This window comes from Tetrao urogallus, assembly GCF_951394365.1.
Source record: "Tetrao urogallus genome assembly, chromosome: 13".
Classification (NCBI taxonomy): Eukaryota; Metazoa; Chordata; class Aves; order Galliformes; family Phasianidae; genus Tetrao; species Tetrao urogallus.
In genome coordinates, this window is record NC_136826.1 from 18531812 (window position 1) to 18638066 (window position 106255).

Consider the following 106255-nt stretch of genomic DNA (forward strand, 5'->3'; position numbering starts at 1 on the left):
CTCATTGCTCAGCATCGACAGCTGCTCTGTCGGCCTTGAAATGGGATCTGCGGGGGCTGCGAGAGGAGGGGTGAAAGCAGCGCACCTCACAGCCTCACCCTGTCCCTTCTGCTCGTGCTCGCGCTCGCTGTCCGAGGAGCAGCACCCGGAGCTGCCGAGCCCCGGTACGGCGCTGCTCGGGATGCCGCCGGCTGAGCGGTATGTAAATGTGCCGAGCGGAGACGATGTGCAACACGACGCCAGCTGCTGGCTCCTTCTGAAATGCAAATCCCGACAAGGGGCCGTCGGGCTGACAGCGGCAGCGGGCGGCTCCGAACACGACAGCCGCTCTGTACGGCGCAGCGCCAATTTGCTGCGGGTGACGGCTCTGATAGAGAGAGGGAAAAGCTGCCGGAGTCGGGCCAGGAGCGTCCTGGTGCTTCTCGGGATGCCGGCAGGGCGAGGACGAGTCGCTGGGGAGCGTGTCAGGAAATCAGCCCCTGTTTGAGGCAGAGCACCGCTTTTGGCACAGCCCCCACCTGCTTCAGAGGGATCCTTAAAGATGGGGTGAGAGGGGGCAAAAGGAAACCTGAGTGCGAGCAGGGGGCTCTGAAGGGTGCCTTACATCGCCTCTGCTGTTATCTACCGCCTCTCGGATGGCTTCAGCATCAGTTGCTCTGCCCATGAATGCTGCCTTGTTCTTCGCTGTGAGAAGTAAAATTCCTGGCCCTTAGAGCCAGAGATCCTGAAGATATCAGGACTGCTGACTTCTTTGCTCCCAACTGGAACGAGCCGTTCTGCAGATAGCATCATACAATGAGGGCAGACAGCCTCCGCTGCTCCCAGGGGGTGATGGGCGGAGGTTCCCACAGTCCCTCCGTGTCGGGCACAGCAGAGGTGCTGCGGGCAGGAAGGGAGGGAGTGCTGGGCAGCCCCGAACCGCCCTGTGCTGCTGGCAGAGTGCCTTCATGGACACCCGGCCACAACTGTTTCTCTCCAGCCACCGGGTTTGTGGTTCTACCTTAGATGGAGCGTTTTGTTTCTATGGGACCCAGCAAAGCCTAACAGCCCTCTGTCAGCCTTTGGAATTTATGAGACCTCTCCATGCCTTGGGGGAGCTCAGGACCAAGCTAGCACAAGATCAGGGGCCAGCAGATACAAATTAGCCCTGGCTCCAATGAGCCCTCATCTCTGTGCTCTTTGCACCATCCACAGCTGAGCAGCTCCCAGGATGCTGGTTATGTTTTCGGCCCATACTGGGCTATAAAGTCTGGGAGGTGGCAGAGGTGGGAGGAAAAATCTCTACATGTATGTGCTGTATATACGTGTGTGTCCATAAAACGTTCAGCGGAAGCCAATACTTGATCCAGCACAACCTATAAGTGTTAATCATAATAAATGGGAAAAGGGAAATGATTGCTGTTAATAAGGGAGAGGTGTTGCTGTGCTGGTGGGCTGCGGGTGGCCAGTGGCTCAACCCTGTGCTCCTGCTCCCCATCTCCACTTCACTGCCTGTCCAGGGCCATGTAGGGCTGTGGGGACACCATCCTTGGTCACACCAGCACCGTGTCTGTGCTGTCACCGCATCCCAGTCCCTATATCCATACAAAGTGGTTGAGGAATACTTGGCCAAGCACCACTGAAGAAGGCTTAACCTGTGCAGCAACCACCCGAGTTCCCAAAGGCTCCGCTCTGCTGAACTCCAGCCGTTACCCAATGAATCCTAAAGGCTCCCCAGGGGCAGAGAGGGCTGCCCAGCAGTAATTACCTTGGCTGCGTGCCACCTCCAGCCCACTGCTGGGTGCCAGGGGACTGTGGCTGCCCCTGCAATTATGCAGCTCTGCTGCTCCTCCTGCACCGAGGTGGGAGAGAACGCGGCCGTGGGGAGAAGGATGGGAGGCGGGCACACTGCTGAGTTGAAGGGGCAGGTTTGAGGGGAGAGGCACAGAGAGCCTTTTGCTTTCTCCCATTACAAGCCCCTAAAGCCAGCACTGACAGAATGCTTTGGCTGGGTGCAGGCAGCAGCCTGGGACTGCCCTGCAGCTCCCCGCAGGTTATAGGAGCCCAGGGGGCGAGGAGAAGAAAGGGCCTAGCTGTGATGGAGTGGTGTGTAATTTTATCACACGTTGCAGCATCTTGTCCTGGCAGCTTGTCACCGGCTGGGCTGTTAAATTCCCTTGAAAAATGAGGGATCTGTGGCAAATTACTGATTATAAGATAGGAAAGGTAATCTTGCTACATGTGATGGATCGCTTTGATACTGCAGTGTCAGGTGCCCTAGAAAGCCCCAGCGAGAGCTGCAGAGGAAGTGCTGTGCCATGCCAGCCAGTGGCAGCAGGACAGACAGCCAACAGGGCGCATCAGCAGGATGGACAGACAGCTGTGTGCCTGAGCTGACAGACAGCTGCAGAGAGATGGTGTCACCCATCAGAGGAAAGGGCAAGCAGGAGCCGACGGTTTTAAGGGAGCTCTGGGAATCCTCGTTGCGTTTGTGTTTGGAGCGTGAATTACACAGCAAGCTTACAGGTTGCTGCATCCACACTGCTGGGCTGCCCTTGAGTTGTCTTCATTCTTACTCGGGAATAGCAAGGGGACGAGGACAGGGGAAGGGGTGGGTAGGTTTTGGCTGCTAAGCCACTGCACAGCAGTGCTCAAGCACCAACATCCAGCAGGAGTTCTGTGCCAGCCCAGCCCTTCTCCAGTGCCATATTTTTGGGGAGCAGAGCAGGGGTGGGGGACACTGCCCTGCATCCTCACTGGTCACGGTGCTAACGAGGCAGCCAAATAAAATGGCATCAAAAGGAAGAGCAGATCTCCTGGAAGTGCTGAAACAAGTCAGGAATAAAAGGCACTTGTGGAAATTCAATGTGCCTTTTCTTATATTTGACCACACCAATTCTCAACAAAAGAAAACCCAGGCTCATTACATAGAAACATCAAACCAGCCAAGATAATTATCTCTAATTAGTGCTAATTTAAAAGTGAGGTCTTTTCTGTAGCTGGATTGTTGCATATTTCATTAGTTCGTTAGATGCTGAGCAGACAATGCCGATAAGAGAAACGGTTCAGAGGGATGATGCAAATCCTGTCCTCCCATCAGCAGCACTGGGAGTCCATCCCCACGGCTGTTGGGTGTCACACAGCATCACCCCAGGAATGATCCAGTGGCTCAGTGGTTCATCCTCCGGGGAAGTTCAGTGCACACTGCTGAAATTCACTTCCCAGGAGTGAAAAAGAGGGGAGAGGAGCGAGCAGTCCGTCGGTCAGCGTTGTTCTCCCGCTGCCTCTGCAAACACCGCTCCATGCATTGGAGGTCTCTCTCGGTGTCTGCACAGGGAAGGAGGATGCAGTGTGTGCTTGGGACCCCCACACAGCTGGGACAGCTCGCAGGGGTGGCTCTGGGTGATGCCTGAAACCGACTTTCCAAAGAAGGACTGGGTAAACACAGAGATCTGCAGCTCCAGCACTTCAGGACTGCAGGGAAATAACCGCTTCCACTTGCAAACTGTACGTGAACTGGAATCCTTGCAAGGCAATAAAATATCCCTTCTCCTCACGCTGCAGGTTTTTAATCAGATTAACCTGACTTTATGGGGCTTTCGACTGCAGCCACCGCTGGAGTGAGGTCCAAATTCAATGCGAGTTATTGTCAGGCAAAAGGCAGAGGAACTTTTAATCCTCAGGAAGTTACTGAGCAGGAACGCAGCAATCGAAGAACGTTACCACAGGTGTTTGAGGCTGTAATTAATCTTCGAGAAAGGAGGGAAAGCTTTAAAGGAGCAAACTTTGGGGTTTTGAAGCATTTCAGAAAAGCAAATCGAGCAGAGATGGTGCATGCAAGGGAGAAAGCTGTGAGCAGGGAGAGGGCCGGGCTCTGACCACTGGGGACGGGGAGCCAGCGGGGCTCATCGGCTCGGGGTGGGTGAGTAACCCCACAGTGCCATTGCCAGCACTCAAACACCAGCACTTCCCCTGCCAGCTTCTGATGATGGAACACTACTGATTTTCAGAACTGCCACTGGAGAGGCTGACGTGGCTACATGAGAGCATCCAGGCAGGAAAGGTGAGATTTTGAGTGCTTTACTGAGAGCAGCTCCTGAAAAGAGCCACGTACAGCATCCAGGAGAATCAGCTAGTTAGTGGCTGCCATTGCAGATGGTGGAGGTTTAATGAACAGTAATTTAACTCATTGATTAATTGGAAAGCTTTCTACTCTGGTAATGCTCACCTTACCATGCAGGCATCTCCTGGTTGGTTCTGCCCTGCTCCTCACCTGGCAATGCACAGAGTGGGAGGTTGGGCACCAGGAGCCGAGGCAGAGGCACAGGGGATGCGGCTGGTGCCCAGCACTGCACTCTGTCCATCCCATCCCATAATGCCATCAGGGGCTGCCTCCATCCTTCTGTCCGTGAGCTCCCTTCTGCCACCCCCAGCTCCCTGCCCTGTCCCCTTGTCATGGTGCCTTATCCCTGCCTCCCTGGGGTGCGGAGACCCCAGGCACCCCTTGCTCTGCCCATGCATCAGCTGTCAGTGGGCCCCAGGACCAACATTTAGATTTCGTGCTCAATATTCTCAAAGAAAGTCTGGCATCAAAACCTCAGCGGGGTGCCTGGGAAAGTCTAAGTGAGAGTATCAGAGGGAGCTGTTCTTACGAAGCAGCAGCCGTCAACAAAGGCTGCTGGTGATGGTGATGGTTCTTCATCCTGGAACACAAGTACAAATTATGAGTGTACATGTTATTTTATTAGTAGTATCAACCCTCTTGTTAGCAATCTGTTTCTCTTTGCCACAAACACTGTGCTGTGCTGTCAGCCAGCAGTGCCTCTCTGCTGCTGACCTGTAGTACAGACACAGGGCAGTGGGACCCGTCCCTTGGGGTCTCTGCATGCCCCATGGCAAACCCCATGGCACACAGCTGACCTGGTGCTGGCACAGTTGTCATGGTCCAGCATGAGCTCACCAGCATCTGGGAGAGGGGGATGAAGAAGAAGAGGAATAAAAGGACATGATGGCACTTGGAGCTGGATACCCCCAAGCAGCGGGGCCGGCTGCTCCACTCCTGCTGCTGCCCCGTGTGCCTGGGCTGGGGGGATGCAGAGCCGAGCGAGTGCTTTTTGTCAGCCTGAATACTTCCAGTCTTTGATTGGCAGGAGAAAGCATTTTCCCTCACATCTCAGCACCTCCAGGCTTCATCGTGAGGACAGCCAGAATCGTTTTGATGTGATATCAACAAGACCTACATGAATAAGGCATCACGGCGTTCCGCTAGGATCCAGGAGCTGTTCTGAAGCCGACACTCGGCTCGCAGCAGCCCAGCCTCAGAGCAGAGAGCAGGAGGAGCAGCCGCCCCTGTGCCATCACCCATCTGTGCCCTCGGGCACTCTCAGACTACACTTCTACCTGGGGGGGCAGAGAGAGGCAGGAGAGAGGCAAAACAGTTGTGCTCCATTACCACGGCGGCTTTTTTCAGCGAGCTCCTTTTATTTATCGGTTTTATTGAAGTGCCACCTCCCAGAGCCGTAGGGTCATGAGCTCCACAGAGATCCATTTCTCACTGGTGGAGCTGAGGACGCGGCAGGAAGGAGCAGAGCCCCGCGATGCCCCCCGCGATGCCCTCTGCGGAGCCCTGGGACAGAGCTGGGTTTGTGAGCTGCCAGCACAGCCACCCCACGTGGGCTGCAGGGCTGTCCCACCGCCCTCAGACCCCCCCAGCGGCTGCTCTCCCTAACAGATTTATTGTTGCTGGTGAGGAAAATGAAACCATGTGGAGCTGTGCGCAGAGCCCAAGAAAGAAGCTGGCCACTTGGAGGCAGATGGGAATTTCCTGAAAGGTGAATATGGCAGAGCATTAAAAGACAAATAAATAAAAAGCCTTGCTTTATTCCTCTGTCTCAGCCGTGCTTCAACTTGCCTCAAACCCCAGATAATATAGGAGCCTAAGAGCTGCCATAAAGGGCAGACCAGAGCTCTATTTAGCCTAAGCTCCCATCCCTTCCAACGTCAGCTACCAGATGCTGCAGGAAAGGCCTGAGGCATCCCATTAAGAGCTCTGATGGGGCAACCCACACAGATGAGATATTGCCACCAAGCTCCAGAGAGCCGGAGGATGCTTTAGAAGCGGAGGCAGGGAGGTTTATCTCCCCCGTATTTTTCTCCTGTCCTACCTGGCAGCAATATGAACACTCCTGGTGAATCCATAACACCGTACTCATGAGCACCATTATAGGTCCTGTCTCTGAAGCATTCTCACTGGGAAGTCTCAGGGAAGCAAGTGCTCTCTTGGCTCACCCCTCAGCAGGAGGGAGCAGCAGGACCCTGCAACCCTCTCACCTCATCATCCTGCCCCCATCACCCTGTCACCATATCAGCCCATCACCCCCATGCCTGGTTGGTGTGGAGCAGAGCTCCCCGCTGCCTGAGCCCGGAGCTGGGGCACGGCTGCTGATTTCTCCACAGTTGCTGCATTTTTCCTGCACATATTTCTCTTCACGATCATCTCTGCTCTCACTGCCTCTTCCTTGCCTGCCACATTGAGCCCAGATGTCTCCTTTAAAGGGGAACGGCAAAGTTTTGTTTAAAATAACACTATTTAAAAAAAAAAAAAGAAGTCCAAGATCCCCAGCAATTAATCAACTCTACGTGCAGACTCTAAACTTGCAAACACAGCCGAAAGCAAACGGCTTGGGGCTCGGCTTCCTGCATACCCACCTGCCCACTCCCAGCATCGTGGTTCTGTGTCTGCACGGCCGGCAGCTGCGTTACCTCTGGAGGCGCAGGGTCCCATGTTGGCGTGCAGGCAGTGCTCCATGCAGTGACACAGATGGCAGCGGTCCTGCATTCCTTGGGCACAGAGCATGGGGTGTGTAACTGAGAACGTGGGCAGAGCCAAACATCAGGAGCGGCCCAAACAAGAGCCCTGTCTGCAAACTGCTGTTGTGCTTGGCTGCAGGATGGTCTTTGGGTCCTAACAGTGAGAATCAGATCCCCTATGCATCCTTAAGCCCCAGTGGTGACCAACAAGCTGCTGGTGGGGACATTGTCAGCACAGCTCAGCTCACAGCTCTGCTCTTGCTGTCCCACTACTCCAAACTCCTACATGCAGCACCGCTCCTGCTCCTCGTGTGTCCCCACTGAACTCACACCCCTTGCCCATGTTGGAGAGTGGCACCCTGGGCCATTGGGAAGGAGGATCTTCCCTCCTCCTCCTCCTCGTCCTTCTCCTCTTCTTCCTCCTATCCCAGCCCAGGCTCCCCCAGTGCTGCATCTCTGAATGAGTCTCATCACCCCTGACCCGCTCCCCACCCCCCGCCCTGAGATTTAATTTATCAGGAGCATTATTAAAACAGTCATTTCTCAGCTGTCTAACGTTTCAAACCCCTGCTCTCATTCATCTGATAAATATTTACAGAGCTTGACATTGTCTTCAGCTCATTCGCTTTTGCGCCAAACAATCCCAAACACTCACTTCCCCTCTCCCACCGCCCCGCGGGGCTGCAGCAGTGGGGCCGGGGCCAGAGCCCCCAGCAGAGCCCCCCACCCACACCCACTGCCCTCGTGCACCCAGCAGTGCTGCCGGTGTTGGGAGGTGGGTGTGAGCTGCCCAGAGAGCGGAGTGTTGATCTCCTGTTTCTGTTACAGCTCATCACGGTGTGTTTGTCCAGTTGTTTTTTTCATTTTCCACTCCCAGTGTCTCGGGCTGGGGACGAGGTTTGTGTCTAATGCAGCAATGGAGCTGCATGGAATGTGAAGCACCAGAGTGCAGCTTCAAACAGTGCCATTCCTCTGCTCTGGCTGCTCCTTCTCCCCTTGCTCCGGCACCCCTGGCTCCTGCTGTGGCTGCTTTCACCCCATCCCCACACAAGCTTCCCTGCAGAGCCTCGGCAGAAAGCGCTGACCGCTCTGACCCCGTCAAACCACGTCAGTGTCACCAGCTTCACACCACCCATCCGTGCCCTGGAGCCCAGCACCCCCCCCTTGCCTCAGCCCAGTGCCCTAATGCGGGGAGATGGGCCGGGGCAGCTCAGCACCACTGCTCATCCCTGCGCTCCCTCACAGCCACTCCCCGCAGAGCACAGGGCACCACGAACATCCCACAGCTGCCTTTGGAAAGCATCCGTCTGTGTGAATATGGACCCAGAGGGAAAGGTGCTGCCTCTCCGCAAGGCACCTCCTGCGCTGGGGCCACCAGGAGCCACAGGCTGTTCTCACTGGGACACCCAGCAGGTGAGGCACTGTGCCCCCACCCCCCTGCAGTCTGTCACCCCCGCGGGGCCAGAGGAGCCAGGACGATCCGGCTGCAGCATCGCTGCTCCACGTCTATTTGTGTCTAAATACAGCATTTCATCACAAGTGAGAACTCTTGCGGAGACGCATTGATTTCAATGCCTTTTTCCGCAGGTTGGGTCAAGGACTCTGCGGTCACTTCAGAGTGGATGGAGGGAGGCAGATGCTCACAAATCAAAACCCCAATTGTTCTGATTTGGAAATGGATGTTTCAACACCATTCCATTTTGCAAGGCCTTACAGGAGGTCAGATTTTGTTTCCAGAAGAAAAACAATCAATTTCAAGCTCTTGAAATTGTTGAGCAGCAGAATTGCCATCTCCCGCCAGTTTGATCATAAGGCAATAATTTCTTTCCACGTATTTTGGGGGTTAGAAAGATGAAGTCCCTTCTGCTGCTGCCGCTGCTCCTCAGGACACCTCTATGAGGCTGCAGAAGCAAGCAGCTGCATGGGGAGCCCCGGGTCCCAACAAGGCCAGCAACCTCGAGGACTTCTTTGGGCCACACCACAGATTTCTCCATCAGCCTCAAGAGAAAGGTCTGATGAGATCAGTCCTGCTGCCTTCCAAAGCTCCTGCCAAGGCTATCAGCTGGTCTCATTGTTTAGAGAGGATTTTTTTCTTTTTTTTTTCTTTTTTTTGCTTTCTTGGTTGTTTATTTTTATTTTTATTGCTTTTCTTTTGCAAACAATCTTGCAGAAATTCCCCTCCTTTCATTCCGGTGACCGTGCAGTCGTGTTGCTGTGGGATTAACAATAAATCACTCCCAGCACTGACAAATGGATGTGCCAACCCAGAGCTGCCCCTGGCTGGGCTCTGCCCACCTGCTGCAGAACGCAGTGAATGCAGCCATCCACTCACTCACATACTGAACAAACACAGCTCTCTTCGGGTGCGCGGACCATAGATTCCACCACTGCTTCATCCACGGTGTCCACCACCAGCTCATCCATAGCATCCACCACCAACTCATCCCTGGCATCCACCATCGCTCCCCCTCTGGCAGCCACCATCCGTAGCATCCACCAGCAGCTCACCCAGGTGTCCCTGATGCTCATCTCCCATCTATCTGTGCTCACCCAGCCCCACCAGTCTGCAGGAAGCTCTGCGTTGGATCAGCTGTTGTGCTGATGTGTCCCACACGCTGGTGGAGCTCTGAGGCAATAACACCAAGTGGTCTCTCATGCACTGGAACAATCCTGCACACATGAGATCCATCTCAGACACAGATGATGAAATAAACTCTGCTGAGAACGTGGCTCATCTCAGTACTTAAAGCCCAGCACAACCCAAGGCCCTGGGGGTGCATGGGACCCTGCCTGCTCCTCTCAGGGCTGAGCTCAGGCTGTGCTCCTCGGATGGCATTCTCCATGCTGCAGAACAGGAAACAGGGCTGGATTTTTTGTCCAAGTGTTCATGCGTGGTGAATTGTTAGCAGCAAACCTTGCATTCCCCGCCTCCCCTCACAGTAACTACAGTAAATAAATGCCACATGTGGGCAGCTCCCCACAGCCCAGGCACTGTATGCATATTCCTTATAGATTATCCAGTGTTCCGCAGACACTGAATATTGGGAATGTTGAGGAAGCTGGTGGCGTTTCACCCAGCTTCTGGAACTCGCTCTGTCGTTTAGAAAGCAAGAACTTCTCATGGGAAAAGTGCTCATTTGAGGGTCAAATGGAGCAGCAAAGGCTGTGTGGTGCCCATGAGCCCCCTGTACTCTCCAGATGTGGGACTCTCTGTGCCCCCCACACACTGTCTCTCAGGCTGCTCTGCCTTTCATCCCACGGACAAATTTCTGGGCAGAATTAAGGACCTTGTGCTCCTCCCCACACAACATACATGGCCCCAGCCCCCACTGCTGCCCTGCTGCATGCACTGCTGTGTTCCTGCCTTGTCACGGCTGGCTGCGTCCATGTCCTGCACTGCCTGCACCCAGGCACTCAGCTGTGATGTGACACTGTGCTGGGAGAATGTCTGCTCGGATGGGGCTGCGACAGAAGCAGTGAGCACAGATATCAGCGTGTCAGCCAGCCTCCGACCTGCCTTGCGAGGGCAGTGTGCTGGCGTTGCACCCCTCGTTTGCCCACATGGCCCCGTGCTTTGCTTTGCTTCCCCATCTCCCACACCTGCAGAGCTCATTGTACCATCGCCCCAGCAGATGAGAGAGCAGCACCAGGAGCTGCAGGGTTGGTTCCTTATCTTCATGCAGAAGCCACAGCCCAGGAGGTTTCTCTGCCCAACGCAGAGCTGATCCCTGTGGCTCAGCTAAGCCCAGCCATGCCAAGGGCCGTGGGCAGAGAAGCATCACCGCTGCCATGTCCCTCCCGCCCCTCCATCACACATGGCCCGACAGTCGCTCCCATCTCTCTCCCTCTGTAATTAACTTCCAGCAGTGCACATAACCCACTCACTCACGCTTACATCCCTCTCACTCTCAGCTCAGGCTTGCTTAGCCCCGTGATTGACGTGGGACAAGACAACTGTGGAAACAAAGCCATCAATTGACACGTACAGTTTTTAACTGCAGGATGGTATTTGCAGCACTAAAGTGATGTCTCGTTACTTTGCTGTAGTGATATTGTTAAATGCCAATTCAAACCTTGATCACAAGAGTGGAGCACAGGATTCCAGCCCGAGGAGCAATATTGTGAAGGAAAGAGAAATCTAAAGCCTGCACTGTAGTCCTTCACTGCAGTGCCATAGAGAGAAGTGAAAAAGGCCTTGTTATCTTCTCCCCTATCCTCCGTGGGCCAACACAGGCCTCTGTGTTAACCCCCAGGGCTCCTCTCAGTCTAAATTTAATGGCTCAGGTTTTCCATCACTCCCTTAGGATGCTGTATTGAAGCCTATGGAGTTGCTCAGCTCTGTGAAACTTCCCTGGGAGTCAGCCTAAATACTTAATTCCTTCCCCCTTTGTCCTAATTAGAGCTAGCAAAATAATGAGAAGATTATTTACAAATTATCCAGAGCTGAGATTTGCACACAAAATCCGTGGGTTGATTTCGCAAGCTGTGGGATGCACGTGTGTGTGCTGCATGCAGTGGACATGGCACGCACCTGCATGACTCAGAGACCATGCAAGGTTGGTTTGGAGCTGGGTGCCCCGGCTGCTGAGTGCATCACCTCCCACCATCCCCTCCCACAGGAACCCAAGGGATGGCCATTGCCGGGGATAGGTGTGCATGGAGCAGAGCCCTCCCCTGTGCCCACTGTTCCATGCCACAGGATGACCATTGCTGCACGTAGGGGTGTGCAGCCCTTCTTCCCCACCCCCTTGTCTCTCCCAGCCCCCATTCCCATTCTGCAGGACCAGACAGCAGCGTGCCCCATGGTCTGTGGGTCACAGCACAGCCCCTGCCAGCAGAATGCTGCCCACAAGGCAGAGCTGCAGCACCACAGGGTGTCCATGGGAGCTCATCCTCACCATGGGAAAGTGACTTCTGAGGAGCACCGGGCAGGATATGAAGGCATTGCAGCCCCAGTCTACATAGCAGCACCATGTGCTGCCCTGGAGTGGTGAGTCTGTAGAGACTTCAGTTATAAGCCCCTCTTTCAAAGGCTTTTATTGCACACTTAGTCATAAAACTTTGCCTGGGGCTGACTTGGCAAACAGGTCTCGGCCCGGAAGCCAAACCCTTTTCAATTTTTAATAACATTTCATGAAAATCCATTTGGCCCTTTGTAATTTGGACAGGTGGGAAAACAATAGAGCTCAGTGCTCAGCCCGGGCTGAGGCGTGGGGCTCTGCCTGCCTGGGGCCCCTGTGCTGCCCAGTGATGCAGTGAAGCTGCACTGCTGACCTGTCCTTGCTGGCTGCAGGGATAGGGACTGCATGACCTGGTCCCTAGCATTTCCTTGCACTGAGTCCTATGTGCCCCTGACCAGACACCCATGTTTTCCAACCAAACCACAAGACAGGAGGTCTGCATTTGCTGTCAAGCTGATGTCACCATCACAAGAACACGAGGTGCTGCCTGCATGGCTGGGGCTCTGCTCCAGCTCACAAGGATGGCAAGGAGGTGAAAGGCAGAGAGGTGAAGCCTACGCAACCCCCACAGCTGCTCTCATCTCCTGCCTACTGCACCTTCCCCTGCTGAGGCAGAACTTCCCATCTGCAATGAGATCAGGGCTGGAGAGGTGTCACCGGCCTGGGTGGCTCTACTGGCACAGTGACAGCCAAGCTGCTGGCAGGAGCAGCCCCGCAATGAACTTATTGCCCGTGGTGTCTGGTGTTCTCCCACCTGAAAGATCCTCCTATCTCCTTTTCTGACACCTCTGTCTCTCTGCCCCAGGACCCAGGATGCCTTCCCTGTGCCACACCAGAGGTGGCAACCACTGACTCCATGTCCCATCCCCACGCCTCCCACCTGCACACCGGGCCAGGGATGGCCACAGCCTCCTCCCAGCACCAGCCGGTCACTGGGGCTTAAGCTGTCCCAGGGAAGCAATGGAGGAGAGACCTGCAGCTGCCAGGAGGCGGACATAAAGTTCAAAGACGTGTTAGATGGGTCTCTTGGCATCAGCCTCTATTTTTACAGCTTGAACGTTAATGCTACCAAAGTTTAAACAATTGTGAGGGACCAGAAGCTTTGAACATGGCAGGCTTAGTGCAGGCAGTGTGCTGCAGCCCTGCTGGGGGGATTTCCCCAAAGCCCCAGCACAGCCATGCACGGCAGGCAGCTGCAGGCAGGCAGTGTCTTTCTGCAGCTCAGTGACAGCAGGGGCAGGGGGGTGGCACAGCGTGGGGATGATGTGAGTGGATATGGGGCAGGGGCAGGCCGTGGTGTGTGCCCTGAGAAAGCTGCAGCAGACGTGCAAGCAGGGCTGTGCTGGAGCATGGGGTGCAGCACATCATCACCACCTGCGTTTGGTACCAGTTGCCACCAGTGCCAGCCTGCTCTGCCCACAAGGAGCTGGTGAAGCAGTGTCACCTGAGCGCTGCTCCTCAGGGCGCCTTTGGAGCAGTTTAATACCAGATCTGTGTTTGAAAGGTTGGAGTTATGAGACTGTCAGCATTTCCATTACGAGCCCTGATTAATTTGGGGGATATGGGTAGGGTTAGGAGTTGTCATTCCAGATGTGAATTTTTGTTTTAATTCCTTTAAAAAAAAAAAAAAAAAGAAAGAAATAAAGAAAAAAGAAAGAAAGAAGATTTAAATCCTTTTACTTTGTGTTTTCCCTTTCAAAACAAAGAAAATATGTGCCGTCTGGTCTGTTTTGTTTTTGCTGCAGAGCTCCAAATGCTGTTTGCCAGGTTTGTGGCCAAAACTGCTTTTGCTCGAGCTGGGTCCACGCTCCATCCTTTTTTACAGACTCACCCCAACCTCAGCCCTGTGCTGCCTGCAGATGCCCTGGGTGTGGAGGAGCTCTTGGCCCCCAGTGCCATTGCAACACAGCTCTGCAGGGGGGCACAGGGTTCCCTTCCTGTGTGACAGCAGTGCCAGCTGTGTTGCCCCAGAGCCATGGGAGCCCCTCCTGTACACTCACACTCTGAGCTCCCTGCATTAATTCTGTCCTATATAGGAACACTTTCCGTTCCCATTTACAGCCTACATCCTCCTGAATGCTCCCCCGACACCCCTCCCTTGTTTTTACATCACGAGAAAAGATAGGGAGCAGTACACCTAATCTAAACATTTATGTTCCCTAGGCCCCCCCGATGCAGTCTATCTGTGTCACATCCCTCCCAGTGAGCGCACCATGGAGGTCTGCAGGCAGCCGCCGAGGGCTGCGCCCTGTGGGGAGGAGGTGGGTTGGGCAGCTGAGCTCTGAGCGCCCTGCTGCAGGGTTGGCATTCAGGTTGGATGTTAGGAAGCATTTCTGCTCCGACAGAGCGGTGATGCACAGCACGGCTGCACAGGGAGGGGGGGGGGTCACCGTCCCCAGAGACGTTCCAGAACCGCAGGGATGTGGCACTGAGGGATGCAGTGATGAGTATGGAGGGGTGGGCTGGGCTTGGGGATCTGAGGGGGTTTTTCCAGCCTTAATGATGCCATGATTAGGAGCACTGGCTCAACGTTTGGTGTCTTCCCATAGTGGAGCTGGTGGTGGCCACTGTGACTGTGTGCGAAGATGCTGCTGTGGGAAATGCATGAGGAGGAGGTGAGGAACCCCAGAGAGGGCAGCTCAAGGAGATAAACATTTTGCCAAAAAGCAAAGGAAATTCTCCAGCTGGTTCCAGTGGTGTGCAGCAAAGCACTGGAGGCCTCATTTACTCATGAAAACGTGTTCGTTAGGGGATTTACTGGGAACACCACCATGCACGCCCCACCACCACAGCCTGGGGAGCACCCAGCAGTGCCCGGCTGCAGGATCCCACACATCCACTCAGCCCCACATTGGAAGGAGCTGATCTACGTGGCTCCAGCACCCGCAGCCCTATGGCCATCCCCAGCCACGTGCTGGAGCCCAGAACAGAGAAAGGACCCAGCTGCTGGTCCCCGCTGTGGGTTGGAGGGGTAACTGGGAGGTGATGAACTCAAGATACAAGGAACGGGCGCAGAGCTCTGCGGAGATAAAAACAAAAGCACTGGGATTTGCTGCAGCTGCTCGGTGAGATTTGGAGGGGGCTGCGCAATGGTGAATTTCCTTTTATTGCCATCTTTTCACTTCAAAATCTGCCTGGCAGCTTTTCAACTCTTTGCAGACGGTTGTTGTTGCTTCTGCTGCTGCTGCTGATGCCAGGAAGGGTTGCAAATAATTTTCCCATTGAGGCTGACTGGGTATCCAAGTTGGGATCGGCACTTCTCAGCAAGAAACAGGAAGGGGCTGAAGGCCCTGGAAATGCACTTCCTTCCACTTTTTTCCCAGTTTGAGGCAATGCAGGGAATGCTGAGCAAGGGCAGACCTGCAATGATGCTGTGGTTCCTCAAGTCCTCAAAAAGGACACGAAAAGGGCAGGGAGCACTGCAGCAATTCTGCCAGGCTCTGATCTCCCCTACCTGCAGTGCTGTGGGGACGCTCTGCAGTGCCCAGAACTGTTCTGTCCATCACAACCTGTTCAATGAACAGTTCAGTTGTACTTTACTACACTGGAATCATTTGGGTTGCAACCTGCATTCCTAAAAACCTGCACAATGGCACCAAGACATCAGCTGCGGGGCCGTGTCCCTCCTGCGGGATCTGGTGCTCATGGGGATCTGTGGGCATGTTCCCTGTGTGCCCCCACTCCCTTGCACCCAAGGGTGCCCCAGCCATACATTTGGCACAGCAGCCAGACCTGCTTCCTCACGCCCTTGTTGGGAGCAATAAGTGAGTGGCCGGCACAAGGAGTGCAGGGAAAACACAGCTGAAACTCAAAGCGTGATTAAGGGAAAGGGAACCACTTCCAAGCAGGAGGTGGGATCTGGCAATTCCCCCCACCCCAGAGGCTGTGGCTTTGTCACTGTTTGCTGGAGGTCCATGAGTGGCCAGCCTCGGGCAGTGGACAGCACTGGGGCACAGGTGGGGATCAGGGGGACCCTGCACTCCTGTTGCCTTCCAGGCCCCACAGCCCATGCACAGCACTGCTTCCAGCCCATCCTGATGTCCTTTCTCATTTGCAAAAGGGTGGCGTTCATCGATTTTTAATAATAATTCCCTTGTTCTCCTTTATCATAGTTCCCTTGGTCTCCTTTATGTAATAATTCCCTTCATTTCCATTATGTTACAGCTCCCTCAGTCTCCTTTATATTATAATTCTCTCACTGTCCATCACACAGCCCAGGAGCAGCCCTGGGAATGGCCTTTGCCACCCAGCACACTGCCACCAGGGTCCCCAACCAGGCGCTGGGGAGTCCAGACCCAAAGCAGTGCATGAGGGCATGAGCATCAACTTGTGATATTTCTCAGTGCCCGGGTTCTGGAGCAGCGAAGGGGCACCCGGTGCGATGCAGTGCAGCACGATGGGCTGACGGGGGAGCAGCGGGCGGGGATGGGGCCGTGTGCGAGCTCTGTCCGTCGGGATCTGGGGCAGCTCTGGGCGCTGAGGCTGCTGACCTGGCCCTGCAGGGGGAAGCGGCTGGCACAGCAAGCTGACAGCCCCCGACACGCAGTGAGATTTCCAGCTCTCCCCACACATTTTTTTTTTCCCACAGCTTTTGTGCGTTTTCCCACCTCCCTCTCCTTTTTTTCTGCTGTGTTTCCCGGCTCCTGCTGGCGAGGCACAGAGTATGAGGAACAGATGGAGGTGGGAAAGGGGAAAGGGGAGGGGATTGCTGTGTGCCGATGAAATTAGTCATGGAAATGCAGACAGCATGTGCATTTGCACGTCAGGATGAAATAAGTGTGTGATTTTATGTTTCCCAAATGAGATTGGGAAGTGGACAAATAATTGTTTCAGGGTTTGCGCTCCATTGATTTATTCTTTTCTTCATCCCTCTCAGATTCTCCCCTGGCACAGGCAGGTGGGATGAGCTGTGGGCACCGGCACTGGGCTGCAGAGGGGGACAGCCTGACACCCAGCACGCGGGGTGTGATGCAGCCGTGTGTCCTGGGGACACCCTAAATGGAGGCAGCAGTGCGGGAGGAGGAGGGCACCCAGTGGGTGAGAATTGGTCATCATTCACCGTGATGGATGGGAGGAAAAGAAAGTGGAAAGGCGGACAAGGGAGAGAGCAGGGAGCTGATTTCCAGATAAAGTTTTCAGGGCACTTAAATAAACAGCTCGACTCGTGGGGAGGCGGGGGAAGCGCTGCGCGGGCTCTGGGCAGCACTGGGAGAGTTTCAGCAGGACACTTCAAATAAACAGCATTTAATAAATGTGTGCCAGACGTGGGGGCTCGCTCTGACTGCTCCCTGCAGCTCCCCACAGCCACAGCTGGGCCTGGGATGGTGTGCAGTGCTGTGTGACAGCAGGCAGCAGTGCAGCAGCGGTGCAGACCAGGCAGCCCCGTCCCACCGCAGCGCATCCCTGCTGCCTCCTCTCCTTCCTCTGGAGAACAAAAGAGCAAAAGGGGAGATCAGAAAACGCCCGAGCCATTAAAAACAAAGATGGAGGGCCATCGATGAATTAATACAGCATTAAATGCTAATAATGAGCGGACTCTAAACATTTATGGGAGCAGATTAAAGCCAGGTTCTGCTCCATTAAATTGCTCACATGGCCTCTGCTTTACACCCACCCCAAGTGAGGTGGAAGGAATGTGGAAGAGGCGTTTGTTCAGAGGGTGCCGTTCCCTCACCACGGGTAGAGCAGTGCTCCCACAGCGCTGCTTCATGGGTGCTGCTCTGTGCGTTCTGCTCTGCAGGTGCTGCAGAATGGGAAACCCTTCCAGACACAGGAAATCGATCCCCACTGACACGATGCCTTCCCAGCTACTCTGTTTATAGGTGGCTGAGCAGCGTTTTGCCAGCAGCCCGGGAGCACGGAGCCTTGCCTGCTGCAGACGCACGCACTGCCAGCTCTGTGGGCACCAGCACACACAGCAGTGCCCACGGCTGTGTGACCACCAGCCAGCTGCACCTCTCAGTCCCTGGCTAACAAACGCATCCCCACCCGGCGCAGCCCCATTGCACACACTGGGACGTGCCAATCTCAGGGCTTCCGGTGCTAATAAAGCTACAATTAATCACCCCACAGAGCCCCAGCATGCCTTTTATTTATTTATGTTATTTAGGGAGTATTTGAAGCCGGGCGGTCAGACTGCGTCCCATCGTGTCCAGAGCAGTCAGAGCATTTCCTGAACGCCTGCATTGCTTTCCCAGCCGTGCCCTCCTCTTGCTACTGGGTGGCTCGGTCAGTCAGCCGGGCAGCAGGAGTCATAGGAAACACACGGGGGATACATTGTAAAAGGTTGCACTGCAAGAGCAGCATGTTGTGCTTCTGCAACAATGTTCACAAACGGCTCGTTTCCACCCCAATGAAGCCCACAGCGGGGACAGAGAGCTGAAGGTGGAAGAGAAGGCAAAATGCTGGTGGGACTGCGAGCACCGGATTCCTCTCCTGTCCTTGCAGTATCACCACCATCGTGGCTTTGTCCTTTACACCAATGCTGTTTGTGCAAATCATCGATTCCTCCACAAGCACTTTTTTCTTTCCTAAGCAGACCTCTAGCTTCTGTTATGCCAAACCGCTTCTGCAAATATGGTTTTCAAGCCATTCCCTTCATTTACCAAAAGACAACCTGAAATGTACACAGCAAAATAATAATAATAATAATAATAACAGTTTCCCATATATTACTTTCTGAACAGAGAAGTGAACTCCTTTGTGAATGGAGGCGTCCTCAGGCCCCTGCCTGGGTGCTGCCAGCCCTACTCCTGGTGGCTCACACCTGAGCTGCTCACCTTGCTCTCAGCTCTGCCCTGCTCCCCTCGCTCACTGGGAGCACAGCCTGTGCTCAGTGTGGGGAGGAATGCAAGGAACGTGTCAGGAATCCTGCACTGCCCTGAGCACACAGGGACGGCTCTCATCAGCATGTGCTGCCAGCCCCAAGGCAGGGAGCAGAGTGGCAAGGCTGTGCCAGTGCTGTGTCCCACCTGCTGGTGCACTGGCTGCATGCACAGGGGCACCACATCTTCTCCTCTGGTGGGAGCAGCACTGGGCTGGTGGGCATTGCCATGGTGCCGTGTGTCCTGGGCATCACTGCTGCATGGCCCCACCTGCTGCAATTCCTGCTATTGCATCTCCCTGCCCACTGTATTTCCCTGCCCACTGTATTTCCCGGCCTACTGCATTTCCCAGCCCGTTCCTCCAGCCTGGTTTAAACTTCCCCCTGCCTACAACCCAAGCTTTTCCCCACTGCTGTAGGACATCACCGTGCCGCCCGATGGGAGCCGGTTGGCCGCATGCTGTCTCAGCAGAGCCCCATCTCCCCTGCCCTGTGGAACAATGCAGCTCTGTGCTTGCAGCCCGCAGCCCCGTGTTGTTCTTGGCCGCCCTGCTTGGCTCTCTGTGCTGCGGGTTGGGGCGCGGGGTCCTCGGTGGCGAAGCCTTTTGCAATCGAAAGCTTCCTGCTGAGGACCATTCAAGGGCAGCCCTTGTAGCAGATCTAATTATACAAACAATTTTGTTCTGCTTCTCCAAATAAACACAGCGAGGTCTGCGGGACACGGCACGATGGGAAATTAGAAATGAGAACGCTCGCTAATGGGCTCCTTAGCTGCAGGGGTAAACAGATTATTTGAAAAGGCCCCGGCCGCCCCTCCGACATCTCCACCGCTCCTCTCCCCTCTCTGCTCCCCACCTCCCTTCTCACCCCCCCATCGCACCAAATATTAACAAAGCTTGTGATTTAATCAAATCTCTGAACTGTGAAGGGAGACTTCTGTAGATTTGATTTCAAGGTTTTTCCCAGTCAAGATCTGCGTTGAGAAAATTAGATTAAAATCCTGCATGTAGGAGGAAAGGGTCGGGGGGAACGGGCACAGAAGGGAATGGGAAGAGTCTCCCAGATTCCATCCATCGGAGGGATGGGCTGCGGGTGCCCAGCTGGGGAGCTGAAGGGGAATTCCGTGTTCATCTCCTGCAGACAAACGGCCCGTGTGGTGTTGGGAATGGGTGATGTCTGTGCTGAAGACAGGTTGATGAGGAGGAGATACAGGTAACAGAACCCTGAGGTAACCGAGCTCTGCATCACATCGGTGCAACCCACACCCAGTCCCACTCCTGCTCACGATGCACAGCTCTCCTGCCCATCAACGCCCAGCACGAGAGGAAATCTAATGCAGGTTTGAGTGCCTCAGCGGCAGCTTGGCTGGAACACACTGCTGGCCAGGGCTTTGTTTTCATCACTGCCCCCATGTGATTTGCAATTGTATCAAAACCGAAGCAGTAATTACAGCAGCAGCCTCACCACCCATCCCAGCCCACGTGAGCAGCGCGATGCTCCCAGCCTGCTTGTGGGTAGGCTGCAGTGGGACGGGGAGCAGTGGGCAGGGATGGGAGCGGCTGATCTGGGCTCTCATCCCTGCTGGGACAGTGACAGGGACAGGGATGGGAATGGGAATAGTGATAGGGACGGGGCCAGAGACAGAAATGTGTCAGCTTGCTCATCTCAGCCGTGTGGAGCTGCTCAAGGCTAAGGACAGACACGATAAGCACACAATAAGCTCGGTTACCTGTGGTGGAGCACTCGTGCCCAGGTGTGAAGATCCACAGTGTGTAACACACGTTGGGAATTACCTAGCAGCTGGGAAGTCATTCTGGTTGACTTGAGGTTTTTTTTCTCAGCCAACCATACCGGGCCTCTTCTTTCTGAATTCATTTTCTTCATACTGAGATCTTTAAATTAGTTTTTCCTTTTCCCAGATTAAGAACCCCCCTTTGATATTTCAACAATGCGATGTGTCGATTTTTCTGTCCAAAATCCTTTGCTTTTAAAGCATCCTTCAATCCTACTTTTTAAAAACTAATGCTCCAGAACAAAACAAATATTTCGCTGCAAGTCAGATGTAACATTTCACTAAACCCAGATCAATTCCTTTTTGCTTTCTGATTCCCTAAGCTTGGGTCTCTTCCAGCTGCAGCTCTCACTGAGCTCTCTGCAGTTTGGGGAAGCCTTGGGGTGCAAGAAATGTTTGGCTCTGCACTGGAAGCCAAACTTCAGATGCTTGGGCTGTGGGACAAGGTGGGCAATGGGGTGATGGAACAGGTGTGGGTCAGAGGGGACCTGGGGCTCACACTCACTCCATAGGCAGTCTGTGTTTAAAGTTTTAAGTGTCGTGTCACATTAATTCATTTCCTGCCTTGCTTCTGTGCCTTTATTGCAGCTAATGCATCTTCTCTCATCAATTTTGCAGAGTCCTGGATTGCACCCAGCATCGTGTCCCACCTTGTCCCCGCTGCCCTGGGCAATGCCTCCAAACCCAGCTGGCATCCTCTCTGGTTATAGAGATATATGAGCTTTCTCCTTCAATCCCCGCATCACTAAACACACCACTCCCAGCTCCCCATGCTCCTTGCTGCAGCCTCTCTCCAAGCCTTCCCCCTCTCCATGAAGGAAGTCCCTCTGTTTCCCAGGGCAGTGATACCACTGAGCTGAAGGTGGAGCTCAGAGCCTGCTGGGCGGCAGCCCTTGGTGCCACTTGGTGCCAGTCCCCAATGCCACCAACCCACCTTGTCCTGCTGGGCACACCAGGACAGCTCAGTGCCCCCTCTGGCATCTTCTGGTGCCACAGCACTGTCCCCAATGGGACTGCAGCCCTTCTGCACACACCTGTCAGCAAAACCCAGATGGGAAAGGAAAAAAAAAAGAGAGAGAGAGAGAGAGAGAAAGGACTGACAGAGCAGCTCTTAAAGGAAATCCAATCCAGAGAGCAGGGCGAGCAGGCGGCCGGCCCGGCTGCGTCTGGGGCTATTGAATGGCAGAGCTAAGTGGTTTCCTCTCCACCTCACAGGGGAGCAGCTTTTATGTTCCGCTGAAAAGGTATCCTGCTTGAACAAGCGGAGACATAATGGGGAGAGCATCCATTAAACAGAAGGAAATGAGGGCATGTTAAACATGAAATATTCATGGGGGCTCTCCGGCTTGTTAATGCATTTTTGTTTGCAAAATACCTCTCACTTGAGGCTGGTGGGGGGGGGGGGGGGTTGGTCCTGGCTGCAGTGTGGGGACAGGAGGAGGGACAGGAGGGGCACAGGTGACTCCTGCCCAGTGTGGGAAAGGTTTGCTCATAGAGTCCTGGTGAATATTCCTACAGCCTGTGCACTCAGCCCCAAGGCTGGGACTCTGGCACTCAGCGTCCTGCTCCTGGCACATGTGGCCCTGGTGTGCTTGGGCCCTGCCAGTTCTTTTGTGCCATTTCACACCATGCATAGCCCAGGCTCTGCTGCTCCCAGCCCTAAATCCTTGCTGGAAGAGCTGGTTTTCCCTGGGAGCACAGGGATTGCAGCAGGGCAGGTGGCTGAACTCCGAGCTCCATCCTCCTGCTGTGGCACGGAGCAGCCCTTGGGATGCACTGAGCCTTCCCCAGCTGCACACAGTAACACGTGGTGACACTGAGCACCCAGGTCCCAAACACGAGAAGCACCAGCATGGTGCTGTGCCTGAGAAACAGCCACATGGGTCCTCCAGAGGCATCACAGCATCGCACATCTGTGTCCTCCAGCTTCCCACGGCACAGACCTCACTGCTCCCACACAACGCACCGCTGTCTATTTACTGAGACATTACCAGAGAGCATCAATAATTAAAAATAAACTACAATTGTCAAAACAAGCGAACGAAGTGCATCTGGAGATGAATTGCCCTGGCTATGCAAGATGGAGTTCGCTCTGTTGCTTGCTAAGCTGTGGATTTCATTAACTCGCAATGGGTCTCCCAGTTATTTTGTGCTAATTAGGGAAGCTCTATTGTATTATTGCTGCTGATATTATTGTTGTTGTTGTTGTTTTGGAATGCAATCTCACAGGTCTCTAATAAGAGATGCTGCACTGAATTCGGACCTGGATGAACCCAGCAAGGCACTGCCAGGTGCTGGGGGAGTCCCCAGGGCACCAACTGGGGGTGGTTCCTCAGCCCCAAGGGGAGATGGGGTGAAAGCTGAGGGTCCCCCATCACAGCCCAGTGCCACTCAGCTCTGTCTGCATAACAGATGATTGGATGGAGTGCCACAAGACAAGGAGAGGAGGAAGGGAGAAGGTCTTAATGAAGAAAGTTTTCTTATTGCTATTTTTCACTCCTAATTAATGAAAGCAGGTGTGGGGTAGGCAAGCAGGAGCAAGGCAGGAAGAGGATATGAGGAGATCTGCAGTGTGCATTGCTGGAATTGATGGAGTCCAGCAGCAGGTGAGGAGGAATATCCTGCAAGGGGAGAATCAGAGTGTAATGCAACCATGATGGGGCTGCAACACTGAGGGAAAGAGGCTGGGAAGGATGAGGATCCCATTCAAAAGCAGGCAGCCTGCTGAGGTCTGGGGTCTGCAGGTGAGAGATGGACATCTGGGTGCTACAGTAATGGTATGAACTCTGAAAGCCACGAGTCTGAGGGACCAAAGCACCAAGGGAAGATTGTTCAGATGGGGTTTATGCTGTGCAAACACCTCTTTGCAGTGGCATTTGGGAAATGCACTCACAGCTGCGGCCTGGGAGGAATTAACACCAGGTTGAAAGCAGCTCAGGCTGAGTGCATCAGAAACCATCCGCTCCTGCACCACCCATCGCTCTGGGGTCTGTGCAGCCCTCTGCCTTCCTTCTTTTTTCTTCCACTCATGTTAAACAATGCCCTCCTTTGCTGGTAATTTAAAACCAGGTTAACATGGCTGCACAGTGACCAATAACCAGCTCATTTGCACTGAAATAGGTTTATAACACTACATCTTTCCCCTTTTCCCCCTCTGGCTCCCCTGGCACAGCTGAAAGCAGAGGGAGGAAACCTGCAGCATTGCCCTGCAAAGAGGGATGGGGTGGGGTAGCATGGGGTGGCATGGGGCTGAGCCAGGGCACCTGGGCTTTGCTAATAGGATGGCCTGTGTGCAGCTGGGTTTTCAGATAAATTGAAGCAAGCAGGAGAGGTCTGAGGGCAGGGCTGGGTGGAGGTCTTGGGTCTTCTTGGGTCCTCACATTTTGCTTAGAGGGGGATGGGGGATGGGGGATGGGGGATGACAAGGAGGGCAGTGTTTAGTGAGGAGATGATTGGAGGGCTGGACTCACACAGGATAAAGCCCCATGTTACTGGAGCTGGCTGGGGCACTAGGAGCCTCACCTGGATGCAGAGCAGGGGGTTCCTGGGCAAGCTGGGGAGCCTTGAGCAGAATGCAGCTAACAGTCCTGAGTTTGGATCTGCATTTGAACGTTGTTTAAAGCAGGGAGGAAAATGAAAAGAAGTGTGCAGAAAGCTTGCACTGTTTGAAAGGTGAGAGAGGAATAGAAGGGACTGCCTTGTTCTGGGTCATCTGGTAACAAGGAAGAGAAGTTGGCACTGTGGAAGCCCATAGGATGCTGCAGGATGAGCCTTGTCCCCGGGCTGCCCCCAGCCCCATGTGTGCTGCAGGGAGCTGCGCTGGGAACCCACTGCGTGCTCTGACCACGGGTCGTTAGAGCAGTGGGATTCTTAATAAATAATGAGCTGGCATTGATTGCTTTTGCCAGTAAGCGCAGAGTGACCTTTATTAAAAATACACGAACGCGCACGCAGGGAAAGTCGCTGCCTTTTGCTGTAGGTGGGTTTATGCAAAAGGCTGAATTGTCCCACAGCAGCCAGAAATGTGGAATGGAGACTGGTGGGCACCTCGCCCCGGTGCCACCCTGGCACCTCAGTGTCACCACGCCAGCATCCTGACTGCAGGACAGCAAACAGAGTCCTGAGAGGCTGTGGGGTGGCACAGGGCCCAGCAGAGCATCCCCCCGAGCTCTGAGCTGGTCTTTCCCAAGAAGTGCATGCATGGAATGCAGCCTCAGGGGTCCCCGCAGCCCTGAAGGACAGCAGCCCTCCACTGGGACGCTGATGATGTCGGCTCCTCCAGCCTGGTCATGAGCTCCTCCTGGAGTCTGAGAGACCTGGGCAGGGATGCTGGGATGTGTGGATGGGGTCAGGGCTGCTGCATGGAGTTGAAAGCCTGCCTGAATCAGAGCCAAGCGGGTGAAGGTGAGATTAATTGGAGTGTATGTGGGTGAGTAGCATTGATCACTGAAGTCAGGGGAAGTACATTAGTTATGGCTTTTCAGCAAGGGCTCCTGGAGCAAATGTGTTTGATTGCTAAATAGAGCTGGGATTTGATTTTATTTACTCTTTCCCTCTGCCGTTTTTGGGTCAGTGTCGGGCACCTGCCCTATGCACCTCACTGTGCCTCCCACCAAAGAACCCAGCTCAAGCTGCCAGCCAGCAGCCGGCTGGGCAACAGGGAGATTCTACCGAGGCAGGAAGGTGAGGGGTTCCAGCAGAGCAGAACTGCCCTGTGCAGATGGAGCAAGGACTGAGCAGGGCAGTGCCATGGCCGGGGGGACTGCCCACCTGCAGGCACTGCTCCTACAGAGCCCTGCACCGCTCCTGTGCTCTGCTTCGGGAAACCCCTTCTGGAGAGCAGAGAGGAGATGGGTGTAAAGGCTTGATGTTTGTTTTTCATTTACAGAATTGCAAAATGAGAAGTAAATAGGCAGAAGGCTTTGATGGTCAATAATTCACCCAATTTGCACTTGTTTTTCTACCCAACGCCCTAAGGAGAGATGATGTTAATAAATATGTAACAAAATGATTGGTCTGTTCTCAGATAGCTCTGGGAGCACAGGGATATATGGGGTCACGTTTGCTTCTTCACCTCTGTGACCCTCATGGCTTTTGTATTTAAAGTGAGGGTGGTGGAGAGACGCTTTGTGGCTTTGTGTTTTGAGACCTTTTCTCCAAATTCGCAGATTTTTCTCAACTTCCTGCAGAAATCTCCTGGCTGAATAGCACTGATGGGGAAAATAAGAATCCACCTTTTTTCTAGAGCCCTCAAGATGTTCCATTTTGGAGCAGCCAAAGCACATTATGAAACAAAACAGGCTGCAATCACAGCCCAGGCAGGAAAGCTGGAAACAAACGGATGCGAGCATGAAATGTGATGTGCAATGAGATGAGATAAACTCCCCGTCTTATTTTGGTCCATTACGGCAAATTATTCATCAAAACACTTTGTTGAAATCAGCCAGCTCCGGGATTTGTTAATTTTCTCCGTTTCAAAATATCAGACTTGGGGGGAGAAGGAGCCAGAAATAGATGCGTAAGTGGCTGCAGCCTCATGGCCCTCGAGTTCAGCCCACCCCCTCTGTTGGTACTCATTGGGTTCCTGTGGCAGTTTGGGGTCGTGGCAGCACAGAGCACCGCTGCTCCAGCGCTGTGAGCACGGCTGGGACGGGAGAGTGGGCAAAGCCAGGGCTTCCTGCGTGATGGGGTCAACCAGCCCCACATGCAGACATGGGGCAGCGCTGGGCACCAGCAGCATCTGACAGAACCCATCAATGCGCAGCTGGGGCAGAGCAGTGAGAGCTGACTTGGAAGGTGCTGTTGATTTCCTAGTATTGGTCTCAGGCTTGTTTTGTGTGACTAAGTTGGGTGCTCACTCCTGTTTCTTAGCAACCCTGATAGGCTAATGCTTCTCATTTCTCCGGCAATTGCACAAGACAAATTAAGGCCCAGTGTTTCTGTCATCCTGTGCACATCTGTCCTGGCAGGTGAGGCACGGCAACCCCTGCTCCGAAGGGGCCGGGGACATTATGAGGGCCATCAGCCCGTGTGCCTCCAGCACATTGTCCACCAGCATCCCCCATCTCTCCAACTCCGCACCCCCCAAGACGGGGCACTGAGCGGGCAGCACTGCGCGGCAGGGATGGGTTTGGTGTTCCACACTGCAAAGTCTGCAGTCTTCCTCGCATGTGTTGGGCTGCATGCCTGCTGGGTCACCGTTCTGATTCCCAATGAAGGCAGTGCACAAAGCCAGGCCAGAGTTGCTCAGCCAGAGCTCGGTGTGCCGCTGCCCACAAGGAGCTCTGCCCTGGCAGTGCGCTAGGCTGCATTTAGCCCTCCTCTGTATCTTTAAATTGCTGAAGCAGTGTAACTTCTCAGGGAAAAAACAAGTCTTTAAAGCCGTAAACAGCTGTTTTCCCTCTTTCTATATAAGAGCAATTTTTAAAAACACTAAAAAATTTAACAACCTTCTTTTTCTCTGCAGCTTTTTAGTGGAGTAGGGCCATTTCAGGGGTCTGTCAAGCATACTCAGTAACAGCGTGACATATCCAGTAACTACATCACCAATAACCATCTTGGCCTTCCTCTCTGCTCGGCTTTATTACAGCCCCTAAACTGGCCCGGTCGGGATTTCTGCTCCGTATTTAAATGAACTTGCAGGCAGTAAAGGAGCGCGTATAAAGGAAGGGGTGAGCGTTATGTCAGTTTTGTGTATTGTAACCCTTTTACTTACAGTCTCTATATCTTCCAAGTTCTGGCAGGGGCAAAGGCACTAACTTATTCACTCCCACTGTCTCCATCCCATAAGTGTGCAGTTAATCCCGGAGCCGAGGCTGCAATATCAGCTTTCTGTTCTAACCAGGGCAGAAAAAAACCAGAGCAGGATGGACCAGCTGCGCTTAGCGCCCCATCAGCTGAATTTCAATGGAATCATTTTGATGAATTGTTTAGGAAGGGGAAAAAAGCCCCATTAGCTGTACATTTGCTGTTAATTAATAGTCTGCTTTTTTCCTTCTCTTTGACGCAGCGCTTCCGCACAGTTGCACACTCCTCCAGCCGTTCCCGCCGCTCCTCGAGCAGCACCAGCGCCAGGAAAGGGGGCATCCATGTGGGTGTGAGCCTGAAAAAGGGAAAGGGATGCGGCGTCAGAGCTGGGAGGGATGGAGGTGTGGAGGAGCAGCTGCCCACCGCACTCCTGACACCGACACGGAGCTGCTCCTGGTCCAGATCCTAACCTTCATCCTGCTCTCCTGGCTGACTGCTCCTTGTCAGCAGGGCTGCCGAGGCATTCCTCAGCTCCCCGCTTTTATTATTTTTAATAACTTCTCCTTTCTTGTATTTATTTTCTGTGCACATCTTGTAAATACCTCTGGAATGCTGCTCGGAGCGGGCTGGCCAACATCCCCAGGGAAGCAGGGCCACGCAGCGCTGCCAAACCCCCACGCAGGGGGGGCAGCTTTGGGTCAGTCTTTCCCAATTGGCACAGCAATGTGCCTCGGGGCTCCGGATGTGGTGCAGACAGAGCCACAGCATCAGCTCGTGCCCACTGTGCCCCATGAGGAGCAGCAGTAGGATGTGAGCCTGAGGGAAGGTGTCCACTCTGAGCAGAGCCCCCCTGCCACAGCCACCGATGAAGGCAGTGCGTACAAAATGCATAGATGGTGCTGCATCCATGCACTCGGCCTGACCAGCCGCAGCAGCACTATTCAGAACTCCTCACGTGATTCTCTGTCTTTCATGCATTTGTAGATCAGCTCTGGGTAATTAATCCAGAAACAGTCATTCGAGTTCAGCCTGGATTTAGGAAATGACCGCGGCTGTAAACATGGGCTTTTCCAACTCGCTTGCATCATCTTAACTTTGCAAGGCTGGAGAACTTCAGGAATGTGGATTGTGATTTATCTGCTTGTCAGATACCCCACTGGTGCCCACACACCTATTGGTGCCCCAGCAGTGTTTGCATTCCCGTCAGTTGCTATCTTGGTGCCTGCATCCCCAGCAGCCCCCACCTCCATGAGCTGCTCTCGTTCCACCACTGCATCCTGGCCCCAGTCAGGGCTCACCCCAGCCCTACACGAGGCCAGGGCTGCCTTAGGGTCAGGGACAGGTGGGCTCACAGCCAGGGCTCCACATCTCTCATCCTCTACTACACTGGGACCAGAAGGAGGGGGTGCATTGGCAGCAGGGGCTGAAACAGTTTGCTCACCTTCAGCGAGGCCTTTCCATTCTTTCAAGTGTTTGGGTTTCCTGCAATAAGCTCTGATTTCCTGGGGCTGTTTTATACTTCTCAAGCTACCGTGGCCTCCAGCTTGTACTGGCAGATCCCTGTGCCTGCACAAAATACCCCTGATGTCAGCCAGATCTCCGAGCCTGTGCTGGAATCAGTACAGGCGTGGTCTGAAAGCTTCCCTGGGGGATTCTTTGCCCTCAATATGTGACGTGCATGCTCAGTTTGTGCTTCCCTTTGGGAAGCCTTTCCCCAGGTGCCCCATCCTGTGCTCCAACCCCCAGCCCAGGACCGGAGCTCTATGGGCAGGAGTTCCTGTGCTGTGCCACATGCTTCATTATCCTCACTAGAAAGAGGAGCCCTGGTAACATTTGGTCCAAATTAATGATGGTTTATTTTGAAATGCAAATAGGTTTTAATCAGAGGGGGAAAGGTGGAAATAGACAGCACTAAGTTTCTACATTCAATTTTTTTTTAATGAAGCCGTGCATCTGTGCTCTTTTTTTTTTTTTTTAATATATATTTCTTTTAATATGGAGAATAACTTTTGTGTGGGCCGAATTAGCTCTAAATGAAAGCAAACAAGGCATAATTAGAAACCGGTCTACATTTTTTCTTCTGTTTCTTCTCCTCTGTAAGGCAGCATTCTAATAAGGTGTGCATCTGGGAGGGGAGGGCCGGAGGGGAGCAGAGCACTGCAGCAGAGGGGCCAGGGGCCATAGGGCTGCAGCTGGGCCGTGCCTTGGGGGCAGGGCATGGTCCCTGTGCACCCACAGCCAATGCTGCAGGCACCAGAGCTGCAAATTGGCCCTGGGAAGGAGAGGGCTTTGCAGAAGTGTGAATCCGGGAAGTTCCCAGTTGGAAACTACAGGAGTTTCTCATTTAATATGGTGCCACGCTGCATTCCTTCTCTATAAAGAGACCTCATTTAACTTTAGGCGTGTTTATTCATCTAATTAAAAATTGGTCATATTTAATTGATTGCATATATCACTGCTGCTGCCGTCCTGCATAAGAAAGCGTGGTGCAACAGCTTCAGCCCACAGCGGCTCCCTGGGGCTGGGCACAGCAATACCTCAGCTGCCAGATCACCCCTCTCTGTGCCACCCCCTCTCAGCCCACACTGCTGGGGAGCACCTGAGCACAGCGGGGAGCTCCATGCAGACAGCACTGAGCATCCGTGGCTCCCTGCAGCACAGCATCACACGCAAGGAATTCCACCCTGCACTGGTGGCTTCCAAATCCCTGGGGCTGAGGAGCTGAGCCGGCTTCCCCCAGCCCTGCCTTGGTGTGGGGCAACCCCACAGCCGTGGGATGCTGCTCCTCCTCCTCCCCTTCCTCTCTGTCACACCTCTCCTGGGTAATTGAATCAGATCGTCAGCAAAGAAGGGATGATGATTCAGCTCCTGTGAAAGGCCAGACTATTACCTAGCAGCTTAATAATGAAAACTGTCATCATTCTTGCAATAACAAAAGATAAATAAGTTATTAAATGCAAGAGCTTGCCACCCTCCCCAGGCAGGGCGCTGTGCCAGAGGAATATTAACTTCTGGCCCCAACCTTCCTATCAGGAACAGAGAGGAGGACCCTGAGTGCTCAGAGTGCTCTTTCTCCTCCAGCCAGCTTTCAGAGGTCTGCAGCTCGCCTTGTGCATGCTCAGCAAAGAGCTGGCCCTTCCCTGTGCATCCCCAGTGGGGAAAGCGAAATATGGTCCCAGTGAGTGCAGTAATCAAAGCTTTGCTGAGCAGCTCCAGCAGTGAACGACCCGCATGGTGCCACCAACCAGCAACTGCGGTGTCACAACCAGAGACCTGCACGATGTGGCACGGAGCGAGAGGCACATCACGTGTGCAGGGTGAGAGGTGAGAAACAGGAAGGAAAGAAGGCAGATGAGGTGACCTCTCCTTTGCAGCTGCATTTTGCTGGGAGGAAATCCGTGAGTTGTTACACGCCCCACCAGGAATTAGATGGAGCGAGCCCTGGTACTGCTTAGGTAGCAGCTGTGCGCGGTGGAGACCCATAGGTGCGATTATGAACTGTCAGCCATAACAAACGACCTTCATAACACCTTCCCTCTAAAATTCTCCGGCTTTCCCACTAATAAGCAATGTGGTTGTCGAGGCAGTCCTATCGTTCTATCTAAAAATTTCTCCTTCCTTCCCTGAGGAGCATCCACGGTGCCTTCCCGTCAATGCACAGCCACAAGTTCTGCCCCAGCCCTCCCCTGGGGTCAGCTGTGCTCCCATCATTCCCACCTTTTGAGCTCGGACCCCTTCCCACAGCTGTTAGCTCCTCAGGGATTAGAAAGTATTGTTTGCAGCCGTGGAACCTCTCTCTGAACTCAGTGCCATTTTTAGCCTCGGCGCAGCCCCTGGAACCACCTTTTTTAATCACCACGTTTACACGCACCTCGTGGAGGCTGCAGAAGTGCCCCGACAAGTCTGAAATCAAAGGCTCGGAGCTGCCCCAGGACAGGGACCAAAGCAGAACCGTTACCCGCAGCACGGCCGGGCTGCAGGAACGCGCTGTGTGGAGGCCAGGCCCAGCCCCACGCACCCTGCAGCCCCCGCTGCTCCTCCCCACCACCCACAGTGCTGCAGGTCCCGGCACGCCGCACTGCACCGCTCGCAGCCCCAGCCCCAAGACGCCGTCAGAGACCACAGGCAAGTTTCCATGCGTGGCCATAAAAGAATCCATAAAGTTAGCGAGCATCTTAAAATTAAGCATCTAATGAGCCCCGTGTGGAAGCCAAGGGCTTGGCTCCAGCTTGGCACTGGCTCTGCCGTGCCCTGCCCATAACGGTAGGTGCGTCTGCTCAGCTCGCGGCAGCGGGGCTGGGAGCACTGAGCACAGGGCATGGGGAACGTGGGGACGGTGAGAGGGGATCTATGGCCTTATGCTTGGGGTACATCTGCTCAGTGAGTCCCTGCATAGCCATCCCAGACACCGTGCTAAGTGGTGGCTGTGTGCTCCTTCCTGCAGGAAGTGCTGTTCAGGTGAGTTCACCCAGCGCAGGGTCTCCGTGCTGTGCTACCCTCGAGCCATGGTTCATTGCTGCTGCAGAGCATCCCCAGAACATCAGTGGTGAGACCTGAAGGCAGCAGGGAGGGGGCCTGTAGCCACGCTGAGAGCACTGGGTTACAACATACTGTGTACCCCCACTTTTCTCACTATTAATAACAGCATTCAGTGAGTCAACAAACGGACTGCTGCAGTGCTGGGTGCCCCAGCAGGAGGAGACGGCCTCCTCCCCAGCTCTGTATGGCTTTCCCATGGTGTCACCTCCCTTGCAGCCATCCCTCACGCCCCTGTACCGCAGTGCCCAGTGCCCCTCCTTGCCCTTTACCAAAGCACTGCCCCAGGAACAGACCCGTGCTGCCCCACTGCAGGCTCCTGCCCCCAGCCCCACTCCTGCCGGCCGGTCTCTGCTGCTCACTGCCCTCTGCTGCTTTCCTGCCAGCCATAAAAGTATATAGAATATAGAACATTATTTTATGACATGCTATTAAAAAAATAAAAAGACCCTGGAACTATAAGACATGTGCCAAACCTCAGCAGCACATGCAGGAATGCCTTTGTTCCAGTTGTTGCTGGATCGCCTGTGTTCTTCCGGGCACAGTTTGAAGGCTTTTGGGGACAGAAACCTTGTTTTCTTTATTTTACTTCTTCTGGCATGGAGCAGCAGCACAAGTTGTGGCCATACAAATCCTGTCTGTGTTTCACATACAGACCATCCATCTCTGAGCCACTGGCTGGGCCTGCCCATATCAGTGTTACAGGTAGAGTATGTAAAGTGTATGTACTCAGTGCATGAAAAAACTGATGTGCAAAACGGGCAGAGGTCTCTGATTTCTCACTGAAGATGCTCTCCACGTGCATTGCTCCTGTGCGCCTCCTCCAGCAGCCCCCTCCTCCCTTACATCCTGAGCAGGCAGCACAGAGCCTGGCAGTGCAGTGCAGGCTGCCTGGCAGTGCAAGCTCTTTCTAGGGTGTCATCACAGTGCTGTCTCCAGTTTGGCTGCTTTGGAGGAACCAGAGCACAGAAAACTGTCTGCATTTCTTGTCAGGGCTGAAGAGACCCAAAGGCCACAGGGACAGGACTGCAATCCTGCAGGACTGTGGGGCTCACTGCCCCACTCAGCCCCAACCGGCCCTGGGGGAAGCAGGGAAGAAAACCTTCAGGTAAATGGCACAGATCCTTCCTGGCTCTTTGGCAGAGCTTTCCCGGCCCTCGGGGCACTGCACCTCTGCTTTGTTTTCTCTTCTCCCATGAGCTCCTCAAAACAGACACGAGGTTTCATTTCCACTCTTTCTGATGCTTTGAAGCGAAATGAAAGCCCGCTGGTTCCCACCACCACCCATGGCACAGCCCTTCTACCCTGCAGCACGACTCCCTGCCCCAGTCCCAGCCCCCGGTGCCAGCTCCTGCTCCTCCCTTCCTTTCCCTCCTGGGCTGGTGAAACTTTTATATAAAACCTGCACACCGAGCTCCATAAAACCCTCGATTCATTCTGCAGATATTTCCTGCACTGGGGCTTTCAGCAGCATCTGCTGGTTTGAAGTACGCATTTTATTCGTCCTGAGGGCACCATTACTTTCAGCTTTAGCAGTTTTGCCTGCTCTGTAGTCCCTGCCAGGCTCCAAGCGCGGAAGAGAAAATTGGTGAAAGAATAATAATTATGATTGTTATAAGTATGTATTTCATGGAGGGGGCCGTTTGTGGATATGTTCATCGCTGATGAGGGAGGGGGGTGCCGTGCCCCTGCCTTCCTCACCACCCTCCTCCTCCTCCCGGGCACTGCCATAGGGCCCACAGTCTTATCCAGCAGGGACCCGTCGGGTCCTGGGCTGGCAGAGGAGGGAGCTGCTGAGCTCAGGAAACGCGGTGCACAGCGCGGACTCTCTCTGAGTCAAGGAAATATTTTCCTTCCTTCCCCCGGCTGAGGATGAGCACCTTCTCCCCGCACTGAGTTGCGCAGTCCTGCAGGCTGGGGATGCTCCCAAGGGCCCCTCAGCCACTCAGCCCACTCTGCTTTCATTTCCTGCTGCAGAAATCAGCGGGTTTTTCAAATGCTCGCGTGGGGTTCCTCGTTCCTCCCCTGATGGGACAGCGTGGGAGCAGGGCAAAGGGAGCTGGGCAGGATGGATGCACGGGAACGCTTTGCATTGCTCAGCCCACTCAGAACCACCCCTCCTCACAGCTCAGGCCGTCACACGTTGTCCCACCTGGCCCTGAAGATCCACCTATGCAATTCCATCCATGTGTGAGTGATGTCGTTGCTCTCAGCTCCCCACACCCGCCCACAGCTCCTGCCAGGCTATGCAGGGATGTCACCTCAACACAGAGAAGGAACAGTCCCATAGGCGTACAGCTCCCGAGGGAGGAAATTTACCCCAAGGTACTGCTCTGCAGTAAACCCATTTGCCATAGCTCCTCCAGAGCACTCAAAGCAGCTTCCCAGGGTTTGTGTTCGCCACAAAAGCAGAGAAGAATTGGGAGAAAACTCACCCCACACACTTCACCCCAGTGCTGCCCCTGCCCCACCAGAGTACAGCAGCCCAGGCAGCTGCAGCTGCAAACACACAGAGCAAGAGATGGGGGAGCACCCAGGGAATCACGAAAGATTGCTCCAGGGACATTAAATTCTGCTGGAAACCAGTGCTGTGAGCCAGAAACATTGGTGTGCACAAAGGCAGAGACCCGGTGCTGGGCCTCTTGCTGACACAGGCTGTCCTGTCAGAGCTGGCTGCTGCTCAGCGCTGTGCCCAGCCCCATCCCAGGGGGCTCTGCTGCTCCAGCACCTCCACCCATCTGTTTGCTGCGCCCGGCTCCTTGCCCTGTGTGCCTGGAGGCCGTCAGCTCCCTGCCTGCAGCTGCACTCCCTGGCCTAGCAGCCCTCCTGAACACCCTGGTATCCATCTCCCAAAGCAAACATGCATTTCAATGGACAAGCCGAAGCTTGGCTCAAACAGCAGTGAGGGATGTTTGCTAACGCCCAGTGTCTGAACCCAGGGAGGACTGGCACAGCCCAAAGGGGCTCAGTTTCATGTTTGTACACAAGGAAGCTGTTTCTTGTGTTAATTTGTGCTTCAATAAATGTGAAACAAAATTCATTCTGCCCTTTCCCAGCTGGTGTCACCACCGTTCGCTTCTGTTTAGCACATCCCAGCCATCACCCCGGCAACCATGGCACATCCCAGGCAGGATGCAGGCTGCAGACAGGTGCCACACGTCAGAAACAAAAATCTCAGTGTCACCAGCTGTCTGTAGTGGCACAACTGGGTGAGAGCGACCCAGGCAGACAAACGTGGGCCAGGGCACAGCGCTTCTGAAGGGGTGCTCTGATGGAGCAGCTCTGACAGGGCTGCTCTGATGGGGAATGCTCTGGCAGTGCCTGATCCTGACGGCACCCCAGAGCTCCCACCTGCAGCCCCATTCCTCAGAGGTGTCTTGCTGCAACCTGCAGACAGGGACACCCCCACTGCCTGTCTGCAGCACCAGGAGGGAAGCAGACAGAAATCCCACCCAGAATACGGCACCGTGGGTGCAGCTCCAAGTGCTGGCACTCCTCTCCACACCTCCCCGCTGCCCGCTGCCCCACAAGGTACCCATCTCAGCCCTGTGCAACGGCACCATTCAGCCCTTCATCGTCAGCCGTTGGTTTGCCTTCTTCTTCCCTTTTTAGCCTCGCATCGATTTGATTTCAGAACTCACTTTGCAATGAGGTCACCGTTCTACGATGAGCCCCAGACGCTCCCGCACGGCGGAGCAGCGCAGCGCAGAGCCCCGGGCGGCCCCCGCCTCTCCGCCTCCTCCGCGGTCTGTGTCTGCCCCCGCGCGGCAGCGTCCGGCCCCGCACCGACCCCCCCCCCCACCCCGGCCCCGCACCGACCCCCCCCCAGCACCGCAGCTGTGGGGACCTGGCGATCGCAGCAGCAGCTTGGAACAGGGATTAGTCGCCGTGCGTCTGGGACCTTTTTACCCTTTGCCATCTATTCGTAACGCATCAGCCCATGAGCATTCCCAGAAGGCTCCCAGCCCGCCTGGAGATGAGGAGTTAAGGAACGGGGGTGTCAGGATCCGCCCTCCCCCCCCCCCCCATACACACACACACCACCAACAGGGTGTGCAGAGATGCATCAGGCAGCTCGGCTCACAGAGCAGGAAAATACCCCCAACGAATTCTAAAAGCAGCTTGTAAGCAGTGGGGAGATAACAAGGCAATCAGAACAGTCAACACAGGTTTCTCAAGAACAAATCATGTCAGACCAACCCGCGTTTCTTTTTATGACAGAGCAGCAGCCTTGTGGATGGAGAAGCAGAAGTCGTCCTATATTTTGTCTTTAGTGCTTTTTGATGCTGTCTCTCCTGACACACTCACAAGCAAGAGAAAAACTGAAGTGATTGGGAGCAGGGTGCTCCCTGCATGCATCCCATGCTCATGGCCAGGGGACCGGTGTTGGCTGTCAGGCTGCAGTGTTACAGGGCTGGCTATGGGCTCCTGCAGTCATTAATGGCTCGGCTGACAACATGAGAGCCTGCCTGTTTATTTTGCATGTGAGATTGAGCAAGGAGGACACAGACGTAGGATTAGAATTTGAAATGATCCTGAGAAATAGGAGAAATGATCTCAGGAGAAAAGCAAAGCACGGCCCAACAGGAACAGATGCAATGTTCTGCCCTTCAGAGCAGTCATGTGCAGAAGGAGAGCAGGAGGGGAAGGACAGAATGGAGGGTGTGGGAATCGCAGTGACCTCTGGCTGGACCAGTCAAACATTGCCTGGAGGGTCTGCAGCAGCAGTAGCAGTCCAGGGGTAGGTAGAGGACAGGCTGTGAAGCCCTGAGGGCATAGCAGGGAGAGCATTTTCGAGCACAGTAATTCAAGAAAGGCCTGTGAAATAGCCAGAGAAGAATGGTGAGGCTGGAGAAGGAACACAGCTGACACAGGCTGGTATTCAGATGACACGGTGGCATAACCCCAGGGTCCATAGCAGCCTGATTTCAGATCAGCTCCATTAACTGCAGCTCCTGGTGGCACTGTGGGTGAGATGGGTCCCAATGGGAGCAGGACCCTGAGGAGCCCTGTGCCTGTCCCACGCCCTGCGAAGCACTGCAGCTCCCCTCCCCATCCCCAGCATGATGCTCACCCCGGCCCGGCAGCCAAGGTGAGGTCTGCGTGCCAGAGCACCCAGGGGACCCTCGTGCAAGGCTCTCGGCTGGCACAGCCCACAGATGAAGATTAAATAGCAGTGTGAAACTGCCTTGCCTCTTATCAAAGAGCTGCTGCTCTCCCCTCCGCAATGACTCATGCTCTGCTCGAGCACTTTCCCCGGCCTCATCTGGGATGTATTACCACTTGGACCCCACTCCGTCTCCATACAGATGTGGAGGCTCCTGGAATGTCTGCCTCCTCCTTCTCCTCGTCTCCCAGTGTTTCTGCTACCCCAAGTGTCCCCTCCCCACTGAACGCAGTGCAGTCCCCAACGGCCCCCAGCTCCCCAGCGTTGCCCATTTCCCAAAGGCCACACACCGGGCACTGCAGAGCAGCCCATCCATCCCCTTCCCTCTGGCCCCCAGCAGTCCTGCCTGGGATTTCCCACAGTTTTTGAATCCATCACCCTCTCCTTTTGAGGCCCATTTGATTCTGACCGACCGAAGGGAGGGAGGGAGACATTCAAATTCAGAGCAGTGAGCGAAATTCATTGGATCTTCATTACGGGCTGGCAGCTGGCATTTCAGAAGGGGTGAGCGCACACCCTTCTGTTTAGTGCTGTTTAATTTAACTGTCTCCGAAGCCCATACATCTCTTGGTGCCTGGGACAGCGGTGACTCGAGGAGGCAGCAGAGCTAAATCAGATGCCAAATACTGATTCCTCTGCACATCCCCAGGGACTGACAAGTGGAGTTACTCTCACCATCTGTCTTCCAGCATGCAGCCCCCGGAGAAGATGCGCACTCCTTCGGCTAACCGTAAAGACAGCGAAAGGACAAATGCGTTCATTTCCAAGCCTATGGATTTTCTGTTCAGGTATTTCTGGAATGCACTCCATTAAGAGAATGTGTTTTGTTGTCTCTGTAATGGGGCAGAGCTGCTGCACCTTGCTGTTGTTACAGCTGTTGCTGTGCCCATGGTTTGCTGTGTGCCAAAGGTAGATGGAGATTCCTCCACGCTCCCTGCCCACAGCATCTCCAAAGGATGTGTTTGTGTCTGGAGATCCTCAGAGGAAAAATGTGCAAAAGGCTGTATTTATTGTTCCTCGTGCTGCTGCTCTTCTGTTGGGCAAGCACGGAGATTAATGGGCCGGTCTGAGACTTGGGACGTATGACTAAAGCATTTCATTTCTGGATAGGACACATCTTCATGGGAATGAGTCCGGAATAAACCCATCCACCACAGACAAGTCCATGGTCTCAGCTCAAAAGTGGTGAGGTTGTGAATCACTGCAAGTCTGGGACTCAGGGATAGAAACCAGCTTGCAAAAACACTGGGTTAGACCAAAACCTGGAACTGAACTCTTTTTTTATTCTTTATGGTTGAAACTATTTAACAGTTTATATTCCTCACATTCTCTCTTCATTTCACACTTCCCAGAACGCAGGAGGGGAAACCCCAGCACTGCAGACCCATCATGGTGCAGCAGAAGTCTGGTGGCTGCAGGGTGGGCTGATGGGACCCCACGGGGCTGCAGGGCTGTGGGGCTGGCTCAGCCCGGCCCGTGTCACCACCCATCCACTCACTGCTGGCTGACATGAGAGTCAGAAGGGTTCCCACAGACAGAGTGAGCTGTGGTGGGAAAACTGTTCTCTCCCACTTTGCATATTCATTTATGATGATGAAGAAGCTAATCCAGTACCCCTCCCTCCACCTCGACGTCCTCAATACCCATCTGCACGGTGCACGGCCTTTCCCCTGCAGTCTGGCTCGCAGACCACCCACAGCATCACCCTGCCCTCCCTCTCTCTCCCCCCACTCACACCTCCCTGCTCCCCTCAACCAGCAGATCCTGGGAGCAGAACCCCGGCTCCAGGACTCCTTGCTGTGGGAGCTCAGGCCTCAATCCCCCAAACTGCCCTGAGCCTCTCCCTGCATCTTCTCTCTGTGCGGTTCTGCTCCTGCCCTTCAGCTTTTCTTACAAGCTCCATCACCCGAGACTTACTTTTCTTCCAAACTGTGAGAGATGGCAAACCCACTGGATCCAACATTTAAGTGTCCATTCTGACAGTCAGTGTTTTATTCAGTGCTAATTTGCAACTCTTTGCATTCAAGAGGATACTGAAGCAACTTTACTCTTAAGCAACAGTAAAGCCAGAGTTTGTACAGACCTGGAAGAAACTCATCTGCTTTCTGCCAGCTTGGCTCCCATGGCACTTTGCAAAGAGCAGAGGATAATTGCACAAGGATGAGCTGAGAAGAGGCATACTCCTTCCTTTGTTTTCGCTTCCACGGATTGAAATCTCCCTCTTCCCCAGCTCCTGCAGGGCTGCCATCACAATTAACCCTGCAGTGATGGGCACCGGGGCTCCTCGGCAGTGACCTGATGGCCCCACCTGCCCAGCTCTCCCAGGCACCACACAGCTCCACTCCCCTGTAGTGCAGGTGCTGTTCACTGGGGTGATGCTTCCTGTTGGGTTTTGTTCAATTAAACCTATGATCCCCTATTAGCTGACCCACACTCCGGAGTCTCCCAGGCACTGCTAAGCTCTGCTGTCTCAGCTTTTCATTTACATGTTTATTTACTGCCTTTCAGATCGCCGGGTTTGCACCGTGCAGCCTCTGATGAATAAATAACCAGTGTCCTTGTAGGCCAGATTGATTAAATGTATTTAATTAATGAGCTCAGCTCCCCCTGAGGACTCTCCCAACTAAAACACCGAAACCAGCCCTTTGTATATGATGCCGCCAGGACCCATTGATTTGAAACAATATGAAAGAGGACTAATTTAGGAAGTTCATTGACACTGGAGCAAGGACAGCGGGGAGGACGGGGATGGGCTGCAGCTCCGGGGCACTGTTTGGCCGTGCTGGCTCAGCCCTGAACAGTTTCTGCACGCAGCAGGGAGTGGGCCCCCAAGGGAAGAAACAATCTGGTGCAGTTCAGGAGCTCTTGACCCTTTGCTCAGGCCATGGGTGGATAAATAGTGGGAAGAGGCAACAATGGGATTCTTTATGAAAGAAGTGCAGAGAAAGCCAGGAGTTGTGTGAAGCAGGGGGCATCGTCCTCTGGGCACTGCAACAGGGAGTCCCACATGGCAGAGCCCATCCCACAGCGCGTGTGCACTGCTCCCAGAGCTCACAGCCGTGTTGCTGCTGATGGATGCTGGGCTCACAAGCGGCCTTTCTGAAAGCCACCAGCAGTCTTCCGCCCCAGCTTTCCATCAGCCACTGCCGTGACGGGCAGATGTCAGGAGCTCCCCAGGGCCTCTGCTCACCACGCAGGTCACTGAGGCACCACCGATCAGGGCTCTGAGCAGCTCTGAGCACAGACCCGCAGGATTTGTCCCTGTGCGACAGGGCTCACCGAGCGCAGCTGATCACCACAGCCCCCCCAGAGCTGGGAGGGCCCCCAAGTGCTGAGGACGAGGGATCTGGAGGGGACACCCCACTGCCACCGCGTTTAGCGGCACCGGAGAGAAACTGCCGCAGGAGTTTGCTCATTAACTCATTAGATTATCACCAGAGCTAATTGAGACCTGCGCGCTCCCTCCTTGCTCCCCGCCGTGCCAGCAGCCCGCAGGACGAGGGCTGGCACAGTGCGGCCCATCAGCTGCGTGGTGCTGCCGGGAGCATCGCCGCGCGCCCTGCGCCAGCCCCCGCCGGCTGCCAGGCGTCGCGTGACGAGCGGCGGGTTTTAATTAGGCTCAGACACGATTCCTGTCACAAACACTCTGCTGGGGGTTGTTTGTTTTAATCAGGGACAGGCAGAGATTGGGGGAAGAAGGAAGGTAATTAAATATGGCTAAAAACCTCGGAACGCCGTTGATACGGACGTCCTCTCTCGCACAGCCCTGTTGCTCCGCGCCGGCGCGCCCCGGGGAGCGGAGCAGGAGAGACTCGCGGCCCGCAGGGGGCGGTGCGTGGCCGGGATGCACCGGAACCGCGGGGCGCTGGGTTGGGCTCGAGGGGGGCAGCGAATCGAACCCCCCTCGGTGCTCCGTGGGAGCTGTGGCAGCTTTGCTGCCGAAGAAGAAAAGGGGCTCCGGCGATGCCTCAGCAAAGCGTCCCTCAAAAAGAGCGAAATCCCACTGGCTTGGAGGGGGCTGGGGCCAGGTGAAGGAGGTGAAAGATCATCACCTGGGCTGACTTCTCCTCTCCTCCTAACTGAGGCTTGCAGAGAGCTGCCGTGCTAAAGGTCTGCTGAGGTTCCTAGCCAGGGACTGGTATGGATGTGGGAGTCCCATCTGAGAGCCAAGCACGTGGGGAACAGCTCCCGTGGCACAGAGCAGCACAAGCAGCAGGGCCATGAGGGCTTTGCTGTGCCAGCAAGCCCTAGTGGTTGGCTGTGAATCTAGCCCTCGGCCTTAGGGAAGGCCAAATTCCCCAGAGCTGGGATCTCAGTCCCCTGCACGAGGAGCAGCAGCTTGGCATGGGGTCAAGCAAGCACGTCAGCCCTCTCTTTGAGGGCCCTCAATGAGCCTCTTTGTCTCTGGGTGCTCCTGTTTCCCTGTGTGTGTTTCCCTGCTTAGCATGGAGAATATACTATTCCTAATTTCCCTGCTTGGTTGTCCATAAAGCAATTATCTGATAATTATTTCTGTTCATTGGCAAGTTAGTTCTAATGATGTTTGCTGAACGTTTGATTATTATTGCAAACACCGCTTTTGGATTCGGAGCTGTGATTGCTGCAGGCGGTTTCTGGAAGAGGTAATTCTTACAGGCAAGTTTTTATAGAGATATCACAGTGAGAGCTGGAATTTGTGATGCTCTCGGCTCTTTTGGTTCTGTAGATAACATAATGAAGGCGATAAGCTTGTATGCAATGATAAGCAGTGGTTTGGTGACTGATAGCATTAGACAGCAAAACACCACGGTGGTTTGGGAAGGAGCTCTGGGAGGAGAGGGGTAACAGTGCTGGAAGCAGCTGGGCTGCTCGTGGTCCTGGGCTGAGTGCTGCCAGCCGGACAAGTGGGAACCAATTGATTCCCTTCCCAACATAAAGATCCTTTTCAAGCCCTGGTTTAGCCTGGAGACCCTTGTGCAGCTCTTGAGGAATTCTATTGCAGGCCTTTCTGGATGATTTTCTGTGATCAGCGCCTTACACCGAGTCAAACGTCAGCAGAGAGGGCTCATCCCTAAGGAGGGCTTCCAATGGGGGTTTGCCTGCTGCCAGCAGCTCTCAGAAGGAATGTGAGCTTTTCTCACATCACCCCCTTCTACTGCAGCAACCACGGCAGCAAAAGAGCCCTGGAGGAACAGCGGAGTGCAAAACAAATAAGAAATGGAGCAGAACTGCACACTGCTGGGAGAGCTGGGGGTGTCAGAGCCCTCCCCTGCTGCACACACAGGGCAGGGCAGGAGATGGAAGGCATGAGAGCAGGGTAGGAGTTTGAGCTGTCACTGGAGCAGTGGAGGGCAAGAAAGTGACGTTGGTGACATGAAGGAGGCTTTTGTCAGCAGAGGACTGAATGAATGGAGGGGCAGTGCTGTAATGCTTTGTGAACACCTACAGCACTGGGCAATGGGAAGAGGAAACTGTCTCCGAAAAGCCAGGGGGGTCACCTGGTAAAGGCCGGGTTGTCTAATTCTCATCCAGTCCTGTGGTTTTCAGATCTTCTCCCAGAACTGAAAGTCTGCATATCTACTGCAGTGGCTCCCAAACACCCTCCTGCAAGCTGTAACCATCAAGAAGTGTAAAGAAATAGAGGCTGTGAACCCTAAAAAGCAGCACAGCTCAGTATTTGTGTCTACAATCCACCACAATAACATGGTGTTCTGATCAAACCTGTCTGCTTTAAGGCTGGCAATTTCACACCATTTCAGCGTGACAGCTAGAAAGCAAAGACCTCGATGGCCCAAATATTTTCCTGCGATTCATTCTGCAAGGCTCTGCAGAAGAAAGAAGCAGATAAGTCTGCAGACTCCGGCAGAAGCTGCAGAGCATGCCAGCTGGAGCAGCTTTAGTGGTTCGTTCCTCTCCCTGCCAAGTGCTGGGTTCTCTTTCTGCTGATCCGCTCCCAGCCAGTGGCTGTCCTGCCAGCGAGCCAAGAGGGTCCTTTCTTTCCCTACAAGCAGATCTGTGGGAGCTGAGATGTTGCTCTCCAGGCTGTGAAGCAAGAAGCCTGAATGCTCCAAGCAAAGCCCCAGGGCAGAGTTCTGGGCTGGGGCTGCAGGGGGAACCAGGCAGGCAGAGCACCACTCCTGCTGCAGCTGCCATCACACCGTACCTCCTCGCTCCTGCAGGATTGGAGTTAGTAAAGTCCACGAGTCAGCCAGACCCTCGGCCTGAATGTCACAAAGCAGCACAGCGTTACCTGGTGGTGTTCCTAGGAGGACTTTGTTTCCCCAAGCCTTGTCCAGCAGGGAGCTGTGACCTCGCTCCCACCAGGCTCTGGGCAGAGCTGTGCCATCTCTCTTTCCAGCAAAAGTGGTGATGAGTAGCAGAGGTGTGAAGCAGCAGGAGCTCTGTGGGGATTCACATGTGAAGGGCAAGAGCTTCCTGCTGCCCATCCCCAGGCGCGTCTCGTGGAGAAGTGCAGCAGCTGTGCAATTTAATCAGGGCTGAAATGCACACAGCTCTCATTTTGTCTAGCTGCAGATGTTGCCCTGGTCTGACCAACACCGTCACATCTCAGTAGCAGTGCCCTGCTCCTGTGGGCCTTCAGTCCTTCCCAAGTCATCAGGAATTGGACTCCCAGTGTGGTTCTGGCATTGCTGGAAGAGCAACAGTGATGTAAAACAGTGCAGCCGCTTCTGAAGAGCTGTGGGCTGGCTCACGTGAGTGAGATGCAGGCTTGGGCCAGTATATAAAAGTACAGAACTGAGGCTGCTCTGCTGAGATCAGCACCCTGCTTCTCAGGCAGGGAGAATGGCAACAGGCTGTGCTGCTGCTAGATGGATGAAGAAACACAGCAATGGCCCCAGACCAACAGCTACCTCCAAGCAAGCCAGCCCTACCGCAGCCAGGCCATGTGCCCTGGACAAAGGCAGGCACTGCACAGCCTGACTCTGCACTTCACCTCATCGCAGGGCAGTGAGAGGAGCCTGGCAGCGACCTGTGCTGAGGTGGGGTTCAGCCAAGACCCCCGGCACACACCCTATGCTCTCATTTTGTGGTCGGGGCTGTTGCCCAAGAACAAGTGATTTATGGGTGTTCTGCATGGAGAAGGGAGCTTGCCTCCACATCAGCGGAGGATTTACCATCAGTCTGCAGAGGGAAGGCTGTCAGGAGCCAGGATGGGGATGCACATCAGTGAGTGCACGTCCGGCAGGTGTGTGAGGCCCCGTTCCCTTGCTGCCTGGCTTCTGTGAGCAATCTGAGCGGTGAGACCAGGAATCCTGAAGCAGCCTTTTCCCTCACTTTCTCTTCCTTATAAACCACAGCAGTGCGCAAAAGGACAGAAAAAGGAGGGCAAAAGCTGGGAGTGAGGAATCTGTCAGTCGGTGAACCAGCAGCTAAACTCTAAGGAAGGAAAGCGCCTCACGTAGAGCAGCACTGGGGGCTTCTGATGTGCTGCGGCTCAGTGCTGTGAGAGCCTGCAAGCTGTGCTGCAAGTTCTCTTTATTACATATCATAAAAGGTATTCCAAGAACAGTGCACCATTGCAGCACAGATGTAAATAACATGCACTGCAATACAACTGAGCCATGTCCAGAGGCTCTGGCCTCGGTGCCGGGAATTGCCTGTGGGTGAGCGGCTGCAGCACAGAGCTGAGCTGCAAACCCCATCTGCAGCCCCATTGCACTCCTGGGAGGTGCTGGGGAAGGTGGGAGGTGGAGAGAGCCTGAAAGAGGATGAGGACAGTGGGAGGACATCTGCCTGCTCAATGCCGTTGTGCCACCCACCCCCCAGAGCCTCCCCACACACCCAGCCAGGACCTGATAAGCTGCTGGGCTCTGGATGTCACTTCAAAACGAAGTAGATTCAGTTTGGGAACCAAAGTCCCCACCTGTGTCCCCTCAAGCTCACATGACCATTAAGGTCTGTGGGATGCTCCCCAGGTCCTCGGCTGCTCCGCTCCCACCTCTGACACCAGGTCCATGTTTGCATTGCCACTGTCCCCATCTCTTGGCACCTAACTGCACAGTGACTCAGTTCCTCAGCAATTTCAAACACTGAAACATCTGCTCCAGCACAGAGTAATTAATGACTTTCTGTTCATCTGCCGAGGAGAAACACTTGGGCTTGCAGCTCTGGTGTAGACTTTTTTAAAAGGCTTCCCATCAGGAGTGTTTAGGTTTCCCTAATTGCTGTGTGGCTGACAGAGAGCTCAGGGCACATCGCGGCACTGAAAGCACTGCGCACCACACAGGAGCTGCAGGCAGTGTGCTCCAGGAAGCTCTAGGCACAGCATCACCTCCCGCGTGTGCTCATCGTGCATGGAGGAGAATCAGGGCTTGGGCAGCACATCGTGGTGCAGTGGCAAAGCAGGGCTGCAGACCCCAAAGATCCTAAACAAAAACCAGCACCCAGCACGACAGCAGCCCGTGTGGGATGAGTATGGGTTTTCCTTCGCTGTGCCCTTTCGGCACTTCTGCCAACAGCATCTTTCTGGGTACCTGGGGTGCAGCATCCCCAGCTCCTTGCTTCTTATGGGGGCAGGGCGGGCAGCAGCCTGGCACCAGCACTGCTGGTACTGCGAACCGGTACCCTGCATAGCAGAGGCACATCTCCAGCAAATCAAGAAAAGCAGTGCTGGAGAAGTCCGGCCTGAGCAAGAGGTAATGGATTTGGCTTGAGAGTCATCTCAGTGGAAAACAAAGTGGAAGGAAAGCTGGCTCGCTTTGCTCAGAAGTAACATTATCTGGGGATATGACAGAGCTGCTAGCAAGACGCGCTCGCTGCAAGGCTGGGCTGGAGCAGGCGCAGTGCTGCGAGGCCACGCTTCTGACCCCAGCTGTAAATCCACGCCATGCCATTGCACAAGTCCTCTCTGAGCCGCCTGGGACTCTGTTGTATCGTATTGCTGGGCTTTACAGAGATTTAATGCATGCACCGAAGCCTCCAGCGCCCATACATCACTCGGTGGTTAGTGGGAGGCACAGTCAAGAGCTGGACAAAGATTTCTGCCAAAGGGTGTGAGGAGAAATGCTTTGGCCCATTAACTAAGCTCCTGCAAAGGAATGCAGACATGGTGTGAGGATGCTGACAGCCGGCAGAGCCGCAGAAGAAGCAAGCTGAGGGCTGGGGGGAGCGGAGGGACTGCAGGAACACCCGGCAGGAGTGGTGAGAGGAAGCACCACTGCTTTCGCTGGGAAGAGGGAATTGGCCGCCATCAGTTTGCAGATGCCTTTCCTGCCTTTGCCCAGTTGTTGCTTGCTCACAGGGTTCCTGTTTCCCATCCTCTCTTGGGATGGCCTCCCGTGCTGCTGGGCAGCCCTCGCTGTAGCTACAGCCAAGCTAAAGCAGAGTGGAATTTTGTTAGACCCTGAAACATGCCTCACTCTATCCGGCTGCTGGCTTCAATGTGCCCTTCGATCCTAAATAAATCTGATTTAGAACCACAAATGCTCCGTGTCATCTCCTTTCGCAGGCTGCTCCCCGCATCCTGGCACAGCCCAGTCCCCCCACATCCCCCCTGGGGCGCAGTGCCAGCAGTGGAGCAGGCAGGTTTGGGGCCATGCAGCCCTCCAGTGCAGCAGCTCAGTGCCTGGGTCAGAGCCATGTCCTCGCATGGCTGTCAGCGTGGAGCTCTAGAGGTGAAGGAGATGTGTTTTATTCTCACCTGCTCAGTGCTGATAGGAACGGTTGTTGGGTTGTTTTAAAAGCGTCAGCAAGTTTATTGATAAGTTTTAAATGTGTTATTAAGAATACTCAAATAGAAAGGGGAAAAGAATACTCAAATAGAAAGGGGAATGTGTTCATCATTTAATCTCACACACCTACATCATGCAGCTGAGGAAAGGTGGGAGAGCCACTCCAGCGTCCTGAGCAGATTTGCCTCCAGCAGCAATGGTTGTATTTGTTATATATTTACAGATTTTCTGGACTCATAACAAGCGTTCAGAACTTGGAAAGGAGATTCCAAGCAGATTCACCACACCGACGGCAGAGGAACGGAGCACAGAGATCACAGCATGGTGAGGCCACCAGGTCCCCTGCAGTGGCACAGCTGTGACTCCTCAAGGCCCATCCTTCCTCTTAAGGGTGAATCCAGGCCAGTGAAGCAGCTCAGTCTGCTGGTTCCTGGCAGCTGAGTGAGGGCAGTGGTGACCTGAAGGTGCTGGGGGTGGATCCCTGGCAGACACCCTCCAGCTGCGTCACGTGCAGGGTCTGGGGCTGCCCTGCCCCACATGGGAGCAACTATCGAGAGGGCAGGAGCACAGGCTGCAATGCCAACTCCCTGCGTGGAGAAAGCAGCCCTCTGCCTCCTCCTCCTCCTTCTCCTTCTCCTCCTCCTCGCCCTCCTCCTCCTCCTCAGCTCCCAGCCTCCCCAGCCGGGCATTGCACAGCACAGCACATGGCTTTCGGAGAGCACTGACAACTTGCAGCACCCCAGTGCTGGCGTGCGTTGGTGGAAGCTACTGGAAGGAGAGGACTGGTCACATCCCCACGCTCCATTCGCCTCCTCTGCCTCCCGCAGCAGCACTCTCTCGGTGCCATGAGCCCCATGATGGAGCTGCTCCTGCTGGTGCTGCCCTCGCTGCTCTGCGCTGCCACAGGTACGTGGGTGAGGCCACTGCTGGAAGTGGGGAGGGCCGTGGACCATCTGCTGGGGGGCAGGAGAGGGGGTTTTCGTGGGCAGCTGTGTCCCAGTGTTCGGGTGCAGAGCCCAGCACAAACACGGCGATGCCTGCAAAGCGCCGTGCTGCACGGAAGAAGAATGCTGGGTTCAAGGAGCATTTTCTGTGCCGCCGCTGATGCTGCTCTCTTCACTGTGCTCCTGCCAGACTCCCACGTACCGCAACCCCATGGACACGTAACCCCAGAAACTGCCACAGGTTGTGCCTCTGCCTCTTAGTTGGGAGAAAGCGAGCATGGAGCAGAGCAGGGGAGGTGCAGGGCAGTGCTAATGCTGCGGTCGGACAGGGGACGGAGCAGTGGACAAAACCATACGAAAACCAGGTGCTTTTGTGGGGAGCTGGGAAGGGCTACGCCAAGCATCCAGGCGTTCTGTGGTATTTCTGTCGACGCTGATTTGTTGTGCTTTGCTTTTGTCGATGGCAACGCAAACCATTCCTTCCCCAACGGCCCGTGGGAGGGGAGGGTCGGCCTCTGTCTGATGTGCAGTTAATTATCGGGGCAGCCCTGACAGCCGCGCTGGGGGCACAGCTCAGCCAGCAGCAGCGCTGGGTCTCAGCAACGGTGGGATGCTGGGATGCTCAGCATGGGATGGCCGCATCCTGGGCAGCACCAGCAGTGATGTGCTGGCAGCAGCCCTGGGCTTTCCTTGAGGATAGAGGTGATGTAGATGTAAGTCAACTGCTTTGCTGCATGGGTTAGCTCCTAGAGATTTTACCTTCTGGAAATGAATTTATTGAAGTGACTTGGGAAACTGCTCTGAGTTCAGGGAAGGCAGAGCAGGGCTTTGGTTTGGTTTTGAAATGAGTGGGCTCCCAGCGGAAAGCTCTCAACCCGTCCCTCTGGCACTCACATGCAGTCCCACAGAGCTGCATAAGACCCTGGGATGAAGCTGCACGATGAGGAAGAACGTGGTGTGTATGGACTGGGGCTGAGAAATTGGCCTCAGCTGGGCTGCCCCCCCCAGCAGCAGTCTTTGGCTTTGTGCTCTATTTTGATCGCAGCCGTTTTATGGGGCTGCGTGGGCTGCGTTTACAGGCCTGTGTGGCCCTGCAGGGATGCAGCAAATGCCAAGATCGGCCCCGGCTAAATTTGGCTGCTTCCTCTCAAGGCTGCCTTTTCCCAGAGCCAGGCAGGGGGTACACGAGCAGTGCCCGCTTTTCTTTGTCCATTTGTTTCACTTTTTGCCCATCTCTCCCCATTTGCCTGATTTCTCCCTCATACTGTAACCGGTTCCTCCAGCCCCAGGTTGGTTAGTGCAGAGCAGATCCCGGGGCCAGGGAGCATCAGGTCCACTGCGACCTCCGCTTCCTTCAAAAGCAGCATCTGCCTCTGTTTATGTGCGTCAATATATATGTGGATAAACTCTTCTCTCGCGGTATTTACATAGCTCCATATGCAAACACTCTCTGCTGTGGGGACCGTGAGGTCCTTCTGCCATGTCTCTGCAGTGTGGGGCTCCCTGGGTCCTGTTTTGAGACAGGTCAGCACAGGAGCAGCTCCTGCACCTCACCATGGCCAGCATGGGACAGTGAGGCTGCAACCAGCAGTGGGATGCTGCTCTCCCCCTCTCTTGCTTAGGGCTGGTGGCGAAGGCAGAGTGCTTGCTGACGAGCGTGTGTGCACAAGTGAGACAAAGTGCTTTTAATTATAGCATGCCCCATTAGCCATTAATAGGCTGACAGCTGAAGGAAATGTTGAGCGACAGGCTGGGCCCTGAAAGCAGCCCTGCTCCCTCCTGATTCCTGCCTGCTGCCACTTCCCGGTTCCTGATCAAAGCAGGTGTGGAAACGTTTAGCTGGATCTGAGGCATGCCTCTGCCAGGGATAATTGCAGGATGCTAATGAACAGAGCCCCGGAGCTGAGTACCTCAACGGCTCTGACAGAAGGGGCTCTGCAGAAAGGGAGCCTGAAGCAGCCATGCGCTGTGGTGGGACAGAGGGCTGGTGTGGGCTGGGGTAAGGCACAGGGAGAATGTCTGTCCATGGAGGAATGTCTGTCTGTGGGAGAGTGCCTGCTCTGGGCATCAGGGAGACCCACAGGGAGCAGAGCCCTTTGCTGAGGGTTGGCAGATGGCACATGGACAGGTGGGAACACAGCAGGATTCAGCCCCCAGAGTACTGAGCATCCCCTCTTCCCTCTGCAGAGCCTCTTCCCACTCCCTCCAGTGATGGGTACGTGTGTCCCCTGGGGCAGTTTCCCTGTGGCAATCTCTCGGTCTGCCTGCCCCAGGCCCTGCACTGCAACGGGGTGGACGACTGCAACAACGGCGCTGATGAGGAGAACTGTGGTAATTAGCAAGACCCTAGGAAGGTGGGGTGTCCCTGGGCTGGAAATGCCAAGAACTGGGATGATGAGAGCATTTAGGGCAGAGCTGCAGCCTTCCCTGTGAGCGATAGCAATGGCAGGAATCATGGACCATGGCGCTCTGGTTCTGGCGCTGTAATGCATGCCCACTTAGCAGCTCCCCTGTTTGGGACTCTCCTGCAGCAGTCCTCAGGGTTGTGTGGACTGTCTGCAGAGACAGAGGAATGGGAGGTTCTGTGCCAGCTGTTGGGGCACACGGCTGCACCAGATGTAAGGAAACAAAGTGAATTCCCTTCTTTGCACAATACGCTGTGCCACTGGGGGGCTCTTCGCTCAGGGATGCTGGAAAGCAGAATGTAAAAGAGCCAGAGATTGGGCAAACATGCTGCTGGGAGCCGTGGGTGCAGCGCCTGGCACAGGACAGGCTTGGTGGGATGGGAGAAAGAGTGGAAGGAAAAGTTTATTGGGGTTGCATTTGGATGCACATAACATGGCCAGATGGAGCTAGCTCTGCTTCACACAGGCATGGGGCTGGAGACAGCCTGCTGCCTTCTTCCTTCCCCGCACCCTGCCTGGGGCTGTGGGGTTCTGCACCCACCATGCAGAGTTGCTGGGCGCTGTGGGATGCAGCCGTGCCTGACAGCACTCCTGCCCACAGTGGACACCACAGGCTGGCTGGGGGTGCTGGGCGACATGCTGGCTGGGAACATCTGGACAGAGGACGAGGCGGACACGTGCTGTAAGCCACCTTCAGGACTGCCTTCCCATCCCCTCCCCACCACATGGGCCCCCATTGCCCCCTCAGCACATCCCCTCTGGTCCCGCAGTGCTGGAGATGTTCCCGGAGCAGTGCCGATGCTGGGGAAGGGCTGTGGACTGCACTGCACAGAACCTCAGCGCTGTGCCCAGGCTGTCCCCCAATGTGACACAGCTGTGAGTACCACAGGGCTCCCCCCATCCCAACACTGCCAGGCCGGGGGCTGCCAGCACCACTGATCCCCCAGCGCCTCTCACATACATGACATGAGAGCAGGGAAGGGGGGGGAAAGCATGAAAATTCTCACCTGGAGAGCAATTAGCAGGATTGTGTTAATGAACAGCAGCTGCCTTGCAACACATTCCTATTTCAGGGAAAGGGAGAGTCAGGGCTCTCTTGTCCTCCTGTTTTTTCTCTCTGGCTCTGAATTTGATTTTTAAATTATTTTTATTATTAGGTCTCTGTTTTGTGTGTTTTTGTTTTTTTCTCCTCCTCTCACTTTCCTGATAGGGACCTAAAGAGAAATAAAATCCACACTCTGCTGGACAACCAGTTCGCTGGGTGCTGGAGCCTGAGGAAGCTGTGAGTACTGCCTGTTCTGTCCCATGGGGTTGCACGGGGGAATGGAGTGGCTGTGCTCTGCTCCTCATCTCTGTCATTTGCTCCTCCTGCTGCAGGGCTGCAGGTCCCCAGCAGACATGGGGCACGTCCTTATTTCCTGGGGACCTGCAAGCCCTCAGAATCCCTTAGAAAGCAACTCTCTCTCTATCTGCTTTCTGTTCTGTTTTGTTGTTGTTGTGCTTTTGTGGTTTTTTGTTGTTTTTTTTTAATAGATTCTTGCAGAACAACAAGATCCGTGTCATCTCACCCAAGGCATTTGCTGGACTTTCTCAGCTTAGGATGTTGTAAGTAAGAAAGGCTGCATGATGAGGCCTGGGGGAGAGGGGCCATGGGATGCAGCTCCTCACGCACAGCACAGCTGCTCCTATGAGAATTGCACCGAGCTGCTGTCGGCTGGAGTGGAGGGGGGGGAGAGAGAAGGGCAGAGCAGAGGCACCTCCAGCTCCCCCAGCTCCAGCTATGCTCTCCTCAGCCCAATTCCCTCTGAGCCGGCCCTGCGCTGGCACTGACCAGGGAGTGTTCCAGGCATTGGCAGTGGGGGCTGTGAGCAGCCCCACCAAGGCAGGAGGAAAATGCCTCTCCTGCTCTGTCCGCAGGTTCCTCAGTCACAACAGGATCTCCCAGCTGCTGCCCCGCACGTTTGAGGACCTGAACCGTCTTGAGTGGCTGTGAGCTCCCCGCTGCTCCCGGCTTCCTCGTGTGCATCGTGACCGTATTTCCTTGGGGGTGGCAGCCCAAAGCCCTGGGAGGGATATGGGGTGGAGCAGAGATGCTGGGCTCGTGGCTCTGTGGTGGGAGCCAAGCGCTTTTCTCCTGCAGGGAAGAAGCTGCTCCTGCTGGGCTGCAGAGGGCAGTGGGTGTGCACAGCGCTGGGCTCGGTGCAGGGTACTCTCAGGACCACAGCTCTGTGTGAGACCTTCCCAACGTGAAGTCAGTTTGCAGGTCCAACCCCCCTCCAAAAGTGCTTAAACAAAAAGGACAGCCCGTACCATTCGGTCCTGTTTGCTCTCTAAGGCTGCATTTGGTCAGAGCTGGGGTGCAGAGGCTGCTCTGCACGATGCTCCCCTTCCCCCCCCTCCCCGCATGCAGGGCTGCTCCCAGCTTCCCTCCCGATGTGCCACAGGACCGGCTCAGCTGTCCCTTAAATCAAAGAGGGAAACAACAACGAGCAGCTCATGCAGGGTGGTCTGTGGAGCACACAAACCAGAGGACTTCAGAGAAGTCAGGCACAGCCCCGAATTCCCTGAATGGTGTTTAATTTATCATTGTTTCACAGCAGAAGAGAGGAAAAATCCAGCAGAGCCTGACTGTGAGGGAATCCAGGCTCTGCAGCTGGATCTAACGCTTCAGCTTGGCCAGGAGCTAAGGGGAGGGGATGGGATGGGGCAGCCCCCAGCCCGGGGATGGGGCCGTGGGACAGGCTCCCAGCGCTCTGCGTGCTGCCAGAGTCCCTTCCCTGCTTTCACCTCTCCTTCCTCTCACCCCCAGGATACTGGACAACAACAGGATTGCCCGGATCACCCCTGCTACATTCTCAGGGCTGAGGTCACTGTACTTCCTGTGAGTCCTGGGGAGCCACTGTGGGTCACCTCGGTGCCTCCTGCGCTGCTTGGCCATGCCCCAGCTCTGGGCTTTCTGGGCTCGGCCAAGCATGCTGTGCCCCCACTCCTTCCCCGGGGATGCCCTCCCACTGCACTGCCAGCAGCTGTCAGGGCAGGGTGGTGCTGGAGGTGGGACCCCAGCCTTGGCCAGCCATTGTCTCTTGTGCTGCATGTTTGTACAGAAGGCAGGCTCAAGCCAAGCATTGCTTATGAGGCCCATTTCCAAGTGGAAGAAAAGGATAACTCTCGTGTTGCGACTGCCATAAAAGTAATCTTGCAGTCACTTAAACATGATTGCAATGCCTCCTCCACCTCCACAGTCCGCTGTGCAGATCAGAAACTCTGGCAGCAGCCTGGAGTCAGTGTTAGGGGAGAAGTTTTGGCTGTCAGAATGGAAAAAAAAATCACAGAATCGCAGCAATGTGTGTGTGAGCACACATGCACATATGTATGCTCACGTATATCTGGCTGCTTTAAGCTGTAATCCCTGAGCACATAGCTGCAAGGGAAGAGCCTCAGCTATTGCTGCTGCTGTGGGCTTGCACATCTCTACTGGAGATGTCTGGGCTGGAATTAGTTGTAAAAGGCCCAAAATGGGGTGTGGGTGTGTGGTGCTGAGGGGGCTGTGGCCAGGGCTGGGAGCTACCAGGGGTTCTGGGGGTCTGGTGCTAGGTGACTGGGACAGCGAGCACCGCAGAGGTGGGGATGGTTGGGGCTGTGGGGCTGGGGAAGGGCTCTGGGCAGGAGGTGCTGTGCCCCCAGAGCTCTGTGATGCCTGGTTGGCACCCCGTGTCCCAGCTCTGTTCCCAAAGCTGTGTGTTCCCACGTTGCGGGCAGTGGAGCAGCTCAGTGACGCAGCATGTTTATCATTCTGCCTTTTTTTAACAAATCAAACAAACTAATAAACTGCGGTCACAAGAAGTGCACTAAGAAACACTGCACGCAGGCATGTGCAAAGGGGTTGAAAAAATGTCAGAGGGATTCTGGGCTATAAATCTGCATTTACTGCCTTCACCCTCGGGTTGCTCACTGCTGGCTCCGTGCACCTTTCTCCCTGGGCTGCGCCCATTCACTCGCTGGCTGTGACCCCTGCCCATTACATCCCAGGGAAGGTGAACAAAACTCTGCACTGCAGTTAAGCTGCATGCACCAGGTGTTTGCCTGCATGAACTGCTTCGTGCTTTGACACGGGAACAGGGGTGCAAGGATCCATCAGACAGGGAGGTGCTGCCAGCCCTGAGCTCATCTGGGTACCACTGTGAGGAGCCCTGTGGTCGGGCCAGGCACGAGCAGAAAGCCTTCATGGTGTGCCATGTGGCCCAGTGTTAGCAGCAGGCTGCGTCCTGTGTGGGTGGGCTGCACTGCAACCCTATTTTTCCCTACTGCCTCCCCCTCAGGTACATGCTGAACAACTCCCTGGCCAAGATACCCGATGGTTCCCTCTGCGTGGAGACACCAAAGCTGAGCTGGCTGTGAGTACCTGACTGGGGCAGCTGGGATCTGGGTACTGCTCCTGGGGGCACTGGGATGGGGCTGGGGAAGCAGCAGTGTGATTGCATTCCCTGCAGGGAGCTGGAAGGGAACAGGATCCAGGCAGTGCGTGGGGCCATATTCCAGCAGTGCCGTGAGCTCACTGTGCTGTGAGTACTTTAGGGGTCCCCCTTCCCACTGTGGGTGCATGGAGGTGGGTGATGAGCAGTGCTCAGCGGGGACCCCGCTCTGCTCCGGGCTGTGTCCCAGGTGAATGGTTCCACTCTGTTTCTGTAAGCAGCATTGGTACTGCAGTCAGCTTTGCAGACTTGGCCAGCATTGCTCTCCAGAGCCTTTTGTATGGCTGGATACCCAGCGGGGCAGGGAGCTGCAGGCAGGGGCTGCTGTGATCCACGGGGTCAGAGGCAGGGCACTGCATGGAAAAAGTTGCTTGTGGTGCACAAGCAGCAGGGCCTGCAGCCAGCTCTGAGCCTCCCGCTGGCATCCGGAGCCCCTAAAAATATCCCCAAGGAGACATAAAGCTCATATGCTGGCTCCGTATGTCAGAGAGCGACAAGCTCTGTTTAGTCCCCTCCTGCCCGGGGCTGAGCAGTGCTCCAGGCTCTCATGCAGGTGCCACCCTGGCGCCAATGAAAGCAAAGAATTCACCTTTGCCCCAGCCCACCCCCTCCTCCTGGGCAGAGCTTTGAACAGTGCTCTCTGCTCCCTTTGGGCTCCCTCATGCTGCCCACTTTCTGGTCCTGCTGTCACCATTCTCAGAAGAGGGGAAGAGCCACTGTCTCATGGTCAGAAGAAGATGCGGGTGTGATGAAAGTCCCCTGTGCGTTTTGTTCAGTCCTTGAGGACAGGCCTGGGTTCTCCCTGACCTCCTCTCCCACATCCATGATGGAGGTGATAGCAATGGGACAAGGGGAAATGATTTTAAACTTGAGGAGGGAAGGTTTAGAGCAGAGGTCAGGGGGAAGTTCTTCACAGAGACAGTGTGGTGAGGTGCTAGAACAGGCTGCCCAGAGAGGCTGCGGATGCCCCATTCCTGGAGGTGTTCAGAACAGGTAGGACAGAGCCCTGGGCAGCCTGGTCTAGTACCAGATCAGGAGGTTGGTGGCCTTGCCTGTGGCCTGGGCATCGGAACTTGATGACCCTCGGGTGCCTCTGCAGCATCTCGAGTGCTCACAGCCAGACCTGTGCTGGGGTATGCTCACGGAATGCACGTGGACAATGCTGCATCTGTGCTCTCCCTTCCTCCTGGCCCAGGATCCTGCGTAGGAACAGACTCCGGTGGATCCAGAGTGGGGCGTTCTCTGGGCTGAGCAGGCTGGTGGAGCTGTGAGTGCATGGCTGCTGTGCCCCTGAGCCCTGGGCTGGGGCCCTCACTCATGTGGGTTCCCCCCTGCCTCCCTAAGCACCGCTCTGCTCCACGTAGTGACCTGTCCTGCAATGGGTTGGATGAGCTCCCGCCATCTCTGTTCCACAGCCTGGCTGCCCTGCAGCAGCTGTGAGTATGGCTCTCTGCTCGCCTGCATCAGGGCTGTGTGCTGCCCTGGGGTGGGGAGCTCTGAGGAAGAGCTGGGAACACGGCTCCTTGCCCTCGTTTCCAGCTCCTGCAAATGCATCCAGGGGGAGGAACAGCGGCGCCTTGTTTCCTTCTAGGAACATCTCCTACAATCCTCTGAAAGAGATTTGCCCCAGCCAGTTTGAGAGCCTGCCCCAGCTGCTGTCCCTGTGAGTCCCGCAGCGCCCCAGCCCTGCAGTGCCGCAGTGGGCCCACACCCAGCAGCAGCACCCAGCCCTGCCTTCATCCTGCAGGAGCCTGGAGGGGCTGGAGATCCCCAACATCCACAATGTGACCTTCCGTGGGCTGTCCAACCTCTCCCACATGTGAGTGTGGAAGGAAGGGGCGCCCCAAGCCAAGAACCTCCTCCTGGAGCAGAGGGGATGGCACGCAGAGCTGCGTGCCCCACAGAGTGCATGCTGTGCAAGGGTGCTGTGCAGCCCTGGGCACAGGTGGGGTGCGAAGGGTGGGCCCTGCTGACTGAGGTGGGTACAGGAAGCCAGGGTTAAGCAACCCCATTCGAGCTCCTTTGCTTGTGCGTGAGCTAATGGCCTGAGAGCAGCAGAGATGTGGAGGCAGGGTGGGCATGATGGCAGTGCAGCCGAGGAGCCAGCTGTGAGTGCTTTGCAAGGAGGAAAAAAAAAATCATTAATTTTCTGCAGATGCACGTTTTAGAGTACCTGTAATGAAAGTCAACTGTACATCTTCCTTTCTGTAATTGGTCTGTTTGGACTGCAAATATGGTACATTTTCTACCTCACTTGCTAATAAGCAATCATTTCTCTCCTTTTATCTATAATTAAGCAGAAATGAGCCTTGCATGTCAGTTTTGTAGTAATTTTCTAATGTGGAGTTTTGCTAAGCTTACATGGAATTGCTTTTCTAAGGCTTGAAAAGATTAATCTGAAATAACATGCAGGGGAAAAAATTTGAATCCCTGCTAATGGAAGCTGAGAGACTCAAAAAAGGGATTAATTTTTTAAATGTTTGTGAGAATCACAGGCTGAAGGAAAGCACTCAGTATTTATTAGCCAGCAGTGCAGAACAGGCACAGGTTTAAGTGTGTAGCACTTGATCCAGGAAAGCACAGGGGTGCCTCCGGGCTGTTTTGTAAAGGATTCAGGCTGCTTTTGTGTCCAAAGCAAATTGCGGTGGCTGTGCAAACCACAAGCCCTCTCGTGCTCTGCAAATCCCTCTCTAGAAGAGGGTTACCAGGTACTCCTGTCTTCCAGCGGAGGCTCTAAGGCAGTTGGCTGCAGTGTGAGGGTCCGACCGGCTCTTCACCAAGATGGGGAGTAGTATCCCAGTGGGGCGGGCAGGGCTGGGAGGAGGGTGGCTGTGCAATGGCTGAGGCAGCAGCCAAGTTCCCCCCCCTGCAGCTACTTCAAGAAGTTCCAGTACTGCAGCTCCGCGCCCCACGTGCGCAGCTGCAAACCCAACACGGACGGCATCTCCTCCTTCGAGCACCTGCTGGCCAACATCATCCTGCGCGTCTTCGTCTGGGTCATCGCCTGCGTCACCTGCCTGGGCAACCTCTGCGTCATCTGCATGCGGTCCTGCGTGGTCACAGAGAGCAGCGCGCACACCATGGCCATCAAATCCCTGTGCTGTGAGCCGGGGGCGGCCAGGGGCTGCGGGGGCACTGATGCCATGGGTGCTGCTGAGCGCGGTGCCTCCTCCTCACGGTGCTTTGTGTCTCCCCAGGTGCGGACGGCCTGATGGGCATCTATCTTTTTGTCATTGGTGCCTTTGACCTGAAGTACGCGGGAGAATACAACCGGCACGCGCAGGGCTGGATGGCCAGCGTGCCGTGCCAGCTGGTGGGCAGCCTGGCCATGCTGTCCTCTGAGGTGTCCGTGCTGCTGCTCACCTACATGACCCTGGAGAAATACTTCTCCATCGTGTTCCCCTTCAGCTACCGCAGAGCCAGCAGGAAGCAGACAGCCTCAGTGCTGGCTGCCATCTGGCTGCTGGGCCTCTCGCTCAGCGTCGTGCCGCTGTGCTGCAAGGAGTCCTTTGGCAACTACTATGGGAGGAATGGGGTGTGCTTCCCACTGCAGTCTGAGCTGGGTGAGCGGCCCAGTGCCAGGGGCTTCTCCACCACCATCTACCTGGGTGAGGCCCTGGGTAGGGATGGGGATGGGGAGAGCGGGGTGCGGGGTCAGGGCAAGCTGAAGCTACAGTGGTGTCTCCTCTCTTCCCACTGCTGGAAGTGGGCTGCTCTGCTCCTAGTCTATCAGACACGCTCAGAGCAAAGTTTCTCCCTGTCTCCAGGCTTGAACCTCGCAGCTTTCATCACCATTGTCTTTGCCTACACTGGCATGTTCTACTCGATCCGCATCACCACCTGCAGAACAGCGGAGAGCAGCGTCTGCCCCCGGGATGTGGCCATCGCCAAGCGCTTCTTCTTCATCGTCTTCACCGATGCTCTCTGCTGGATCCCCATCTTCCTGCTCAAGCTGCTCTCCCTGCTGCAGGTGGAAATTCCAGGTGAGGTCTTGGAGTCTGCTGCTACCCACCGCCATTCCCAACTATGGGCCTCTTGGGGTGGGTGCTGTCGAGTCTGGGTGCCCCCCCACCCACATGTGGGCTGTGAGGGGAAGAGGGGGGGAGCACCACTCATCCCTGGCTGGGCCCTGGCAGAGGGCAGCAGTCATGAACCCCCACCGTGTGTGGGGTGCTCCCCCCTGGGGGAGGCTGGCTGCCTGATGGCATTTCCTGGTTGGAGCAGGCACCGTCACATCCTGGGTGGTCATCTTCATCCTGCCCATCAACAGCGCACTCAACCCCATCCTCTACACCATCACCACGGCTCCCTTCCAGGAGAAGGTGAAGGGCTGTCTGCACGCCCGGCGCCCAGAGCTGAGCTCCCGGCAGAGCTTCATGCTGGTGGTGCTATAAGGCAGGCAACCCCTGACCCCTGGCACCACCAGCACACCAAGCATTCGCTGCACGGCTCAGCCCTGCGGGCATCTTCACAGCTGCTCTCAGGTTTGGCTGCATTCTGTGACCCAGAGATGCGACCCCGATGTCTCCACAGCACTGCATCACAGCACTGCATCACCGCGCTGCTCAGCTCTGCAACGGGGCATCAGCTCACAGCACCCACTCACCACCAGGGTTCCTGCATCAGCCAGCAGCTATCGTTAGTACTTTATTAATTACACGGATAGGAAGAGCAGCCCCAATCCAAGTCAAACAATCTGTTGCATTGCGTATGATACAAAACGAGAAATAGCCCCTTAAATACAAAATACACATCTTTTAAGTGAGCATCACCTGGTGCTGAGCTCTACCGTCCGCAGTTATATATTAATATTCCAACTGTACAAGTATTTATATAGGAAAAAAAAGAAACATTTTTTAAAAAAATCAGGAGAAAAATCACTCCCTGAAGAAGTTATGTATTTTATATATATATAAATATATATATATAAAAACAGAATACAGACTGGGTCATTTTTATTTTCTTTTTAACCAAAAGAGAGACAGACATGATTTGTTATGGCAAAACTGGCACTGGGAATTGCTCCCGCCTGTGGGTCGTGTTGCCTTCCAGTTGGAACGACGTCAAGTAACTTGGGTCCCTGCCTAAAGGAGAAACCAGGTCAGTTCTGGGCACTGCAGGAAGAAGGAAGGGCTGGGAAGGGGAAGCCAAGCTCCTTGCAGGGGGTGCTGGGGCAGCTCTGCACTCCTGTGGGGCACAAGCTCTGCTGCCTGCAGTTGCCCAGAGACGTGAATCCACCGTGCCTGTTTACTGCAGTGCACAGGAGGCGTACAAAGCCTGGCTCTAGCAGTTGGGTTATCACCATTTGCTTGCTTTAGTGAAAGCAGATGCTGCATGATCAGCTCCCCTCACCCCCCTCTGGTAGGGGTGCACTGAGACCCTCCAGCTGTAAGCAGGGAGCTGGGAGCTGCAGTGCTGGGCACATCCTGCTTCCACCCTTCTTGCTCCACTGCCTCAGCCCCCTTGTATCGCTGCCCCTTCATTAGCTTCCCTGCAGCTGCTCTGGGTTTCTAGCCTTGTCCACCCCCATCCAACTGCCTGACACTGGTGTGCAAGGATGGCACCTGGCTTGGAAGCACGTCCATCCAGCCCCCACTGCAATGCAGTGCACAGGGGCGTCTTTCAGTTGAAGAAGTCCAAGGCAGTGGATCAGACAGCTTTATCCTTCATCTCCTATGAAATTTAGCACCAAAGGTAATAGCAGTAGATTCCTTCTGCCACTTGACAATGGTTGTCAGTAAATGGATCTATAGATATCTCTATGTAGTCCTCTCCTCCAATAAGAGCATCCTTCAGCAAACAGGTTCCCAGCCCAGCTCCCTGCCTGTCCCCACACTGGGTGACACTGCACATGCACGCTTGTCCTCTCACCACCCAGTCCTCACCTCCTCACACAGCACTGTGATCTCTGGCCTTGGCTCCACCTGCCCCCTCAGCTTGCACACCTCTGCTGCCTCCAGCTTTGCTCCACGCACCCTCACCCGGAGCAGCCCCTGGTCCAGCTCATTCTGGACCATTGGGCATCACCCCAAAGCCCCCTCTCTTCTCCAAGGGCAAGCAAGATGCTCTTGTCCATCTCTCCTACACAGCCCCTTGGGGCACAGCTCCATCGCTGCCGGCAGCCAGCCCTGTAGCATGCATGGGACAGGACAGATGAGCAACGGCAGGTGTGGGGGGTCCAGCTGCCCCTGTCCCTCCAAGGAATGGTGGCAAACGGCCCTGCAGGGGGAGCAGAGAAGGGCCACACACACATAGGGCAGCCTGTGGCTCTCTGTTGGGGAGCCAGGCCCAGGTTAAAAGGAAGCATATAAATATGTGCCCATCTTAGTGGCATGTCAGCTTCTCACTCCCCTCCGAGTGTCCCAGCCCCATTGGCTGCAAGTCCGTGGTCTGACAGGATGCAGCATCTTCCCAGCTCCTCAGATCTTGGTCTCAGGGCCATTCGGACTCAGTGCTGGGAAAGAATCTCGGATCCTCACCAGCTCCATGGCACAGAGGTGCCCAAAGACTTTGTTGTACCACTCCGGCGATCGGCCCCTGGGAAAGGGAGCAAGGCAGGACAATGGGTAAACGGGCAGGGCAGGCCACAAGCAGCACCTTGTTTCTTGCTAGCTGTGATGGTCTATGGTGAACAAGGACAATATGGCAGCAAAAGGAGCATGTCCTCCCCCCTCATCACTATGGGCACACAGCAAAACGCAGGAACAGCTCCCACACCCCCACCAACATGCACGGATGCAGAAGAACAGCAGTGATCCCAAGGGCTTCTCGTACCTGAGGTCAGCCCTGCAGATGTGCGTCACTTTGGAGCGTCCCATGGCGCTGGGCTCGATGAGATACTGCGAGGTCAGCACCACGGCTTTAACGCCTCCCTCCACCTGCAGCTTGTCGTGCTCCACCGAGATGGAGATGAGCAGGCAGGCTCCTCGTGGCAGGTCTGTGCGCCAGCACCTGCACACAGAGCGGCACTCAGCCCTGGGCTGCACCACACGGGGCTGGGAGAGCCCACGCAGCCAGCCACACCGACCAAGAACAGCCCTCCAGCTCCGGTCCCACCTGCCCTCACCTGAGCACCACGCAGTCCCTGCGTGGGTGAGGCGCCATGCTGTCCGTCACATAGTGATACACCTCCATGTCCTTGTCCAGAGCCTCCACCACCTTGCTCTGAAGCAGGTCCTCGTCCCAGAGGTGACGCTCCCGCAGCACCCGCTGCAGCACCGTGGAGGGAGGGGCCTCGACCTCCGTGGAGACTTTCCACAAGCGCAGGGGGTGCCCGTCCCCAACCTGCTGGGGCCAAAGGAAGGGTCAGGCAGGCTGTTCTGGGAGCCCGTCCACCAGTCCCCAAGCAGTTCCACTGACGGGTCCCACTGCCGTGGAACAGCACCATGGGACAGAAGAGTTGCGTAGGGTGGTGGAGAGGGGTAAATAGAGATGTGATGGGCTCTGAATGTAGAGCACGCTCTACCTCTGAGCTGCCCCCCTCCAGCCAGGGCAGGGACCACCGACTCCCTCCCTGCAGAAGGGAATGGGCACCAAGGGCTCATCAGGTGCCCACAGGACCTGTAGCTCGCAGTGGTTACTTTGCACCCAAATCACCTTGTAAATCCAAAGATCCCATTTGCAGTAACATTCACCTTTTTGCAGGAGAGCTCCGTGTTGAGGGGTCCTGGGGTGCTCAGCCATCCCTTGAATTTCTCTGATGACTCTTTGAGCAGGTTCCGGACACTCTGCTCAAAGTAGGAGTGTAAATCCTTGCCTTCCCCTTGACTCGGGGTCATAAATTCGGACAGGGGGTGGGGGTAAGCATCTGCTGACATGTAAGAGCTGCTCAGCTGGAGCAAGATGTCATGGGAGACCTGCAAAGCAAGAGTGCGCAGCTCATCAGGCTGGGAGTGATCCTGAGCAGCCAGAAAACCACAGCTCCTCATTGAAGGAGGTGAGAAGGACAGATGCAACCTCCCTGGGCACACTTCCTGTGACCAGCTCCACAATGAACAGGGCTCTGCTGGCCCCGTGATGCCCCAGGCTGACCCTGTGGGTGCCCTCCCCTCACCCTGCACTGACCCCACAGACCCAGGAGGGCAGCACCAAGCTGAGCGCACCACAGCCACCCACCTGGAAGAGCTTCTTGCAGTCAGTGATCATGTGGGAGAGCCCCTGTGTTGCAGCCATGTTCTCATTCAGGTCCTTCTGGTCAGGCTTTCCCATAGTGCCTCTCCTGTGCATCACCCTGTGGATGGCACGAGCTGAGAGCAGGCACCAAAGCCCAGCCCCAACTCACACCACCCCCAGCCCTGTAACGCAGAGCAGATCAGCAGGAGCAGAGCCCTTACCTCGGTGAGGTGCTCTCCCTCTTGGACACGTTGAGATGGAAGAGTGAGGGGGCCAGGCACACGGCCAGGTTTCCAGCAGTCATCTGGTTCTCCTCGGCAGAGGCAATGTCACTCAGGAAGTAGAGCAGGGTCTGCAGCACCTCACGGTTCTCATCCGGCATCAGGATGATGGCAGCCTGCACTGCCTGCAGCTGCTGCTCCTTTGGCACAACTGAGGGCAGCGCCTGCAGTCAGCGCTCTGTCCTCACCTTAATGGACCTCCACCCTCCCCTTCCCCGGGAGCAGAGAGCTGCCTGTCCCCCCGCACAGCCCGTGCCTTACACTGATAGATCTGCAGGAAGGTGTCGGTGAGCTTGCTGGTGAAGATGGGCTCCGGCAGGTCACGGAAATATTGCTTCAGCAGGTCTGCCACGTCGTACGCTGACTGCCCCTTGTAGTTAACGTTGTCAGGGCTGGTTTCATTCATGTGACGGAGCACCTGGATCCTAGACTTCACCCCTGATTTACGGAAAATGCCAACCTGCCGGGAGGGAGCGGGAACATGCTGGGATGCCAGCTGAGTCCCTACCCAGCTCCTCACCCCCTACCCCACACCACCGCACAGCACACGTATGGGATGGCTGCGATGACCCCACAGACATGAATATCCCACAGAGAGCCTTGCTCTCCCCCTTCCCTACTTCCAAGTGCTGCAAGAAGTGAATGAACTGCTTGCAGTTCACTTCTTTTTCCCCAACTACAGCACTGCAGACAGCAGCTGCCCATGCTCAGAGCCCCCCAGCGCCCACAGCTGCAGCATCACCTGGTCCAAGCACTGGCTGCGGATGTAACGCATCGCCTGCTGGATGCTTTGCGGCAGCGGCTGCCCCGTCCTCTGCACATTGATGATGGGTGGCACCCCAAAGACTGACTTGTCCCTGTAGTCAGGGACTTTGCTCCGCTTCATGAACTTGGGCACAGTCCTGCAGGGTGGGATGGAGAGGTGGTCAGGGCAACCCTCGGCAGCACTATCCCCAGGGCTCCACCCCAGCTCCCTCCCCACCAGCTCACCACGTCCAGGTTTGCTTGTGGGGCACGGAGTACTTCTCCATGATAGCTGTGAGCCGCAGCAAGGAGCACTTCTGGAGCAGGTTGAGCTGAGCAGAGGACTGGCGATTGATCTCCAGCGAGGCAGAGTTCAGGCTGGGCCGGTGGGAGTTCTGGAAACTGTGCCAGCGCAGCTTTCTGTGGGGAAAGGCGGGCGTTCAGAGCCTTCCCACCAGCACCTGAGCTTGGTATAAGCACTGCAGCAGCCAGGCTGAACCAAGCCAGCCCAGCACCAGCCCAAGTGCCACAAGGGATGCTTCCTACTCCTCACAGAATAAGCAGGGACAGTGCCAGAGCACAGGGACACAGAGAGAGATATATTATCCGCTTAAAGGACCACTCCCATCCCGACACTCTTGCCACATCAGCATCCTCCCACCTGCACACTGGCAGAACTGCAGGAGGGCAGGGGCTCTGGGAAATGCACTAGCAGGAACACCTGCTTGCTCAAGGATAAAAGATGCTCCAACAAGCCAGTGCTCCGCTGGCAGCCCATCAACCCCTTTCTGTCTGCGCTGCTCCAGAAAGGCTCCTGCCCAGCTCCTGAGCTGCATTCCCGAGTCCAGCAGGACATAAAGGGCATCCCCAACTCACGAGAAAAGCCACCTCCATACATTCCTCTTTGCCCTGCTCAGGGGCACACTGCCCTCCAGCATCAACCCCGCAGGCTTGGGAAATCCGCAGAACTCAGCAGTGCCGGGAGAATCTCTCAGAGAAAGCACGAGGGAGCGCCAGCACAGCGAGAGGGAGCGAGAGGGAGCGAGAGGGAGCGAGAGGGAGCGCTGCCTTCCGCGAGAGCCGCCACCAGCCGACGCCAGCCGGCCCGCTACGGACGGCGCCGCGCATGGGGAGCAGCAGCGCAGCGCGGCCGCCAGGGGGCAGCCGCGAGTCGCGCCCGCAGCCCGCAGCCCCGCTACCTGCACGGCCGGGTGAGCGACGCTCCCACGCCCGAGTCGCGGCGCTCCCGCATCTCCAGCTCTTCGGCCTCGTTCAGGGAGTTGCCCGTGCTGTCAAAGTCACTGGCAGAGGTGCCGACGTCTGACATGGAGCGCTCCTCAAGGTGCAGGTTGGAGGGGAAGGTGGGCTCCCCTCCCGAGTCTGTCTCCTCTTCCTCCTCCTCCTCCTCTTCCTCCTCGCCCCCTTCTTCCCCCACCAGTTCGGGGGAGATGGCTTTATACCAGAGCTCCACTTTCTGCTGCAGCCCCCACATGTGCTGCAGGATATCGTCCAGGTTCTCGTAGGTCACCTCCTCATCTCCCTTGCAGAGATCCTCAGCGCTGCCAAACTCGGGCACGTTGTCGTACACGCTCACCCGGCTGCCCAGGGAGCTGCAGGAACCGCGGCGGCGGCAGGCAAAGCCCTGCGGGGAGGATGAGCCCTCCACACCGCTGCTGCTGCCACAGCCCCCCAGCAGACCCCCAGGTTTGGCTCCCGGCTTCCAGCTGCTCAAGGAGCCGCTGCCCAGGGGGCACAAGCTCTCAATGGAGAGGGATTTGGGGAAGGTGCCCGGCTTGTGGTCCCTGGGAACATAGACCAGGCAGTCCCCACGGCACGCCTGCCGGTGCTGGCATTGTCCTGCAGCCCAGTCACCGCTGGGCTCTGTGGCTGTCTGACAGGCCTCCAGGTGGAGCCCGCTCCGTTTTGGGTCAGAGCCCACCTTGCCTCTGCCTGAGCCCACCAAGCGGTTAGTCCTGTATGACACTGAGAAGAAGTGTTTTTTGCCATGGAAAGAGGCAGATACTCCTCTTTTAGGAGAGTTGGCCTTGGTGGCTGAGAGGTCCCCATTATTCTTTGTGCAGTCCCAGCCAGGATTGGCCACAACACCGCCGCATGGAACATCCTTCTCATCTGGGCCAGCTTTCTCTTTGTCCTTCCTTCGGAGCGACTCAATCCTCTTCAGGAAGCTGCGAGATCTCCTCTTCTTTGGTTTCTCCTTGGAACCTTCGCCGTGGTTCAAGGGCTGCTTGGCCAAGGAGCAGCTGCTGGGGCTGCAGGTGGGCTGGGAGACAGCAGCACCGTGGCCGGGGGACAGGTCAGGTGGTGTGGCTGCGACACCGAGTGTGCTGCCCATGCTGGCGCTGCTGTGAAGGGACACAGCCTCCGGGTTGGTGCTGAGGTCAGTGAGGACGCTCTCATGGCTGGACGCCTGCCGCACGCTGGAGGTGGGGACCTCGGAGGCCTGGGAGAGAACATCAGCAGAGCCCACCCGGGACCACCTCTTGCTGTCCCGCTGGAAAGCCCACCGGTCACTGATGGCGCACAGGTCCTCGTCCTCAGAGTCTTCATTCTGTGGGCGGCAGAGCAAAGGGGAACATCAGACCAGGGACACGCAGAGTGTCCTTCACCCTGCTCTGCAGGGACGAGCTCCTGAACTGCGGGCACAGCATTCTCCCCGTTAAGCACACAAGGAGGCCACTCCACTCCTTCTGCAGCAGGGCTCAGGGAGCACAAGGAGCGGTTGAGCCCGAGCTCAAGTGCTGGGCTAGGCAGTGAAGAAGTAGAAACATTCTTGCACCACCTCAGAACAGCTCCCAGGCAGTAACTGCATCTACAACAGCAAAACACTCGCCCATGGAAGCTGTGTGGGCACAGCCCACCCCAGCAGCCCTCGGCCTCTCCCAGCAGCTGTCCATTTCCCTGCGCCTCTTCCACACTGAGCCCCGCCACCCCGCTGCTGCTGCAACAGCTGCACCGCAACCAGCTCCAGCACAGCCCCTTCCCCTCCTGCTGCTTTGTGCTCCGGAGAAGGGGATCCGGACATGGGAACAATGTCCCCATGTGGTGGCCTTCCTGCCATTCTGCTGGGCAGGTGGGGGTCCTGGGCGCCGGGCCATGGTGCCCCAGCTGTGCAGAGTCCACCTGGGATGTGTGTGGTGATGATAGGGGCAGGGACCGGCTGCACCCTTTGGGGGGGACAGCCCCTCCACAGCGAGGGGGCAGGAGAGAATCCTCCCACAGAGATGGCAGGAGAGAAGTGATGGTGAAGGAGGTGCAAGAAAGGGCCAAGAAGTTCTGTGACCCCAGGTCTGTGCACTGCAGGAGTCCCAGCTCCACACAGCAGCCCCAAGGCTGCTGTCACCACCACCACAGTGGCAGAGGCCAGCCGTTCTCACCCTGCTTGATGAACCACCGTTACCAGGAGCACCAGGAGTTGTGGGGCAGAGACAGCATGGGCACACAAGGGCAGTCAGCAGCTCCCAGGCTGCACCCTTCCTTGCAGCAGGGACAAGGGGAGCGAGCACTGTGTGTAGCTGCGTGCACCGACCCAGGGGAAGCACCAAAAAAACACAACAGGCTTGCTGCTCCACGCATCCCCTTGAGAGTCCTGCACTCACCTGTTTACGCTGAAAGTGGACTTCCAGCTTCATGGAGGCACATGTGTTCAGGGTCATCAGCCTCCTGCAAGAAAACAAGAGACGCTGTACCCCGGCTGTGGCTTCCTGCTCTGCTCACAGTGCTTTCTTTCTTTTTCCTTATTCTTCTATTTTTTGTCTCAGAACTGTTGTTGTGCCTGGTCACCTGTCACCCAGCAGCTGTGGCTCCAGGGATCAGGCAGACACGTAGAGCTGGAGCAGCTCCAAGCACAGCACACAGCTGTGGGCAGGCTCTCGAGCTGCACCCTGCCTGCAGAGAAGTCCAGGGGCCCTCTGCACCTCCTTTGCCCCAGCACAGGAGCCATCACAGGAGTCCTTGGCACAGCAGCAGAGGAGTTTGAACCGCGCTGGCACGCTGGTGGCACGGGCACTTGGTTGTGGGCCAGCAGGGATTTTGCCAGCGCAGCCATCAGAGCGGCACTCAGTGCTCAGTGCAGACAGCAGGACGTCCCAGCCGTGCCTCGGTGCCTGCAGCCCCCAGCACCGTGTTTACTCTCACACAGCAGCAGCCCCAGCATCAAAGGGTGCCCGGCTCCCTTGGCTCACAGCACTCTGGGCACGCCGGGGTGTGAAAGGACAAATGCAGGGGCAGGGAGGTCACCAAGCTGAAGCCAGCAGAGCAGCTCTGAGCAAGCTAGAGAGGAGTGTTGCCACCCCACCTGCCCTGAGCCCACCCCCGTGCCCCTCCACCTATCTCTCAACTACAGATTAAGGTCCTATTTCTTTACACAAGTGAACGAATCTCCAGTTCATTCATTTTATTTAGCACTCTGTAAACTCTTCTGCAAGCACTGCACAACTTCTGTTCCGGCTTGAAAATTGTGTGCCTGCACATTCAACAGCAACAAAAAAACTTAGGCACACGTTACCAAAAATGTGATTAATGCCCCTTCTGTAATTCTGCTGAAAACTTCCAAACATGAGCACAGTTGTGCAGCTCATCCCCTGGGAGCAGAGGCATGTCACCCTATCCAGGCTGCTCATCACACCTATCTGCCTCCAGGACAGTGCTGAGAGAGCTCTGTGAACGAGCGATTACTCAGGGAGCAAAGTAACTTTGCAAAGCAATGACTATCATGGGTCAGAAACATGACTTCTGCTCAGAACTTAGCCTGTGCTCGGCTCGGGATGAAGGTGACCTGGAGTGCCCAGTGGCCACCTGAGAAGGTCTGCTGGGGACAGAAGCACCACAGCTTCAGAGATAACATCCATCAGCTCAACAAGAGCGGCAGCCTGAGCTGGCAGCAGAGCACTGGCCTTGCCCTGTCCATGCAGTTGTTGGGAGCCATCCATGCAGGACAGGGACAACCTGCACCTGGCCCTCAGAGCAAAACGCCCTGTGAATGCCTGCAGCCCGCCAGGCAAAGACAAAAGGACACAAAAGCTCAAACAGGGGTGGGTGCTCACCCTGGCACTTCACAGCCTCCCCAGCCTGCACTGTGCACAGCACCATTGGCAGAAGATGAGCTCTGCAGCCAATGCAGGGCAACAAGCAGCCAGCAGCCACCCTGCCCTGCACCTTGCTGCTCCCCAAAGCATGTCTGGAAGGCAACAGCTGTGCCAAGCACTGCTCAGCTTCTCAGCTTCTCAGCGTGGGGGCACAGATGTGGTGATGTGGCCCAAAAGCAAAAGCAGGGCTGAGTCACCTCCCTGCCAGCGTGACACAAGGCCTGCCCGGACAGACAGACGTGGGTCCCTCCTGTCGGTGTCTGGTCATTCAGAGCTCATCTCTGAAATGCCATGCTGCTTCCTCTGCCAGAAAAAAAAACCCAGTGGCATCTCAGAGCTATTTTCAACCCTGCACTGTGAGAGCAGCACGTCCTTGTGGGAAATGTCCTGGCTCCTATTGCCAGGCGCTGGGTGACCAACACCGCTCTGTTAGCAGGGCAGCCCTCGGAGCCACCAGAACAGCATTTATTCCAGGAATGGGCAGGAGTTTACAAGCACGATGCGAACCAGTGCTGCACTGCTGACAGCTCCTGAACACCCATAGCTCCCAAGGACCCGCACACAGGGCCAGCACACAGCACCTCTGCCCCACGCAGTGCCTCTCATTGCACGAACGCTCAGCAAATCCCTCGCCGCATGCCTGCTCTCTGTTGCAGGTGGCACAAACCCAATGACCGAGTGCAAATCTGCCTGCAGACAGAATTTCATCCACAGGCACTTTGACCTGGATCTGGCTCACACCATAAGCCACACACAAACCAACACAGAGGTGAGGTTTCCAAACACCGTTCTTGCAAAATCAAGCTACAAGATGTCCCTCCCCTATGGCTCTCCCCCCAGGACAACGTGTGCATGAAGCATGGCCCAGAGCAGCCAGGAGGAAGGAGAGGAGCTCAGGCAGTAAGGCCAGGCCTCCTTGCACCACTGCTCAGTGTTACAGCTCACCTCTCACCAACCCATTTTCAGCAGAGCTCCACAGCCTGGAGTTACCCACATGTAAAACTACAACAAGGCTCAAAAGTCAAACAAAAAGAACTTCTGGCTAATGTCTGTTCTCCTGCAGCTCTGCATGTTCACAGCAAAACACAGCGCAGTTTCCCTGGCACCACAGTCCACCCAACACAGCAGCTGTGTGAAGCACCCGCAGTCACTGCAGGACAGCAGGCAGCACCTGCAGGGCTCAGCTTGGCATTCTGCAGCCACCAGCCGGCTTTGTGGAAACTTTACCTGCAGAGAGATTTGAGAGAATCCTTGTCCAGGAAACTGTGGTCTTTTTTCACAGCGCCGATGTCAAGAGGGAACAACGAGTCTGGGGACAAAGGCAAGAGGTGGTCAGTAGGGCTCCAGGCAGCTCCACCACAGAGAGGTCAGAGCAGGAAGGGGCAAGCAGGGCGAGACATAGGGCAGGGGCAGGGGGCATAGGGCAGTAGTGAGGGTAGCAAGCACCAACCCAAAGAAAAGAAGACCTGTCAATGGCACTGACACCAGGAGCAGCCAATACAATGGCTTCCACCACTAGAAGGGAAGAGCAGCCCAGCAAGAAGGGCCCAGGTCCACAAAGTAAGAGAAGAGGGACCTGAGTGATGTTACCCCTGCATGGAGACCTTGGGCCATGGCAGGTTTTGGAGAGAGGCCACCCCAACCAGTGCTCGACGGCCGTCTCGGTGCCCATAGAACACCACAACGAATGCACAGTGATCCCTCAGTGCCCCAGACTCCCTTTGTCCACTATTCCATCAGGGTCAAGAAAGCCTCTTGGCTCCACTGAGGAGAGCTGAGAGCTGCTAAGAAGTCTCCACCCCAAGAAAGCAGCACCAGTACAAGGCTGCACCAGTTCCAGAATCTTTTTCCATCTTTCCAAGTTCAAGTGAAGGCACCGTGTGCCTGGACTCCCCGGGCAGATCATTTTTGGGTGACGAGGTGCCCCAGGGCCCCCTCCAGCACTCACAGAGAGCTCAGGGATTGCTGCACAGGGATTGCTGGGCTGCGAGCTCACCTGGCTGCTGCAGCCGCTATGGAGTGCAATTACCAGAGGGTCACACAGACCTGCCGGCTGCGGGGAACAGAATGAAATGGCCGTAGGATGTGGAAAGCTTTGCTCAGAGGCTGGGGAGGGGGGGGGGGGGGTTCGTTCCCAGACCGCAGCAACCTCGGTCAGCACAGAGCCCTGGGGCCGGGCACAAACTGCAGGACCCGGGCAGCTGCCGCACGTGGGGCCAGCCCTGAAATAGGAACCGGAGCCGAGGTGCAGCCGGTAAGGGCACTGGCACCTGGTGAGGCCGTGCAATAAGGGCATCGCCTGGGCACGGCGGTGTCTGGATCACAACATGCACAGCAATGAGCGCCGTGCGGAGCCGGGGGGGGGGGGGGGGAGGCAGACAATGGTGGGCGGTGCGGCCCCACAGCCGCGCTTCCGCCGATTGTCGCGGCCGCCGGGCCGGGCTCCCTGCAGGCTCCCGCCGTGTGGGGCCGAGCTGCACACGAGCTCACCTGCAGCACGGCGTGTGCACGGCTGGGGGACGGGAGTGGGTCTGCAGGGCCCGGCAGAAGGCAGAGGGGCAGGACATAGCACTCCCTGCGCTGCCCACGTTGGCCATTGGCACAGCCTGCTTGCACCCAATGCTCGCACCCAATGCTCGCACCCAATGCCCGCACCCAATGCCCGCACCCCGACCCGCCTTGGCCCAACCAGGAGCCCTGGGATGTCCCCCACAGCCCTGCAGCAGGGATGCCGTGTTCCCTCACCCCTCACCCAGGCACAGTGACCCTGCCCCAAACCAGACTGGGCAGCTCTCACCTTCATAAAGCTGGGCATACTGCGGGAATCCCGCCGCTCGCAGCCAGTCGCAAGCCTTCTTGGCTTCAATTTCTGAAACAGAGCAAAGGAACAGTCTGAGCATCCAACTGGCAAAAGCAGTGCTGCATCGTGTGGCAGCTCCCCACGCCGGGAGCCCAGCAGCCGTGTCACCAGAGCCCAGTTTTGTATGCACCAACCAGAAGGAGCACCAAGAACACCCGCTGGGAAGCAGGTGTGAGCGTGGTGCTGGCAGCAATGGGGCACTGTGGGCTCCCACCATACAGGACACCAAGCAGAAACTGCTCAGCTCTGGGTGCTCCACTAACGTGGGACAAACATAGCACAGGTGGGACAGGCCCATGGACACAGTTCTAATTCTAACTCCTGATGAGACGCTTCGTTTCTAAACCCACCAAACCAAACAAAGCACTCTGCCAGGAGAGGGAGAGGAACATCTTTATTTTCAATACTTAATTCTGAGCCCATCAAAGCTTAGGGCTGGTCACTTCATGGAACTTTTGCAAACATCCTCCAGAGGAGTCTGCCAAAAGAACCTTTTCTTTTCCCTCCCACTTCCCCCATCTCTGACCACCCCCTCCTTTCTTTCCAGCTCGCTTTCATCCTGGCACGCAGCACAGCCTGCTATAAGCACAGGCTCTCCAGCACAGAGGGGAACTGTAGCCACACTGGACCATGGGATGCAGACTGACAGCTTGCCCAGCCACCAGAGCCCCAGTGGTTTCTACAACCCCTGCCCACCCCATCCCTGCTTCCTCATCCACGGTTCAGCTGTTCTCAGGCTGAGCCCATCCAAAGCCCAGCACAAAGTTCCGGGAAATTTCTCAGATTTACAGAACTTGAGGGAACGTGCAGCCAGAGAAAGCTGCTGTCTGGTGTCAGCAGTCCATCTGTCTGCTGAGATTTACAGTTCTTGTCACAACAAACAGTTGACTTCAAATGTAGAAAATGTGACTGCAGCTCCAGATTTCTGCCCATCCCTCCCACAGAGGCTCAACCCAGAAAACACCGGGACTGAGCCTGATTCACCCAGAGTGCACGGCAGTGAAACTCTCCAATTTCATCACCATCTACTGACAGCCGCAGCTGAGAGCTCCTCTTGCACTTACAATCACAAAGATACTGCGCAAAAAAATTAAAAGGACAATCCAAGCAGTTCAGTTAAGGACAGAACCAAGGCAAAACCCCTGACCTGAATGCCTGAGGCAATTCAGGGAGGAGGTTTGGAACGAGCATCCAAATGTGGATCCAAACAGCTCAGCTGTGTGCTGAGCCCCAACAGGACTCAGTGGGGCTGAGATCCAGGGGTCTCTCCGCAGCCCCCATCCAAAGCCATGGGGTGGGTAACACTGTGCCCTCACGGCGGGGAGCACTTTCAGACCGTTTTGATCACCTGTGTCCCTCCTTCATCCCACACAGCTCCTTCACAGCTGCCTCACCTCAACCTGCCTTCCCCCCCCTGCCCCTCCTACCTTCAGAGCTGAGCCTCTGACCACAGCACCCAAAGAGTCAGGCGTCCCCTGTAGAGACGAGGAGCACAACCCTCCCAACGTGCTGCTGCCCCACAGGAACCCCCTGCCCACAGGAGGGGTTGGGTCTGGCACTTCCACCCCCTGAAGGAGACAGCAGAGGGAAGGGAAACCAGCAGCAGAGCGTGTGCCCGCCCAGCGCGCCGCAGCGCCCAGCTTACCCATGCCAGCAGCAGGACAGAGCTGGTAGAAGAGCATGGCCGAGGCAGCGGAGGGTCTGTTCAGCTGTGCAGGTGGTGCAGGGATGCCGCAGCCCCTACCAACCCCCAGTGCTGGCAGGCAGACCTACAGCCTGCTGGGGCTCAGCACCCGCCCCGCTCCTCAGCCGCTTTTCAGCTTCGCCAGCTGCCTTCCCAACGCCCGCGCAGAGCCCAGACCCCGTCCCACAGACTGGCACAGAAAAGGTTTCCAAGCGTCCCCGTCCCGGACAGAGCTGGCCGCCGGCTTCCTCCTCGCACCGCCCTTTCCACAGAAGTACTTTCCCAAGGAAGTGCAGGAAAGGATCTTTCCGAGCCTTGATAAGAATGGGCAGAAAACCACTCATACGAATGTCACAGGCGGCTTGTGAATGGCCCGCAGGGGAAGCAGCAGTGAGACTGTGGCCAGACTCTGTGACAGGGTCACCCACCACAGGCCATGTCTTCAGCCCTCCCCACCACCAACGGCTGTGAGCTTCAGCCCAGGCACAGCAGGCTGAGAACCCCCAGCCAGCAATGGGCAGCTCGGCACCTTCCTGCAGCCCTGCTGGAAATCCCATCCCTGATTCTCCAGGGATGCATGCCTGCATGGGCAGAAATGTGCTTGTGGCCAGGAGCCATTGGAGCAGGGATGGGGACAGGTTCCCTACCGAGCTGCGTGCCTGTGCCGGTTCTCTGACGTCTAATACAGCTCATCCTCACAGCAGTCCGTGCAGAGGGTCTCCTTCCCTTCTTTTCTTAGCAAAGGGCTCTCACCAGCTTGTAGCAGCTTAATATCTTTGAGATCCGTCTTTCGAATGTGACGGAAATGATTGCATTCAAATTGTATGACAGGAGGAGCAGGCACACGGACAGCAAACTGCATAAACACAGCGTGCTCACTTCCTTCGGGGCAAGGTAAGAAGGAGCTGCACACAGCTGCCCTCCTATCACCAGCAAACCCAGCTGGGAGGAAGCACACACGGCACGAGCAGGGCTCCTGCACAGAAAGGGCACAACAGATAACATGGAGTAAAGACAGCAGCACTTCCATCTTCAATGTCACAGATTTCTGGGGATGAGAAAAAGGGCTGCCTTGTTCCTGTTATTTTTAGATGGGTTTCCTAAGAAGACTTGTGCAACCTTTCCCTTTCCCTGGGCGTGCATTACTCCAGCTGTCAGTACCAGCAGCGCTCCAACCTGCTGCCCAGCTTCACACAAATCTGACAGAGTAAAGACACACACAGAGCTGCTGGCGAGCTCCTTGGATGCAGCTGGACAGGCAGACAAACAGCCCCTTTATGGCTCCCACATCAGAGGCAGCAGTTGTGTGAGAGGAGCCCTCAGCAAACACCCGGACATCCCCATAGGGGGAAAAAAGCTCCTGGTGCTGCACAGCCATTGCAAGACACCAGAGAATCCCCTCTGGGCACAGCTTCTGCCCTTCTCCAGCAGCTGCTCTGGGGCGTTTCCCAAGGAAAAGGCTCACATGCAGGCACCATCCCCACCCCAGTGATCTCATCCTCAGCAATGGGGACTTGAATCAGTCCCTGGGGACCGGGCTGTAGTGGCACAGGGGCTGCACTCTCTGCTGTGTCACAGCGTAGGGGACAGAGGGCTCTGCATGGCAGATTTGTGAACGAGTTGGCAACTGGGACCTGGCTGTACAGCCCAGCACCCTGCAGGGAGGATTGGGAAGGAGAAATGAAGAGAGGCTCTCACTTTGTTGGTGAAAGGAGAGCCCCCTCACATTCCTCCTCCTGCCCAGCTCTTGCAGTGTGGCATTTCGCTGACCACAGGGACTGTTTGGGAGCTGGAACACTGGGGGCAAACAGAATGCCTGATAGCAAAACCACTTTGCCAGGACCCTGGCTCAGCACTTTCGCTTTAACATAAACGATAGAAAAGTACAAGTAACACCTCAGCATCTGAATTCCCCATAAAAAGTCCCACACAGCCAATTAGTGTGTGAAAAGAGAACCACGACATCAAGTTGCCCATATGACATAATGGAGAGCCATTAAATCTGCTGCCAGGCAGATGGGAGCGCAGCACTGCGTGGGGATCCTCGTCTGGGTGTGTTTGCATGTTTTCTTTCCACCCCAGTTTAAAACAAACTGTTGCCAACAACACTGAATACACAGAAATTCAGCTCCGTTCCCAGCTCCTAAGCAGAAGTCCCTGCCTACTTTTAAAGAAATAACAGAAAATTCCAACACTCCACCTAAGCTGTGGGTCGTGCCTCAACCGCTCACACACGCAAGGATGTGAAATAACCATCTCACATGGGAAACACACCCTGCACTGCAGAAGGTGTTGCGGCCAGGGGCAGCGCAGTGCCACTGAAGGCAGAGGCATCCAACCTGCCTGCAATGCCCAGCTCCATCCTGGGAGCCTGGCACTGCCCACACCTTGTGCTCTGCGCTCTGCCCACGCCAGTCGGGGATTAGAGCTGAGCAGGGGAGCGGAGCTGTGGACATCCCCCATCCTGCACAGCTCAGCACGCTGTGCCAACACGTAGGAACGATCAGCTGCTCACCCGTCCAGCTCCCCACAGAGCCCGGCAAAACACAGAGATTTCAAAGCTGTGAGCATGGAGAGGGCACAGAGACAGGAATGTCCCAGATGCAGTGGTTTTCCATAACTAGCCTTCGCTCTGTGAAGAGGTCTCGAATTTTGGGAGCTCCTCCTTGCAACATCACCATCGAGGAATTGTTTGGCACCCACTCCACTGGGTGCCAAAATACCCCATGTGCTCCAAGAGGCACCCGGCACTGCACAGGCACTGCTGAGCTGTGACAGGGAGGGGACAGCACGGTGCCCCAGCAGCCTTGGAGCCCATCACTGCCCTGGTATGCCACGGACAAGCAGTGTGGGATGCCAGATGAGCAAAGGGGATCCTTGGGGAACACTACTGCAGGAGGCAATATAGAAATCACCAGCCAGCACCCACATGCGCTGCGCTCTAAGCCTTGTCCATGCAGATGGCCACCAGGACAAGAGGAGAGCTGCAGGAGGGAAGAACACAGCTGGTGTGCAGGCTGCAGGTACAGGATGTGGGCACAGACACAGGCACAGGATGGAACTGCCTGGTGGCTTCTTGCTGTGCTTTGGGGCTGCAGCCCTCGCAGCAGACTGGATAAAGACAGACGTGTGAGGTGAACTGGTCACTGCGGAGGCGATAGACTAGCACACTCACTTCCCCTCTGCAGGTAACCAAAAGTGTGCTCCCCACAAGCATTTCCACCTCTCACTGTGTTCCAACCCCAGACTTGGACCAGCTCTGATCCGAATTGCTCCAGCACAACTCCAGACAGAGAGCTGAGGGAAAAGCATGGCACCCAGCAGGGCAGAGCAGAAAGCAGAGCTCTGCACACTGCCTCCATGCCCCTCTCTCGCACACTCTTGCTCAACCGCCCCTGCACCCAGAGAACAAATCCACCCTGGGGCCAACAGATGCCTGCAGGTGTGCTAATGCAATTACTGCACTCACAAGGACCCAGCACTGATTTAAGAGCTCCCCAAAGGCTGATGATCGTATCAGACACTGTGGTTTCTGCTCAGAAACAGATAAGAGCACGTAGCCATTTTCCGCATCCTGTGCTTGGAAGTGAGCAGATCAGTGCCTTCCTCCTGAGTACAGCCCCTGACAACCGTTCGCTCGCTGACCGTGTGCTGTCACACACTGAATCTCTCCCATCTGAGTCACGCTGGCTGCTCTCATGCCCGATATTGGAACCCCAAAGGAGAAGCAAGAGGCAAACAGCCATGGAGATGCTCAGCAGAACGAGTTTTCCTTGCCCATCCTGCGCCCCACCCTTTCTACAATTGCGCCGTGCCTTCCTGCCGCCTGTCCTGCAGCTTTCACTCACTGTTTGGACAGGCAGGCGCCTTCCCAAAGCAGAGCCCCATGCAGTGTGTGCCTTCACCTTGACAAAAATAGGATTCCACTTTTCCATTGCTCAGAAGCGTTTCAGACCCGGGTCAGCAGAGAGATGCCCTCGCAGCCTCCTCCCACCCCCAGCACACTGTGCAGCTGCATTGCAGCCACCACCAAAGGCCAGCAGTGAAGGCAGCATTGCTCTCACCTCTGCAGGGAGCCCACAGCTCCGTACCACTGCATCTCCAAGCAGTATAACATGCAGAAACTCCTCTCCAGCTTTGAAGCCACCCTCAGCTCCTTCTGCTTTTAAATCCCAGTATTAATAAAATATTTACCTGCTTAAGACAGGAGGGAACTTTCTCCTATTTTTGTGCATTTATTGAGAAGAAACACCTGGATCTGTTACAAACTGCACAGAGAAGCACTGTTCCCTTGTGGGCTTTCTGCTCCTTTGTGCAGCACAGAACAGGAGTGGGGCACCTTACAGCTGGGGCACCCAAGGACCCCTCCTGTGTGCTGGGGCCCCCCGCAGCCCTGGGGACACCCCCTGGAGCACAGTTGGTGCTGCAGTGTCTGTGTCCCACTGCCACCCTCCTGTCCCAGACTGGAGGCCTCCCTGCAGCTCTTCTGGAAAAAAAAAATAATTGCAAAATCGTGGCATAGAACCTTGATGTGAAATCCCAGCTCCAAAAAGCAGCCAAACGGTGTTTCTCGTGCAAACACAGCTCTGCATAAACGAGGGCAGGAATTTCTCCATGCCCACAGGATTCCCCCCACTGGGAGCGCGAGGGGATTAACCCGAATTCACAGATCCCTACTGCTGCCCAAAGCACACGGGCGCTGTGCTGGGACACCCCCAGCATTGCTGTGGCATTGGTCACTGGCACAGCTGCACAGCAGTTCCCAGGGAGGAATTTCCATTTGCTGCAAGCACGCATCCGCCCCCCTGCCCTGCAGCTCACCCTGCTCAGCAGCACGGCCCTTTCCCTCTCCCACCCCCCCACTTCCTGCCTTCCTTTCCTCCATCAGAACACGACATTTCCACTGCAGGCAGTGTGGGATGGGCGCATCAGTGCTGCTGGGACTCCCAGCTGAAGCCTGTTCTCATCCCCACTGCCGGGCAGTGCTCACAGGGCACTCTGGCACAGGCTCAGGAAACAGTCAGAGGTCCCCAGGAGCTGGCACGCCACGGAGTCACCACACTGCCACCAGGCTGGCCAGCTCAGTGAGAAACGAGCCCGAATGTTAAAGAGGCCGCAGCTCTCCTGAAGAGAGGTTAAAGAGGTCTGCAGCATCTTAAGCAGAGAGCAGAGGGGCTGAGGAAAAGCCACGCGCTGTGCACACACTGCAGCCAGCCCTCAGTCGGCCACTTCCATTTCCCCTCTGCTCCCCATGTGCACAGCCACATCCTGAGCCTCGCTGCCCTCCTCACATCAGGGCCAGTGGGAGCAGCCCCTCACCCTATGGGAGCCACGGAGCCGTTCAAGGGGAGAAGGAAAAGGTAAAGGGAAATCTGCTCTTCTTTTCAAGAAGGGAAAGCTGAACAACAAAACAAACTGCACCTCCTAACCCTTCCCTCAGCCCACAGCACAAAAGCCAAAGCAAATTGTCTGGCTGCAAAGGAAACGTGGTTTTCAAGAAATCTCTTGACAAGAAGGTCACCTCACAGACTTTCCCATCTCCCCCCGAACGTGTATTTCTTGGCTGCAGCCTGCTCCAGGATGGAAAGGCAGAGCCGGGGCACTCACCACAGCAGCAGCTGTCAATCCTGGCTTTGTCCACCAGGAACGGAGGCCGAGGCACAGTGAGGAGGAGCAGCATGGCCAGCGGCCACCCCAGGCACCGTTAGAAGGCACTGAGGGGGCAGGCAGGCAGGCAGCTGGAGGTCCAACTTGTTCCATGCAGGCCTATGCACCACGCTGCTGAAACCGGCCCCCGGCACGGCCAGCCCAGAGCGCCATCCGAGTTCCCTTTGGGAACAAACGGGGCACCTACAGCTGGGCAAAGGGCTCAGCTCCAAGGAGCAGCAGTGGGAGAGCTAAGGCAAAAGCAAAAGCAATGGTGCACACACACACAGACGGACGCTGCTTAACTGTTTCGAGCTCTCCAACTGCTCTGCACAGCCCTCCCACGCTGTGACTCACCGGCAGCGGCTCAGGGGCGGTTCTGTCCCCGCAGTGTGGCTGTGAGATGCTGGCAGCAGTGCTGCCATCACCACTCCTGGCACAGGCAGACAGCGGCGTGCCATTGCACTGGACACAGAAAGAGCTTCGGGTCACACAGGCTGTGCTGCTCCCTGCAGTCAGCCAGCAAGGGAGGAGTGGTGGTGGCAGTGCCACCAAGTTCCCGTTGGGCATTGCTCAGCCAAATCACCGCCAGAGCTGCAGCAGTTCTCCTCAGCCACACGTGTACAGACAGCCTGGCATGAGTGCAGGAGGGTTCAGCTTCTCCTATGGGAACCACGTCCCATGGGAGAGCTCAGAACTGAAAGCAAGGGCTGCTGCCATCAAGACATCAAAGAGGAGCAAAAGCTTTGGGAAAAGGGTGGTTCAGGGACAAGAAGAGGAGTGCCAGCCGTTCAAGATACGCAGACCTAATGGCTGAATATGCTCCAGATCCCTGGTTGTGCTCACGGCGCTTGCCTTTGCCCCGTGCCTTCCTTCACTCCTGCAGGCAGTGCTCACAGAGCCCCACGGGCTGCAGCCCAGGGCACAGCACGCTCAGGGTAAGCAGATTTGGTTGACATGGGATTAGCCTCTGTAATGAAAAGCACATTCTCTGTCACTGTGCACTCCTCATTCAGTGCTTTTGGCACAAATAGGGAATGAGCTGAAAGACCCCCCCATTTGAGCAGGACGGAAGCTCAGGAGGAGACAGCTGAGAACCACATGGAACACACCTCTGGGAGCAGGATGCAGGCACTCGTGCATGTCACAGCCTGGCACAGGCACCCACACGTCACAGCAGGGACAAAAGGCTGCCATTTGCAAGTGGCTCCATGGACACCAAGGCATCTCCGTGGCCATCCAAGTTACCAGTGACCATGTGCAAAATTTCCACCAACACGGGAGGAGTCCGAAACCACTTCCAAATGTGATCTCATGTCCAAACAACGTGAGGAAACACCGGGCCCCAGAGGCAGCAGTGCTCCTGCCCCTCTGTGCTCCAAAGGAAGGGACCGAGGCTGCCCAGGACCGGCGCATGAAATGCTGCACCAGCATTCTCAAGGCTCCTGCAAAACTTTGTTGATGCAGGAGGTCAGTGAAATCCCTGAACTGAGAAGTCTTGTCTAAAAGCAAACGGTGCTGCTAAAAGCAAGCCAGCAGAGCACAGCTAACCAGCAGTAAGCAATGACCCTATATACAGTGCTGGGGGCCATTTGGGCTCACCCAGCAGGAGCACACTGAAGGCAAGGTGGGCAATGAGCTCGGGGAGTTCTGCACTCAGCACAGGGACTTTGCTCCAATTCTCCTCAGGAAAACCCTCCTCTGTGCCCTTCCCTGCCGGACCTTCCTGTCACTGCTGCTCCCACGGCGCCACAGGAGGAAGCCAGACTGCTATTCCCAGGCACATCAGCAGGGCAGGAGCTGCCCCCTGGGTCTGCAGCCAAGCAGCATCTGGAGGTGGGAGAGGGGAGCGGGAGCACAGGCCCCGGGGAGGGGGAGGCAGGCAGCCCTGGGGGTGCATCTGTGGGCTCGTGCTCCTCCTCAGCCTGGTCTTCTGGTCCATTTGAGCCCTATTGTCACTAATATCTCAGCATGCACACCACAGCTTTGCTGTTAACAAGCAGTATTGGTTCAGGACAAACCCTCCACCTTTACACATCAGCCCATTTACTCCCCACCTTGTTCCCAGTACCTGAAGGGGAGCACAGCAGCTCTCGTCCCCACTGCATATAGCACTGCACAGCCCCCTGTGCCCTCTGGCTTTCCTCCTGATATCCAGTAGCAGGGCAGAGGCCAATGCAGGGCAGGGCTCCAACACGTGGGCCACAGTGGTGACTCTGCTCTCTGCAAAATTCTCCCAAACCAGAACCCCTAGACCACACTGCTGAGATGGGCAACACAAGCACAGAGTCACCACAATCACACAGAGGTCAGAATTAAACCCCAGAGCAAAGGTGGGACCAAGCAGCACAGATTTGAGATTCATGGAGCTGTGCTGAGCCCCACAGGGGCCCATTCCCCCCATCCTCCTCCCCACCACGTGATGGTGAGCAGCCTGAGCTCAAGGCTTCCATTTCCTTGAGAAGCTAACAGAGAGAGCAGCCAAAGAACTGCTGAGGAGTAGTTTTAAAGGATGTCACAGTTTTGCAAAGAGACAAAGGAATATATATATTTTTTTTAAATGCAGACATCTCCTTGCCAGGAATGTGGGGAATGTCAGGGAATATCATAAAACAGGATGCAAAAAGCTGGCCTCAAGCAATGTTACAGACTCGTATGCTGGCCTGACAGTCAAGATGCTGAATCCCAGCAAAAGACAAACCTTGTGTCTGCAGTGGGAATTACAGATCTGGCTCACCCAGCTGGTCCTGGCACCAAGGCAGCCAGGTCTGCCAGGCCAGCCTCGCTCCCCCTTGCACACACACCCACCAGCCGAGGCACAGTCCCACCCCTTTATGCACAATGGAAGCCACAGGGTCCACTCCTAAACCCCCACACCCACTGTAAGCAACAGGAAATACTTCTCAGCAATGGTGAAAATGACCCTCCCCTGTAGCTCTGGTCATTAACAGCACTCTGTGGCCATCTGAGGGCTGCAGGCGGGCTCTCGTCCCTGCCCAGTGATCCCAGTGGTGCTCCGCCTGCAGCAGCTGCACACACGATGGGGTCAGGAGCAGGGAAAACCTCCTCAGGTCACACTGAGCAGAGCCCTGGAGCTGGAAGGCAGCAGAAATCCCAAACTCCACACACTGACCATTTGCATCATCAGCATTAGAAAACAGAGGCCACTTACTGGCAAGAAGCACCTTATGGAAGGAACAGACACATTTGTTTCCAGCTTCCCGTCCCTGTGAAATCCCCCATTGAAAGAGGAGTTCCGTCACAGCAAGACCAACTCAGGGCCTCCTCACACCACCAGGCTCAGACCCAGCAGTGTGCTGTCGCTGCCCTACATGCTTCTAAGGAACCCTTTCCCTCAGCAGGCACCTACCTCAGAGCCGCAGGCTGACGACCTTTGCGGTAAATCACACAGCTCACATCTTTCTAAAAATCACCTGAGTCTGTTTTTATGAGTCACTGATTTCTGAGTAGCGTCTGTCCTCCGCAGGGACTCAGAGCCCAGCGCACAGGAGGGCACAGCATCCACGTCCCCGTGCCCATCGCCACGCTGCCAGGAGCCGCACACAGCTCCTGCATGGCCAGGATGGGGCGCAGTGGGGCAGGGGAGGAGCGGCCACTGCAGCCCAGGTGGATCCCGGGGGTGGTGGAGCTCAGCACCCTCAGCCCAGCGAGGGGCCGGGATCACAGCGCCTTCCCACTGCTGGGGCAGGACTTGTGCCAGCAGGGCTCGCTCTGCCAAGGCAAGTTTTCTCAGTTCCCTCTACGAAGACAGAGGATGAACCTCATCGAACACCAATCGCTCCACCTTCTGACCCCGCTCCCTTCCACCCTCTGACAGGCTGTGACCAAAGCACAGAGATGGAGATGAGGGCTCCTTCGTAGCCCTGCTGTACCTCAGCACACCAAAGCAAACAGAGCCCCGCACTGCGGCTCGGGGCGGTGGGAGGGGGCAGCGCGGGGCCAGGCGGCCGCGGCAGAGCAGGAAGGAAAAGCGTCAACGTGCAAATCCCTGCCAGCCTTCGGCGCTGCTTCCGGCAGCGGCTTTGCAGGGCGTAGTTAATGAGCAAACATCTGTGGCCTCACATCCCGTAAAGGACATTCACAAAATCCCCCCCCCCCCCATTCATGAGAAGAAAGAAATTTTTTTTTTAAAGAAAAGGTAAATGATTTCTCCCACAGATGAGAGCACCACGGGGTGGGCAGAGGGGCAGCAGCGATGGCACAGCCCCACCAGCAGCCCTCAGCACTCAGCCACCAACTCCCGTGGCTGTGCTGGGGGTTGGCTGCTCCTATCGCCAACACGGGATTTCCAGCTCCTTGCAGCACAGCACACAGCAGCCATCACTCGTGGTGTGGGGAGCAGACCGGCCTCCCGTCGCACCCATGCACACATCCGTCATCTTTGCGGCAGCTGTTTGAGGAGCGTATCACTACTTTCCTTATTTCCTATTTAACCGTCCTACTGGAGAACCCTTCAGTCAGAGACAACGGTCAGATGGTGGTTTGACAGTTACCCATCGGGGGCAGCTGCAGTGCGAGCACCCATAGGGCAGACAGAGCTCTGCAGTTTTTAGGCACGGAAACAACAGATGCCAGGCACGAAGGGGAGAGGAGCAGGCAGCATGAACCCAACCCCAGCCTTAACTCCAACCCCAGCCCTGGCTCCTGCAGGGAGCCACCTCACCTCCTAACTACAACAGACCTGAGAAGGACACGGTTGCTGTGGGGCCAGGAACAATCCCTGACAACCCGAACAGCATCACCTGGCCACACTCACCCTCTCCTCTGATTTGTTCCTCTTTCAGAGCTTGAATGCAAACCTCAGACCAGCAGCTGTCCTTGCACGCAGCCCTGGTGTGCAGCTGGAATGTGAACGAATGGAGCGGGTGACAACGTGGTGCTTGTGACTGCTTTGCAGCTTCCTGTCTCCATTTCGGCAGCTGGCACTGATCACAGGCCCTAAGGTCTGATCCCACTCAGACATATGGAATCCTGCAGGCAATCCTGCACGTGCACAGCGTTTGGAGTGGTGCTGAGCACCAGCTGAGAAATGGCACCAAATCCCATTTTCTAGATGCGAGAACGAACGCATACAGGAGAAGCTGACCACCTCCCACCAAAGGCACAGCCCACCTGAGCTGGCACCCACCAGTCCCAAAGCGGCTCATGCCTTCCCAACCTACAAACAGGGGGAGCCCACAGCGAGCCCCCGACATCGCAGTGCCTCCCCCAGCAGCAGCGCTCACAGCTCAGCTCCATCGCAGTGCCTCACTGCCACGGCACCCTGCTGGGGGCTGCCCGCCCCACGGCACCACCACGGCCCCAACAGCCATAGGCCAGCAGCCAAGGAGAAACAATGAAAACCATTTACAGGGCAGGAAGCTGCATCTGCTGGATGAAACGCTATCTTCAAACAAGACGTGTTTGGATAACTCCAGTTTCATAACTCGCCTCTTCCGATGTTAGGAAATCACAGTAATAAAAAGAAAACAAAATGGGGGAGAAGAAACTTGGCACAAGGAACAATGGGAGAATTGCTCGACCCCAACCTGCTGCATCTTAGCTCGGGCAGCTGCAGCTCCTGCAGAAAGCCCTGGTGACTTTGCGCAAGAAGAAACATCTGATCAAGTATCAGCAGGAAAGGAGTTCAATCTGTTCTGCAAACACCACGAGCACAATGTGCTTTGATGATCCTACGTATTACCTGCCTGCTTTATGTTTCTTTTTAACCAGAACCAAAGTGACCGCGAGGGCAGCAGGAACACCGTTAGACAGAGGTGGCCAACAGCGAACCCTGGAATTTGGGCTCTGGCAGGGATGTGCCCATCACCTGCAGGGATGGCAAGTCCTCTGCTCAGCACAGACCTTCCTTGGGCAGGGCAGGACAGCTCCTGTAGCGTTAGCAGGAGCAAACTACGGTGAAGATAAAACCCTCTGCCTCGTAACTGCCTAATGCTAACCAGAAACCTTCACAGGTACCAGAGAGAATAGTGCTTAATTGTACCTTACTGGGTCCCCGCTGCTCTGCAGCACTGAGGCAGCCATGAGGCACGTCAGAAACAGCAAGAAGGGAATTCCAAAGGGATTACAAAAGGCACGGTGTGCTGAGGGGATGTGGCACCTACTTGGACCACAGCGGGTCCAACCCAAACAGGGCTCTGTTCGGTCCCACTCGGCCTGACCCAGCTGTGAATGTGCCCTGGGCACCAGCAAGCAGGACAGCCACTGCAGGGCCCAGCAGGACAGGGACATGCAGGTCCCCTTCCTTCCCCCACCTTGAACAATCTGGCAGAAGCAGCCAAAAGCTGAGGTCACCCCACCAAGTTCTGGCTCCCTCCCCACCCGCCTCCTCTCCGCCCCCTCCCCAGTCCAAATATAAACTTGCTTACAGGAAATGCCTTAAAGAAAAGGCACCTCCCCGAGCCCCGAAGAATGCCCAGAAAATAAACTGTCTCTGGACATGAAGGAAATGGCTTTCTTTCTTTTTTTTTTTTTTTTTTTTTTTAAATAACACTGCAAAGCAGATTTAACCCTTTCAGTCCCTGCAGGAGCTCAGCCACCCCTGCCCTGGGAGCTGTGCTCCGGATGGCAGCACACAAGTGCATCTTCTGCAGAGGTGTCTGTGCACCACCAGCAGGGCTTGAGCAAAACCAGTCTCAAATCCACAATCCAGGTGCAAACCCCTCCATCCCCTGAGCACCCACTGAGCCCTGTCCCAGTGTCCCTTTCTTAGAGCCTCCCCAGGGGCCAAGCTGTGCCACCTCAGCACCAGCAGTGCTGTTCCTACAGGGTGGGATTCCGATACGAAGGCCAGGCAGTGTGAGCAGGGTTGGGCCACGGGCAGCACCCAGATGGGCTGCACAGTGCTGCATTTGTTCCAGTGAGGAGCACAGCACCATGCGGGGGCTCTGGAGGCACAAACACCACTTTCACACCAACATCCCTGCACAGAATACGAGACAGAGATGTGGAAACCTCATACCCAGAGGCAGCTGTCTCAGAACAGCCATCCCAGCTCTCCCACAGGGCTGAGCAGGGGAACACAGGCACCAACTGCAGTGCTGTGCAGGCGGCGAGGGCACGGAGCAGTGCCAGGGCACTGCTGGGACATGAGGACCAACACAGCTTGGTGTGCCATGCAGTGCTGTCCCCGAGCTTTCACAGCCTACAGACCATTCACAGAGGGACACCCTTTGTTGCCCCTCGTCTAGGGAGGAATCTGAGGCAAAGGCTCCTTCAGCAGGGGGGCCAGCCCAAGCTCCCAGCTCCTGCACCCCCAGAGGCACCGCCAGGCAGCTGCAACACCTCCCTGACGGTGCTCCTTCACCTCTCCGATGTGCGAAGCAGTTTGATACAATTCAGCTGCTGCAGCAAAATGCCTGAAATATCTGTTGCTTTTCTGGAGCAGCAGCAGTGCTGGGGATGCTCCAACGTGTGTACAGGCAGCAGGTGTGGGAAAGGAGAGCCAGCAGCTCAGCTTCACTTGGCTGCAAAGCACCACGTGCGTCCAGGGCTTGAGGCAGAGTGTCAGCAGCAGATCCAGCCCACAGGCACAGCTGATGCATGCACCACAGGAACAAATGGGGCCGCGTAACCACACAGCAAGAAGTGCTCCCTGCTCCAAAGTAGCAACAGAAGTTCGAAATTAGAATAGCTGTAACTAAAGGTAAAAAGATTCAGAGATGGATGTGAGAATGCTGAATGCAACAAGCAGGATGAAGTGAGGGCACGTTGGGCTGAGGGCAGCCCACAGACCTGGGGCTCAGCCCTGTGCCTGTGGGGAATGCTCTTAGGGCTGGGTGGAACCAGGAGGAAGTGGGGTTCTGAGGCTGCACTCCCCTGTTTCCCACATGCACAACCTCAGGGCGCTTCAGTTCTTCAGAGCTTTTTTTCCAGAAGCCCATTATTTGTAGCTGAGGGAAGATGACAGTTTCCACCTTCTGTCTGTGTTTGAGCTGCTGGCACAGCGCTCAGGGCTCCAGGAACACACTGCTACCACAGCTCCCCTGCTCCCACCACACAGAGCCGTGATGAGGGCTGACACCTCACCAGGGGCTGGGGCATGACTGCTGCACGGGGTGATGGAGGGGGGTCACACGAAGGGCTGACGGGCAGTGATCTGCCTGGGAGAAGGAGGCCGAAACTGCCCCGAGGTTCTGCTCTTGCCCAACGATGCTGATGAAATGAGGTCATGAGCTCTGAGTCACCCTGAGCATCACCATCTTGTGACAGGGTGGCTGCCACAGCCCCCAGCTGCATTTTCACATGGGAGGACAGAGATGCTGCCCCGTAGCCCTTCTGCTGCCCCTTCCCCAGCCGGTGCTGAGCAGAGGCTGCAGCACAAACCCCTCCATGCACACAGATGGAATGTAGCAGCAGCACCGCTGTGCAGGCGGCTGGGGAAGCACTTTGCTGCCTTTCCTCAAAGGAATGGTGGGAGCTTGCCTCCTCTGTGCTGCATCAGACAAAGGGGCATTCAGAAACTGAACTTGTGCCCTCGATGGCAGTTAAAATATTCTTGTGAAACTCATAGGGGAAAAAAAAAAAAAAAAAGAAAAAAAAGTGGGAGTGGGAGAACAGAAACCCCTCCATCCACCCTGGCAAACAAATTGCACTCAGACAGGAACACACCGACAGGTCGGCAGCATCCTCTCTCGATGCCCCTTGCCCAGAAGCACCGCTGGGAGCACAGGGGCTTTCCCTGAGTGGTGACAGAAGCACTTGGTGAGCACTGAACCTCGAGCATCACAGGCAGCTGCAGCCAGGCGCAGCACAGCCACTGTGAGCGGCTCGAGCAGAGCCCCACACGCTGCGGTCACACACCGCTACTCCACAGATAAGGGCAGGAAATCCCCCCGTGGCCGGGCGGTGCTGAGCTCTGCGGCCAACCACGAGCAGGGGCACAGACAGCCAGATCCAGCTGCTCTCTGCAGCCGCCCGTCCCTGTGGGTCAGCACCTCCAGGCTCCCCTGTGCTGAGCACAGCGACCACGCAATCGCATCTTCAGGAGCAGGATCGCCTCCAAACCCCCACTTGGTTGCTGGACCCAGCACAAAGGCAGCTCGGCTGCTGCATCTCACACCGAGGTGGGAGGGAGGACCTCGCGCTGCTGTTTGCTCCCCAGGCAGCCGTTAACATTTGTCAGCCCGTTACTGGCACTGGTGACGAGTGCCCTTGTCTGATAAGGATCCCTGCAGGGACTCACAAACAGCCCCACGTGGCACAGGCAGACAATCATTAACCAGGACAGGTAGTGCCTGGCAACAGGAGTGGGGAAGAAGAGCACACAAAGACAGGTGCAAAAGGAAACCGGCAGTGAGGGCAGTGTGGATGCAGGAGCACATGTTCAGGAGTGCACCCAGCATCACCCTGCTGCCCTCCCCAGGTCGCTCTGGCCCCTGATGCAGCCCCGAGCAGCTGAGGGGGCCAGAAGAGGCAGGAGAGCCCTGATCCTGCAGGGAAGTGAGTGTGGGGTTGAAAGAGTGCGGCACAGGCAGCTCTGTGCTGCCTGCACACGGTGTGGGAGCCCCAGGATGGGCAGCAGCAAGAAGAGAGCACATCTAAAGCATTTTCTGCTGGAAATAGAAAAAGGAGCCTGGTTCTTTACATTTCTGTGCCCAGCCCCGACAGCCAGGCAGAGTCAGTGCTGTTACTGGAGGTGACTTTCAGAAAGGCTCTCGTACAGGAGGATTATTGCAGGAGGTTACTGCAGCTCAATCATTAACTGAGCAGCAGACCCCTGGCTCTGCTGGAATGCGGCTGTGCCTGCAGTGCTGTCTGGAGCAGAGAGTGGAGCAGCTCCGTCCCCACTGACATGGATCCACATAAGGGCACTGCCAGCAGCCTCCCTGTGCCGCCCCATTCCTAAAGGCCCAGAGCTGCCTTCAGCTGCTTCTCCATCAGGGTCCCTTCACCACTGCCATCAGACAAGAGGAGACAACACTTCAGGCTGAATTCTGCACTCACCTTTCTGCAACTTCCGTGCAAAGCCCCCAATTGCTGCTACTGCTGTGGGACCTGCACACACAGGGCGGCACGGGAGGTTCTGGAAGGCATCTCATTGCACTGCATCACATCTCATCTCAACTCACTGCATCTCAGCCACGGCCAAAACAGCCTTTTTGCACACAGAACAGCCATCTCCACTGTCAGTCCTGGGCTGTGGCACTGCGTGTTGCCAGATGTGAGGGGCAGAAGGACAGAGCAATGTCTCCCTCCCCGCGTTACCCAGAAGCCCCCAGCCGAGCACAGCCCTGCAGGGCCCCCAGGGTCCCAGCAACTACAGCAGGAGTACCTCCAGCCCTGCTGCCTCACCGCACACTGCCCGCGTTTGGAGGATTCCACTCCCACATCCATCCGAATGCAAGAGCCCTTCCCAAAGCACACACACGACTACGGCCCCCTGCTGCTGGGCAAACCGCCTCGCGTCCTTCAAGCAACAAACGGCATAAAGAAGGAGACTCAGTTCTCCCTGGCGGAGCCTCACCTCGTTCCACAGAAAGCACCACTCGCCTGTTTTTCCCCACTCGACTTTAATTGACTTGGAGAACCGTCAAATCTTTTTGAAATTTGCGCAAAACCCGAAGGGAAGCAGCGCAGTGCCCTCAGTCACCACATTCTGCCCTGTTACGAAAGCACGCTGCTGGCAGCCTGTCCTGTGCCCGCGCTCAGCAGCGGACATTTGAGGCAGTGCAGAGCAGGAATGCTTAACAGAAGCACGACTGCACTTATTCAGTCGGTCTTTTATTAGAAAAGTATTTCTCAAAGGACATGTGAGCATACAAAAGAATGCCCTCACCTCCTCAGAAGCCGCAGTTCACATCTGAGATGGGATGTTTTGTCACATACGGAAATTACCGATGAGCTTTTGGTAGAAGGATCTGATCTATGTTTTCCCCCAAATGAGCAGAGGAGGGCAGGGGCTGAGCCGGGCCGTCGCTCCCCGCGCAGCTCACGGGAGAGGGGCAGACCCAGGCACAAACCCGCATTGCAGAGCTGCTCCAGAAGCGTTTTAGAAACCGCTTTCAGTTAAAAGGTAAACAGAAAAAAAGCACATTCATTGATAAGAGTGCACGTACGCGCACGTAAAAGAACGCGAGCTGCTGCCAACACCACCCCAGCGAGCGCTCTGACACCTCTAACAGTACCGGGATCTGCACAAGAAAGGGCTTCTGCCCCGAGCACCAGGGAGCGCAAAGCACAAAACCAAACACGGGAGGGCTGATGTTTGAGCTAGCCGCGAACAAACAGCCGGGCAGCTGGCAGCGCCGGGACAGACCGCTGCCGGTCCGCCACACCGCCAGCTCGGCTCCGAGCTGAGCCACCTCCAGCCCCGAGCACCGCCCCGACGGCACCAACCTGAGGGAGCCGCGCGGTTCTGGTTTACCTTCGGGCTCTGCCGAGCCTCCGTCGGAGCCGCGCTCCCTGCGGGCAGAAGTGCCGAGCGGACGGACGGGGGCGGCGGGTGCAGCCCGGCCCCGCGGGCTGACGTGAGCCGGAGCTGCGGCCCGGCGGTGCGGGCGGCCGGGGGCCGAGGGCCGGGGTCCAGGTGTCCGTTGCGGAGCCGCAGCCCCCTCGGCCCCTCCCGGCCGTCGGGCCAATAGCGGCTCGGATCGGCTCGACTCGGCTCGGCCCCCCGCTCCGCCCCGCACGCTGCTCTCCGAGAGCCGCGCCCCGCAGCGCCGGGCTCGGGTCACCGCTTCGGGTGCCCCGCGTGCTGTGCGCCGGGACGGGCTGAGGGCTGTCTGCGGGAGGCTGGAGGGTAACGCGGGGGTAGAGCGCGGGGGATACGAAATAAAAAGCTGTATTTAGTGTATATCGCCCGAGGGAGAGATTTGTTTGTGGCAAATGGAAGGAAGGAGGGTGGGAGGTCGGGAAGCAGCAGGCTGAGAGGAGCAGAGCTAAGATAGGTACGAGGAGGAGAACGCGGACACTGAGGGCTGATGGACGGGAGGGACAGGAGGGACGGGGATTTGGTTCCGGGAAGGGGGCAGGGGCAGCCCGGGGGCAGGGGTGGAAGTTGGCAGCGCGGGGGCACGGCCGGGTAAGGGGCGCGCTCGGAGTTCCGCGGTCAGAGCCGGGCAGCGTCGCCTGGGCGGCCCCGGGGGAACGGTGACGGTCAGTGGAAAAAACAGCTCGGCTCCGAGGAGGATTTCAAGCATTTTCCACTCATTTCCCCATGCAGACCGAGAAGGGGGGGGAGGGAGCGGTGGAGAATCAGCGAGGCGGGAACTCTCCCAGAGACGCCGAGTTAAGAGCGACGGGGACGGCGCTCGGCACAGAGCCGCTCACACCGGGACGGCCGCCGGCCGCGACCCGGGCGATCGCTGGGAGGAGCGGAAGATGCGCGCCGCACCCCCGGAGCGGAGCGATGAATGGGCCGCATTCACAGCCGGCGGTATTTATAGATCCCAGAGCACGGCCGAGGGCCGCCCGCACAACGAGCCCACTGTGCGCGGGCACGCGGTGCGCCCACAGCCGGCAAAGGGTCCGCGCTGCGCCCGTGCGGGGGGGGATGGAGCGCCGGGTAACAGCGAGCGGGATGTGGGGACAGGGGCAGCCCGGAGCGGAGCTTGGGCGCACCGGGGAGGATCGGAAGGCGGCCAGCCAGGCCCTTTTAGACCGCCCGGGGCCGATCCCGCACCCGGTCCTGAGCAGCAGTGTGTGCAGCCCAAGGCACGGAGCTGCCATAAGGCACGGCAGGGCAACGGCTGCTGCTGCCCACGCTGCAGCCCGGCCTGCTGTCTCCTCAAAATCCCCCCCTCTGGGCTGGGGGCGGTGGGACGACCGGCCTCACCGTGAGCCAGTGCCACAGCTACAGCTAATCTGCGTTTTGAAAGGTGGATCACACTGACAGACAGTCTGGAGTGGATCAATAATTGGCACCCTGAGGGACCTGCTATACTATTCCACAGTACCTGAGCACGTCTCAGGCCTGCAAACCTTCCCAGGAATCAGCCCAGCGAGCAAAAAGCAACACATGGATATGGTGCTGGCAAGAGCAATTTAAAATAAAGCACTGAAAAGCCCCAAACTGGGATATCCCTCAGAATGGGAAAATGACACTGCGATGGCATGGTGAACTGCAGCCCTCCTGGCACTGTGCAGCACAGCCTGGCTGGGTGGGAAGGCAGAACAACAAATAAACTGGGAGGGAAAGAGGGGGAAAAAAGCAGCGATTCCATAGGAGATGCATCCTCACTCCCTCTGCCCACCCACCACGAGAAGAGCACTGTGCATCCACAACAAACACATCCTGAGCAGCCCTGCGCTGCCATTGTCTGCTCCTCTTTTTCCAACAACCAAAGTAAACAGCGCAGAGAAAAAACACCAAAATTCTTCTTCAGGTGTGTCAATAAAAACTGACCACAGAAACGGGCAGAGCAGGAGCGGGTGCCCTGGGGTAAGCTCACAAGCACACACTCGAGGGATTCTCGCTCTGCTGATGTTTCACTCACGTTTCATGATTTTCCACTGCCACAGACGGGAGGACAGGAGAGCCCTGTGACGTTGCCAGCTCTGCATGAACCAGCTCTGCCCGAACTGAGGGTCTGTGCTGAGCACAGCCTGCACTGCCATGCCTGGAGCAGCCCCATTTGTTTCTGTCTGACTTCAGAACAGTTGTTCACTTCTCTTACATCGCTGCTATAGGAGCTGACGCTGCGCCCCGCAGCCCCCAGAGCTCCGTCTGCACCCAGCACAGCCCTGTACAGCAGAAGTGTCCCCAGACACAGCACAGCCACCCAAGGCCCCACGCTGGAACCAGTGCCAGCATACAGCAGACGCAGTTGCTCTGCTGGAGAACACACAGCTGGGACAGGTGGCCACCAGCACAGGTCAGCCAGTGTTCCTGTTCAAAGAGGCGATGGCACGATGGGGCACCAGGCCCTGCACGGTGCTGGGGACAAATCACTGCTCATGGAGATGGAGTCGGCATTGCACAGCGGGCAGAGCTTCACCAGAACCAAATTCCCCAGCTTGCAGGGGAGGAGGGCGAGAGGGAGGAAAAGAGGAACTCAGAGACGTGCACAACAGCATCATTCATAGGAGCTGATTCCATGTAACAAGGGTCCTGTGTCTGGCCCGGAGCTCAAGGCAATTAAAACAGCAGCCACAGATCTCAGAGAAACAGCAGGAATTTATCTGAGGAATCCGGATTATGTGGCCACTGCTGAACCGGAGCAGAGAGCCTTCAGCTCCCACAAGATAAACGAGCTGGTCAGCAGCGAGCACCCAGCTCCAGCACCCATCCAGCCACTGAGCCGCCTCCCAGGAAGCAGAGCAGCCACAGGAGCTGCCCCTGGCTGTGCACAGATGGCATCAGCAAGAGGGGGCTGAGCGGGGTCCTCTCACCCCACACTCCGCCAGCTCTGCCCTCGCAGCCACGTGCAGAAGCAGCAGAGGTGGGCGCAGGGCTTTGTGAGCAGGTGGTCACCGCAGAAGCTCCCTGCGCCACGTTTGTGCCAGGGGAGGATGCTGACGGGGAAGAAAGCCGAGGACGGTTTATTGTTCCAGAGGTAATGGTGGTGGGTTGCAGAGCTCAGGAAGTGTTTTTCATTCTGGCCCGGTCTCAGGATGCACACACGGGGTTTACCACAATGAGTGAAAACAGACACGATGCTCATTAATCTATGAAAGCCCTCCTGGCTCCAGGCACAGCTGCAGCCCCGGGGCAATTTGCAGGCTGCGGGTCCCCAGAGCAACCTTCAGGACAGCAGCATCAAGCACAGCAGCCTGCACTGGGTGCCCACACGGGGCCGGGGTGCCGCCGTCCTTGGCAAGCACAGCGTGCTCTCACCAAGCATTAACAAACCCTCCTCCAATATGTTCATATCAGCTTAACTCTTAGGAAAACCTCATTTCCTCCCTCACCTGTGACAATCAAAGCCAGCTCTGCAGAATAACTCATATCCACGTGGTGTGCTGTGGGCCACCCCCAAAGAGATCAGCAGCAAAAGCAATTGGTGTCCACTGTAGGTGGGCAGATACGAGATCCAGTTCTGCACACCAGAGCCAGGAGAAAAATTACAGCGGTTCCCTTTTCATGTAGCTCAGAACAAACTGCTTTCGAGGTTGCTATCCACAGGCTGTCATCGCCATCATCTTTAAAACCACTTTTAACAGAGAAGTTTGAAGTGAATACAAAACAATCCCCTTTTCTATGAAAAGTATGGTGGGATCTTTCTTTAGAGAGAGGGGTTTTTTAAGCCATTTTTTTTAAATGGAGAACGTGCCAAGCTCTGAGCATCCCGTTATGGAGCCGTAATGCCCACGGGGGGAGGAACCGCCCCCCCCGGATCCCACTGCAGGATGCTCCCATCCGGGATGCCGGCCCAGCTCAGCTGCTCAGGAAGGAGCCGCGGGCACAGAGAAGCAGCAGATTTGCTTCCCACGGGATGACGCGCGTGCAAACACCGCTACGATCATTGCAGACACCCCCAACCTCACCAGCACTGCGGGCGGCAGCACGGCGTCCCCTCTCCGCACCCGCAGGCACGTCAGCTGCCCCGCGGACAGCGGGCTGAGTCGCCGAATGGGCGCAATTACGCAGCGGGAGGAGGGCGGCCGAAGCCCCTCGGCGCACCTTCGTGCCGCGCTCTGCCCCCCGCACCCCTCCTCACCCCTCCCGCAGCCCCGCCCAGCACACAGCGGCCGCAACGGCCACGAGCTCCGCTGCCCCTCCGGGCGCTGAGCCGCCCCGGGGGCCCCAGCCGAGAGCCCGCAGCGCCCAGAGCCGCCCGGTCCCCGCTGCAGCACCGCACTCGGCCTCCTTCCGTTATCGGCAGGGAAGCAAGGAAGGAAGGAAGGAAGGGGTTCACAGAGCCGCGCTGCCGTGGGGTTCTCCGCTCCAACCCGAGGTTGCCCCGGACGCGGCAGCGCCGGAGCTTCTCCCGGTGCGGCCCCATCCGCGCCGCGCCCCGCGGCACAGCGGCCCCGTCCCGCACTCACCTGCTCGCCCGCGCCTCCCGCAGCCGCACGGCAGCCGCAGCCCCGCGGAGCGCCCGGAGCCCGAGCGCGGCGGCTGCGCCCCGGCCCCGTCCCGGCTGCCGCCCATGGGCCGCGCTCGGCGGAACGCCGCTCCTCCCCGCCGGGATGCCCGCGGCCGGGCGGGGCGCGACGACGCAGCCGCCTCCGCAGCCCCTCCGGGCGGTTCGGGGCCCCTCGTTCCGCCCGCGGCAGATCCGCGTGCAGCGCGCGGCTCGCACGTTCGCACCAAACCTCGCCGGCGGCGCTGCAGGGAAAGCCCTCGGCCCTCCCCGCCCCCCGCAGCCTCCCGTTCCTGCGGCGTTTCCTGCCCCGCTCCGCTCCTGCCGGGAGTGGGCACCGACCCGGGGCTGGAGGCATCCCGGGAGCCAGGAGCATCCCGCTGCCTCCCTGCCTCCTCCCCAGGGAATGGGCGGCGCTCGCTGGGGCACCGAGAACATCGCATCGGGGTTCAGATCCTCGTCGTTAGGAGGAGAAGGAGTTAACCCGGCAGGACCGGCCTGCAAACACCTCGCGCCTTTCCTTTTCCATCTGACCTGTTACGCTTTGAAAAGAACCGCAGCAGCGCTACGGAGCAGCCGCACAGGTTCCGTGTGCGCCACGCATTGCCGCCCCCCTCCACCCCCCCGCCCTCCCCGACAGCACGGCTCCCTCCAGCAGTGCTAATGGACTCCTTCAGACGTTGCAACCATTACCTTCCTTTGCGTTCGTAATGCAGCTCACACGTAAAAACTCCTTCCAAAGAAAAAGCCCCGTGCAGCCAAACCTTCCTTCCAGCTTCCTATGCTCTCATTTTAATTTCAGGGAAGTAACCACGCTCGAACTTCCCTCTCGATCCCTTTGGTCTCAGAGAACACAGAAAGAAACGGCCTTCCTTGCCTGCAGCTTCCTTCCAGCCCGTCCCAATGGCCGCTCGCTGCCACAGGAATTGCTCCTCAGCACGCCAGGCACAGCCGTGCAGCCAGCAGCCCCCCAGCACGGAGCCAACCCTCTCTATAGCAGCAACATTTCCCTCGGTCCTTTGGTGAAAAGCAGCCGAACCCTGATAGGATCCTGCTGCTGAGAGGGGGAATCTGCATTCTGTTAGCTACAGGAAACAGAAAACTTCCAGACCCTGAAAGGAGAGCCCCAGAAGGGCCGGGGGAGGCAATGGGGGATGGGGGGCAGCTTCCTGCAGCAGCCGCTGGATTTCAGTTACAGAACATTTTATGGGCAGGAGGGGAGCAGGGACCAGGAACGGCTCAGCTTCACGGTGCCTCTCTGACAAATACTTTCCTCGCGATCATATATTGGAAAAAGGCAGCTGTGGCCAAATTGCTTTTGATTTTCTTTTAAAGTCCTTTTTTTCTCATGTTATGTTTCCGTGTTGTTCCTCAGCAGCAGCTCCCTGCACTCAGCTCAGCCCCCGCCTGCAGCCTGGGATGGCAGCGGTTCGGTCAGCAGCGTTTGCATTTCTGCTCTAAGAGCAAAACGGCGACAGGAGAGCAAACAGAAAAGGCTGTGCTGTGCTGCAGGGTGAGATACTGCCACAGCCCTTCGCCTGCCCGTATCACTGCCAGACAGGAGCTGCTAAGGAACCAAACTCTCGTGGGGGCCGCTGGTGTTGGAGGAACTCAGGGCAGCAGGCAGTGCGTGAGCAGCACTGAAACAGGCCGCCAGAGCAGTGCAGATGGCATCCAGTGAGCATCCCAGTGCCAGGGGACAAGGGGGACACGAGCAGACCTTGGCTGCGTCCAGAAGCCCCATCACAAAGCCTGACCTGCCTCCAGAGAGAAATTAAAGCAGTATGGAGAAATACACATCAGAGAGCTCAGCCGTGCAAAAATAACCTCCAGGTTCACAAGGAGGCCGGAGAGGAAGTGCTGGAGATTGTCTTGAGCCAGAGCTCTGCGTTGAACATCTGATGGAAGCAGCACAAACTGCAGTTTGACTCACCCTGCCCTGGCAGGGGGGCTCTCAGGGCGCACACTGCCACTTAGGAAGCGCCCCTCCTCTTCTCAGAGGCACTGGGATGGGTCACAGAGGATCTCATCCTGCACACAGCAGAGACCTGGTGAGGGGTGGATGGGAGTGGAGGCTGCAGGAGAAGAGCAGAGGAGCAGAGGAGCAGCACGGCCCCAAGTCTGACCCACAGGCAGGGGAGAGAAGAAGAAACGAAGCCTCTCTTCCATCACATGGCACCCAAAAACAACAGTAATCACATTCGGTTCACTTTTCTACTTCCCACCACTTCAATCACTGCTGCACTGCCGCACTTTCCGCCAGGCAGTGACTTCCCAGTGCCTCATGAGCTCCCGAAACAGGCTGGGCAGGCGATGCTGCCCCGTGTTCTGCATGTGGGGGTGAGCAGCCGTGGCTCCGCGCTCAGAGCACTGATCTGCCCAAACTGCTCAGAGCTGGTTCGTGTACAGCAAGGTCGGGGGGAGGAAGAATAGCTCAGCTGTGACAACACATCAACAAGAGCTAAAATTAGCAGGTTATTCCTGGAGATCCAGATGCTGTGCAAATTCATCCTTACTATTTCACACAGGGGCAAAAGTTCAGCAGAATCCCTCCTTTCTTTTCCTATGATTTCAAGATGCCCATTAGAAGAAGCTCACTTCTCTGTGAAATATCTCAGCATCACCACTGCCTGATACAAGAGTTTTTACAACATTTGAGGATGCTGCCCGCTCACTCCTCACCTCCCAGCAACCAGATTGAGATCACCGCTTGCTGACATTGGCAGAGCGTGCTCCAAAACCCGCTTTTGGAGAGGTCCGCTGCTGCTATCAATAAGATTTTACACGGAGGATGAAATTCTGGCGTGCACGGGTTGTGTGCAAGCCTTTCCTTTCTGCTTCGTGCAGAACAATACGTGGGAAGCGTAGCTAATGTCGGAAAGGAAGCAGGGAGCGAAGGAGCCAACGAGGAGCCGGGCTGCGGGGTCGGTCCGCCGGGCGGATGCCGGCGCGGCTCCCATCGCGTACACGGTGGATAAGCGCCGATCGGCCCCGGCCCTCCTCGCAGAGCGCTGCCAGAACACGGAGGGGCTCCTCCGGGCACCCGGCGCAAAGAGACCGAAAGCCGTCGGTGGAGGCAGTGGGGTCCCTGAGAGCGCGCCGGCCGCTCCCTTCAGAGACCCCCGTCTGCAGGGCGCTCCTGGGAACGGAGGGCAGCACGCGTTGCAGCCGCCCGCCCCACAGTCGAGCCCGGCAGCGCGAGGAAACGGAGCACGGCGCAGCTCCGACCGCACCGCGCCGCATCGGATGGGCACCGCGCTCCGCCGCTGAGCCGCCCGGCCCGGTGCTGCCCCGCGCTGGCGGCCTCCGTCGCTCTGAAAACCAACGCTGCGAGGAAACGCAGCGCCGGCGGGAGCCGGCAGCACAGCCGGGTTCCTTTTGTCCTCGCGGCCCTGCCCAAACCACAGAGAGAAAGTCGGTGCCCAGAAGAACGTTATCTCAGCTTACCTGCATCTTTTTTGTCTTCCAGCCGTGCGAAGCACTGCGAAAAGAAAGAAGAAAGGACGCTCATCATTCTGTTACCTTCTTCATTTTCACATTCGTGGATTCCTACGATTTGTGCTCCTCGTGCAGCTGCACTCAGCCCCACATGCAGTGGTCCCAGGGTCACGGGCAGCAGCACAGGGTGGGCCCCCGGGAGGTGATGTGGGGCTCCGTGTCTGACTCGTGCAGCAGAGGGCAACAAACGCGCTGCACTGCAGCCATGAGCAGGAGGTGAGCGTGGGGCTCCTTGCGAGCACAGCACAGCCTTGGCCACGGCCACGCAAAGGCAGCAGCAGCCCTGGCACGGGTCTGCAATGAGCTGGGGTCATGGGCTCAGCCTCTTTCGCACACATCGTAGGGTTTGGGTGAAAAGCATCACCGCAGTGAGCACAGAACAAGTGCTTCTCTGAGACAAATCCCAGAAGAATGCCTCAGCCACGTGGGCAGGAGCTGCAGCAATCTGCTGCTCTAAGGGCTTCCTCCAGGAGCAGAACTGTGGGAAGGGGCTCTGGTCCCAAGCACTGCCATCCCTTGGGATGCTCTACTGGAGGCACGAGGAACAGCTGGAGCAGAGGGAGAGATCCCAGGACATTCAGACCTGCCTGGGGTGGATGACTGCAGGGTTTGAGTGGTGTGGGGTCATCAGAATGTCTCTCCTTTGCCCGCACACTTTGCCCGTGGAGGCAGTGAGAGTAACAGAGCAGCATCACAGCTGGAAGGAAAGGAGGGGAGGGGGCAAAAGTCCTGTCCTCAGGAGACTCCATCACGCCCTCCCATTCCCTCCATGCTGCCCTCAGCACCTTCTGCTCCCAGCAAACCTTCCACATGGCCACAGCTCCACCTCACTTAACCCCAAGGCTTTAATCCCACTGACAGCCCTGCGCCTTTCTGCCTCTTCCAGAAATCCTTCTGCTCTCAATAGCGGGTAGCTGAGATCACAGGGAGGGAAAAAGGAAAGAATAAAAAGAGAAGGCTGAAGCAGAGCCCTTGGCCTGCAAGAGGCCATCAGCGATGTTCTTACCGCAATGGGAACAAGGAGAGGCCACATCCTCCATCACATCCTCCCAGCTCTGCTGAGCCCAGCACTGCAGGGCAGCACCGCTCTGCTTAACCCTATTTTGGCAGCTTTTCTCTCTCCCCATGGCCAGGAGACAGAAGGGAACCCCATCCCCATCCCCCAGAGCTCATCCACATGGGGCAGAGCACAACTCTCCAAGTGTGGCCACCTCGCACCAAACAGCTCCAGAGCTTCGTCTGCCCGTGTGCCCCTGCATGGAGATGCCCATGGTGGGGGTGAAGCAAGGACATGGGGAGATGAGCAGCAGGGGCTGGGCAGTGAGGACAGGCCCTGTGCAGGGCCCTGCAGTGGGAGTGCAGCTCTGCTGCTCTCAGGTCCCAGGACAGAGCCCTCGGTGCTGAGCTCACAGGGATGCGGGGGGTTAAGGGCGCTGCTGAGCTCTCTGGAGACAGCAGGGACAAGATAGCTAGTAATGCTATTAATGAATTTCACAAATGTCATTTTTAGACTCAACAGACTCAACTATTTTGAGCTTTGCATTGGGAGCCCCAGGGAAGAGCACATTCCACAGGCGCTCAGCATGCAGACCCACGCCTGACAGTCCTGTGTGCAGCACTGTCTGCAGAGCAACTGCAGCGCTTCCTGCAGGCTGACGCTCCCCAAACCCACCCCACCAGCACCTCCAAACCTGCCCGGCAGTGCAGTGACCTCAACACAACAAACGGGCTTTGAGAGGCGTACGCCAAACCCAAGTGAAAAATACCAGCTGCCAAGAGAACAACTGCTGCAGGAAATTAAAAACGCCATGGCCTGCGGTCTGCACTGCTCCCCCACCTCTGCAGCCACCTCCACTGGGTGGTACGGCTGGGGCTGAACCAGAGTGGGTGCTCAGTTTGGCTGGGGGCTCCAGGTGTCATTGCTGCAGCACGGCCATTCACAGCACGGGGCCAGGGAAGGCGTCTGGCTGCGGGTGCTCAGGTAGTGAGAAGGGAGAGATTTGGGCTGTTATCAGAAATAACCGGGAAGCAGCTGCCTTCCGAAGGCATGGCGATGCCTGCCCGGGACAGCAGAGGCACCACTTGTTGCTGCCAGTGATTTGCAAAGGACATGAAGGGAAAGCAGCACCTCTCCCAGGCCCTCTGCTGCCACGTCCTGCCCGGAGCAGAGCCGTGACGGGTGGCAGCCATCCCAGCCCCAGCAGAACGCAAATACACGCGCTCATGCACACACTCATGCACTCGCACACAGCGCCCATCAGCTCAGCACCTTCCCCGCAGGCACGGGCACGACGTCCCCCGCAGCACACACCGAGCACCGTGTGACCCCAGCCCTGTGGGAAGGAATCCAGCGGGGCGTGGGGACGCGCTTTAAACACGCGGCTCCTTACCTTGGCTCTCCTGAAGCACGCCCAGACGAAATCCAGCAGCGGCATGGTGGGCAGCGGGCGCAGCGCGGGCGCTACATGCTGGGGCTGCACCCGGGCAGGGGCTGCGCCCGGCTCAGCGCACCCATGGGCGCCGCACGCAGCGCTGGGCAGCGGCGGCGGAGGCAGGGCCGGCAGTGAGCCCTGCCCGCGGGGCGGGACGCGGATTCAAAGGCTGCACCGTTACGCAGTTGGTCGGGAACGGGCTTGGATTGCAGTTGGAATTCCCTAAAGATTGCGCGTTTTAAAAAGCGGCAGGCTTTCCTTCCTGCCTCCTCAGCGCTGCGTCCCCATTCCCAGGCAGCTGGAAAGAGCGAAGGAAAAGAGAGACCCGCAGGGCAAAGGGAACAGGAGCTCAGTGTCAAAGGCGCACGGAGGGCGCTGGAAACCCAAGCCCAGATGGTTTGCATTTCCCTCCGGCCCCGCTCCAGCTCAGCAGCGGTCGCAGAGCCCGGCGCTCGCAGGCACGGCTCAGAGCTGCGGCCCCAGGTGCCCCCCGGACCCACACAGCTCCGCGCAGTGACCCCCATAGAGAGACAGAGTCACCAATCCCGGCATTTACCGCGCCTCTATTCACAGCTCCTTATCTTCCCCCGCAAACATTTCTGCACACACAGCGTTTGTTTGCAAGAAAGCCCATAATAAAAGGAAGCGCCACAAACCTCCGTGCAGGGGGTGGGTGTCGGATATGCAGCCCCCGGGCTGGAATTAGGCTGCTTCTGTGCACTTCAGAAATGAAACACCAAATAGCGATTTCTGAGAGCATTTCAGAACAAGCAGTGGCAGCAGGACCGGGACACGCAGCCGCTCTCTGCGCGTCAGGAGCTCCGCACGGCCCCGGGCCCCGGCAGCCCCACGTGCCGGTGGGGGTCCGCCCCCCCAGCGCCGTTTATAGCAGACCCAGCAGGTGCTGCGGGCGGCTGAGCTCCCGCCGTGTGTCAGCCGGGGCCGGGGGGGCGCCCGTGGGGGCACACGGCTGGGTGCTGTGACACCAAGCCGCCCTGGCCTCAGCGCAGAAAGCCGCTCGCTTCTTCCTCGCCCCGTGCTGAACACAAAGCCGGTGGGTGGAGGGAGGGCTCCCGGTGGGCGCTCTGAGCTCCACTGTTTGGTTTCTGCTCGTTTGTCATTTTGTCAATCTGACCCTCCAAATAAATAAATAAATAAATAAATAAAAAGGGAAAAGTGAAGTGTTCTGTGACAGCCACGCAGCGGGGTGACCCACAGAAGCGCTCCATCGGGGCTGCGCACAGCCAGCCTCACCTCTGCTGCTGGGAAGTCCTTTCCCCACTTCCTCCACACAAAAAAAGCAGCACAAGCAGAATGCTGCCTGCCTCCTTCCCGGGGCCTGGCAGACAAACCACAGGGGCTGCTGCATACTTGTGCAGCTCCTTTTGATCCAGTCATCCCCAAAACATGCAAGCAATGTTCAGTCTGGGACCCTTCTGCATCGCAGCGAGGCGTCATCCTTGGTCAGCGTGGGCCGAAAGCACCAGATCCACTGCGCAGTGCCTGAGAGTGGCACCAATGATTTCCAAAGCAGAGCAGTGCTGGCACATGGGCTGCAGCAGCACTTCCACCTCTTCCCAACATTTCTCACGTGCCTGTTCCATAGGCAACCTCTTATGTTGGGAAAAGCAAATGCAATTTCTATTATTACCCTACGGACCTCTATCACTTTATGCCATACAGAAGCAGGCTTATGCCAGGGACTGTTCACATCCCATCAGTGAGCAGTTACCGTCACTGCTTTGCTCAGGAGCCCTCTGGCAATGCTCTAAAGAGGTGTGGGCCGGCAGCTCCCAGCAGAGCTTAATGGCAGCAGGAGCTCCTGTTGCTGCTCATGGGGCATCAGGAGGTGGGAGTGGGACGCGAGCAGCTGGGAAGTCATTGCCACGCAGTGATTTTCCACTTTCTGCTACGTGCAGGCAGAGTTCAGGAGGAGAGCAGCCACTCACAGAGCAGGCATTTGCCCTATTGGCATAGTGGGAAGAGTAGCTCTTTTATTTTAATGATGCTGAATTGATAGGCAAGTGCTGGAGGGCTGCAGAGGCCGTGCCAGCAGGGGACGTGGTGCTGCCCACAGCATCTCCTGCCGCACAGCAGTGCTTGCACCCTCTGGCAGCAGCTTCAGCCCCATGCTGAGCCCTGCTGCTCCTGGGACAAAGTGCTGGGGATGGCCCTGAACCAAGAGCCCAACTGTGCAATGATGAGCAATGCAGAACAGTATGGGAGCCATTACATGTGAGCACATCCAGCCCACCTTATAAATGACATCCAACACAGCAGCCCTGCCACAGACACGCACAAATAAAAGCACCATTGGGTGACGGTGAGTGTGATGAAGGCGAGTTATTTTCAACAGGGCGGCTGCTGCTCCTACTTTAAAGAACACTGGGCGAGTTATTAATACAGCACAGGGGCACGTGCTGCGACCAGAATGAAAGGGAATGCCCTTCCCTGCAGCTCAGGTTCCATAGCTGGCTGTCCCCAGCCTGCAGCACCGCCACAGCCAGCAGGGCAAAGCACCAGCCCTGCGCCAGGCTGAGCACAGAGCACCACCCTGCTGCTCTCAGGATCCCCAGAGCTGCCTGGGGTCTGTGTGTTTCCAGCAAAGGAGACACCTGTGAGTGCTGAACACCTTGGCTGATGCTTACAACACTCGGTTCAGTATACACACAACAGCCAAATAAACATTCAGAGGACCGATTGACACAGAGTTGCAAAGCTCCTACATCTGCTGAATTGGAGATGACACTGCTGGAAGACCTCCCAGTGGTGTTGGTGTGTCAGTGCGTAATCCGGCCCATTCTCCTGCCTCATTTCATCAGAAACAGAGCAGCAATTGGCCAGGAACCATCCAGACTGCAGCAGGTCCCGGCAGGAGAAGGGCCCACAATGCACACAGGCAGCATCTGTACGTGGAAAAAGCAGCATCAGCAGAACACTGACCAGCAGGTTCCACTTCCTCACAGGAATCACAGAATGGCTTGGGTTGGAAGGGATTTCAAGGATCACAAGCTCCAACCCCCCCGCTGCAGGCAGGAATGTCACTGTGCTGCTGTGACATTAACCTTCCTGAAGCAGAGCAGTGCCCACCCGGCCTGAGGTGCTGCTGGGGTGGTGATTAGCAGCAGCATGCTGAGAGCACGTACAGCAAACACACAGCAGCAGCCACAGCCCGCACTGCTCACAGCCAGGCTGCACCACCTGTGCTCTGTGCTCTGCCTACAGCCTCCAGCACCAAAAGCAACCCAGCAGCTAACTGGGAACGCAGCAGGAACAGGGACACGTTTGTCTTTGGGCCCTCCTGGCTCCACGCCACACAGTAAGTGAGCTTTGCCTCACCCACGTGTAGCACATGGCCACGGTGGCAGCTGCTGGCTGAGCGGAGCCATGCTGTACTTCTGGCCCAGTTTGGGTTCATGCAGACAGCTGAGAAACGCCTGCCAGGTGCAGCATTCCTCCCAGCACTGTGAGATGGCCTTCCACATTCAGCCCTTCCACATTCAGCCCCATGCAATGGGTTCACAACACAGGGACTGTGGGCCCCGGAGGCTCCCACGACGTGAGGACCATGGTACCCATGGCTGTGCCCATGCACAGCACGGCTGTACCCCACTGCGTGCCAAGAGCTGGGTGCTGCACTGGGGGAATGCTACTGTGCTCCTCCCCAGGCCCTTTTTGAGCCACTGATGGCACGGACAGGGCAGGCACTGATCACACTGGGGCAGCGAGCAGCCAGGTTTGCCCAGCAGCACAGAGGGGCGTTTGCAGGGCTGAGAGCAGCCAAGCACTGCCACAACTTTTGGGGACACCACAAAAACCCAATGGAAGCTTCAGACAAACACTCACGCACAAAACATCGTTATGAACAGCACATTCCTTTCCTCCCTCAGCCCGCACGGCTGCAGGAATGCGCTGCTCTCAGACCCACGCTGCCACGGAGCTGGGCTGGGGCACTGCCCTCTGCTGCAGCATGGAGGCCCGGGGGAGAATAGGGGAGGAAGAGAATGTGCAAAGAGCTGCACCTCTTTCCCACCCGATTGCAGCCTCAGAGCCCTGCCAAGGCAGGTGTCCCAACCCACAGGGCGCAGCGCAGCCTTGTCCAGAGCAGCCGCTGCTACGGGGATGCTGGAGTGCTGATGAAGTGGCAGCAGCCACAGCCCGGTTGCATTCGTTTCCCTGAACGAGGACTGTTACAAGGAGAGGGAGATTATAAATAAGTGCATGGCATGAATTCTGAGACAGCAATCCAACGTGCCAGAATAAGACGCAGAAAGAACAGAGAGCACCGCGCACGGGAAACCGCCGGTTCCCTTCGAACTCCCTCTCCCGGCAGAGCCCACGCGCTCAGTGCGGACCCCTCCTGGCACAGCGCGACAGCAGCAGCAGCACCGCTCCTCGTGCGGAGAGGGAAGGGCAGCACAGCAGCAGGGAAAGGACCCCGCACCTCCGGGCCGCAAAGGAAACGCGATGCGCTGCCACCAGCTGCGAGCGACTCCGCAGCACGAGGAGCACAACTCGCACCGCCCCACGCGGGCCGTGGAGCCGCAGACACAGCCGTGCCCAAGCGCGGGGCTGCACCGAGGATGGCACAGAACCTTCCTCCTGCAGCCCAAGGACTGCCGCACCGGTCCCCATTTCGGGCTGCGGGGACATCACTTGTCTGTATCCGAAACGCTTCGCTTGAGCTGCGGCGCCTCTCCACGCTTTGCCCTGGGAACCACCTGCTGGCACGGGGCGAGCTGCTTCCACACAAGCAGTGGCTGAAGAGCACAGAGAACAAATTACAGCTGTGGCTTCTCAGTTTTGTGCAGTCACACACGACAGGTACCCCCAGTCAATTACCAGTCCTGCTCGCTGCACTGGCGCTCAGTGCACTTTGCCCTCCCAAGCAGCTGTGCTCACAAGGGCCAAGGTCCTCAGAGGATTGTCTTCCTGAAGATGAAGGGCCAGCCCCCCTCAGCGGAGCTTCTCCAGAAGTGATTACAACATTGTAGCAGGCAAATTGTTTGAGCCCCTCTCTCAACAGAAAGCTGAGAAGCAAAGTCAGCTCAGTGTGACAGGGAGCTGCAGCAGCCAGAGCTCCTGGCTGAGAGCACCCCCCTTCAGCTGAAATAATGACTGAAAAACACCAAACTTGAGCTATCATTTATTCAACTGGAGACACGAAGCTCAGGAAGCTCTAGCTCCCTGCCTGCCTGCCAGCTGCAGCTCTACAGCAACTCTTCAGCACTGCTCGCCCTGCTTTCACGGCCCCAGGTGATGGTTTCCACACTGAAGGACTACGAGTTAGAGAGCAAACCTCCACCCCATCACCAGTCTCTCTGCTCGTTCTTTCAGGTTTACAACACTCCTGAAGTCTGCAGCGATTAGCTGAAAAGTAAATCTAGTTAATATGAAAATAACTCCCTTGGCTAAGCCAAGAGCCCCATGCTACAGAACAAGCCACCGCCAGACTTCTACCTAAGTCAAAAACAAATAAGGAAGAAGCTGGGATTTTGTTTAATTCCTCTCTAAATAATTTCCCTTCTTTTCAAAAAGAACCCTGCTTTTCTTTCTGACATAACACCACATTAATTCACAAGGCTGGACACTAAATACCA

The 106255-nt window shown here is 56.4% G+C and overlaps 2 protein-coding genes across 2 annotated transcripts; one reads left to right on the forward strand and one right to left on the reverse strand.

The window, feature by feature from the left end:
- Nucleotides 1–47343: 47343 nt before the first annotated feature.
- Nucleotides 47344–58701, forward strand: LOC306951286 (relaxin receptor 1-like; the record flags this gene model as incomplete). The annotated part of the gene is made up of 18 exons (XM_079541759.1): nt 47344–47392; nt 49618–49761; nt 50437–50517; nt 50606–50711; nt 51046–51117; nt 51369–51440; nt 51753–51824; nt 52645–52716; nt 54155–54229; nt 54326–54397; nt 55503–55574; nt 55672–55743; nt 55899–55970; nt 56055–56126; nt 57180–57409; nt 57505–57915; nt 58075–58290; nt 58532–58701. The coding sequence occupies 18 exons, from the start codon at nt 47344–47346 to the stop codon at nt 58699–58701; spliced, it is 2130 nt and encodes a 709-aa protein (XP_079397885.1).
- A 2025-nt stretch (nt 58702–60726) lies between these two features.
- STARD8 (StAR related lipid transfer domain containing 8) lies at nt 60727–100658 on the reverse strand (the record flags this gene model as incomplete). The annotated part of the gene is made up of 15 exons (XM_079542009.1): nt 60727–60844; nt 61082–61258; nt 61374–61591; nt 61942–62163; nt 62423–62537; nt 62641–62851; nt 62962–63160; nt 63443–63602; nt 63691–63864; nt 64644–66013; nt 67062–67125; nt 69777–69858; nt 71347–71418; nt 98173–98206; nt 100614–100658. 15 exons carry the CDS (start codon nt 100656–100658, stop codon nt 60727–60729), a joined length of 3261 nt encoding a protein of 1086 aa, XP_079398135.1.
- Nucleotides 100659–106255: the final 5597 nt, after the last annotated feature.